At 39.0% G+C, this 121163-nt stretch overlaps 12 protein-coding genes, 1 long non-coding RNA gene and 1 pseudogene across 21 annotated transcripts; 5 read left to right on the plus strand and 9 right to left on the minus strand.

Moving 5' to 3' along the window:
• Positions 1 to 4023: 4023 nt before the first annotated feature.
• Positions 4024 to 14530, plus strand: LOC104439384 (annotated as a pseudogene).
• Positions 14531 to 19245: 4715 nt separating this feature from the next.
• On the minus strand, positions 19246 to 24617 carry LOC104447573 (EG45-like domain containing protein). The gene is made up of 4 exons (XM_039308182.1): positions 24468 to 24617; positions 20008 to 20139; positions 19594 to 19894; positions 19246 to 19480 (listed from the first exon to the last, which is right to left on the minus strand). The coding sequence occupies exons 2-4, from the start codon at positions 20123 to 20125 to the stop codon at positions 19474 to 19476; spliced, it is 426 nt and encodes a 141-aa protein (XP_039164116.1). The 5' UTR covers positions 20126 to 20139; positions 24468 to 24617; the 3' UTR covers positions 19246 to 19473.
• A 5431-nt stretch (positions 24618 to 30048) lies between these two features.
• Positions 30049 to 38286, minus strand: LOC104437069 (EG45-like domain containing protein). 2 transcript variants are annotated; one of them, XM_039308181.1, is made up of 4 exons: positions 36169 to 36497; positions 30747 to 30878; positions 30335 to 30635; positions 30049 to 30217 (listed from the first exon to the last, which is right to left on the minus strand). In XM_039308181.1, exons 2-4 carry the CDS (start codon positions 30862 to 30864, stop codon positions 30211 to 30213), a joined length of 426 nt encoding a protein of 141 aa, XP_039164115.1. In that variant the 5' UTR covers positions 30865 to 30878; positions 36169 to 36497; the 3' UTR covers positions 30049 to 30210. The 2 variants fall into 2 exon arrangements, with proteins under 2 accessions (XP_039164115.1, XP_039164114.1); XM_039308180.1 differs by lacking the exon at positions 36169 to 36497 and adding an exon at positions 38137 to 38286 and having other exon boundaries at positions 30051 to 30217.
• A 4566-nt stretch (positions 38287 to 42852) lies between these two features.
• On the plus strand, positions 42853 to 51650 carry LOC104437068 (probable 1-deoxy-D-xylulose-5-phosphate synthase, chloroplastic). Its single transcript, XM_039309035.1, has 10 exons — positions 42853 to 43334; positions 43875 to 43994; positions 44081 to 44245; positions 44353 to 44503; positions 44646 to 44914; positions 47956 to 48289; positions 49049 to 49302; positions 49385 to 49663; positions 50422 to 50706; positions 51054 to 51650. The coding sequence occupies exons 1-10, from the start codon at positions 43155 to 43157 to the stop codon at positions 51201 to 51203; spliced, it is 2187 nt and encodes a 728-aa protein (XP_039164969.1). The 5' UTR covers positions 42853 to 43154; the 3' UTR covers positions 51204 to 51650.
• Positions 51651 to 54013: 2363 nt separating this feature from the next.
• LOC104437067 (cytochrome b-c1 complex subunit 7-2, mitochondrial) lies at positions 54014 to 56774 on the plus strand. The gene is made up of 4 exons (XM_010049945.3): positions 54014 to 54209; positions 54467 to 54624; positions 55053 to 55100; positions 56402 to 56774. The coding sequence occupies exons 1-4, from the start codon at positions 54116 to 54118 to the stop codon at positions 56468 to 56470; spliced, it is 369 nt and encodes a 122-aa protein (XP_010048247.1). The 5' UTR covers positions 54014 to 54115; the 3' UTR covers positions 56471 to 56774.
• A 10181-nt stretch (positions 56775 to 66955) lies between these two features.
• On the plus strand, positions 66956 to 70040 carry LOC104437065. The gene is made up of 3 exons (XM_010049941.3): positions 66956 to 67116; positions 68236 to 68733; positions 69256 to 70040. Exons 1-3 carry the CDS (start codon positions 67041 to 67043, stop codon positions 69789 to 69791), a joined length of 1110 nt encoding a protein of 369 aa, XP_010048243.2. The 5' UTR covers positions 66956 to 67040; the 3' UTR covers positions 69792 to 70040.
• Positions 67969 to 69259, minus strand: LOC120291101. Its single transcript, XR_005548946.1, has 2 exons — positions 68793 to 69259; positions 67969 to 68718 (listed from the first exon to the last, which is right to left on the minus strand). It is a non-coding gene; the product is annotated as an uncharacterized LOC120291101 (long non-coding RNA).
• A 754-nt stretch (positions 70041 to 70794) lies between the features above and the next one.
• Positions 70795 to 76141, minus strand: LOC104437066. 4 transcript variants are annotated; one of them, XR_005548945.1, is made up of 5 exons: positions 75989 to 76141; positions 74504 to 75254; positions 73703 to 73885; positions 73477 to 73556; positions 70795 to 71278 (listed from the first exon to the last, which is right to left on the minus strand). XR_005548945.1 is itself a non-coding variant. In XM_039308053.1 (3 exons), exon 2 carries the CDS (start codon positions 75223 to 75225, stop codon positions 74506 to 74508), a length of 720 nt encoding a protein of 239 aa, XP_039163987.1. In that variant the 5' UTR covers positions 75226 to 75254; positions 75989 to 76141; the 3' UTR covers positions 70802 to 73885; positions 74504 to 74505. The 4 variants fall into 4 exon arrangements, 1 of the variants encoding a protein (XP_039163987.1); XR_005548943.1 differs by having other exon boundaries at positions 70802 to 73556; XR_005548944.1 differs by having other exon boundaries at positions 70802 to 71278; positions 73477 to 73885.
• Positions 76142 to 78506: 2365 nt separating this feature from the next.
• LOC104437064 (tRNA (cytosine(38)-C(5))-methyltransferase 2) lies at positions 78507 to 83979 on the minus strand. Its single transcript, XM_039309477.1, is given in 11 exon segments — positions 78507 to 79419; positions 80565 to 80629; positions 80728 to 80793; positions 81219 to 81268; positions 81271 to 81312; positions 81425 to 81796; positions 82152 to 82323; positions 82402 to 82520; positions 82593 to 82686; positions 83603 to 83713; positions 83822 to 83979. Coding segments are annotated over 11 exon segments (1227 nt in total). The 5' UTR covers positions 83879 to 83979; the 3' UTR covers positions 78507 to 79340.
• Positions 83980 to 87258: 3279 nt separating this feature from the next.
• LOC104437062 (pentatricopeptide repeat-containing protein At4g32450, mitochondrial) lies at positions 87259 to 89821 on the minus strand. The gene has a single exon (XM_010049938.3). It carries the CDS (start codon positions 89663 to 89665, stop codon positions 87509 to 87511), a length of 2157 nt encoding a protein of 718 aa, XP_010048240.2. The 5' UTR covers positions 89666 to 89821; the 3' UTR covers positions 87259 to 87508.
• Positions 89822 to 94534: 4713 nt separating this feature from the next.
• On the plus strand, positions 94535 to 96528 carry LOC104439381 (ammonium transporter 2 member 5). Its single transcript, XM_010052457.3, has 3 exons — positions 94535 to 95143; positions 95222 to 95507; positions 95972 to 96528. The coding sequence occupies exons 1-3, from the start codon at positions 94535 to 94537 to the stop codon at positions 96526 to 96528; spliced, it is 1452 nt and encodes a 483-aa protein (XP_010050759.3).
• A 2722-nt stretch (positions 96529 to 99250) lies between these two features.
• LOC120291381 (putative nuclease HARBI1) lies at positions 99251 to 100209 on the minus strand. Its single transcript, XM_039308654.1, has 2 exons — positions 99938 to 100209; positions 99251 to 99846 (listed from the first exon to the last, which is right to left on the minus strand). The coding sequence occupies exons 1-2, from the start codon at positions 100065 to 100067 to the stop codon at positions 99383 to 99385; spliced, it is 594 nt and encodes a 197-aa protein (XP_039164588.1). The 5' UTR covers positions 100068 to 100209; the 3' UTR covers positions 99251 to 99382.
• Positions 100210 to 100858: 649 nt separating this feature from the next.
• Positions 100859 to 105064, minus strand: LOC104437061. Of its 5 annotated transcripts, none has more exons than XM_039308653.1 (5): positions 104567 to 105064; positions 103288 to 103373; positions 102407 to 102493; positions 101684 to 102016; positions 100859 to 101595 (listed from the first exon to the last, which is right to left on the minus strand). In XM_039308653.1, exons 4-5 carry the CDS (start codon positions 101846 to 101848, stop codon positions 100984 to 100986), a joined length of 777 nt encoding a protein of 258 aa, XP_039164587.1. In that variant the 5' UTR covers positions 101849 to 102016; positions 102407 to 102493; positions 103288 to 103373; positions 104567 to 105064; the 3' UTR covers positions 100859 to 100983. The 5 variants fall into 5 exon arrangements, 4 of the variants coding, with proteins under 4 accessions (XP_039164587.1, XP_039164585.1, XP_039164586.1 ...); XM_039308651.1 differs by having other exon boundaries at positions 102407 to 102496; XM_039308652.1 differs by having other exon boundaries at positions 101684 to 102493.
• A 3794-nt stretch (positions 105065 to 108858) lies between these two features.
• On the minus strand, positions 108859 to 111030 carry LOC108958504. The gene has a single exon (XM_039308390.1). The coding sequence runs from the start codon at positions 110486 to 110488 to the stop codon at positions 109211 to 109213; it is 1278 nt and encodes a 425-aa protein (XP_039164324.1). The 5' UTR covers positions 110489 to 111030; the 3' UTR covers positions 108859 to 109210.
• Positions 111031 to 121163: the final 10133 nt, after the last annotated feature.

The raw sequence follows: 121163 nt of genomic DNA on the forward strand, positions 1-121163 counted from the left end.
TGAGGGCTCTGTGCCTGCTGCAGCTTGTATAAATGCATCTACATGTCCTTCTCCACCTGAGAGTAGGAAGGAGTTTGAAGAGCATGCAAGCTCGGAACCAAGTTATGAAGCTGCTAAGGAGGCTTGGATACACCTCAGAGGTGCTTTATCAACTTCTCGTGCAACCAGTGAACATGATGAATTTAAGGTTGTAGATCCGGAAACCAGGTTTTCTCCCATTGATTATAGGAGCATTTTAGGGGATGCTTCAGTTGTTGCCCCTAACTTTAATAGAGAGAGCCATATGTCCCAACCCCGTATAGATAAGGAGAGGGATGAAGAGGCTTTATGCATAGAAAAGAAATCTATGGCTTTGTCCTGTGTGAGCATTTCTTCTAGCACTTCTTCTCAGCTGAGTTCACCTACCCTGGCAGTGACAGAGACTCAAGGTCTGATTCCTTATGAGTTCACTTCCAGTTGTGATTCTTCATCCACGATGATCACAACAGAAATGACACCTGACAACCTGGAGGAAGGCGCTAAAGTGCCATCACTTGACATAGGTGTTTCAGAAATTGTTGCTGAGGTAATTAGAGCCACCCGTTCTTCTATTTTACTGTATCCACTTTTGGCTATTATTTCAGTACCTTGTCAGTTGTAACATAGTCAAATGTGCTTTGCAGTTGCGATGTGAAGTGCGAGGGCTCGTGTTATCTCAGTTGGAACAAGCCCAAAGATTTAGTTTTATTGAGAAGGAGCTGGTATGTTTCTGTTGAAATATCCCTCATCGTTTGACAATTTCTGCCCATTCCGTGTGTATGTCCATCCCCGTTAGTCAAATCTCATTTGTCATTTCTAGTCCAGCTTAAAATTAAACTTGGGCCTCTTTAACTGCCTTACAAATTACTTATCTTAGAAAGCTTTTATCTGCATGTGCAGATTCTGGACTCTGACTCAGTGCTAACGCACTGACTAACTTGTTCCCTTTAATATTGCACAGACATGATAATCTGTTAACATCAACAGTCATTCTTGCTTAGCTGAGAAGATGCATATGATAAGTATGTTTTCATAGACATGATAATCCAACTCTTATGATGATATGAATCAATAATATCAGTTATTGCTGTTCTATTATCATTATAGATTTTTGTTTTGTGGCTTTTGTCCTACTTAACATTGTATATTTGCTGGGTGTAGTAATGTCAGTTCTGGAAGAGAAAATTATAAAGTACAAGAATCATTCTTATGGGGGCGTCTACTTTCTAGAATCGTATTTATGTCACTTCCTGTCAAGCAAAAGTTCTTTATATGCTGATATGGTCCTAGTTGATGCTGTTAATGGTTCTATGAATGAACTTATTGACATTGTGGATGAACTCTTACTGGATTGCAGAGACAGAAAATTTGCTGTCTAGAAGATAGATGCAAAGCATTAGAGCTCAGGGAATCTTCAGCTGTTGGGCCTGTCGTTGAAACTCGGTATGAGACTGGTTGCAAACCTCCTCCATTTAATGAATATTCATAGTGGGAGGATATGATGGTTCTTCCCATTTATCAGCCTCATATCTTTATTCTCCTCGTGTAGATATCATGACTTCACTGTCTCTTATGAGATTTGTGCGCTCCCAAGCTTCAGTGGCAAAATTAAGAGGTGAACTATATGTTTTTGGTGGTTTTTATGATGATGTATGGCATGACACAGGTACTAATTGCTCTCATGATATTGTGCTTGCTGGAGTAGTGTTTGGGTGGGATAGACTGCATCAATTTTTTAGATTCAAAGCACGAAGTTTCTTCTAGTTGTATCTCACTTGGCATAACAAAGATTTTCTTCTGCGTACTATAGTGGAGTCATACAGCCAGGAGTGCAATAAATGGACTGATCGACCTTCAATGAATCGGCGAAGAGGATGCCTAGTGGGGCCATCTCTAAAGGATAAGATATTTGCAATTGGTGGTGCAGCTGACTGCGAGCCCTTTTCAGATGTCGAGATGTATGATCCAGACACTGGAAGATGGATCCCTACTTGTTCAATGCTATGCAACGTACCCTTTGTTATAGTAGGAGGCGGATTTTAATGATCTTGAGACATGATTCAGAAACAAGGAAAATCACACGGTGTTAGAATTTCAGTCAGAAAGAATAAATCGTGAATACTGAGCATAGTTTGAAGGCTTTGTTGTATGGCAATTCTTACACTGACTGAAGACAGTTATCTTAGTTAGTGCTTCAAAGACGCCGCAGTCTTTACTTATTTTATTTTATTTTTGGGTCATAGACTTTACATATCCTATCGACATGCTTCTTATCATCAATTTTTTGCATATGCATGAATAATAGCGTGACGTATTGAATCTGTTTTTGTGGGGAAAAGTGAGAATTATTATTATTATTATTATTTTCTGTCGCTGTAATTATTACAAAAGAGTGGAAAACCGAAAAGGTTTAATCAAAGATTAGTTAGCAGTGGGTAAAGAACGCGAAATTCCAGCTGTCTCATGGGTATTCTTAACCTTAAAATACTCTATTCGATTAAACATAGCATCTTCTATATCTTGTATCTTAAGTACCCATTACATTTGAACTCGCCCACTTCTTACCTTTTTACTTTGCTTCCCTTGATTGCATCTGTCAGCGGCTTGCTCCAGCTGCAAAGGGGAATTCTTAGATGTCAGTGGGCTATGTATACAGACAGCATCAAAGTAGTTCCAGAAGAGTACTCGCATAGAAAAAGAACGCTATGCGATCTATGCTGATACTTTCTCTACATAAATAGCTATATCTCTGCAAAGGTATATGGATGTATAATGTAACGTACTTGTGAACATAGACATTCAGCGGACTATGAAAGAGGGATCTGATATTTCATTGCATTCCCAGTTTAGCCTATCGCTTTGGTTTGCTTGGTTTCGACGTAGGGTTTGATGTTGATGATCGAAACAGTGATGAGGCGATACTGCTGCGGGAGAGCATGCGAGCAAGAAAGCTGGGAAGGGTTTTCATGGGGAGGATCGCTTAACTGTCATGTATTGACTCGTGATTCGCAAGGAGATAACTAGCTAATCGACCGTAGTTTTTCTCCATATTTTTGACCTCATCATGCCTGTTACATTCTTTTCCAAGCCGAGGACTCTCAGAAACCATTTCCTAACTTAGATTCTGGTGTCAGCAAGCTAATATATAGAAAGAAAATGCCCTCAGCCTGCTAAAAATGTCTTATCTGAGTTCTAACCACTATCCTCTAGGTCCGGACTTTGTGACGTTCGATAGATGTGGAAGTTATTAAGTATTCCCCATCTTTGCGCATAGCAGAGCGATATTAATTGTCAAGTAGATTTTCATGTTCTGTTCTTTTTCGGGTAGATGGAGAATACATGCAACTTAGAATTTGATATCAGGTGCTGGTTCATTATGCATGGCTTCACCATTGGGGATCTCGAATTTTTGCTCTCGAATGTAAAGGGTAACCAGCCTTTCTAAATGTACATAAGTTGGCCAACAAATGTTAGTGTTTCGCCGATTTTGTTCCCACAAGGAAATATCTTTCATCAAAAGTCGTTATTCGATTTATTTAGAAAGGACAAGGGTTCTATGCTAATTCCGGAAAGGGGATGTCAAATGCAAAGTGAATATCAAATTTCCAACTTTGACAACACCGTATAACATTAGAACAAACTGAAATCCAATCTGATAATGGACTCACTGACTCTGCGGTTAAGTTCGAACTTTTGGCTGATTTCAAGAAATGGGTTTGTCGATTCTTGCAGGGATTGAGGCCGCTTCGCTGCTTTTCTGGGGTAGTCTGTGGGGAAATTTCGCATTTTGACACTGTCTCTCGCTGTGTGGTACCTTTGCCGTTGCCACTGTCTTGATTCAATGCGATGGTGTTGTCTTTCGCAATCATTCGGAGGTGTATTGCTTGAAAGTCTCTTTCGTGGGGACTGTTCACACCTAATTTCACTGTTGCATTCAGTTCGAGTCAGTCTAGACTTCAGGATCCCGTTTGAGTATCTTGATTTCCCCCCGGAAAAGAGAACAAGATGTCGTCTTCGAATCCAAATGAGCCGTTGATCCAAGAGTCCTCTTCTAGGAAGCTCCCTCACTTCAAGCAATCGGTGAAACTGAAGTATGTGAAGATTGATATCATTATCTAATAACCCATGGAATGTACCTCTTCTTGACCCCTCCCGTCGTTATCATCGCTGCACAACTCTCCACATTCTCGATCCAGGACCTCTGTGATCTTGGGGATCATCTGCAGTTCAGTTTCATCTCGGTGATCCTATGTTCGACCCTTCTCGTGTTCCTGTCTACCCTTTACTTCCCCTTTACTTCCTCACACAGCCTCGACCTGTTTATCTAGTCAATTTCTCTTGTTATAAGCTGTTCAATGAAAGGAAATGCACTAGGCAGATTTTCACGGAGAGGTCATAATCGGCGTGTACATTCACTGAAGAGAATCTTGAGTTTCAAAGGAAGATTTTTGAGAGGGCGGACTAGGGGAGTCAACTTATCTTCCAGGGGCTGTTCTTACAGTACCTCCTGTTTGAGAAATATTCTTGAAGTGTTTTGAAGCTAACAAAACGTTTCCATCAGTCTAGTCTGAAGGCTTGCAGACTCTGCTATTTAAAGTCTGAAGACCTCCGGATAGCCAGACTCAAGACTCAAAATCTATCCTCATTGACAGTCTCTAATCCGTTGAAGAAAGGTTATCCAGAACTGGATGTTTCGTTAAGGATTTAATCTTATCAACTGGAGAAGATCTCGTGGCTGGAAAGGACATAATGGAGTCCTTTGATTGATCGAAGATTGACTCAATAATTGAAGATCCGGTGATTGCCTAAATATTATTGGAAGGTTCTACTTATGGAAACCGAGATCCTGATTGTATGGGCGAACATGATTGATGGGTTATCGACACGTTCCTTTAATAGCTCGGATAATCTTCCTAATTGATTCCGTCCAATGGGTAGATTGGAGGAATTCATTTGGTAAGTGCCAACGGGTATGATGGCATAAAGGAGTATATAAGGAAGACGTTCTAAGTTGTTGAGGTGTGCGCGATAGAAGAATTCCAAAGTCTGAAGCTCCTTTTTGTTTAGACAATTTCTTTGAGCGAATACTTGTATACAAAAGTGAGTCTATATTTGTGAGAAATCTTGAGGAGGCGTGGTAGAACATCTACACTATGGAATCAAGGCAAAGCTGTGCTGTAACTTCTCTTTTGTTCATAAGTGAAATCCAGCCGGTGGGCTGTTAGTGCGGAAGAGTGGACATAGGCTTGGAATAAGCCGAACCACTATAAACCCTATGTTCAATTTTCTCTTCCTTACTCTCTTTACCTTGATCGTATTTCATTTTGTTAATCAAGAGAGAATTTCATTTCTATCGTTTGCCAAGAATCGCTTCCATATCTCGATAAATTGTTTGTGCACCTATTCACCCCCCTCTAGGTGCTTATACTAGCTATCTCAATTGGTATCAGAGCCTGTGTACTCACGTTGTTTGAAGTATTTTACTTCAGAGTTAAAGATCCATGGCTAGTATGTTGGCTCCAGGGCTGGTAGAAGGGCAAAGCAACACCAGACCACCTTATTTTGATGGAAATGACTACAGCATAGGGAAAAACAAGATGAAGGCGTTCTTAAGGTCAAAGGATCTTCTGGAATGGGACGTTGTAGAAAAAGGAATTGTTCCCAAAGCTACTCCTGTCTCAGAAAGAGGAAAAGACTCTATTGAGTCTAGCGAAATGACTCAGGAAGAGATAATCAAGAGACAAGCTCTTGATGCAAAAGCAATTTATTCTTTATATTGTGCTTTATCACCTACTGAATATGACATAATATCTTCTTGTGATACAGCCAAAGAAGTCTGGGATAGATTACACATTACTTATGAAGGAACCGATCGAGTAAAAGAGACAAGAATCAACATTCTTCTCGGTCAATACGAAGCCTTCAGAATGAAACCGGAGAATCTATAACCGACATGTTTAGTGTTTTACGAGATATCGTGAATGGTCTTGAAAATCAAAGTCAACCAATTTCTGATCCCATGAAAGTAAACAAGTTCTTGCGTGGACTCTCCAAGGATTGGAATCACATAAAGACCTCAATCGGGAGACCCAAAGAATCATGCCCCTTCTGTACGTCGATGAGTTGGTTGGGACTCTTCAATCTTATGAAGTGGAACGAATCAATGAAGACGAAGACCCTAAAGGTAAGAAATCTATTACATTAAAATCTAATGATGATTCTGATGTAATAGATTTTGAAGACGACATGGATGATGAAGAATTTGCTCTTATGATAAGAAGATTCAGAAAGCTGAACAGAAAAGGAAGAAGATTCAATGCAAAGAAACAAAGTTTTCAAAAGCAACATACCAAGTCTGCTGAAGATGAAGAATCAAACAAAGATGTAGTCTGCTTTGAATGTAAGAAAAAGAGACACATCAGACACAACTGTTCTCTTCTAAGGAAGAAGAAAGGAAAAACTGAAAGATATCGAAAAGCTCTCAAAGCTGAAACCTGGAGTGATACGGAGTGCGAAGATAGTGATGATGATTATGCCAACATATGTCTAATGGCACAGATTCGAATCAAACTCCGAGGCGATTCGATTCGGAAAGTGAATTCGAGGTAAGTAACTTCAAAATCCCTATTAAAGTTTCAAAATACATTGATGAATTATGTTTTAGTCTTAAGACTTCTCTTAAAAAAATTTCCGAACTCAAAAAAGAAAATTCTGCTTTAAAACAACAAGAGAATGCTTTGGAGGAAAAAGTGAAATGCTTAGACCAGAATGTTTCTTCTCTCAAAGAAAGTGAAAATAATTTTTAAAAGAAAATGCATTTTTGAAAAATGATATTTCAAATATTTCCAAAAGATTTTCTTTAGGTTCTGAAAAACTGGAGAAAATACTTTCTGCTCAAAGACCTTATTTCAATAAATCTGGTTTGGGAATGACTGCTGAAACCATTTCTTTAATCGATTTTCCTAAAGTAAAAGAAAGAATCAAACAAAAACCCACAAGAAACGCTTACAAAAATCATTTTGAAAGGAACTTTGTAAAACTAGTAGGTCATAATGCTCTTAGATGTTCAAAATGCAATAGTGCAGATCATTTTAAGAAAGAATGTCCTATGGTTTGGAGACCTGTCAATAAAGTCTGGGCAAAAACCGTATATCAGACTAACTCAAAAGGACCCAAGAAAATATGGGTACCAAAGAAAGCTTGAGTTTCTTTTTTAATGCAGGTCACTATCAAGAAAAAAGTGAAATGGTATCTGGATATTGGATGCTCTAGACACATGACAGTAGATTCAAATTACTTCATAAAGCTCGTTCAAGTGAATGGTGGAAAAGTCTCATTTGGAGAAAACAGCAAAGGAAAAATAGTGGGATTTGGAACTGTAAAGATTGGAAACCTCACAATAAGCAATGTTTCTTTAGTTGAAGGGCTCAATTACAATGCTCGGTGTCGTCGGCTTTGTGATGCCGGTTTTAGAATCAACTTTCAAGAGGGTATTTGTTCAGGAACCAGTAAAGACACTACTCAGTTATTCATGGGTCGAAGACATGGAAATATCTACCTTTTGGACGTGAAACCAAATGAATCGCAATGTCTAATCTCAATCCAAGACGAAGCAAACTTATGGCACAAAAAGCTTGGGCATAACAACATGAAGCAGATAGCCAAAATCTCAGCAAAGAAACTTGTTCGTGGTCTACCCAATTTATCATACCAAAAGTCTGATCTATGTACACCATGTATATTGGGAAAACAGGTAAGAAATTCCTTTAAACCAATAAATTAAGTTTCCACTAACCGTGTGTCTCACTGAGCTCTTGCATATGGATCTCTTCGAACCAACAAGAACGCAAAGCATTGGAGGTAAGAAATACTGCCTAGTAATTGTGGATGATTACTCACGATTTACTTGGGTATATTTCTTAGCAAGTAAGTCTGAAACTTTCTCTTTGAAAAATTTGCTAAGAAGGTTCAAAATGAAAAGAGGTATGTCATTTCAAGTATAAAAACAGACCATGGAGGTGAATTTGAAAATCAAGACTTTGCAAAATTTTGTGATGAATGGTTTTCAACATTTGTTCTCCTCTCCATATACTCCGAGCAAAACGGAGTCGTGGAAAGGAAGAATAGATCTCTTCAAGAAATGGCTAGAACTCTTTTAATTGAAAGCAGTATCTCTTTACGTTTTTGGGCTGAAGCAGTTTCAACATCATGTTATATTATCAATAGAGTCTTTCTAAGGCCTATTATAGAAAAAACCCCTTATGAACTATTTAAAGAAAAGAAGCCAATTGTTTCATATTTTCATGTTTTCGGATGCAAATGTTTCATATTGAAAAATGCAAATGATCGAGTTGGTAAGTTTGAAGAAAAGTCAGATGAAGGCATCTTCCTTGGATATTCAACCACAAGTAAAGCGTACAGAATCTACAACAAGAAGACTCAAACTGTGGAAGAATCAATGAATGTCAAATTCCAAGATTCTATTCAAAATGAATTCATTCAGACTCATCTTGAAGAGACTGAATCTACTCCAGACTCAACAAAGTCTAAATCTCAAGAAGCAACTCAGATTTTGAAGGATCAGCAACAAGTAACTGTTGAAGATTCAAGTGAAGGAAGTGATCATCAATCTGAAAAATTAATCAGCAACTGGAAACATAGGTCCAGTCATCCCAAAGATCTTATTATTGGCGACATTAATGAAGGAATACGCACAAGATCCAAAAGGCGAGAAGAGTCTAGTGCTGTGGCTCTTATTTCTGAAATAGAACCCAAGAGCATAGAAGAAGCTTTATCCGATGAAAGCTGGATTGAAGCTATGCAAGAAGAACTCGAGACAATTCAAAATTAATGATGTCGGGAATTAACTCCAAAACCGAAAGGTAAATCAGTTGTTGGAGTTAAATGGGTTTTCAGAAACAAGATGGACGAGAAAGGTAAAGTCGTAAGAAACAAAGCAAGACTCGTGGCCAAAGGATACACACAAGAAGAAGGGATCAACTATGACGAGACTTATGCACTGGTAGCAAGGTTAGAAGCAATTCGTTTATTACTTGCATTTGTTTGTCATAAAAATTTCAGGTTATTTCAAATGGACGTCAAAAGTGCTTTCCTAAATGGATTCATCCATAAGGAAGTCTATGTAGAACAACTACCAGGGTTTGAAGACCCAAGGAAACCAGATTTAGTATTCAGACTCAAAAAGGCCTTATATGGCTTAAAGCAAGCACCTCTAGCTTGGTATGACAGATTAAGTAAGTTTTTAATTCAAAATGGATTTGTTAAAGGTAAAGTGGACACTACTCTTTTTATTAAAAGAGAAAGCAAAATTTTTCTGCTTGTTCAAATATATGTCGATGATATTATCTTTGGATCCTCTAATGAAAGTCTATGCAAGAAATTTAGTCTGCAGGAAGAATTTGAAATGAGCATGATGGGTGACTTAACCTTCTTTCTTGGACTTCAAATAAAACAATTGGAGGAAGGAACTTTTATTCATCAAGAAAAGTATGCAAATGATCTTGTCAAAAAATTTGGTCTGGACAATTGCAAAAGGCTGACATACCAATGTCAAGTTCCTTGAAGATAGACAAAGATGAAAAAGGGAAGAAAGTCGATCAAAAGGCATGCAGGAGTATCATCGGATTTCTTCTTTATCTTCTTGCTTCTAGACCACGACATTTTGTTTAGTGTTTGCATCGTGCTGATTTCAATCGATCCAAAAGAATCTCATTTGAATCTTTGCGAAGCGTATTATTAAATATGTTTCATCAACTTCAAGCATCGGTCTTTGGTATCCTAAGAAGGGAGACCTTAATCTTATGGGATATTCAGACGCAGATCTGGCCGGTTGCAGAGTTGATAGAAAAAGCACTTCGGGAACTTGCCAGTTGCTTGGAAGCAGGACGGTGTCTTGGTTTTCAAGGAAACAAAGCACTGTGGCTCTTTCAACAACAGAAGCAGAGTATGTAGCTCTTGGAAGTTGCTGTTCGCAAATTTTATGGATAAAACAACAGCTAAGAGACTTTGGAATTGAAAACTCATGCACGGAGATTAATTGCGACAACACCAGCGCTATCAACCTCACCAAAAATCCAATTCTCCACTCAAGAGCAAAGCATATAGAGATTCGATATCACTTTATTAGAGACCATGTTCAAAATGGAGATGTTTCAATTCAATTTGTTGACTCAAAGAACCAACTAGCGGATATATTCACAAAGCCTTTGGAGAAAAATCAATTTGAATCTATCCGTTCCAGACTCAACATTTTGAGGTATGAGGAAATCAAAGTCTAAAGACTTTCAGACTCAGACATACAAGACTTTATCTGTAAGATAGTCTTGGTACGACCGTCAGACTGTAAGTCTTTCTCTCTCTAATCTTATCTTGAAAAGGTACGATCGTCAGACTGTGTTTAAATTGTTGCTATATTTAATCGACGTAATTATTGCATCATTTCATTTTAAAAAAGAAAGTATTTTTGAAATGGCTATTTTTGCGGAAAAAGACAGTTATTTTGAAAATGCATCTTTTTATTTCCTTTGTGACGGTTCGTTTGTCTCTCTTTTAACCGATCGTGCACTTGTTGATTCCTTTTCACTTTACTCTCAAAAACCCTAGAAAGCATCGATCCTCCATTCTCGTTTGTCTTCTTTGTTTAATCTTCAAAAAGTTGTCATCTTTCTTGGGAAAGTCAAGCAAGGAATCTTCCAAAAATTGAGAAAGATGTCATCTTCAAGAAAGTCTTCGAGAATCACAAGCAGGGGACCACGGTGAATGAGTGAGGGGCCTACGCACTTCGATCTTCTGAAGAAGAAGTGTCTCCGAAACAGCAACCGAGCCCACAACATTCTCGGCAGCGTCATTCTCCTCCATCTAGTCCTCAAGATGTTGATCATCAACAAAGGAAGAAATCATCGAGGATGCAGACCCTGTAAGAGTTCAAAAACCCGCTTATATTTACAAGCTATATTGTGCCTTAAAATGAACTCGTACTCCTTTGAACTATGTTGATGATTTTCTTAAAGACAAAGGATATAAGAACGAATATATATTTCTGCGAAAAATGGAAAGTTTGGGAATTGCTCGTAAAGGGGTGGCTGAGGAAACCCTTGAGAATATCCCAAGTGATCCTCGTGACTGGGGCCGAATCTTGTAGATGGGAATGATGATGACAAATTGTACAGCCAATTTCAACCGAAAGTTCAGTTATCTTCAACTTGAAAAGTTCTGCTCTGACACTACAGAGGCCTATGCTGGATTAACTGCATATTTCTATTCAAATCTTAGCTTTTTAGATGCGAATAGATTCTCTTTCAGCGTTAAAGACTAAGACTATGTTGTGGATATGAATATCTTTGGCGAGATGTGTTAGGAGTTGAAAGAGGAAGATATCAACCAATCAAAGTTTCCATTGCTCGGGCTACACTGGAACTGGTGAAGGACAGGAGAACAGAGGAGAAGATCGCCTACTTAAGGATGAGTGCATTCAACATCTTGCTTCACAAGATTGTGATCAATTGCCTCCGACCGAAATCAACTTCCAAGACCGATGTTTCAAGTTCGAGGCAAAGGCGATGTATGCCATCCTCTTTGGGAAAAGTTTTCTCTCCCTCACACTTTGTTATGTTTCACATGTATAGAGCAATGATGAAGGACAGAGGTCAACTCCCTTACCCAAGCCTTGTTACGAAGTTATTCAGACATTTGAATATTCAGCCTCCGCAAATCTTTTGTGTTCGACCATGCGATCATATGGTGGTAGGACTGAAAATGGTGACCAAAATGCGTATGAAGGAACTGAGAAAGGAGTTGGAAAAATTCAAGGAAAAGACTCATGCCAAAACTCATAAAATCTCTTCTGCAGCAAAAAGAAAAGGAAAGGAGCCCATGGTTGCTCCATCCAAGAGAAGAAGAGCTCTCCTCGTTGAGGATGAAGATGATGAGGAAGACATCACCATCTCTGCAATGGCTTTGAAGAATTTAAGTCGTCTGTTCCACGAAAGAATCGAACAAATGATGAAAGAAGCGAGAGGAGAAGGATGCGAGAGGAGAAGGAAGAAGAAGAAAGAGAAGCTGAAAAAGAAGTAGAGGAGAAAAGACATGAAGAAGAAAGAAAAGAAGAAGGAGAACCTGAGGAACTCTCTTCTCCACCTGTAGGCATGGAAACAGGGGGAGATCAAGAGCAAGGAGGGAAGTCTTCATATCGATGCAAGTGAATGAGTCGGTCGCTCACTGCGGCACCCGAGAGGATGTTTATGCCTCTCAGTTTCCAGAAGAAGGTCATGAAGTTTCATCGCCAAACCTGCGAGATTATGCTGATCTACCATCGTCTGCATTTACTCCATCAGATCGGGTCGATGCAAGTACTCAGACTGATAATGCAGCAGATTTTCGCAGAATCATGGATATTCTCTTGGAGATGCGAGGTCAAATTTATGCCTTGGGATACGAGGTTCAAAACTTGCAGAATGCGGGTCAAGTTTCTTCATGTTCATTGAATGATAAGATCCAAGCCCTCTCTGTTCAGATTCAGGCCAATGCCAAGGGTGAGGAGATTGCACAACTGAAGGAAGACTTGAAAAGGCTGGAAGGCATCGTTCAGTCTATGGAAGATTTCCAGCTTGTCCGCGTTCCCAAGCAATCTTGACTTCATCTCAACCTTTTAATGCTGACAAAAAGGGGGAGAGATGCAAGATTTGATCAAACTTTCAATCGTTAAACTTTTAATCGTGTGGACTGTTTGTTGGATTGTTTTGTTTGACTTTGACTTTATGTCTTGATGAGAACTGAACTAGACTTGGACTTGACTGCTTCTATTAACTACTATTGATATCTTATGGATGGCTTTATCGTATGCTAAACTAACCTATTTTCTGTGGTTGCAGATTCTAGTGTTATTCATTTGGCCATTTATCTCTATAAGATATGCATATGTGTTTGAGAAATGTTTTGCAAGTCAAAGTTATCCAAATCTGCAGAAAAGTTTTGTTACCATCAAAAAGGGGGAGATTGTTGGAGAAATCTTCTTGAAGTGTTTTGAAGCTGACAAAACGTTTCCATTAGTCTAGTCGAAGGCTTGCGGACTCGCTATTTAAAGTCTCGAAGACCTCCAGGACAGCCGGACTCAAGACTCAAAGTCTATCCTCATTTGAGTCTCTAATCCGTTGAAGAAAGGTTATCCGAACTGGATGTTTCGTCAAGGATTTAATCTTATCAACTGGAGAAGATCTCGTGGCTGGAAAAGACATAACGGAGTCCTTTGATTGATCGAAGATTGACTCGATAATTGAAGATCCGGTGATTGTCTAAATATTATTGGAAGGTTCTACTTATGGAAATCGAGATCCTGATTGTATGGGCGAACATGATTGATGGGCTATCGACACGTTCCTTTAATAGCTCGGATAATCTTCCTAATTGATTCCGTCCAACTGGTAGATTGGAGGAATTCCTTTGGTAAGTGCCAATGGGTATGATGGCATAAAGGAGTATATAAGGAAGACGTTCTAAGTTGTTGAGGTGTGCGCGATAGAAGAATTCCAAAGTCTGAAGCTCCTTTTTGTTTAGACAATTTCTTTGAGCGAATACTTGTATACAAAAGAGAGTCTATATTTGTGAGAAATCTTGAGGAGGTGTGGTAGAACATCTACACTGTGGAATCAAGTCAAAGCTGTGCTGTAACTTCTCTTTTGTTCATAAGTGAAATCCAGCCGGTGGGCTGTCAGTGCGGAAGAGTGGACGTAGGCTTGGAATAAGCCGAACCACTATAAACCCTGTGTTCAATTTTCTCTTCCTTACTCTCTTTACCTTGATCGTATTTCATTTTGTTAATCAAGAGAGAATTTCCTTGCTATCGTTTACCAAGAATCGATTCCATATCTCGATAAATTGTTTGTGCACCTATTCACCCCCCTCTAGGTGCTTATACTAGCTATCTCACCTCCGAACCCCTGTATAGCAGAAGCAAGAAAGGAGGCCGAGATGGTAATATTTGGCACTCTTGATAAACTGCTTGAGAAGACATCTTCGAAACCAAAAGACATTGGGATCCTCATTGTCAATCGTAGCTTGTTCAACCCAACCCCATCTCTATCTGCAATGGTCATCGATCATTACAAGTTGACAGGGAATATCATCAGCTATAAGCTCAGTGGAATGCCGCGCTGGTTTGATTTCGATTGACCTGGCCAAGGACCTCCTCCAAGTGTATCCAAATTCTTATGCCTTGGTCATTAGCATGGAGAACATAACTCTAAACTGGTACTTTGGAAATGAGAGATCAATGCTCATGTCGAATTGCTTATTCAGGATGGGAGGAGCTACAATTTTGCTATCCAACAAAACATCCGACTGCTGGCGCTCCAGGTACAAATTGGTGCACACGTTTCGGACCCACAAAGGCGCAGATGATAAGTGCTTCTCTTGTGTAACTCAAAAGGAGGATCCTACGGAAAAGATCGGAGTTTTCTCTATCCAAAGATTTGACCAGTGGTGCTCGATGAACTAAAGAATCTGCAGCTTTCAGATTGGCACATGGAACCTTTGAGAATGACCCTTAACCGGTTCAGCAACACATCGAGTAGCTCTCTTTGGTATGAACTCCCTTACAAGGAAGCCAAAGGAAGGATCAAGAAAGGGGAAAGGACATGGCAGATAGCTTTTGGTTTGGGATTCGAGTGCAACAGTGCTGTTTGGAAGTCTTCGCATCGTGAATCCCACAAAGAGAAGAATCCATGGATGGACGAGATCTATAAGTTTCCATTGGAAGTCCCGAAGGTCTCGGCCATCTAGAGTTCAAAGGTAACTTGATTAGTGTCTAGCCTAGTGGAAGTTTGCTAATTTCAATAGTTAACTTGGAAAGCTTTTGAGATGCAATTCCTTTAGCTTGATATTAAAGAGAGGGAAGTAGATTATTGAACCCTCTGTATATTGGATGTTACAGCTAGAGCTGAACTCTGGGGAAATGTATGGTGGCTTAGGAGTTTGATTCCAATATCCATAGTTCATCATTCCCTTTTAGCATCTCTTACCAATCAGTATTTTGAGCCCTCTTTGGAGTCCTGAACGTTTGACTGATCTCTAAGGCATGAAATGTTTCCTCTTCTATTTATCTAATTGTCTTAAACTAATTAGCACCGACACTGATACACGACATGATATATCGACACGTCATTTCTCAAAAAATAGAAAATTCCGACACGTTGAGACAATGTTATATTTATATATATGTGTGTGTGTGTGTATATGATGAATTATTATTTTAATGATTATTTCAATCAAATTGATTTGATTTAAATTTACAAATAAATAAATATAAAAAAAGAGCATAGAATGAACTTACATTAAAAGCATTAATCAACCATTTGTTGATATTATTCATTGTTTCAATTTGACAGATTCAACTACATTCTATTTCAATAATCCATAAAACTTGAAGGTGGCAACAAAAAAAAAAAAAAAAAAAAAAAAAGCAATATATGTTCCACTAATAAATTTAACATTTAACAATAAGTAAAAAAAAAATCCACGTTTCACCATGAAATATAAAATAAAATAAAAAAATCTTTCTTTCCCCTTTATTATTATTTTTATATTTTTTTTTACATATTTATATTTTGACTCCACATTTATTGAAAGTTTTTAAAATTGACCAATGCGTGTTGAAATCGCATGTCAGAAATTTCAAACTTGTGTGTCAGGAGACTTGATTATGTGTTGGATTTTCCGAAATCCTATTGACCACATGTCGGAATGTGTCGGATTTTCCGACACCTACTAGCCGTGTGTTAATTTATGTTAAAGTGTCGGACATGACACGAAGGCTCTCAAAAAATGTTGTTGCTTCCTAAATTTGAAACTAGTTGGTCACCAGTAAGTGTCTTAAACCATCCATATGCATTTCTACTTGCGAGAGCTCATTTGCATCGGAAGAAGCATATATTGAAAACGACTAGATTCAACTCATCACTACCTAAATCAACCAATTCTCAAGGGAGATTTTGCGGAACGAGAGGTAAAATACTCACTAACCTTAGCCACCTTCAAATGAAACATCGATTAGTGGTCCCACTTTTCTGGGCATTTTACTAGCTTCTGTTGCGTAGTGTGATCTCTGCGTTTGTCCGCGTTCGACGTGATCGTAGATGCTCACCAGAAATTCTCCTTCTCACATAGATTTCATCTGTTTGGAATACACAGGAATGCGAAAGGTGGGAGCAAATATTCGGGAAACCTTTCTAGAAGAAGAATTCGATCCCTAGGCTATTTTTGACCAGCGGAGAGGTGTCAATTGTCAGGCGGATTCTCATTTTACTGTTCTTTTCCATGGAGATGGAGAATTTAACTTAGGATTTGATATTGAGCGTTGACTCGTTAAATGGCGGCTTCACAATCCTGGAACCCGAATCTTCACCGCTGAATGTATAATCCCAGTCCTTTACGATAGGTTTTTATGGGTGCGAACGCGCCTATTATGTGCCGAATCAAGGTAAAGGGTGACGAGCTTTTCTAAATGTTGTGGCCAAGAAAGGTCAAGAGGATTCCAAAAAGACGTTATTCCTCATCTGAATTTTTTTTCTTTTTGTGCATAAACGGGATTCGGGCCTATTTCGCCCTCCACTAGAATTTTCGCTTGATGGTGACAACGAAGCACCCATTGCCCACACCAGCCTCGCGAGGTGCAAGTAGAGAAGTCCGAGACCGGCGATATACCTTAAGTCAGGGTTTCTGATCGGTCGACTATGGGATTGGACATAGGGCTTTCATTTGTAGCAGTGGTCAAGCTCAGACACAAGCTCATCGACCACCAGAGCAAAATTTTCATGGAGACATCACGATTGTAAAAGGATATCGGAATTCTTTAACCTTGGAATACTTGATTTATCCATAAAATTCAATTTTAGGATGTGTTTATTTCAGGGAACACTTTCACGATAAAGGAAAATGTTTTTTGAGAAATCATTTTCTAGGAATATATTTTACTTTTTTCAAGTTGGGGAATTCATTTTCCTAACTTTAAGCATTTTCTTTTAGCATAAATGGTTGTCCATTGGCATATTATTTTCAACAAACCGGATGTGTTAAAGTCCAAAAATAAACATGCAAAAATTCTCACTCAAACAAACATGCCCTAATAGATACGTTCCCTCCTCCTTTTTTTCTGGGAAAAGTACCAAAAAATATTAAACTTGTTATATTGATAATGATTCAATCTTAAACATTTCAAATAGACCAATTTAGTCATGAACTTTTTTATAGTGGTACTTAATTAGTTTATCCGGCCAATTTAATTCGAAATTAGCTTACATGGACATTATATGTGGCGTGAGCAGTGCTGACATTAACATTTTTAATAATATTTTAATAATTACATAATTCTTTAAAATAATTTTTTGATTTCTTTTTTATTTTTTCTCCTTTCCCTTTTCATTTTGGCGATAGCTAGTCACTGACCACCAGCCATAGGCCATGGTTGGCAAGGGCAACTCTCACCCAAGCAAGGGCAACCCTTGTTGATCATAGGCAAGGTTGGCCTTGCTGGGTCGCACTTGAGCAAGGTTAAGCGGCAACAAGCCTCCCTTTGCTAGATCTTGTGAGGCCGATCCTTGCCCAAGCCAAGGCAACCTCACCAAATTTGGCGAGGGGGGCCAGGCTGATGCTTACTTTTGCCAAGGCATGGCTTAGCAAGGTTGACCCTCGCTTGTGGCCAATGAGGGTTGGCCTCACTTAGACCTTGTTGAGTTGCGCCTAAGCGAGGGCAAGTGTCAGTGAGGCCAACCCTACCTAGACTAGGGCAACCTCGCCAAATCTGGTGAGGGGGGCTATACCTACACTTATTTTCGCCTAGGTGTGACCTAGCGAGGCTAACCCTCACTTGTGGTCAACAAGGGCAACCCTTGCCTAGGTGAAGGGTGAAGCCAGCTCTTGCTAGCCATGGCCTATGGCCAATGGCTAGCGACTGACTACAAGCAAAAAGAAAATGGAAAGGAAAACATTATTAAAATATTATTAAAAATATCTATGTCAACACTAATTGTACTATGTAAAACCGTTGGCATCCACTTTAGCAATTTCCATCCTAAATTGATACAAATTTAATACTAATATGAAAGTGACTTGATCCAATTAAAGGTTCATGATGGAATTGGTACAAATCTAATATATTTAGGACTATTTGATACTTCTCCCCCTCCCTTTTTCCTTTGCATATTTTCAAATATTTTTTCACCTTCCTTAGCCAAAAGTTATATTACTAATATGAAGGCTTTAGTTTCTATATGAGCACTTAAGTTATGAATAAAGGCCTAATTAGGGACATCGACTTTAATACCAATGTAATAAATCATATAGCTAGTAACTATGGGCGCGAATGACAACCACTTTGTTCTAGAAATTAATTTTTGGCTAGAAATTAATTTTTTTTATTTTTATTCCGTAGACAAATTTCTGAGCAAAAATACACGTTTGATAACAATATAAAATTTCTACTCTTAAAATAGAAATTTATTTAATAATGACCCGAGCATTGACATTTATGAGCTGGAGCATTGGGTATGGGCACTGGAGGTTCGAGCTTAACTTGGATGGACTCGGGTGTGGGTGCCAGTGAGCTAGGTCTGAGCACCAAGGTCCCAAGCTGGCCATGATGGACTTGGGCCTAGCCACCAAGAGACTTGGACCTAAACACAGGGACTCGAGAATTAACGTTGAGATTTCCATGCCTAAGCGTAAAGTTTTGAGTTCAAGCGTCAATGCCTAGTTTTGGTAAGAAAGTAATTTCAATTTAGTCATTTTCCTAAGTGAACCAAATGCAGGAAAATATTTTTCGCAAAACAAACGAACTGTTAGAACGCGTTTGTTTCAATCAAAATTTCATGATACATGCAAATATTCTCCATGGAAATTATCTTCAAGTGAAATTTTTAGCTTTTAATTGTTTGGTGATTAATGAAAAGTAAATTCCTTTTTGCCAAAATTAGAAGTTGTTTTCCCCATTTAAGACTGTTGTTTTCATTTCATGGAAAACATTTTCAGTAAATCAATTAGTTTTCTGTCATCAAAAGACTGGAAAGTCGAAAACAATTTTTTAGAGATGGTTTTCCTTCAAACAAATAGACCCTTGCTATTGATATGTGGAATGAACTCAATTATAGGAGCATCATGTACATGCCTTCAGTGCTTGCGATTCGAGTTATGGTTGGCGGAGTATATTAGAGTGAGTGGTAAGGGAACAAATATATATAATTTCAGCTTGTATCATAATTAATTACAATGTATCTTATCTTGCTATCGAAGTATACATTATGTTACCGACCAAAAAAAAAAGTGTATACATTATGTCTGTTTGCGTGCGTATAAACTATCCATAGTAGTAAATCTTCAACCAGAAGGTATCAATCTGGTCTCGAAAGCCCTACCTTGCTTTGCTTCCATAGTATCATCTTGATCACTTCAAACCCTGCGTGTAAATCACACAACAGTTACCAAAATTTCTCAAAATTGAGATAAATCTACGGACAAATTGCAAGCAAAATAATGACAAATAGTCCGATCAAAGAACCAGCTACTTACTGTACAAATTCGACGTTGACGGATGACGCAGATGGATTTGCAATGGCCTCGAATGCAGTCTTTGACAGGACAATGGTGGCGCGGTCCGACGAGGACCGGGAGACTGCGCTGAGCGCCCGGTCCACAATCCTGACCTGGACTAACTGGGCCGGGTTGCAGGTCTTTGGCCGGTCGGCACTTATGCACCTGACCCAATATTGCCTCCCGCAAGCAGCACCGTTGTCCCAAATCCCTTCCCCGGCAGCTGCAAATAGGAAGCTCGAGGGGAACTGCAACGGGTCATACCCGAAGCAAGCGGTCGCTGCGATCATATTACCCGTAACATTTCAATGTTTAGACAAACATGATATCATGTTAACACGGCCTGGTGATAGACTGCAAATTAAGAGCCGGTTCGATAGCTTCTATACTTACGTGTGTACGGAGGATCGTAGTGACCGGCGGTGCCAACATCTGCATTAGATTGCCGCGACAATAGCATGGCGAGGACGAGAATTGATGAGAGACGGACAAGTTGTCGCAATTCTGACATTGTGGAGAGCCAACCTGCAGAGAGTTTGGAAACAGTGAGCATCTACTACATATGATGGAAAGATTACAAGCAATTTACTACCTACGATGGAAAGATTACAGGCGACAGTTAATGGGTTATTGTTGCTTGAGATGGACGATACATATAAGGTGTATGAGCCACGTTGGTGGAAAGTCAAAAAAGGAATTAAGCCTGCAAACAAGGAGAAGAATAAAACCAAAGCTTCTTTTTTAACGACATGCACATAATTATATGCATAATTAGGTCGTAGATTCTCGTTTATAGTAACCTTATCGCGTTCTAGAACTACCAGCCGAAACCCTCGACGTGACGCGATGCCAAACGCACTTGCGCAGAGCCAATCAAGTCAGCCTACCGAACAATGACATATGCAGCTGCATAGCAGTTTCGCTCCAGGCTTCGTTGTTACTCAGAAGAATACTATTACTAGCATGTGAAAAGAATGATATGCGATAAATGCAGATACTATCTCTATATGAATATACGAGAAAATATTGGTACCGCATGAATTCCACCCTATCAAAATCCTAGTCCGCTCACCGGACGACACGTGTTGTCCGGAACCCACCACGCCAGAACCTCTAAAACGCTCTCACCGCCTCGCCTCTCTTTTCCCTCTCTTCTTTTTTCCTTTGGTTATTTCTTCTTCCCTTTCACAGCCTTCTTCTTTCTCTCTCTCCTCCGCCTGGCCCCTTTCCCCCTCTCCGACCTCAGACCTGCCGCCGCCTCCAGCAGATCGCCTCCATCTTCACCCACTCCATCTCCGACCTCTAGCGCTGCTGCCTCGTGTCCAACTCCTCCGGCGCCCTCTGTGTCGGCGCCCACGTCAGCCAGGAGGTGGAGGCCCCATGCTGCGTCGACGAACCACATCACCACCTCCGCCTCGTTCGTTGCCTAAGCCAACCTGATTGACCTAGAATCAACTCAGATTCGAGATCGAGCAAAGCTCTAGATCACAAATCTAGGGCTCGCTCGACCTTAGATACAAGATCTAAGGCGCAAGTTCGCTGGCCGAACTCGTACTCGACGACGAAGGATTGAAACGGAAACGACGTGGTGTATTAAGACGTCAGTGAGGTGGTGGTGGGGAACGGGACGAACGCCTGGTGATGTCCCCATAGAAGTGACAAAGGAAAAAAGAAGAGAGGGACGAGAGACGCAAGGCGGTGAAAGAGAACCAGAGGTTCTGGCGCGGTGAACAGGTGCCGCCTGATAAGTGGATTAAAATTTTGATAGGGTGAAATCCAAGGGGTAACTCCATATGTTCATATTTTCTCATTAATAACTAGATCTCTACGAAGTATGTGTACGTGTAACGTAAGCGTACTGGCGGACGAACGAAAAGACATTTCGCTGCCTGTAAAGGAGGGATTCGATCTTCTGTGAGATTCCCATCTTGGCCTATCCGTCTAGGTTGCTTGGTCTTGAGGTAGCGTTTGACGTTGGTAATCGAACAATGATGACGTCATACGCAACAGCCAAAGTTGGAGAGCATGAAGAACGAGAAAGTGGGAAGGGTTTCGTCGGAAGGATCGCTTGACGTGATGATGAAGAGAAGTGAGATTGACGCGTGATTTGCAGGATGATGACTGGCTAATCGACCGTAGTTTCTTCTCCATGCTTTTGACCTCATCATGCCTGTTTACGTTCTCTTCCAAGCTGGTAAGTCTAGGAAGCCATTTCCTAACTAAGGTTCTGGTGTCAGCAAGCTTATGTATGGAAACTGCCCTCGTTAGTAAGCTCCCTATAGTCCACCTACCTCGGGTATGGCCTGACCCCCTGTAACTTTACCAGGGGTGGCCTCGAAGGTTGCTCTAAGGGGAAAACTATAATTTGAATCGAAATCTGTCACATTCAGATGAAGCATTCGATTGCCTGATCTCAATTACCTTTTTTTTGCCTACGAATCTATTTTGCGAAAAAAAAAGCTCACATTATGGGTCTATCTTTGGAGTGAGAATGGATGTCTAATTTTACGAAGAAAAAAAGGTGGGAACAAGCGTTCAATGCTGGCAACCCTCTTGAAAGTTATTATAGGGTTTCACACCTCTATTAAAAATGTCTAATTTGAGTTCTAACCACCACCCCCTCAAGGTCTAAACTTTATGACTTGAAGAGATGTGAAAGCTATTAGGTGCTCCCTACTTTTGCACTTGGGTCATGCATGTTCTATACGTTCATGTGAAATAGATTAACGTAGGTCAGGAGTATTAAAAAAAAAAGCTGGAGATGGCAATAAGCCAATCACTTCATTATACTATTCACAAGGACCGTTATTGCAAATGACTCACAACATGTAATTACTATAGAAAGAAAAGATGGGAAAACGATCCTCAAGACATATTGATTAAGCCAGCCCCAGAAAAATCCCTAGAGTTAGAGAGCGGAGAAATAACAAAATTATGAAGCGGGATGAGAGGGTTTACCTGCTTGATTTGGGCGAGAGCTCTCAAAATCTCCAAGTTAAGGACAATGCTTTTTGCCTTTTTTTTTACCAGGCTCTTGACATGCTTGTGAGAGACCATGCATTCATATTTATACGGGTTGATTAATGGAACATGTCTCCTAGAATTCCCTTGGTTCCGTACGTGTGCCGTCTTAATATTATTTTGTTAATCTCATGATTAAAAAAACCAACAAGATGAGAACTAAGGTTTATTACAGCTGAATTTTCTTAGATTCGCCACATTCTGGATAAGTTAAATTTTCACAAGCACGCATATAATCAATCACACTACACACATAAAGTAAATTGAATCATAGTATTTCAGGAAAGAGCAATGTTAGGAATACTAAAACTAGTTTACCAAATTAGTTTATAAAGTGATGCAATGCTCCATAAGTTGTTTAACTTCAGTAGGCCGGTGCCGCTATGTCTAGCTTTATTGTCCTAATGAAAATGCTTCTTTTTATTCGGGTTAGACCCTTTCCCTACATGCGACATTGATTTCGGCTAAGTAAGCAGCAGGCCAGTTAAATCTAGCTGTGTAAGAGCCGGATTAAGACGTGGGATAATCAAAACAAGCAGATCTCAGTCTTCCATTTGGACAAAAACTATTTCTAATCGCGCCATTTAATGATGGGTGCGTTGCCGTCTTCTATTCGATTCCAGACAATAATCCAATTCAATCACTACAGCAACCCAAGGAACTGGTCTTGGTACATGTCTTGTTTTCCATGACTCTTTGCAGCCGTGGCTTGGAATCATTAGAGCATTTTGACACTTTGGCTCTGGTGGTGAACTCTTCTGTTAGAAATAGTCGATAGACGGCGGACCAGGTCGGAGGAAACCATGTCTCGAAATGACGAATTATGCGTTGTGGGCATCGCCCGCGTGAAATTAAATTCATTTTAGCCGTGTGCATGTTTACAGCCAGTCAAATCGGGCGAAGGTTGGAAGGAAAAAATCAACTTCATATTTCTAGAAGGATGAAGTTTGATGATTTCATATAATAATGAATGCAAGCATGTTCTGTCGTGATTATATTTATGTTGGTGTGCTCATATTAACATCATGCATATTGAAGCATCAATTTGTCATGATATTCATAAGTAAAAGGCATATTTCTCATGCACCAATTCAACAATATTAAGGCTCTATTTTGTTTCGCGAAAAATAAATAATTTGAAAAACATTTCCCTAAAAATGATTACTGTGTCGCATGAAATAATTAGTCGATGAAAATATTATCATTATTGATAACAATTTATATCTAAACATTTTAATGAATGAAAAAATATTTTTGCCATTTGTTCACTTTTTATTTGAATTGAGCCACTCAAAAACATTTCAACAATATAAATTAATAATATGTAGAATTGTATCTAACATTTTTTTTTTTTGTAATCTTCGATATTTATAATACATTTTTTCCGGCCAATACCCAAAACAGGACCTTACCTTTTACAGCTGAGATTTAACCAAAAAAAATTCCCCAAAGTCCCAAAAATAAAGAGCTCAACCGATTGCTATTGAGGCAAAAGTAACGCAACCTTTGGATATGTTTCAAAAATGACCCTCGTTACAAGTTTCTTCCCCTCTCCCGGTCACACCGCCACGTCCCTCAAGAATTCGATTCTAGATCCTCACAATCGCGTTCGCGCCATGTTAGATATTCGAGGAATCGAGGATCAACAGCTCGATCGCCATAGGGCTAGAGGCCTTTTCTTTTTCTTTTCTTCTTTTTTTTTTAAAATTTCGGGCACCGAGTCTCATGTTCATGTCGAAGAATAAAAAGGTGCAAAACAGTAATGATGATGACGATGATGATTTAACCCTAAGGAAAGAAGAGAGGGACCGAAATGTAATTCACCAGCGTACCTTGCTGAAGTCACCAGAGAGATGGAACGAAATCTGCCCGAGTCGAAGCCCTTTTCTGCAAAGTTCTTTCGACAGATCGACGAGCTCTGATCCCGGACGAAGGGTGGCGCTAGCTTTTCTGGAAATTCCCGATGTTCACGAACTAAGAACAGACATACTAGGATCATATATACGTGCACGATCGCAGACGCAGCTTGCGCATGAGTAATTGCCCACCTCCGCACGTTAACGTGTTTTGTAACGTCTGGCAAGTGTGAATTGTCTTTGGGTTCTCTATGAAGCAACATTGCCCCTAAGCAAAAGAGACATTGATTGTCGGCAAAATAATGAATTGCCACTCCTTATTAAGCGATCTTGTCTTTGACCTTCTAAGCAAACATAAAAAATGCCACAATTTTCCACAGCGCTCACTTGAGTGCAATAACCTTCTTTTTTTCATGTTCACCCAATTATCATGTGACTTTTCAATCGATTATTTAGATGACATAGCTTTTCTTTAAAATGTTAATCACAAATATTATGCCACGTCAGATTTTCATCACTTGATTGAATATTTTTAAAATGTTAATTCAATCATGTGATTGAAAGTTATGACACTTAAATAAACGTTTTTTAGGAGTCATGGCACTCAAATGATCGAATAAAAAGTTATGACACTCAAATGAGTACCGTATAAAAGTTACGACACTTGTGATACTTTTCTCTTGTAAAAAGGGGAATTTGGCATCGATTTGGAAAGTCGAATCGATCACATTGTTTGTTTGTTCCTCCAAGCGTTGATTACTTAACTAAGGAAAGATACTTGTACGGTAGCATATGAAATACCAAAAGGGAAATTTCGAGTTGGTTTTCAGGTAGATTAGAAAGATTCTATGTTCTTCATTAAATCAACACGTGTCGAGTTTTTTACTTGAGGAGGTATGCCAACATGACGTTTATGAGCCCATTGATAGTGTGATCATATAGATTCTAACTAATTTTCCGGTGCCAATATAAGATACCAACATGTTTTTTGTAATGCGCGTGCATTATTGACATGATATTCCGAGATCATTTAATCTAATCTAAATTGATCCAATCTAATAAAAATACGCATGAAAGAGGTTCTAGGTTCTGTGTTGGCTTAAGCAACATGCTCGATTTTCACCACGTGCAAATGATCCCAGGCAATGAGCGAATATCCTCGTTTTCGAGAAGCGGCAGTTAATTTTGTTTTACTATATAACTTGCTCATATTTGTTACAGTCAAGACCAAGCATCAAATGACAATGAGCAAACACCTATATAAACCTTAAGGTATCTGACTTCAAGTTTTCTTTTTATACTGATTATTCTTAAGACTGCCTTGACCTTTTCATAAAGGCGTATATAAACATTCCGCGATAGTAAACCCTCAACCGGAAGGTATCAATCTGGTCTCCAAAACCCTACTTTGCTTTTCTTCCAAAGTATCATTTTGATCACTTCAAACACTGCATGTAAACCACACAACGATCACCAGGAATTGTCAAAATTGAGATAATTCTACAGACACACAAATTGAAAGCAAAATAATGAACACTAATAGTCCAATCAGAGAAGCAGCTAGGCTACTTACGGTTCGAATTCAATGTTGATGGACTTCGCGGACAGATCTGCAATGGCCTTGTACGCGGTAATGGACAGGAGCATGGTGGCACCATCCGACGAGGAATGGGAGACTATGTCGAGCGCCCGGTCCACGATCATGATGTGGATCCACTGGACTGGTCTGCAGGCCTTTTGCCAGTCGCCACCTATGCACCTGACGCTATATTGCCTCCCGCAAGCAGCTCCATTGTCCCAACTCCGTTCGCCAGCGGACGCAAACAAGAGGCCAGAGGGAAATTGGGATGGATCTTATCCGCAGGTGGTCACTGCGATCGGATTACCCATAACATGTCAGTGTTTAGACAAAGATCAAGTTGTAGTAATGGGGCCCGGTGATATACAGGAAATGAATGGCCAGTTCGACAACATATATGCTTGCGGGTGTGCGGAGGATCATAGTAATGGGCGGTGCCGACATTTGCATCGCATCGGCAAAGCAATAGCGCAGTGAGGACGAGGATTGATGAGAGACAGCAAGGGACGAGTTGCTGCAATCGCGACATTGTCGAGAGCCAACCTGCAGAGATTCTGGAAAGGTGGAAAGTTTGCTAACGATGGGTTACCTGCTTGATTTGGGAGAAAGCTCTCAAAATCTCAAGCAGACATTCTAGGATCATATGTACGTGCTCGGTCGCAGACGCAGCTTGCGCTTCAGTAATTGCCCGCCTCCGCTTGTTAACGTGCTTTTGTAACGTCTGGCAAGTGCGAATTGTCTTTGGGTTCTCTATTGGGCAACATTCCGCCTAATCAAAAGAGATATTGATAGTCGGCAAGAGAATGAATTGCAACCCCCTTATTAGGCGATCTTGTCTTCGACCTTCTAAGCAAACAAAAAAATGAGTAGAAAGTACAAGTGCCATAATTTTCGTACTGCACTCGTTTAAGTGTAATAACTTGTTTTTATTCCCAATCACTCAAATATCTTATGACTTTTCAATCAATCACTTAAGCAACATAGTTTTTTTTTTTTTAAATGTTAATCACAACTATTATGCCACGTCGAATTTGTCACTTGATTGAATTTTTTTAAAATGTTAATGCAATTGTGTGATTGAAAATTATGACACTTAAATAAATGTCATTTAGGAGTCATGGCACTCAAATGATCGAATAAAAAGTTATGATACTCAAATGAGCAATATACAAAGGTTATGATATTTGTGATGTTCTTATCCTTTAAAAATGGGGATTTGGCATTAATTTGGAAAGATCGCATTGCTTGTTCATTCCTCCAAGTGTTGATTACCTAACTAAGGAAAGATAATTGAATTGTAGGATATGAGATACGGAAGGGGAAATTTCGATTTGGTTTTCAGGTAGTTTAGAAAGATTCTATGTTCTTCATTTAATCAACACATGTCAAGTTTTTGACTCAAGGAGGTATGCCAACATGACATGTGATCATCCGGATTTGATTCTAAGGCCAAATTTAATCCATTTAGGGGATTAATCGAGATAAAATTAAACATGTGATCATCCGGATGATAGTGATGTGTCGAAATTGGAAATTTAGATTGAATTTGCGATTCAGGCCTAATTAGGGGCAATTTCGTAATTTCACAAAATCCGAGGCATTTCTGTAAAATATGGAAATTTGAAGGGCATGAGAGAGAAATACACACGACGGGACACCTAGGTGCGGTCGCCAACCACCAAGAGCCAGCCAACAGAGGGCCAAACCAGCCTCCTCCCCCGATGGCCAATCATATTAGTCGAATCAGCCTGAGCGAGATTTCGAGGCAAGCATCGTAATTGTAAGAAGGATGTTGGAATTCTTTAAATAAAACAAACACTATTCTTGCATCCCAAAAGCAGTCATCTTGGCAACGAAAATAAGATTTCACAATTACATAACTACCAATGGCATTGTTGTGCAGCAACAATTAGGATTAATATCACAATAAACTTTAAATTAGTATATTTATGACAAATTTACTCAAATTAATTTTCTGATAGCAAAAAGTCCCAAACAGGTACTTCAATAACAAATTTACCCTCTATTAATTTTTGTTAAATTTTACAGTTAAATTATTAAGTTGGATGATGCGTAATAATTAACAGGTGTACCTATTGGTAATTTTTGGTGGTATTAATCCAATTTAACGAAACTAACATATTATGATGCATGTGTAAGTGAGTTGTACTAAAGAATTGACGTGTTGTTAAGCAGTTAATATTTCATAGTTGATACATAACTCATTGGCTTAAACTTTTGAGTAAAGATAGATTCAACTAAATATATTGATGAGTTTAAACTCGGAATCCCTCTTAACGATCTCTACAAATGAACCAACAAATGGAATCAAGGCTAATGGTTGTAGCTTATGGGCAAGTGTGCATTGTAATGTAGCAGTGGGCCCATAAGTTGATATAAAAGGATAACTAAATTAAGAATGAGCAGACCTGATACTAAATTCACACGTGAAGGGGAAACTGTTAGGATATATGTGTGAGTGAATTGTGTTAGAGAATATCACATCAGATAATTGGTGTATTGTTGGACAGTTAATATATCATAGTTAATGCATAACTTATTAACTTAAGTTTTTGAGTGAAAGTAAGCCTAAGTAGATATGTTGATGAGCTTGGATTTGGATTTCCTTTTGGCGATTTCCCTAGGTAAAGGTATTGGGTTTTTGTAATGTGCTCCCAACATAGTGGAGGCAATTTGTCACAAATATGCCAATTCGAAGTTTTTGATAGTCAAAAACTTTATTTGGAATAAATTTGTCACATGTGTACAAATTTGAGGTTTTTCATGATATTAATCCTAATAATTAAAGTGCGAATTTTTCCTTGGCCAAAAACTATATTACCAATAAGAGGGAAAAGTATACAAAAAGTTTCGAACTTATTATATTTATGCCAATTCCTTAACTCTTTTAATTATACTAATTGAGTCGTAAATCTTTGACGATTTGTTAATGTAATTCATTCAGCCAATTTTAGTTGAAAATCAATGATATTAATGTTAACTATCTTATGTGACACAACCAATACTAATACAAACAAATTCTATAATTTTATAATATCTTTCTGAATTGTTTGTTCTTTTTTCTTTTCTTTTATTTTCTTTCTTTTTATCTTTTACAACTTTGAGCCAGTGAGATTGCCGGCCAACTATCGCCAGCAATAGATGAGGGCTCAACTCCCTCACTTGTTGGCCAAAAAAGGCCATGATATCCTCACTTGGTCTAGGCAAGGGTGATGGCCCTCGTCAGCCATGAGTTGCAATGCCTTCACTAGCTACAAGAGGGGGCTTTGCGGCCCTCACCTAGATCCTACTAGGGTATCATGGCCCTTGCCCAGACTAGGTGACGTTCGTGGTCCTTTCCTGGATCAAGGAAGGGCATAGAGGACCTCACCCTGACCTTGCTTGGAGTTGATGGGGGTAGGCCAATGGCCTCACTGACCCACAGTTGAAGGGGAAAAAAAATAAAAAGAGAGAAAAGAACAAAACAGATAATGAATAATTGTCCATATCAACACTAGCTATACCATATAGGACGGCTGAGGTCCTACATGACCTTCATTTATGTTAGTGATTTTTTGGCCAATTGGTTGGATAAACTATATTGACAAATCATTAAAAGGTTCAAGACTCAATTTACACAATTAAAAAGTTTAAAATCAAATTAGCACAAATACAATATATTTAAGACTTTTTTGGCACTTTTCTTGTCAATAAATCTCTAGTTTCTATTTGGACACTTAAGTTATAAATAAACACAAAATTAGGGGCATTGATTTTAATATTGATATAATAAATCATATAGCTAGCAACTATGTTTCTAGCAATATCAATGCGGTCTAATTTTGATGTGACGGACAGAGTCTATGTACATTTCCTCCATTTGTGGCGACTCAAGTTATAGTTGAACGAGTCTACTAGAGTGAGTAGTAAACAGAATAAATATATGAGATTTCAATTTGTATCGTAATTAGTTAGTGCGTATCATCTCTTGTCATCGAAGCACACAATTTACATATGTTTGTGAAATATACTATTGATGTACCTTTTCAATCATCCATGATAATACCATCCCTAAAAAAGAAAGTATCAATTTGCTCCCAAAAACCCCAACTTTGCTTCCAAAGTATCCCCTGGATTGCTTCAGACCCTGCATGTAAATCGCACGGCAATTACCAAAATTTCTCAAAATTGAGATAAATCTACGAAGACACAAATTGAAGGCAAAATAATGAACGATAGTCCGATCAAAGAAGCGGCTACTCACTGTACGAATTCGACGTTGACCGACGAGGCAGATGGATTTGCGATGGCCTCAAACGCGGTCTTGGACAGGACGATGGTGGCGCGGTCCGATGAGGATCGGGAGACTGCGCTGAGCGCCCGGTCCACGATCCTGACCTGGACCAATTGGGCCGGGTTGCAGGTCTTCGGCCGGTCGGCACTTATGCATCGGACCCAATATTGCCTCCCGCAAGCTGCACCGTTGTCCCAAATCCCTTCCCCAGCAGCTGCAAACAGGAAGCTCGAAGGGAACTGCAACGGGTCATACCCAAAGCAAGCAGTCGCTGCGATCATATTACCCACAACGTATCAATATTTAGACAGATTATATTGTGTTAATGTGGCCTGGTGATACACTACAAATTTAGAGCTGATTTGATAACATCTATACTTACGTGTGTATGGAGGATCGTAGTGACCGGCTGTGCCGACATCTGCACTAGATTTACGCAACAATAGCACAACGAGAATGAGAATTGATGAGTGATGGACGAGTTGTTGCAATTGCGACATTGTGGAGAGCCAACCTGCAAAGAGTTTGGAAACATTGAACATCTACTACATATGATGAAAAGATTCCAGGCGACAGTTGATTGGTTATTATTGCTTGAGAAGGACGATTCGTGCTAGGTTTACGAGGTACGTTGGTGGGAAGTTAAGAAAGGAAATAAACCTGCAAATAAAGAGAAACTAAGCTTCTTTTTTAACCACATGCACATAATCATATGCATATGGCTTCCGATTTCGATCGAACCGAGACTAAATAAGAGTTCATATGCTCCCGAGACCTTGGAAGTCAATACGAAAGAATCTAGTTCTCTTCTAATTTTCCGCGTGCCTGGTCTTTTCCAGCCCCCGTTTATGGACTCATTAGGTCGTGATTCTCATTTCTGGAACCCTTTTTGCTTTTTGGAAAATATCATGCCAAACGTCCAAACTCTCCACGTGACACACGACGCGACATCAAACACACTCGCGCAGAGCCAATCATGTCAGCGAACCGAATCGTAATGTATACAGCTGCAAAGCAGTTTCGCTAGTCTAGGCTTGATCATTGCTCAGAAGAATTGTAAAGGGGGGATTCGATCTTCTGTCAGATTCCCATCTTGGCCCGTCAGTCTAGTTTGCTTGGTCAGGAGGCAGCGTGTTACGAACAATGATGGTGTGAAACGCAATAGCCAATAGAGCATGAAGAACGAGAAAATGGGACGGGTTTCGCGGGGAGGATCGCTTGACGTGCTGATGAAGTGAAGTGATCCTGACGCGTGATTCGCGAGATGATGACTGCCAAAGCCAGCCCAGTTTTTCTCCATACTTTTGACCTCATCGTGCCGAGAAAGCCAATATTTTCTCCATCGTACGGATACATTCTCTTCCAAGCCTCATCTCCTAACTTAGGCTCCGTTCGTTTCGCGAAAAATATCATGTTTTCGAGAAAATATTTTTTCGGAAGTCATTTTCAAGAAAATGACTCTATTTTCCGATGTTCGGCCAAAATCTAAAATTTGAGTGGAAAATATTTTTCACTTTGTTCGTTAGTTCATTTAATTGTTTGGAAAAAAATATCAAAAATTGAATTTTAATATTTTTAATTGACCAAAAATTTTATTTTATTTTATTTATATTTTTTAAAAAATGATTTTTTAAATTATTTATATTTTTAAAATAGAAATTTTTATTATTTATTATTTAATTTTCTTTTCCTTCCTCCTTCCTCCTCCTTCTTCCTCCTCCTTCCATCCGCCGTCGCCTCCTTCCTCCTCCTTCTTCCTCCTCCTTCCGCCGCCGCCGCCTCCTTCCTCCCCGACGATGGCGGGCCCCCGCCGGCCGACCAAGACCCGGTGGCAGATCCGGCGAGCTCGAGGCTTGGCCGATCTCACCCGAGCTCGCCGGATCCGGCGACGAGCTTGAGCTCGCCGGATCGGGGCCCGAGCTCGCCGCTAGATCCGGCGAGCTCGAGGCTCGGCCGATCACTCCGCGCCGAATCTAGCGCGAGCTCGAGCTCGCCCGATCGGGAGCCCGAGCTCGCCGCTAGATCGGCGAGCCGCGAGCTCCGCCGCTCCACGGGCTCACGACTCGCAGCCGCACGACGAGCGGCCCGGGACGGCGTGGGCTCCGGCCTCCCGGCGCCGTCGCGGTGCTCCCTCTTGAGCCGGATCCTCCCGAGCGGCTTCGAGCCGCCGGGAAGCGGAGCGCGCGCGGGCGGCGGTGGCGCCCGGACGGAGCGGGCGGGCGGGATCGGCGGGTAGGGTGGAGGCGATCCGGAGAAGGAAGCCATTGCGGTAGGGAGAGCAAGAAAAGAGAGAGAGAGAATGAGAACGAAGGAAAAAGGAGCTGGAGCGCGAGAGCTTCAGAAAATGACTTCCTCTTTTCAAAAGAGGAAGTCATTTTCCGCGATTCCAAAGAGGAATTTTCCGTTGACCGTGTATTTTCCACCATCCAAACACCGGAAATTCAGGAAAATATTTTCCTGGAAGTTATTTTCTGCGAAACGAACGAAGCCTTAGATTCTAGTGTAGAAAAGCTGCCATTTGGTTCCACTTTGAAAAAAATAGTCTCGGGAGGAATACAAATACCTTTAAAGTAAAAAAAAAAATTCAAGATATTACACTATTTGGTATATTATAATTTCAAATAATATTGAAAGGTAACTTTAGCATAAATATCATTTGAAAAACTCACATTTGTAATAGGCTTTTGTTATTTTTTTTTTTTTAATTTGAAAATCAAATTCGACGACCTACTAACCACCCAGCCAACTGCCGAATGATTGGATCTAGTCGCCCGGGGGCACTACCTCAGGCAACATTGTCATCTAAGGTCGTAATGGCCAAATCTAGCCTCCAGACCACCAGATCTGGCAGCCGGAGGTTGTGGGTCACGCCACCCTAGGCGATGGTCACTAGGGACGTGCGACTCCCAAGCGAGGAAAATGAAGACGAATGAGGAAGAAGATAAATAATGACATGAATAAATAATAAACTTGCATTTCCAAAATGTTGAATGCTTAAAACAAGTTCGGACCTTTGTGCTTTCAGCATCGGAAATGCTGATATTTGACCAATGAACCTTCAAAATTATTTACCAAATGCAAAATATTTTCCCTAAGAGGCTTTAGGAGCCAAAGCCCTTTGAGAAAGTTGAACCAAACGAGGCCTAAATATAAAAAATGCCCATAGTAGAATGCAAAATAGACTATAGTCTACCTGCTCAAGTAACGCTTCACCCGCGCAACTTGACAAGGGGTGGCCTCGAAGATTGCCTTGAGGAGAAAGCACGAATTCAAATCGAAATCCATCACACTTAGATCAAGAATTCGACTGCCTGATCAAGCTGAATCAATTACCTTTTTTTTTTCTACGAATCTGATTTGGGAAAAAGCTGACATTGTGGGTCTATCTTTGGAGGGAGAATAAATGTCTAATTTTAGGAAGAAAAATGGTGGGAACAAGCAATCGATGTTGGTAGGGTTTCACGCCTAATAGAAATGTCGGATCTGAGTTCTAACTACTACCCACAAAGGTCCAGAATGTACCATCATGAGAGCTGTGAAAATTATATTAGGTACTTCCCATCTTTGCGCATGGTTCACGCATAATTAAAAAGTTAATGCGAAGTGGGTTAATGTAGGTAGGGAGTATAAGAAAAGAAGAGCTCAAGATGGCACTTTTGTATATGATTCATGAGGATCACTATCACAAAAATGATGTATAACATGCAATCACTATAGAAAAGAAGGAGAATGGATGTCTAATTTCAGGAAGAAAAAGAGCATGAATGAGCGATCGATATTGGCAATCAACCTGAAAGTTATTATAGAATTTCGCGCCTACTAGAAATGTTTGATATAAATTCTTACCATTAACACAAGGTCTAGAATTTACAGTATCAAGAGATGTGAAAGTTATTAAGTACTTTCTATCTTCATGTGGATCACACATTGATCATATGAAGTACGCTAACATAGGTTGGGAGCATAAAATAAAAGCTTTAAATGGTTGGTTTGTATATGACTCATGAGGACTACTGTCACAAATGATTCATGACGTGGAATCACTACCATAAAGAAGGAAGAATAAACCCCAAGACATATTAATTAAGCCAGCCACTGACAAATCCCTGAAGTTAGAGGGCAGAAAGAGAAAAATTATGAAGTGGGATGAGAGGGTTTACCTGCTTGATTGGGGAGAGATCTCTCAAAGTCTCTAAATTAAGGTCGATGTTGCCTTCTATTTTTTTTTTTCCAAACTCTTGACATGCTTGTGAGAGACCATGAATTCATATTTATACGGTTGATTTGTGGAACATGTCTCCTATATTTCCCTCTGTCCAACTGCCGTCCTTAAATTATTTTGTTAATTGCATGGTTTTGAATAAAAAAAAGTTTAACAAGACGAGAACTAGGACTTTTCGTAGCTGAAATCTTCATAAATTTGTCACATTATGAAGAAATTAAGTTTTCACAGGCACACGTGTAATTGATTACATTGTGCTCATAAAATAGAGTAAATCATAGTATTTTAGAAAAAAAGAAAAAAAGAAGAAGCAACATTAGGAACATTAAGACTCATTTACGAAATTGATTCATTAAGTAATGCAACGCTCCATAAGTAGTTCAACTTTAGTAGGCTGGTGTCGGTACGTCTAGGCATTATTGTCCTAATGAAAATGCTTCTTTTTATCCAGGTTAGACCTTTTCCCTACATGCGACATTAATTCCGGTTAAGCAGCCAGCAGGCCAGCAAAATCTCGCTGTGTAAGGGGTAGATTAAGACGTGGGGAATAAAAACAAGCAGATCTCAGTCTTCCATATGGGCTAAAAGTATTTCTAATCACGCCATTTAATGATGGGTGCGTTGCCGTCTTCTATTCGATTCCCGAAGCCAACTTTTGCCATTTTACAGTCTTCTATTTTTTTTTATTTTTCTTTTGCTTTTTCCCTTTTTTTATTCTTTGTTCGTTTTTATCTTTACTTAATCCCTTTTGGTCTTCTTCCCCGGGAATTTTCCTCTCCGACCGTCCTCTTTCCCTTTCGTCTTTTTCCACGTTTACACTTTTTTTCTTTTTTATTTCTTCTTTCTGCCCATCTTCTTCTTCTTCTTCTTCTTCGCTGGTTTCCTCCTACGCCCGAAATTGGCCCCTCCTTCCGATGCCTCCATCGACGAACACCCAACCTATTCTCTCACGCCGAGCACTATAAACAAAGCAACGGCTGAGCTCGTCGCTTGCCGGTCCTTCCGAGCCGCGCACCACTTACAACCACCACAGGAAACCAACGGGAGACAGATAAAACACAGCGGACGTGCCCAGACATGGCTCGGTGATGCAAACGACAACTCGCAAACGACAAAAGGTTCATATCATGCGAAACGTACTTATCCGCGTTCAAGAACACATGGTAATCGGTGATGCACGCGCCTAGGCCGGCTTAGACATATCGTCGAACATGTGGTGGGTATGAAACGGAGAACGATATCGACCCTTTTTGGACTCGGACTCAGCGCCAAACTAGAAAAGAAATCATCAAATGGGCATTCGAAATCAACCACATTAGCCCACAGAAGCCCAATACGCGTGTGACTAACAGGAGGAACAAAACTCAACGTCCTGTCCTACCAAAATAGGGCAGAGCAGCGGCGGTTCACAGGAACGGGCGTTTAAAATGAGAGATCCCTACTCGGCTTCGGCAGCGGCGAGGGGAGGGTGAACTCGAAATGGATCGAGCGATGACTGGCCGTCCCGCCGTTCTCCCGAAGCGAGATCTTCGGGAAGGCGACGCAACTCGACACAAATCAAAAAGCTAAGCACAAGACCTACCTGGTTCGGGGGAAGCACTGTAAGGGGGCGCTTACGGACTTTGGCGACAGTCGACCACCCTCTCGAGCTCCCTCGCTGTCTGGTTCTCTCCCTCTCACTCCATTAAAACTCTCCCGAGCTCTTCCACTCTCTCTCCCTCTGTAGCTCGAACCCAAAAGAACCCCCAAACAAATGAGCGAGCCCCTCTCTTTTAAGGGTGGCCAGCAGGCACGCATGGCCCCTACCACCACCAGCTTGCCGGCCGGACTGATCCGACCCGCGGATCACTCCGCCATCTGCTCCATGGCAATCCCGATTCCCGTCTCCTCTGCTTGTACTCTCTTCTTTTTTCCTTCTTTTTGCGTTAGCGCGGTTGGCATGAGGGGGAGAAAGATGACATGCGCGCGGGCCAGTTTGAAATTAAAGGAGATGGGCCGGCCCAGGGCAAAAGGAGAAAAGGAAAAGAGATTACTCGGCCCCATTCGATTTTTTTCTTATACCTTTTAATTAAAATTTTTACTTTTCTTTCTTCTTTTTTTACTTCTTTTTTTAATTTTCGATTTTTATTTTATTTTTTTAATTTTTAATTTTAATAATTAGTGATAGTTATGTAAATACTCCTAATGTCTATGCGTAATAGATTTTAATGAAAACATACACGATGCATTCTAATGGAAGTTATTTATTTTACTTTTTACTTCTTCTTTTTTTAGTTATTAATTCCTAATTTTGTATATGATTAAGTTCTAAATAAAATAATTAAATTTAGGTGTCAATAGTTACGTCTTGTGGACATTGCTAGCATGAAAATTCCATTAATGTTAGCCACGCACATGTTTGTAGCCAATCAAATCGGAGATGATTGGACGGAAAACATCATCATTGAAGGACAAAGTTTAATGATTTCATATGACAGTGGATGCTAGCATGTTCTGTCGTAATTATATTGATGGTGGTGGGGTCATTCTAACTTGCATATTGCAGCATCGATGCATCAATTCAACGAGCTCCTTTGTTTTGCTATAAATGAAAGATTTAAAAAGTATTTTCTATAATGTTGCATATATCGTTTAAAATAATTAGTTAATACAAAATGTTTTTCTTATCAATAATAATTTATATTTAAACATTTTTATGGACAATAAAAATATTTTTTCATATCGTTTACTTTTTTAAGCATTAGCAATTATTTTTAAGAAAAATATTTTTAAATCATTTATTTTTGTGAAACAAACCCATTTTAATATTCTAATAAAAGCTACCTGCTAACTTTTTAACTTTTGACTTTGTAAATCTTGGGGAACTCCCGTTTGACTTTAATTTGACATGAAACCCACAAAAACCTTCCGTTTTATATACAATTAATAATATATAGAATTGTATCTAGCTCTTCTTCTCTTCTTTTTTTTTTTTTTTTTTGTAATTTAAAAAATTTTAAATACTTTTTTTCCAGCCAATTCCCAAAACACAACCCAACTTTTTACACCTGAGATTCAAAAAAAAAAAAAAATCCCCCAAAGTCCCAAAAATAAAGAACTCAACCTATTGTACTGGGCAAAAGCAACACAATCTTTGAAATGTCTCGGAAAAGAAAAAAAGCCAAATCATTTGTCCATGAAACAAAAATAATACTCATTATAAGTTTCTTTCGATCTCGCAATTAAACCGTCACATATTAGCATACATTGCTCATTATGCTGACATGTCATCGAGCTGCTTGAATTTCATTAAAAATAAAACCGATCATGTTTTCAAAAAATAATTATGAACACCAAATCATTAATCATTACTGCTCATATCGCATTATATATTCGAGGAATCGAGGATAAACGGCTTGATGGTTAAGAGGGTCAGAGGCCGTTCCTTTCTCAATGTTAGGCACCAAATCTCATGGTCATGTCGAAGAATAAAAGGTATGAAACAGTGATGACAACGATGATTAACGCTAATGCAAGAAGAGAGGGACCGAAATGTAATATATCTACGTACCCCAAGAATTCACCAGAGAGACAGACGGAGATACGCCCAAGTCGAAGCCCTTTTCTGCAAATTTACTCGACGGATCGACGAGCTCTGATCCTGGACGAAGCACAGTTGTTTGATTTTCCCGGAAATTTGGGTATTTATATGCTAGGAACGGAGATTCTGAATCCCTATATATATTGCACGATCAGAGATGCGTGCGTGTGCATGATTTACCGTGCGCCAACGCGCGTTACGTACTCTATAACGTTTGGTGAGTGTGAATTATCTTTTGGGTCCTCTTTGTTCTTGCTTTCTTGGACTCCATTAAGCAACGTCCTTCCTAAGCAAAAGAGATGTCGATTGTCCGCAAGAGAACGAATTCAAACCCTTACGAAGCGACCATGTCTTGACCCTTCTAAGCAAGCAAGAAATTGGTGGATTTGGCATTGATTTGGTGATTCGGATCGATCACATTGCTCATTTAATTCTCTAATTATAAATTACACTTTTTCTCTCTCTTCTTTAGGGTTCTCTAGTCTCACTCTCCTCTTCACATAGTTTTCTGTTGGAGGTTTGTTTGTAAAACAAACTAAGTGTGTTTTCCTTGTCCCACGTAGGAAAAGTGGGAGGAAATGAGCCAATTAATAGACTCAACCATACCCGCGTGCGATTACGCGATTTTGACACACTTAGTACGCTTGCGGTTTAATTAGCACTAATCTCTTTGTTATTTATTTATTTTTATTTTTTTATGTTATTAATTTTAATCAATTCAAAGGTTGCTTTTGTTTTTGCGAATTTTTGGAAATTATTTAAAATAAAAATTCGAAATTTTATTTATTTTAAAATTCTTTCAAATTTTTTGTTTGTGTTTTTCAAGACAACTTTTGGAAAGATGCTCATTCAATTTACAACTCTTCCCGAAGGGTTGCAATAGGTCATTCTTTCAACTTATTATGAATAGATGCCTTTGTTCAACCGGGCAATTTTCGAAATGACATGTTTGTTCATTTTTTGGCAATTTTTTTATGAAGAATTGCATGTGTTTTAAGACTGTTCTATATATATACTCGTCATTTTTCAAAAGAATTAGAGCGATCATTTCCGAGCCTTCTTTCAAAAAAAACTGTAGCAATTTTTTCGATTGTTTCCTAGAGAGACCCTGGAGAAATACTAGAATTGCTATATAGTATTCTCATTTTGAGACTTTGTTATATCTTGGAGGATATTTCTTTGGTGACCATTAGCAATGTTGTGGGGCAAATAAATCCTTAAAGAAAGTGATATTACGCTCAAAGTTCGACTTAAGTATTGTAAATATCCGTCTTCATTGTTCTACCCAATTCGAAATCATATTTTCCCAACACTTTCTTCTTCAACCTCCATGGATGGATATCTGTCCCTCTCCTCCTTTTTTCCTTTTTCTTTGGTTGATTTGGTTCTTTGTTTTTTTTCTTGTTTTCCTTCCATTTTGAGGAGTTTTTCTCTTCTAAATTAGTTTAAATCTAGAAGTTTCTTTCTCCCATTTCGAGAAGGTTTCTATCTCAATCTAGTTTAGATTTTAAGTTTTTTGTGTATAATTTTGGAGTTTCACCTTCCTTGGATTTTGTTGGTGTACAAGTCTAGTTTTGAAGGAAATTAGAGGAGTTTTGTAAAGGTTTGACACTCATAAGTATCAAATTTGTGTGCATATAACCTTGTTACTCAGGATGACGATGGTGTTAGGATGTTAAACCTAAGCAAGCACTACCAAAAAGTAAAACTGTAGTAATAGATGAAGATCTCAATATGTGCTCGTTATTGAAGATGAATTTAGTGATCAATCGTCAATTTTAATTTGAAGAATTCACAGATCTGTTCTTTAAGCGTGTGACCCCTCACCTTCTTCTAATAATTTATTTTCTTATCTAGAGTTTGTTTTATTTTTTATTTGTCTTAGTTTGCTGTTGAAATCCCTTTTTCTATTGTGTATATGTAGAAATGAATGAAATATTTTTTTGACAAAAAAAGAAAAAAAGAAAACCAAGGAAAGATTCGGATTTGAGATATCAAAAAGGGCAAGCAAGTTGGTTTTCGGGTAGTTTAGAAAGATTCTATATTCTTCGTTTAATTTGGTCGACACTGAGTTCTCCACTGTGGTAGGTATGCTGATATTAGGTACCAATAGATATTATGTGGTGCATATCTCTTGTTGACGTAATAATTTGAAATTGTCTAATCTGATCTAAGCTAGTAAGATATATCTTAAAGAGGTTCTAGACTCCGTGCCGGTTTGAGCCATGCACTCGATTTGCGCCACATGTGGCACCTCCTGGCCAATGAGCAAGCATCTGAGATTGTAGACAATGTGGCAGTTAATTTTTGTTTTAGTATCTAACTTGCTTATCATTGTTATAGTCAAGACTGAGCATAAAATGCCATGCGCAAACATCTACATTTAAGACAAAATTTTATAGGGCACGATACTAAGGACATAAGTATTTTTGTGGGGATTTATAGTTCTTTGGAAAGATAATGCAAATTGGATTTATCCTTAACATTACTTTAGTTCATAAAGAAATTCATAATAGTTTTTACGGCTTTTTTTAAAGAGTGTCCCAAGCACTTTTATTCCAAATGGTTAATATTATGAAAAATCATAAACCAATACACTTATGAGAAATTTATAATAAATTAATTTTTTAACCATTAAAAACTCCAAAATAGTACATATATGACAAACTCACCATAAACTAATTTTTTTATCATCAAAAATCCAAAATTGGCATAGTTGAGATTAATTTACCATCCATTAGTTCTTATTAAATTGGATTAACTCCATAAAAAATCCTAAGCGATATACTTATGACAAATGATAAAACCTCAAATTAGGATATTCATCAACTGCCATGTGTTATCCAACTCAACAATTTAAATGCAAAATTTAACATAAATGAATTAAGTTGAATTTGTTACAAATGTACCAATTTTGATTTTTCTTGATTGAAAAATTAGTTTAAGATAAATTTATCACAAATGAACCAGTCGAGTTTTTTCATGATATTAATCATGTTCTAAAAATAGACCTTCATAGATATCTAGTGCATTTAATTTATTGAGAGGAGCCTTATGAAATAAAAGTTCGAAATTTTGTACGTAATTAAAGAGACTTTAGCACATCTAATGCATTCAACTTTTATAGGATGAGCCTTTTGTTTTAAAGGAAAAGTAAAACTTTACACTTGTGATAAATGAAAGTACAAAACAAATGTATGATATATTTTAAAATATCAACATGAATATTACAGAAATCTTATTACATTAACTAGGGTCTTATATGCATAGCAAAAATGAACTAGGATTGTGCGATAAATAAAAATAGCTTGAGACCTATGTTAATCTATCATCATTTGCAATGGCTGGTGAATGTCATTAGACTCCACATAATGATATCTGTAGGAACCCATCTCTGGTCACTTCCTCCTCCTGGGGATTTCTCCTTTCTAATTTGCGAGTCTGTATTTGGTAAAGTTAAATCAAATGGATGATAAATTTAGACCCTTCAATGAATGGTTGATGTATTAATCTTTCAAAGAAAATTGATCTATGATATAAGTTTAACCCCTACAAGTAGAGCATTCCATCATTTTTACATATTGGTACAAGAAAAGATACTCTAATCAATCTAGTGTTTTTGACATGATTGGTACAAGAAAAGATACCCTATTTATCGTTGCCGAATCCCCGGTCACCATAAAAAAAAAAAAAGATACCCTAATTGTAATTACTTGCCTCCAAATTGTGTAAGATTTTTTTTTTCTAAATATTTGATAAAAAATCTATAAAGTAGTCTCTATACTCACTTTTGCAAATTGGATGCCGACAAGATAATCTATCAAAAGTCACGAGAGATGGCTACAAGTGAAAATTCATAAGCCACAATTACTTCATATAAATTAATTTTTTAATAGGGATGCTATTGATTTTATTTGAATTGAAATGTAAAGATGAAGAGAGATATTCTCACAAAAATTAAAATAGTTTGTGGAATAACCATGTCCAATTCCCTTCAAAAATTTTAATAGCACATTAAGTGGTTTAGTTGAAATTTATATAAGTAAAAATTACTTGAAAAATCTAAAACAAACGAAGCCATCAAAAAAGTCTTCAATTCCATTTAGTTCCATGAACATATATTTGCTAAGCCAAGATTGAAATTTATACGACTAAAAATTATTTTAAAAATCTAAAACAAATGTAGTTGTTCCTTCCTTTCATGGATAAAGAAATTTTATCATTTTCCAAAAATTATACATTTTGGGTCATATATGATGAGTATATTGAAAATATTTTTTTGTTAAGTACGATTAACAAGTGATAAATAATAAAACAAATGGTCTTTAAAATTTGATTTAATATACAATATAACTCATAAACTTTTACTTTATTTAATGTGCGTCATGAACTTTAATCCAAAATGTAATATCGTTTTAGAACTTTTAATTCATTCAATACAATCCATGAAGTTTTGCTAAATGTTTGCCGACTATATAAAAACATTCAATGTTACTCCCCGATCTTGAATCAATAATGGAAGGATGGATTAGACATTTTCATTTAATCCACGAATCAAAGTGACTTGAATAAATTGGAATTATAGAGACCGTCGGTATCATTATCCCTAAAATAAAGACAAAAGGCCAAAATTCGGGGGAGCATTTCTTTCTGCAACAGTCCTCGATTCTCCAGAGATTCTCCATTTTGTCTCCATCCTCTTCCTTTCTCTCTCTCATTCTCAGTTTCCACTTCATCATCAATTCATCACTATCACTTCATCTTCAACCTTCGTCAGCCGGTCGAATCCCCCCACCCCGATCACTTCCCCATCGCCGCGGCGAACTTCTGCAAACGCTCCCTCCGCTCCCGAGCTCGGAAATCCGCGCCCGATCGATGAGGCCGGGCTCGTTCCTCCGGCGGCCGCTCGCGGCGGCGGCGCCGGGGCGGGAAGTCCTCCTCCTCCTCCTTAGCTGAGCACGCCGGGCCGACCGCGGTTCCCTCGCGCGATGGCGGCGGCTGCTGCTTCGCCTCGCTTCTCCGCGCTCGGAGCCCGCGGCAATCGCGGCGGACGGCGGCCCGCGCTCTCGGCCTCCGGCACGGCGGAGCCTTCGGGGCTTCGGTTCCCGCCGCCGCCGAGAGCGGAGGCTTGGAAAATCGCTTCTGCTCCCGGCGCGACTAGCTCGAAGGTAACGGTGGCTTCGTTCGCGTGCTGAGAGGGCACTGATCTGGTCGTTGTGCTCTTTAAGTGATCGTGTGGACTGTTTGCGTACCTCGCGCCGTTCGAAAAGCGAACTAACCCATCTCGAAAAGTTTGTGTATGGTTGTTCGCGTCTCTTGCTCATAGTTGGGAAGTACGAGCGTTTGTGAAGTGGGGCCTGATGTACTGGGCGTTTGCTGATCTGCATTATTAGTTTGGGCCAGTGTTTACCAGTCAATTACGGATAATGTTGGGAATAAAAGAATACCATTTTGGCGATGTTCTTGTCCCTGGTTTCTAGCAGACATGTACTTTTATGGATTATACGGCGCTGTGGTTCCTCTAAAATGCCACCTGACAGTGTTCATCACCATTTTTTGTTTGTTCTTCATCCTCATCAAATTCATAAGCTTTTCGCTGTGGAATTTTCAAAAAATGGCAGAGCTAAACTGTTCACATTATATATGTCTAGAATGATCTTGGCAATTGTTGCTTTGGGGTTTATGACTATTGGGTTTTCTCGACGCAGAAAGCTTCTAGTCAAATCAATTCTTTGCCTGATAGCGACGATTTCTTCCATGAGAAAGTACCAACACCCATGCTCGATGTCATTGAGAGCCCTACCAATGTGAAGAACCTGTCTACAAAGGTTTGCTCATTTTTTTTCTCTTTGATTTATGGGTTACCCCTCCTCAAGCTAATCTCACCTCTATCAACTAATGACTAGTTTTGCAGGAACTGCGGCAGTTAGCTGATGAAATCCGTTTAGAATTATCGTCGGTATTAAGAAAAGCACAAAAACCTTTGAAAGCTAGTCTGGCAGTCATTGAGCTGACGGTGGCAATACATCACGTTTTTCATGCTCCTGCAGACAAAATTTTGTGGGATGTTGGGGAACAAGTGAGTAATGGATAGCAATCAGCACATGTTTGATCCTAACATTATTGAAAACAAGTGCACAATCGCATTTTCAAAGTATTAAATTGTTTATCCTGGTTACTTGGCAGGCATATGCACATAAAATGCTTACTGGAAGGAGATACCTCATGAACATTATGAGACAAAAGGACGGTTTGTCTGGTTTCACTTCTCGATCTGAAAGTGAATATGATCCTTTTGGTGCGGGACATGGATGCAGCAGCATTTCTGCAGGGCTAGGTAATGTCTCTTGCAGTCAGTTCTCATGTGACGTGTTGGTTCTATAACCTAGCTTTCAATCACGTGCATGTTGGTACTTGTGCGTGCTTTTCTTTGTCCACTAATGAGAAGGAAGCTTAAGCAATACATTATATCATTTTAGGCATGGCAGTTGCACGGGATATGAAGGGAAAACGTGAACGAATTCTGACAGTCATAAGCAATGGAACTACAATGGCAGGCCAGGTCTATGAGGCAATGAGCAATGCAGGTTATTTGGACTCTGATATGATAGTAATCTTGAATGATAGTCGTCATTCTTTGCACCCAAATGTTGAAGAGGGGCCAACGACATCTATCAATGCTCTCTCTAGTACTCTAAGTAAGCTCCAGTCAAGCAAATCTTTCCGGAAGTTTAGAGAAGTTGCCAAGGTATGCAGTTTGTTTCGATAGAACTATTTCAATGGCTGCTTTCAGGTCATGAAGAGGGAGTTGAAATATTTTACAGATTGACGATGCACATGTTGAAAATAGAAAACATGTTGCTGACTTTGAGAAATGAGTAGACCATGATTATGACCATCGCCAAAATAGCATATCCACCTCGCTCCTGACACCTTTTTGTTTGTCCTTGCCATAGCTTGTTTATTGTAATGGAAATATGACACTTACAGCTACTTTTGTTGGATGTGAGATGTTAATCATAAAGGCCTCTTCTGAAGACATCTACAACCTTTGAAGTAACCATACAATGCCCTTTATTTATGTAGGACCTGATGATAGATAGATAATTCCAGTAGTTTCCCATTTTAGACTCATCTTAGCGGAGCTTTAAGTTCCAAATTCAGTACAAAGTGTGCTTAGAAGAGATCAATAGATTAAGGATGTTTACTAAGGATTTGTCTACAAGATCCATGGAGTTGACTCAACTTAATAGAAAAAGGTTTTGATTAACGTCATCGTGGTGTTTAGTACAGATATCTCTTAAATGTTTGCGAGTAGGTGCTCTTCATCTTAGTATAAAAGAATACATTGTGATGCTAACCTTTTATATACAATTTGAATTTTTAAATTGTCATTTTATAATCACTCAAAGTCAAGTACAAGTCAATTACAAGCCAAACTATTTCCTTTTGAATTAGACTCTAGAGATGTCATCTCTTTAGTCTCTGCAAAGTGCATTGTAACAACTAAAGTTGAATTCATGTCAATGAGAAAGGGATAATTGCACTGGAAGTACTAAAACTTGTTGTAAAAGTATATTCAAGTCCAAGAACTTTTAATAAGTGCAAACCAGTCCTAAAACTTGTATGGTTGGTGCAATTGAGTACCTCTCTTAAGTCTGTCTAATTTGAATGGCAGAAAATGTTGACATGCCATTAATTAAATATTTTTTGAAGGCACACAACATTGGTATGGTGACGCTTTATAGATAGAGAGAGACCTAAGCAAATTATATAGAAAAAGGGTTATTAAGGGTTGAAAATTTACAAAACGAAAATCGTGCTAAAAACAAATTGAATTGTTGATTCTATTTAGATAAAGAGTGACGGAGTGGGTTAAGGGGTGGTGCTGCCACACACTGCTTTTTTGTTGAGGGAAGACCAATGACCCTCGCCCAGCCATAGGTGAGGACTGTTCACCCTCATTGCAAGTGGGCAAGGGCTGCGAGCCTGGCTTGCTTTGTCTCACTGCTTGCCACCATCGGTTGGGGGTTGATTTGCCCTTGAGGCTAACAACAGGCAGTGAGAATATAAACATGACCGAGAACCCCATTGACATTGGGACTAATCTCTGAGGCGAAATCTGTTGCAACCACACTAACTTGGACTACGTTGCTCTGGTGAGTGGATTCTCAAGAATGAATAGGAAGGGATAGTTGAAGAAGAGCTATGCATTGAAGTCGCAGAAGTTGGTGGATGAAGTTGAGACCTTAATTTTGGAGTGGTTAGTGAGAGAGCTTGCAAAAATTCCATGCTGTGAAGAAATTAAGGACACTGTAGCCACAAGGTTTCAATTGTGCATTCCAAGCCAAGCCTGTCTAATTGAGGAAGAGAAGAAAACTCAGGAATGTATTATAGGGGTGATTGGTTTCCATTTTGGTGCGATCTCACCCAGGCATCGGAAATTGGACTAAGAGGACCGGTTCCCAGTTTCCGGAACTGGAATCAAACCACTTGGTTCTAAACCAGACTAGACCGATTCTCAGGCAGTCCAATGGAACTGGTCAACACCGAGTGAAAGTTCCATGGATCTCCACCGTGGAAGTGACACACCAGATAGCTGGTCGTTGGTGGAGACCGATTTGGCGATTGAGTGGCCAGCAATGAGTCCCCTACAGCAACAAGTTGGCAAGGGGTGCATTGGATTGTGGTGTCTCAGAGCAGTGGAAGCCATTGAAATCAGCATACAGATAGATAGAGAGAGAGAGAGAGAGCAGTGAGGGGTTTTAATTGTGGGCTTGCTCTTGCCTCTTATTTGCCTTGCCTTGCTGCTTCGCAGGGTTTAAGGAGAAAAAAGAAAAAGGGTTGGGGGGGGAGAGACAGAGGGAGATCTAGCAGTACGTGTGGTGGTGGAGACTCCATGGAGATGAAGAAGATGAAGAAGAGATGTGTACATTGATTTTTCTATGAAAACTCAATTTGATTTGGGCAGCCCCTAGAACTGAGAACTAGACTATCCAATTTTATGGAATTGGGAACCAGACCGGCGCCCTTGGGATTGCCCAGAACCAGCTGGTCCAGTCTGGTCTGGGTGTTTTCGTTGCATAACTCCAAATGCACTTGTGCCTGAAGTGAAAATTTGTTGTAGCTTTTTTTCTATTAGCCAAAAATAAAAAAAAGGAGGCTGTAGCTGGTGGAACGTTTAAATTCCTTTTTTTTTCTTGCGAGGGTTGGCTGAACCTTACACAGTGTTGGCAAGCAGTGGCGCCAATGCTGTGCATGGGCCAGCGGCCTTTGCCAATGAAGTTATGCCCCCATCTGAAACAACCCTCTCCCAGTGATGTTTTTGTATCCCATCTGTTTTATCTTTCTTTTTATTTCTCTCTTTTGTTTTTGTTTTTCTTTGGCATTTTTTTTTAATGTGGTGCCCACATCAACACTGTGTCTTGAAATATGTTAGGAAAAGTCACATTAGTATTTTTTGTTACTCAAATTAGACAAAGCTAATGGAGGTACTTTACCAGTTGGACAAGTTTGAGGATTTGATTGTACATTCTTAAACTTTTAGGACTCAATTGCATATTCACGATAAGTTTTAAGATTTCTAATGCACTTATTCCAAAGAGATATGAAGAGAAACCCTTCTAAAGCCTTGAATATTATTTTTTTAAGGACAAAAAGGAGAAACGCTAACTTGTTGGTGCTTTTTCCTGTAACCGGATTTTTACTAGTGATAACTGAACCAGTAGTGTACAATTAGTGGCAATTGTGTATGCCCTTATTTAACATGCAGCTTTCTTATTTTTCCAGGGTGTTACTAAAAAAATTGGCAGAGGCATGCATGAATGGGCAGCCAAAGTTGATGAATTTGCTCGTGGTATGATGGGTCCACCTGGTTCGACTCTCTTTGAAGAGCTTGGCTTGTACTATATTGGACCTGTTAATGGCCATAACATTGAGGACTTGGTTTGTGTTCTCCAAGAAGTGGCGTCACTAAATTCGATGGGTCCTGTACTGATTCATGTTGTAACCGAGGAAAATCAAGGGATCGAACGTAGCCAGCAGAGTGAGACTGGTGTGGATGTAGGCGAAGGTATGTCAGATATCATTAGGAATTCTGCGCTTTTTGTTTTTCAGTGGAATACTCATTGACTTGTGAAGCAGCCAAACATGTCAATGGTCTCTCTTTGGTTAATATTTGGTCTTGTGCTACATGGTACGATTTCCCACTTTTGTCCTGTGTGTAGCTGCATATTTTATTTTATGATGAATCATTGAGTTCCATTCATTCTTGTGCTGTTTCCAAATGATTACATAAGGAGTAATAAATTCTGAACCCAGGACCAGCTTGTGGATTTTGCTCAACATTTGAACTGTTTGGTGTTTGTATAGTTAGCTTGTCATTTCCGTTCATTTGATTCAGAACATATGCTCACAAATCAGATTTTTGGGCAATGAAAATGGCTGTCTGTGATGATTATTTTCATCACTCTTGATAGACAACCATACAAATCATAAAAATGCTTGTGAGCTGAGAGTCAAATCTGCTTTTGTTTGGCTGTCCCATGATGATTATCTGACTTTTTTAGCCTATTTTTACATATTTTCTGTCTAGTCATTGTCAGGTTTTGCTTCATGCTAGCCCTTCTAGTTTCTTAGTCATGCCTATAATTATAGTATTAGAGTATGCAACTAGGGTGAAGATGTGTCAGTTCTCCCTAAATGCTGCTATCTTCCAACCAAAACTCCAGGGTTGACTGCTGTATGCACCATATTTTCATAGAAGAAAGTTCCTATATGCTCTAACTGTCCTAGAGTGATGTTTCACTCAAATATTTGTGGTTTGTATCTGTGGTGCTCTACAGGTTCAAGCAGTTTGATTCAATGGCATCTAATTATCAACCCAGGACATATAGTGATTGTTTTGTGGAGGCTCTGGTTAGGAAGGCAGAGAGTGACAAAGATGTTGTGATGGTTCATGGGGGAGCAGAGGTGGAACCATCGTTTCAGTTGTTTCGCGAGAAGTTTCCGGACAAGTTTTTTGATGTAGGAATGGCTGAGCAACATGCAGTTACATTTTCCGCAGGTTTATCATGTGGAGGATTAAAGCCATTTTGTGTGATCCCGTCTGCATTTCTTCAGAGAGCATTTGATCAGGTGTTTACCTTTTCAGCTGTACAATTATGGTCATGATAACTTTAAGACGGATTTCCTTATCGAGAATCTGTTGTGGCATTAGGTGGTCCATGATGTTGATCGGCAAAGAATTCCTGTCCGTTTTGTCATTACAAGTGCAGGCTTGGTAGGATCTAATGGTCCTGTGCAGTGTGGGGCTTTTGATATAACGTTCATGTCATGCTTGCCCAACATGATTGTCATGGCGCCATCTGATGAAGATGAGCTAGTGGACATGGTAGAAACTGCTGCCATAGTTGATGATCGTCCAATTTGCTTCCGCTATCCACGGGGTGCAATTGTTCGGACAGACAAGTCTCTCAGTCAAGGGATCCCCATTGAGGTAATGCTTCAGCAATGTTACTCCCAGGTGATATTGTTTTCGACAGTTGTATCTCCGTCGTGTGAAGTGAGGATCTCATGTAAATGTGTGTTTAAATTTCAAAAAGAAAAAGAAAATGTAAATGGTTCTAGTTATTGTTAGTTTGAGGTTTAGGTAATGCTTCAGCAATGTTACTCTTAGGTGATATTGTTTTCGACAGTTGTATCTCTGTCGTATCTCCGTCGTGTGAAGTGAGGATCTCATGTAAATGTGCTTAAATTTCAAAAAGAAAAAGAAAAATGTAAATGGCCCTAGTTATTGTTAGTTTGAGGTTGAGAACATTAACCATGCGGATGATGTGTTCCATACATTCCCTTTACTTCATGGAATTTCCTTGACCAATTTTCATATTGATAACCACTAAAGTTCACCTTTTTTATAGTAGGGAGGTGAGAACACCACTTTCTGCGTGTTCTTAATGAGATATTAAGTCTATACCTTCCTTTTCGATTGTCAATGTGTTCCATTCTCGTTAGAATTTCCTTCCAGGATTTGTTATAACTGAATATCAATTTTAGGCTTGCATGTCGAATATCTAAAATCTATTTGCCAAATATCAGTTTTAGGTGAAATGCAAGTTGTTCCCTGCCATCTTACATAGCATTATCTACTATTGCGTACTTATCAATAATTGCAATCATTTGCTTCCATGCATAACTTGAAGTGCTGTGTTGTCATATTCTAGGGCTTTTGATTAAATGTCTGGATTTGCAGAACAGATTGGAAAGGGGAGAATTCTTGCAGAAGGTAAAGATGTTGCTTTGCTTGGTTATGGGTCAATGGTTCAGAACTGTGTCAAAGCTCGGTCCCTTCTTTCAAAGCTCGGAATTGAGGTGACAGTCGCTGATGCAAGATTCTGCAAACCGCTTGACATAGGATTACTTAGGGAGTTGTGTGAAAATCATGCCTTTCTGGTCACTGTTGAGGAAGGATCCATTGGAGGTTTCGGGTCCCATGTTGCACAGTTCATTGCACTCGATGGACGGCTTGATGGGAGAATAAAGGTACAGCATCATCCTTTCTATAGTCCTTTATTTGTGATCGTGCTCTTGTCATGGATCTTTTCTTGAGGAAAGACTGGCCCACTGTTCCCGTTGGCATCATCTGATTTTTGCATTTCAAAGCCATGATAAATGAAAGAATAACTACAGTTGGGCGAATCATTTCTTTTTTATTAGTTTGATACCTGGTATTGGCCATAGTTCGCAGACATTCTATAGTTTTAGTACCAGGCGTTGGCCACAGTACGTGAGGCCATTCTAAGTTTTGTGCAGTACCGATGCGGGAGGAAAATTTATTGAATTGTGAGTTACTATTTCTAAGCTGTACTGATTAGGTTTGATTCCTCCAGTGGCGGCCGATTGTTTTACCTGATGCCTATGTAGAGCACGCGTCACCAAATGAGCAGCTTTCCCTTGCTGGGCTCACCGGGCATCACATTGCCGCAACTGTGTTGAGTCTCCTTGGCCGGACACGCGAAGCTCTTCTGTTGATGTGCTAGGTTCCCTGCAATTCTTCCGCCCCGATTTCTCTCGAAATGGGCTCGTGCTGATGCTGCAGTACTGATAAGCCAGACATGGTAATGAAGCTTGAGCAAAGATGGCTTACTCGCCGACTACCATGTGTCCAGAATGCTGTGTTGATTGTTGGCATGCAGTACGTTCTATCGCCAGAGTGCAGAACTCATTTCTGAGAAGCTTATTCGGAGATTGTTTCTGCTAATTTGTCTCACGTACGAGAGCCAAAACGAAGGGTGAACAAACGTGTAGTCGCTTCGGTCTTTTGAGACCCTAAACTAGAAGTTACTTTGAATCAAAAGAGCTTTCTGAAGCTGATGTATTTGGTAAGTGACAATACTGAACAATTCAAAATTCTGTCGGGTGAATTTGGGGATATTACAAAATAAGTAATTTATTGTACTTTTATTAATTTAGTTCTAAACCTTTCATTTTGGCTCATTAAGTCTTACATCTTTCAACAATTTCCCGATTTAATTATTAACCTGTGAATTGTATCAATTTAGTTTTAAACTTTATGATTATGTGTCGATTTAATTTTAAACTTTTTGAGGATTTATTAATTTCGTACTTCGATCAATTTTTATCGAAAAATACTAACATGGTGATTTAGTTAGTGTCGACAGTCCTTCATGATATGAATTTGCGTTGACATAAATAATTTTTTTAAAATTTATTGTTGAATTTTTTAATTTTTTTTTCTTCTTTTTCAATGCTAAGCTAGTAAGGTCATTGACGTGAGGGCCAAGATGCTCTTGCCTGATGGTGAGGGTTGTTGGCCCAAAGTTGGTTGGAAAAGTAAAAGAAAAGAAAGGAAAGATAAAAAGAAGAATAAAAAGTTTAGAAAAATTGAAAAGGAACTCAAATGATTGTCATGTTTTCCGGTCAAAATAGGTTGGAAATACTAAATTAGCAAAATTGTCAAAAAATTTAGGATTAAATTGATACAATTGAAATGTTTAAAATTAAATTGGCAAAAAACGTTTAAGATTAAATTGATCAAATTAAAAAATTTAGAACTGAATTGGTATAAAATATAATAAGTTTGGAACTTTCTTAGTAATTTCTCTGAAAATTTGTGAGGGGTAGTAACACAACCGGCAATTCTTGGAGTATGTTGTGGTGACAATGATAGATCATATAATTCCACATTGTACCGGCAAGTATCCAAGAGGAGAGGATAAATATTTGGCGCCAATAGTAGTATAGTATGGATGCCGATGGTGTGACTGAACATTTAGACGCGCATGACAACTATTATGTTTAGAAATAGTTTATGGAAGAAAAATAGATTTTTCTATTTCTATTTCTAGAAGAGTTTATAAGCAAAAATAGTCGTTTGATAACGATATAAAATTTCTATTCTAAAAATAGAAATTCGTTTGATAACGACACAAAATTTATTCATTTCGAACGATGGCGGTCGACGGGCGGCCAGCAAACGACGAACAGTGGTCAGCGGTAACAGATGAAGGACCGGTTGACGAATAATAAGAAAAATTATTTTTGTTCCACAAATAAAGAAACATAAAATTTCTACTTCTGATTTCTATTTTAAACCTATTTCTAGAATAGAAATCTATTTTATAAATAAAAAAAACGGAATAAATTTATCAAACGGATTTATATTTCAGAAATAAGTTTGGAATAAAAAAAATTATTTATAGAATAAAAAAAAAAATTATTTATGGAATAACAATGTCTGCCTGCCATGAATTCATGAACAATCTGATCCTGACCCGCCCATTCATGCGCGTAAGTTCGCGCACCGGACTTGCTCATCGACATCCGCCACGATGCCTGTCCCGAGCCGAAGTTCCGCGGGCCGACCGTGGACGGCAAGCGCATAAGATATGGGCCATATGGCCGACCCATGACCAGAGAAATACACCGCCAAGAGAATGTTAAAACCAAGCCGCATTTGATGTCTGCCCGACGACCCGACCGCTCTTCATCGGCTATAATCGTTCTTATCGACACGTTCCCGATCACACGATAAAGGTTCGCAACCATGGTTCTATAAAAAAAAAAAAGCACTGCTTGACAGTCGATCCAAGGAGCAGTACTCTCCATTCGCGCCTCGTTTTGAGCCGACCGGCAATGTCGGGGACCGGAGTGGCAAATCCAAGTCTCGATTATGGAGGTTCTCCGATGGGGTCTTTCCAGCGGGGTTGCCGATGTCGCTTTAATGTAATTAAGCGAAATAAAAGTGAGAAAATAATCTGATTTAATCGTGCTTGGAAACCCGTCAAAGTGAATTATAAACCTGTTTCTTAACTTGTATCGATGGTAAATGAGTTAATTATGTTGAGTAAATGAGTTTAGATACAAATATGAGTGTTGAATGGGTTATGGATGGGATTACAACTTACTTAAACCTAAGCTCATTAACCTCTCTTCAGTAGTCTCTTTTGCTTTTACTAGATCATGTGCTCACTCACTCCACACTCTCAATTTAATTTGTGTATGAATCTTTGTAGATTGGATTAAATAAGTGTTTCAGTAATATGGTTCGAGTCTAAGATAAGTTACTAAATTTGCATTAAGTGGAAACAGGTCAAACAGGTTAAGAGGCTCTATTTGATTCGGGCAATTTATGGTCCGACTCAAACTTGACCCATCTCGCTCGTTTGATTAGTCTAATCTAGAACAGAGCCACGTCAGCAATTTGACTGGAAACTAACCCCGGCCAATTTTCATATTTGTATCCAGGCCGGGCCGGGTAGGCCCATCTATGTGCAGCGGCCATACCGAGCCCACGAACCGATCCCCCATGGCCTCGAAAAACCGAGGCTCCGACGATCTTTCCAGAAATCCATCGTCTCTCTGGCAGAGAGAAGAGAGAAGAACAGCTTGGCGAAATCGAGAGGGAGCGAGAGAGAGCACGAAGAAGAAGATGACGTCGTTCCTGCAGTCGCTGCTCGATCCGAAGAAGAACTGGTTAGCCGCCCAGCACATGAAGACCATCTCCAAGCGCCTCCGCCACTACGGTCCTTCCCCTTCCATTTCACCCCATCGATTTCGTCGATTTCGCTTCTTCTTCTTCTTTTTTTCCTTCGTTTCTCGCCCTCTCGCGGTCGATCGAGGATGCGGTTGTCCGATTCGGCGTCCGCCGCCGCCGCCGGTTGTTCTGGTCTCCTCCGGCGGCGGCGGCGGCGGCTTTTCGATGTTTGACGATGTTGCCGTCGGCTCGAGTTTTGTGATTTTTATTTTCGGCGGAGTTCTGATTGTTTGGAATGAAAAATAGGGCTCCGGTACGACGATCTTTACGATCCTTACTACGATCTGGACGTGAAGGAGGCGCTCAACCGGCTGCCGAGGGAGATCGTGGACGCGCGGAACCAGCGACTCAAGCGCGCCATGGACCTCTCCATGAAGCACGAGTACCTTCCCGAGAATCTTCAGGTAATGGGGCATTTGGCGGATGGGGTCGGTCCGTCCGTCGTCCGTCTTCCGGGGTTCTCGAAGCTTGTCTCGGATCGCGACGCCTTGCTTTGGTGTCTTTGAATGGGGCGTGTCTCGAGCATTCTTTTTTGTTGGTGTCGTGTGTGGTAGTCTGACTCGAACGTTGTCGTCGGTGAATAAGAGATTAAAATTGATGATGACGAAATCGGCATAGAATACGGAACACTTGCGGAGGCGGTGGTATGCGTGCAATGCGAGCGATTTGCGCTTCGTGAAAGTATTCTTTGTTGTTGGGCGTTGCTTGTTCATCTGTTGAAATTTGAGCGTAAGAATGTATGTTTTGAGCAATGGCTTTGAAATTGTATCTTCTCTTATGAAAAAAAGGTATTATATAGAGATGTTAATGTACCTCATTCTTACCCCTGCAGGCTATGCAAACTCCTTTCAGGAGCTACCTTCAGGATATGCTTGCTCTTGTAAGTTTCTTTTACTCAGAGGAGAAGTTTTTATAGATTGCTTTGAATGGTGATCTGGCTCCATGCTTCCTTTGCAATAAGAGAGAACTTTTAGCAGCCCTAGGAGTCTCGCTGGGTCTCTTGTGAATCTTTGTTATTGCTACATCGGCCCATGTGATTAGAGTGGATCTTTAGTTGGGCATATTTATTAGTTCTTGTGGATTCTATATGGAAATCAGACATTTTATCCAATGTAAAAAGGTGGAAAGCTAAACATCAAGAAGTTATTTGTGGTGACAAGTTATGGTATGCTTCTTAAGGTAGGTTCAGTTGAATACCATATTAATCTCAGGAATCAAGTAAGAGGCAATCCAAAGCTCAAATAGGTGGCTCAATTGTTTGTATAATGGGAAGCATTCGCTCGGTGCTCCTCAATATACTTAAAGTAGGCATTTAGTTGCTTTTACTTTCTGCTGCAGAGAACTGAATCAATGCTGCATTCCTAATCTTACCCCTTATATCTGGTCCTAAACCCCACCCCTTAAAGAACCCTAAAAATGGGGAAAAAAGTAATAGAGAGAGAGAGAGAGTATTATTATCTTAAGAACTCTTAAGTTATGGCTTAGGCATCAGTTGCATATAAAATTTCTCTTTTAACCTTGTCAGCTGTGATTGTGAAGTTTGATATGTGTTTTGACTATTGGAGGAATAATTCCTATTGTTGATTTGAAGAGTGAATGAATGCCGTAGAAAGTGGCACATCTACAGTTTGTCTCACTAGCTGTAATATTATAGTTGAATGGAATACTTTTGTGGCAGTATTATAGGTCCTTGAGCTTATCTTCCTGTAGAGTCAATCAGCTGAGGCTTGTCTCATGCAACTTTGTATCTTTTAAGTCTTGCTTTCTAACTTGCTGAGTTTGGAGGTGGATAGTAGTTTCGGGTGTTTCTATGAATCGAAGTCTGTTGTGAATTTTTAACCAATTCTATTACAGGAAGTAACTGGACTTGATGCTTTCCGTGAAAAATTATTTTTTCTTATTTCAAGATTAATCGTCTGTTGTACAATTAGTGTTGAGTGATATGTTTTTTGAGTGTGTGCGTGTGCTTGTGTTTTTCTGGGGCTCTCTCATTCTATCTTGATTTGCTCCTCTCCTTGGGTTTAATAAAATGTACCTGCCAAATGATGCGTCAAAGTCATGTTTGAGATAATTCTCGGGAAGTGGTTTTCTTTGATTCACTTGGTTTTAGATGATGGCAGCTAGTTTTTTCAGTCTATATATGCACAAATCACTAAGAATCTCTTATGTGAGACTCTGCAGGTTAAGAAGGAGAAATCAGAACGTGAAGCTTTGGGAGCATTGCCTCTCTACCAGCGCACAATTCCTTGAGCTCCTAGCCTTTTTTTATGACCGGTGGCTTTAATCTCATGGGCACCATAACATGGTAGCCTACATTCTGTGGAAATTTTCATTGTGCTCTTATATAAGCGTTTCCTTCATCCCAATTGCTTGTATCGTGGGACGGCAGTCACTATCTAGCTTGTCATCTAGTTGAATCTGATGACTAAGTGACATCGACTTTTGTAATAAGTTTATGTCTGGAATGTTGAGTACTAGATTAAGTCTGTTGTTATGCCTGCCTCTTTGCTATGGAATATAGAATCTTGTTTGGACCATTTTGTCCTTTGAGTTATCCATTGCTGTGCATTTTGCCTTCTGCAATTCACACCTTGTTTCGTTGCTTCACGATTCCTATTTGCTAAGTCCCAATAAACTGTCCACTGACGACATGATATCTGCTTATTGTCATTCTGTGGGGGACGCACATTCAGCTGAAGAGTTGCTAATTGGGATGAATTTAAGTTTGCTTCAGTTGGAATTTTGATGTCTGGCTGATCAAACCACAAAAAGGAGTAATATTTTCATCACATTAGTCATGCAGAACTGCATAGTGTGTTCATATGAATCTGCCTTGAGTTGGGCCAGTTGAAAATCTGTTGAGGGTCTGTGTGCCATTACCATAGAGATGCCTAAGGGTAATAGACTGATCTTCTGCGTGACCTGCTCTGATTCAGTTTTTGGTTATTATGGTAGGTCTGCATCCAGATCATCAGATAGCCAAGGAATGAAAATGAAGTTTAGATGAGGAAAAATGTTCGCCGCTTGGCTCAGTAGCTATTCTTGAACTTTTTCAATAAGAAAAGATGTGTTCGCGGTCCTTATTTGGAGTTAAGGGCAAAGTACCAGAGTGCTGCAAAGCTATGCTGAAATGGAATTCGTGTTGTGTTACGCATTAGATCAGACTCTTGCGAGAATCCATGCCTGTTTGGCATTTCTCACTGTGATTGGTTGTCGATTTCCTCACCTTGGCCATTCAGGGATCGAACTTGGGAGATTCTGAGCTGATGAGTTTGAGCTCTCGCTTATAAGGCCGAAAAGGCTCTTTAAAGCCCGGTCGACAGGAGGACCATACCGACACGTGAGAATGACTTATTTATCGATTCTTTTGAACGTTTGTGGCATGGAGAAAGTAAAGGGTGCGTTTGTTTGCGTTTACTGTTTTAAAAATTGTTAGGGAACAGAAATAAAAAAGTGTTTTTGTTTCCGGGAACAATTTTTGAACAAAAAACGCGTTTGGTAAACATGTTGTTAAACAAAAAATAAATAGAAACACATTTAGTAAATTTGTATAATTTTTTATTTTTTCCTTTTTTCTTTTTTTTTTCCTTTTTTTTTTTTTTCTTTTGCCGGTCTTAGGCGGCCTTGGCCATGGCTCTGCGGCGGCCGACGAGGGCTGACGGTCTCGCCCGGCCGACGCGCCCGACATCTCGTCGGGCCAGGCGAGCTCGATCTCGCCCGGATCCGGCGAGGCCGAGCTCGCCCGGCAATCGGCGAGGCTCGGCCTCGCCGAGGGCGGCGAGCCTCACCCTCAGGGCGAGGCCTGCCGGCCCTCGTCGGCCGGTCCGGCCATGGCGAGGCCGCCGGCCCTCAAATCGGGGTCGTAGGCCATGGCCGAGGCCGTAGGCCCTCGTCGGGGTCGCCAGGCCATGGCGAAGCGGCGACCGGCGAAAGAAAAGAAAGAAAATAAGAAGAAAAATAAAAAAGTGTTTAAGTTTTGTTTTTGTTCCCGAAACAAAAAAAAGAAATTTCTGTTCCTTGGAACGTAGAAATAGGGTGCAGCCAAACGCACCCTAAATGGTTCGATCTTGCTCGCTCCATTCGCTAAAGGCGTCTTGATATAAGGTTGTACGATGAGGCACCTGAAATACCTGAGTCACTGCATTGTCGCCGAGTATAATTGCTGGAAGTAGCAAAGAGATGGTAAATGAGTACGCTAAATCCAATTGAAGTGGGTCGAACTCAGGCTCTGACTTTCTTAAGCTAATGACAGATGACTATGGCAAATCGTTATTTGCTTTAGTTTTGTTTGTTTTACAAAAAATATTTTTTTTGCATTTTATGGCATTCAATTTACCAAGGAAAATGAGTTAATGGAAAATATTTTCCTTATTCGACAGAAAACTTAAGTTAAAATTCAAGAAAATGATTTTATCTCTAAAAAATCGGAAATTATTTTATAAAATATGATTAGTTATCGACATTTGAACCCAAAAGTCCATGCTTAGGCACGAAATCTAATATTGGTTCCCGAGTCTCCAATGTCTGGGCTCGGGTCCATCAAGGCTGGCTTGTGCCTAAGACTTTAGCACTTGTGCCCAACTCTCGAGGCACATCCTCGAGTCCATCGAGCCTTGAGTCTAGGAGCCTCTGGCACCCTTGCCTTGGTCCATCGAGGTCAGGCCTGAAGCCTTGTTGCTCATGCCCGATGCCTAGGCACTCAAGCTCAAGGTCCACTCAGGTCATGCTTAGGTTCCTAATACTCTAGCTCTAGTCTTGGCACTCGACCTGGGTCCACAAGGCCATACTCAGGTTGTTGGTGCTTGGGCTTAGGTCCTTGGTGCTCGATCTAGGGACTATCGAGGTTGAGGCCTGAGACCCCAATACTTGTGCCCTCATCCCCGATGCTTGAGTCAAAGTCCACCGAGGCGAGACTTACGACTTTGATGCCCATACTCGGTTCTCCAACCGTCCATGTGCAATTATTAATGCACAAATAATGTATGTTTATTTAAAAAAATCATATCAAATTTTTCATACCAAAGGATGGAAAATAATTTTCAGTTCATCTTCAAATTTTAACCAAACATCAGAATATATATCTATTTTCAGGAAAAATGATTGTTAATTTTTTTTTTTTTTTCAAAAGTATCAAATCTTTCACGAAACGATTGGAGCCCATCGCATTGTGTGCGGTTGTGCATGAGTCAGGTGTACCAATGTCAGTGAACAAAATCCCTTGTTCTATACATCATCCACGTCTCATTAAATTCATCACGAAAGAAGAATGAATGGGCGGGGGAGGAAAATGGCAAAACAAGGAGGTCGGTACAGAGTGAGGGTAAAGGGTAGGTCGGTGGGTAGCAGCGATATCTTCGAGTGTGCTTGGCCAAGAAAAATTGGCCGTGTAATGAAACAGCGTGTCGTGCAGACTGTCCCCCCTTATCTCTTGGTCCTCCTAGAGCGAGCAAATCAGGTAAAAGAAGATAGATCCAGAATCTGCAATAATAATAATAATAATAATAATAATAATAATAATAATAATAACTATGATAATAAAGTTAATTCCATGAAAAAAAAATCAAATTGATATATTTATAACAAATTTTCTTGGATTACAAAAAGCCTCGAAATAGTACACCTATGATAAATTTACACCTAATTGATTTTTTTTGGTAACTTTAAACTCCAAATTAGTATTTTAATGACGTAAGCTTATCATGTCAATTGAATTACAACAATTTCATGGTAAAACGTAACAGAACCCAATGAACGATAAATATGTTATATTAAGGTTTTTAATGACCCAAATTAATTATGGGTAAATTTATCATATATACCAATTTTGAGTTTTTTGTTACCTAAAAATTAGTTTTTGATAAATTTATCACAGATATACAAGTTTAAATTTTTTTGTGATAATATCATAAAATAGTAAAAAATCGCAACTTTGGAGCCACTGTCAAATCGATTTTTAAGTATCACTATAACAACTTCTTATACTATTCATTGATTTTTAAGTATCGCTTTTTTTATGAGAAATATGATTTAATTGTGTAGATAAAAATTTCAAAGTTGAATTGAATTCTGTATAGAAGGCTTTAGTGTAATTTTCCTGAGTTAAAAAAAGAGAATTCTGGGGCTTGTGCAAGCTGCAGAGGGAATTATCAGCTGGGCATTTGCAGGTGCCAATCATACAGGCCGGCTTTTAATGGGCATGGAGGCATGGGGTTGCTGCCATTATGTGTCATCTCCCTCTTTGTCTCTCTGGCCCTGACCTCTATCTTGTGTGGATAGGTTTGAGTCTGAAATCCAAGTTCATCTTGATCTCTGGGCTCGTTCTGAATTGGCCAGACGATTTGCAGGGAAACAAAAGAGAGAACAAAATAAATGCTTTCTCTTAGCAGAACCGTCTTACCTTCATAAATAGTATTTCACTCTTCTTATACATGGAAGCCAAAGATGTTAATTTTCTTATAGGCTGTTTGGTATGGTTTTTCTCCCAACAGCTTCATCTGTGTGAAGGGATGTCGCAACTTTTAAAAGTGTATGGCAAACGCCTTAACAGTTATAGCACCTCCGAAGCTAGGTAGCTTATACCAGCTTACAACGAGCCCGCAACACTTCAAGAAAATGAACTACCATTTGTGACATTCATCTTTCGGGGTTCGAATGCATAGATCTAATGTTATTCCTGAAACCATCTCTCATTTCTCCATTTGTGCTCATCCCAATGTGTCCAAGAAGCTCTTCAGAAGCTCCCCTTGTGGGGAGAGACTTGTCTGTCGGGTAGGTTGTCACTTTTCACAAGTAGCTTGGATGGTGACTTGTGCTTGCATTGAAACTGAAAGTGTTATCTTTTTCGAATCAAAATGAAAAAGCCCTTTCGAGGGGACGGGTTAATACAGTGAAAGTCCTACATATGATGCATAGAATGCAATCAAATTCTAGAATTATAATCGACTCGATTAAGCTCTAAATCTTGTAAGAAAAATACAATTAAATTCATGAGATGAACAGTGCCTAAAATTGTTTATATGTTACTCAAAACATGGGATCCATAAATTGCAGTTTTACATATAATTTTTAGGATTTGATTACAATTTTCGCAAAAAGTTTAGGATTATTAGAATTGATGAATTGAAAGATTTACAATTTGATTACATTCTGTACATAAGTTTAGAACTTGCGGTACAAATTTCCCATTCTTTCAAAATCATGGCATGCATCAATCATCTTCGACTCAACACATATTAATTGAAAAGTCCTATGTTATAGTTTCTAGATATATACTCGATAAGGTGCTACCTATCCATTAAATATGTGGCCGAAACCCCAACGGGAAATTATATAGCAGTTGAACTTTGTTTGGATCGTAAGATAGACTAGATCGAGAGGACTTGAGGAATGAATATTAATTATTTGTAGGTCCAAAGCTTTTTGACATTTCCCCCCTCACCAATTACCTCCATATTCTAAAGTGTTAGAAGATATCTCACGTTACTTGATTATGGATAAATATGCTATTTATTTATATGTGCTCTTCCTCCACCCATTAGAATAAATTTTTTGGATTAAATCTTCTAACAAGGTATCGGAGTTAGTATCTATCTCACTTTATTCCATGTGTACGTCTATGCCGTTGTTATTTTTAATTAAACTTGCACATGAGAATGATGTTAAAATACCGTATACCGTATGACTATGGGGTCTGTATGCTCTTTATATACACATGATTTCCCTTTATCAACTTAAACTTTTGGATTAGACTTTCTCGTAAATTTCTTTTTTTTTTTTAATCTTGTCAATTTATTCGTTCTTATCTATGCAAGAAATTATTATGTATGTAGCCAACATTAGCCACACAAGTCCTTCTGAAGACAAGGGGTCGAGACAACCGCGATCTCATCGGAAGACAAGTTCATTAATGCAGTTGCACTGTGTGCGTGCATGTGCATGGTCTCATTCTGATGGTCTATTTCCCTGTTCTTAGAAGGGTTTGTCCCGAAGAAGAGAAAGAGATCGGCACCGATTGATTTGTCCCCTCTCAAGCTTGGAATTCCTCAAGATATAATAAATAAATAAATAAATAAATAAAATCACGTCATACAAAACTCAAAGGGCTTGACCCTTTACTCCCTATTTCCATTTTCAGGAGACATTTCTCCATTTGTAGAGGAAGTTCCTTTGTACCAGTTCAAAGATTGAGCTACAAAGAGTATGAATTCATGCATGACCACGAGGGAATGGGTCTTTGCAGATATTCTCGAAATCTGAGAGAAGGAATCAAAACAATATTCTGGACAATCTCCCTCTCTTTTTTTGCAGTTTTTTTTCTTATATTTGATTATAATAGATAACCTTGACGTTGTAAAATCAGAGATTTGAATTGTAGGACCATGTTACGGCATGGTGTACAATTACGATGACTTATTGTAATGTTGTATGGTAAATTGAGAGATGACAATTCTAGCATTAGTTGATCAAGACTGGCCATGTGGCCAACATGTAAGTAAAGGTGCTAATGTCATGGTCAAACGTCAAAATCAGTACTTCCTGTTCTATCTGGAATAGCAATATACATGGACCTAAAACTTAATCATGCATTTCTTTTTCCGTTTTTTTTTTTTTTTTTTTTTCAATCAAGCAAGGCAAAATCCTCCATGTCGGTGAAAACCCTTTTCTTTCCCCTCTTTTTTGAGAAACAAAGGCATTAATGTTGCTCTCATGAAAAGTATAAACAAATTCATTTCTGCATTTCTTCAGAGTCATTTTACCCTATTTATCCAGCAAATTGCATAGACTGACATAAATTTCCTTTTTTTTATAAAGTTATCAAATAATTAGAACTTCTTCCCTTTTCTTTACCATCATCATCCATATTAATATTATTATTATTTGCAAGAGAGTATCTTTTGGGCAGCAGACAATTTTTTATCCTTACAGCACTCATGTAGCGGTGTTCCACACAAAAACAAAAAAGACTTTCAAGCAAGATTTTGCATTGTTGTCGCGTGGAAAGTGTTTAAAAATCTCACATGAGGACAATTGAAGTTAAAAAGGAGGCAACCCCCAATAATTCAAGCGGGCAGGAGACCTTGATTTTAGGGCCAATGAAAGAGAAAGTTCCAAAAGAAAATTGCAAAGAAAAGGGACGGGTAAATTGTCTCTTCAGACCTTGATGAAGAAGGGATTTCCGCACAAGAAGCAGATAGAGAAGGGGGTAAAAGGGATGAGGTTGAGATTAGTGTTGGGCCACCATTTACTATTATTCAATTCAGCCCTTAGGCCCACCATGCTTCCCTCCTCCTGACCCAGAAATTCAATCCAAATAATTCAATTCAGCTCTCGGATCTGTTCTTGCATTTTATTTTATTTTATTGTTTGGTTTTTGTTTGTTAGGTCAGCTGGGATTTTCTTGCATGCCCTAGCACTGTCCCCTTCAGATTGAGTCCCACAGCCTTTGGAGCCCCAACATGCCTCGTGATTCGTTTCATTGATAATTTGACAAAATTCACGCTCTCGAATGATTAAACTATCAAATGAAGCGTCAATTGTTAGATTCGAATTTTTAAGCAGATGGGTCATACTCAATTATGACTATAATTATGTGACATCGTTTAATATATCATTTATTAAATCAATTTTGGTATTTGGATCATTATTTCAATCAGAAGTCCGCCATATTTGGATTGAGTGTACTTTCGATATTTTAGGTCATACAAAAATATTTGCATGGAGAAATCTCCACCATTATAAATATTTAATTGAAATGACAAGCTCTATACAATCATCTGAAAAGAAACTTCCTTGATCAATGACAAATAAATAAAACCTCGTGTTAGGTATTCTACGTGTCTCCTGACATCTATTCCATCAAGAATCTCTAGATGACATCTCATCTTGTAAGGCTATGTTTGGTTTGGTTGGGCCATTGGAGAAAACTTTTAGAGAAATGTAAAGGACATAGGCTAGAGCTTTTCTTTTTTTTTTTGGCAAAATACAAATAGTGTTTAGTAAAGTGTAATTTATAATTGCATTGTGAAGCAACTTTGGTTTAAGTGCTATGTCGAACAAACTACACTTAAAAAGGGACTCGTTTTATTTTTATTTTTAAAAAGAACTTCAAACCCTTCATTAGCATTGAGCTCAAGATGTTAACAAGCTAGATCTACTATCGACAACACTCGCTTGAGATTCTACTACCCTTGGCAACGTTGCCAAGGTCGTGTGACTTTAGGTGACTGCCACCTGAGGTTGTACAACTCCAGGCTGCCTCACTTGAGTTAGCGTGACTTCATTCGAGACTTGTTGGTGCCAAATTTGAGTCACCGACAATGTCACACCCAATAAGGGCATTTTAGAGAACTTCAAAAGTTTAGCAAGGGCAAAATTATATAAAAAGAAATTATTAGCATTATGAAAATGCTCAAAACTCTAAGCTCCAACAAACTTGCGTTAGGTTAAAGGAATTTAGAAAGCTTTGGAGACCTAATTGCATTCTCCAAAAACTCTTCAAAAAATTTCTCAAATGCCACTTGCATTTTTTAAGGCCGAATGGACCTTAATGGAGCATCGCTTCACTAAACAGTTGTTGTCATTTTCTTGATGAAAGCGAAATAAATCTGATCTTTTATCTTTCGCATGTATCTCCATAAAAAAAAAAAAGAAGAAGGATAAAATATAAATTCTTGGATTGTTTGCATCCGCAAATATGTTGTCTGCATATATTTGTTCTCGGGTTCAACAACCTTTGAAAAGACCTTCATCTGTATTTGTACCTCCTCTCATGTTAAAAAAAAAAAAAAAAAATCTAAGGTTCTAATCAGAATCTCCAATTCATAGTTTTCCCCCTTCCTGCCGACCTTAAGAAACAGTAGTTTTGCAACTTTTTGGGTCTGACATGTGGTCTGTTACTCTATAATGTCAGCGACTTCATTCCCATTCCATTTCTTAATGAACAAATCAATATTGTTGTTTCTTAGGAACTTTGCGATCGCAGGCACCATCATTCCACCTGCCATTCACATGTGCACCCATCAAATCCTTCTCCCATCTGAGATTCTCTGATTTTTCTTTTGAAGAAATTCCTTGGAATAGTGATCTGTGAATGCATTTCATACCAGAAGCTAATGGACGCTGAACACCCTCCAAGCAAAGATGCAACAATGTCCATGTTCACAAATCAAAAACCCATGTGCATTAGCTCCATGCCTCTTGATGCTTGGGGCCCTTTTGCTCATTTACCTAAGAACCGAGACCCTCCATTAAGATTTATTGCCGCTTTTATCTACTGCTAATTCATTTCCTGTCTGCTTCAACTTTTCTTGGATATACATATTTCAGTAAATTCTACAACAACTATACAATTAATGCAATTCTAGAACTCTCACTTATTCATCAGTTGTCCATTTGATGTTTGCTACATGATATCACGTGTTTCATACATAAGGTTTTCATGTAATTGCATCGGGAAGGACTTTTTTCCTTTCGTTTTTCATAGCAAGACAAAGTATTTGAATTTTTTGGCTTGATTTTGGCTCACGTACTATGTAATAATATATGAGACAGAAATCATGCGATTCGAGGTATGGAGGAGGGTACATAGATATTGGCATATTACTTGCAAAAATATGGCAAAAAGTTGGGCTTTACTTTAACTGTAGTGCAAAATGATGTTAGTATGATATTTGATCAATTGTATTTTAAACAGAAAGACTTATATATTAGGATCCGGCTATATAAACTACAATATTTTATGGAACTAGTATATTTAACAATGGAACTTTCCTACTAATTCGTTTTTATCACATGAGAAATCATAAGAATACATGTTATATTATTTTATGGAATTATGAATAATAATAAGCATATTTTGGGCACTTGACATGTTGCATCATTGATTGAAAAAAGAAAATACGTAAAATTAAGTTTGAAATGGAAGTTTTTTCATGTGAGTGTAATACATCATATATTAATACAGGCGTAATTCGGTTTAATATTAAAAAGGAGTACTTTTCCTTAAGTTAGTTAAAAGTGTGGGACCTAGAAGTTTTATTGAAAATAACTCATTTTACATCAAGGTACGGTTATTTGACCAACATATATCCTCATACATTTACACGAATGGTCCTATGTACGTCATATCCATATAAAGTACCACCTATAGCATGATGGGCATGACCCCCAAAATTATTCTAAGCGAGAGAAATCATGTTTCGAATTCGAGATCTATCGCGTCGAAATCAAATGCTCGATCACTAAGCTAATCATTAAAGATGAGGGAAGAGGGGAAGTGTTAAGAAGTATACTTGATATACATCATGTTCCCGTTTCTCAATAGTTTAAGCTTTAAGAAAAGTGATTACGGCATCTAATGTTGGCAATTAAACTTTATCCGGGAACAAATGACTAAATTAATCCCCCAACAAGGTTGTGCTTGAAGCATGGTGTTCCTGCATACCTTGCAGCATCTCAGGGGCGGATGAAGTCATGTGATATTTAAAGATCACCCCCAAGAATAGGAACTATGGAATTTATTGAAGATCGTGTCTTGGACCTCCACCAGATAACATCCAAGAGCATAAATTTTAAAAAAATAAGATAAAATACAGAACGATTAGAGGGTCAAAAGCGTAAATCGGGCAAACCCCACGTGAAAGAGACAGTGGCAAATGGAGGTAATTTCCTCAATGTCACAGGGCTCTCTGGCAATGGCACATGCATATAAATAAGTGCCCTGCTCGATCTGCTTTTGCACAAACTATATTCTTCTATTTCAGGCTGAAAACTCCTTTTCCTTCTCCCCCCTCTCCCTTGGAGCTGCAAGAAACCTTTGGCGATGAGAGGGTCGGTTCTAGCGGTGGTGGCAGTGCTACTCTGCGCCACCTGCCGCCTCGGTTGCGCCTTCATCGATGGTGAGCTTCCGAAACTTCAACATACTCAATATAAATGCAGAAACTTTGTAGACATTAGTATCTGAATATTTGGTTTACCTTTCATTCTCTCATAAGTTCATCACCCACCAACTGATTCTGTCTATATTAGTGTGGCTTTTTGTTTCTGAATTTAAGCACGAGTAAGGCAAAATCAAGAGGGTGGTCATATGAACTGTGGTATGAAATTTAGTTAGCTGTCAAATCCTTGAAACTAGCATGTACTGACTGGCTTGAAAATTTAATAACTTCAGAGGTCACTCATCAAGCAATTACTTGAGTAGCCAGTCTTCTTTCTATCTACAACTACATCCATTTGCAGTTAATGACTAAATGAAGATCTGGTTCATTATGTGCTGATATCTGTAATCCTCAATCAACATACTTGGATTAGTCTATTTTGCTGGAATATGCTTGTAATATTCAACTCAAAAGATTTTCTCTGTCAAAGTGAATGATTTTGGAGAGAACCAAATTCTTCATTTGAGTGAATTTCCTTAATTCCATGCATTGAATTCTGAATTTTGGAGATCAATGTCTCTGAAGCTGTTTTGTGATTAGTACAGACACAATGGGGGCCACTATACAGCTGACATTTCAGGCTGGCAGAAGCCTCACATGGTCCTGAATTTAATAATTTTATGCCGACTTTACTCTTTGTACCACATAAAGAGCATTTCAAAAGCTATCAAAAATTTCACAGAAGCAGCAAATAGGACTACTTTTGTTTTGTTTTGTTTTTTTCTTTTTCTTTTTGCCCCCTTGACATTTTCTGAGAAAACGCATAATAGTTTGGGTCATGACCACAGAAGCCATTCCAACTTACACTTAAGATGAGGAGGGAAGAAGAAGCAATAATAATACCCATATGGTCATTGGTCATCTCCTGCAGTAAACTGTGCAGTACTTTGCAGACCAGATGGTCCTTGAGTGAGAGCAATAAAAGCTTATGCTAGGTCACAATTAATGCCCCATATGATATGTCCTTTTTGTCCAATCTCTCTTTTCAACTTCGGCCTAATGAGTTAAATTTTGTACATGGCTGTGGACCCGATCAATTGATCATTCGTTAAAATATGCCCGATTCATTTTCTGGCACAGGGCTAGTGCCGAACGGGAACTTTGAGCTCGCGCCCAAGCCCTCAGACATGAAAGGCACGGTGGTGATCGGTAAGTATGCAATCCCCAAGTGGGAGATATCCGGCTTCGTGGAGTACATCAAGTCGGGCCAGAAGCAGGGCGACATGCTGCTGGTCGTCCCCGAGGGCGCATTCGCGGTGCGGCTCGGGAATGAGGCCTCGATCAAGCAGCGTCTCCGGGTGCAGAAGGGCATGTACTACTCTATCACGTTCAGTGCAGCCCGGACGTGCGCCCAGGAGGAGAAGCTCAACATATCAGTTGCGCCCGACTCGGGAGTGCTTCCAATGCAGACCCTGTACAGCAGCAACGGGTGGGACTCGTATGCCTGGGCATTCCAGGCCGAGCTTGATGTGGCTGAGATTGTGATCCACAATCCAGGAGTAGAGGAGGACCCTGCTTGTGGACCCTTGATTGATTCGATTGCAATCAGGGCTCTCTATCCTCCTAAAGCAACCAATAGTGAGTTCTCTCATCTTTGATTTCACAACTAATCGCTTCTGGAACACAATTCTACTTACCAAAAGCTTAGGCATTTCATGTGGTCTGATCGATCCCACGGACGACTTTCTACATTAGTCTGCATGAAATCCTACAGAATCAATCTCATTAAATCTGTTTGATTGATACTCATTTCTACATCATTCCTCCATGATTTTTTGGTCAAAAAGGTTATTTTGAATGGCCATGTTTCACACGCCAGAGAAAGGCTCTATTTCATGCCAGAGCCTCTTCTGAGAAATGTTATTACTAGTCACTGAAGGAACTATAATCAATGTGGAGACTTGATTGACATAATCTACAATAGTAAAAGAATTACAAGAAAAACTTTTCTCCTAGTCACATATCCAACTCTCTTTGTATGATTGCAGAAACATGAAGATACATTAGATTCTTCTACATAATTATCATTTAATCCTTGATGCCAAAGTTGTTCTTTTCTCGCAAGCAATGATTTTAGTGACTTCTCTTCTACTTATCCAGAGAACTTACTGAAGAATGGCGGCTTCGAAGAGGGTCCCTACATCTTCCCAAACACGTCCTGGGGAGTATTGATCCCTCCGAACATCGAGGATGACCACTCTCCCTTGCCTGGCTGGATGGTAGAATCCCTCAAAGCAGTCAAATACATCGACTCTGCCCACTTCTCTGTCCCTGGGGGCTATAGAGCAATCGAACTCGTTGCCGGAAAAGAGAGTGCAATTGCTCAAGTAGCCAGGACCATCCCAGGGAAAACCTACACCCTATTCTTTGCTGTCGGAGATGCAAGCAACTCATGTGAGGGGTCGATGATCGTCGAGGCATTTGCAGGGAGGGACACCATCAAGGTGCCCTATGAATCGAAGGGCAAAGGCGGGTTCAAGCGTGCTGTCCTGAGATTCAAGGCCGTGTCCACCAGGACCAGGATCATGTTCTACAGCACGTTCTACACCATGAGGAGTGACGATTTCTCTTCTCTGTGTGGTCCTGTTGTTGATGACGTAGTCCTCTTGAGCGTCAGGAACCCTAGGCTCATGTAAGAGTTTGACCAGAATAATTGGTCGGATGTGTTATGGTGTAGGAGCATTTTATGCTTTTAATGTGTGGAGTGAGACAAGGATTTTTCAGGAGTGTTATGCTTTAACTAGGCTTATAAAACCCCAAACCAGAATAATAAGAATTACATATACTGTAATGGAAGGTTAATATGGTATATATTACTAGTGTATTTACTTTGCCAAGCCTACGTATTATTGATAACTCTGAAATAAAAGGTTCGTTTTAATGCCCTCTTTCCTATATCAGCCAAACAAAAAAATACATACATAACATTCTTTGAAAACAAGAAAATAGAGTTTTGTTTAAAGAGAAGAAAAGCATGTGGAGTTGTCTTCCAATAAATTTGTTTACTCAGTCATAAGATTACAAGAAAAAATCTACAAACTCATTTTCAACCAATTTGGTCTGTCACAAAAAGAGAAGAAAGCTGGCTCCTCAAAACTAGGAATGTAGCATTAACAGTAGAATGCAGTTACACATAGGCACACACACAATCACAAGCAGCTGCAGGAAGAAAATTGAAAATAACAAAATGGGAGGTGACAAAATTAGGATTCACTTAGTATGCACTAGACGGCTCATCTGAACCCAACAAGTGCATATGAGTTGGGTACGCACAGTAACAAGAACTACTATAGGCCAATATAGAGCAGACATTTGAACTACTATAGGCAATGTTTGATAACTCAATCAAGCATTGGACATATTTTACACTTACTAAGATTATGTACATTTTATTAACACTAACTGATTTCAGACTTATTGGAATGTCATCTGTTAGTATTATGTTGCTAAAATCAATCAATAATATCAACAATTTCATGGTTGGTAACAATTAAGAAACTAATATTTGACTCTTGGACATTATCGCAAGAATCTTTATTTCCAGTTTTAGCACTGAAAATTTTTTACACTAGGAATTCAATTACAATTCTAGATTCAATTCTCGCGTTGCAACATTATCCGATAAACCTAACTATTCACAATTAGCTTTTTTTTTTTTTTTTTTTTTTTTCTATTGTTTATCTGGCAGCAATTGCATTCATACTACTCAAAAGTTATATGGAAGAATCCTTCATTGATGTTCTAGTAGCTTAATTTCTACAGCTGCTTGGGTTTCCCTCAATGGTTTCTACTTAATCAGTGAAGTTAGACCAGCTAACAAAACCCTAAAATTTGCCTTCAGTCTAAAGCCCCTTTATCACCCTTGGGCACACAAAACAGAGAATATGGACAACCGAGACAAACTTTTGGATGAATGTAGTAACTCAGAATACATCACCACAAGCACTGACAATTAATTTCGGGAAAATGCTGCTAGCACCCTAGATGACCTCTTAGAACATTGCAATACCTCCATCAATTAAAGCTTTACAGGTCCAGGAAAACCTTACCTGAATGGCGTGGAGAAAGGTACAATCTATGCTCTAGTTACCAAAATGACTGTTCACTTAACCTGCACCAAAGGCTGAAAACAAGAAGAAAACAGTATGCCAAGAATGAATGATTAAGATTTGAAAACAAAAAAGTTATATGGAATCTTGGCTGGATGTTCTGACTATAGCCGTAAGTCTTGGTGCTCCTATGCAAATCCTAAATTTTGCATTTGCAATTAATTGCATATACTCTAGAGCCTGAAATTGTACTTCTGACTTATAAGATTATCAGTACCAAGTGAACGACATTCTGGCTCAGGGTATTCAGAAAAAATGGTTATCTTGTTCACTAGAAGAATAGGTTTATTAATCAAATCATTCTATTATCAGCTCACATATCTTTTCTCAGTACAGAATATAAATTTTGATAACTATTTCAACATATAAGTCAACCTTAATGTAGAAAAAAGCTATTTCCTTTGGAATATACCACCAACAAACAGCAACAAGCTAAGGGTTTCTCCAGCAGGTGGTGGTACTGAAAGAAGAAGAATAATTAAAAAACGTAGTCATGGTAGAGAACTCATGAATTTTAAAGAGGAAACCAAGTAAAAGAACTTCTGCAATGCTACCTCGGCGAACTTCACTACTCAAACCCCCTCAGATGTGAAATTAGTTCACAATTGATGAAACATGAACATGCTGATTGAGACAGATTTAAGGGTAATGGATTGACTCCTTCAAATCTACCTAGTAGTTGATATTGAAAATATTCACTAGCACTACTTTGATTTAAAAAAAAAATTGAGCACACATTCAATCATCAAATGCAAGAAAATTTGGACCAGATACAACAGGTATTTTCAATTTTTACTAAAAGAATTGAAACAAAAGAAACGAAGATCAAACATTTTCCAACAAAAATGTTATACAAACTTGACACAGACTATACAATTTAAAACTGCTACAAACAATTAAAATAAGGCCACTATCGTGAAACCTAAATATCCACGACACAATGATTTCATACATAGAATGAGTAACCATTTATTTCTTTCAAACATATTCTGAGTACTTCAGCTTCTGTGACCTTTGAATTGGCACGAAAAATGAATGTAGTAGACTTTGTGACATTAATTTTCTCGAAGAAACTTTTCAAATATAAATTGCAAAAGAACATTCATATTAAAAATCGATCCTCCAAAAAAAAAGTTCTAGCAATTATTAGCACACATCTTCGAGGTGCAAAAAATTTACCTGCATGGAATGAGGAAATTTTGAAAAAAACCTATCTTTCTTTTGGACATTTGGCCGCCCTTTTAACTAAAACCTTTCGGAGAAAGAAAATCATTAGTGAAATAATCTCCACCAAATCCAGGGAGGCCAACCAGCAAACAAGTGGAGGCAGGTCTATTCACATTAACATTCACGTATCAAGAGGAAAGCAAGTTCCAATCTCTTGACTTCATTCAATTGCCATAATAAAATATGTGATTCTGGGAAAGAGAAAATTAGCAATGACTTGACATCATTGTACTATTCAAATGACGAATTAATAGTCAATAGCCATAATATCTGCAGAAGTAATAACCAAAAGTCCCATGGAAGAAAGAGATTGTCATGCATGAGCATTTCATAGAAGTTGATCAACCAAAAACGAAAAAAAAAAAAAAAATCCTTTCAAAGAAAGGACAGAATGTAAGACTCACAATTTAAAATAAGATGGATATTTCCACGTTGTTCCTACATAATGTTTAGTGATCATGACAAAAACATGATCACTAAACAGGTGTTGCTTTGTATGTTGGATGGATCTACAATCTCATCAAGACTCTAGTTGGTACGTGAGGTGCAATCAATGCAATTTCTCTTACAGTCACAATGAGTTTTTTAATGCTTCAACACTATAACCCTTAAATTTTCTCTGTTCTGTAAATTTCAATTTTCTCAATTCTTTCACCAAAAAAAAAAAAAAATCTCAATTCATTTTACTGTAATCTGAGAGAGAGAGAGAGAGAGAGAGAGAGAGAGAGAGAGCCAGTTGTATAACCAGTGCAATGGGGTCATTCTTTTAAATCCTTAACCAGCATGTCAGAAAGATATAAACAATCCGGTTGTTTGAGATGGCTACCATTGCCATCATTCACAACCATGCAATGAAATTGCAGTTTATCCAAAGTAGTCATACACATAAATAATAACAATAAATGATGTAATTTGCAATTACATCATTCAAGAGAACGTAGTTCAGCATTTGCAAATTACATAATTTAAGAGATCTACAAATGACCTGATCCAGATCTCGGAATCTTCTTCAGGATACTCATCATTGCCAAAATCAACAGGAATGCAGATTGTTTCCACTCTTCACTGAAGTGATGGAGAGTAATGCATCAGAATATATCATTTAGAAAATTGCTAATTTTGCCATGTAACACTTTTTGTAGAAAGAATGCATTCAGATATTGCCCTACGGTACATGCCAAAAGCAGTCTAACATAGCATCATCTTTGGACCTTTGGAAGCAAGGACCAGAAGGCTCCAACTTCTGCCCTGCATAATACAGGGCGTGTTGTGATGCTTCTCTTTTGAAGAAGAATGGATGCAGATATTGTCCCATGGTCTATGCCAGGAGAGACCAAACGCAGCATCATGTTTGAAGTTTTCGAAGCAAGGAATTATAGCCTCTAACTTCAACCCTGGAAAATACAGGGACATTTATCAATAACATCCTCACATTTGGATTTCCAATGTTGCCATCAGGTTAGAGACAGGGAAATCAGAAAGATTGCTGGTTCAAAGTTTCAGAGCATAAACTAGCTCTATATGTTGTATAATTCATGAAGGTCAATGAGTGAGGCACCGGGACATGTTAGTATCATCAGGAACCTATGCTCCAGTCACACATACATACACAGAACCTACCAAACAAACGATTTTGCCAAGATCCAATGTCTAATCAGGTCATATGAGACCCTTCTGCAATAAAAGAAGAAAGTCGACAAAGGCTCCATGAACAATTTATTATTTAGTGATATACATACAGTCTACCAAGAAATAGAAAGATCCATCACAAAGGTCCTCAAAGAAAACAGAAACTTGCTTTGTAGAGGTAATCAGAATAAGAACAATAGCATTCACTTTTATTGTGGTAAAAAGACATGCTTTTAAATACATATCGTCACCATATAGTCATTGCAGAGATATTAAAAGAAGCAGAGGAACATATAATGTACTTTCCTTTCTTACAATTTTATGGTGCCATCTGCACAGCAAAGTGAATCCAATAAAAGATAGACAAAAGTACTGAATCTGACCATCAGCTAATATGAAGACTTCTTCTGGAAGAAATTAAGTTCCTTAGCTCTATCAAATGTTCATCATTTGATATGTTAAGAGAAAGGCGAAGATTCGTCAATAAGGCTTCTTGTTCCCAACTCATTGGTCCAGAAGCATACAATGCCACCAGAATGCTGCGATATGCATGCAACTCTAAACTATGAACTCTAGTTGCAACAGCCTCCTCATGAGGAAGGGAGAAAGTCACATCTTCCTCATCATCACGTCCTTGGAATGATTCAGCACTACTACAAAGAGTATCGGCATCTTGACTAGGATCCCTCAAAGTTCGACTAGACAACCTATTGAAACAATCATCTATAACACTGCAACTACCGACAGAACTTGCGTCTGTATCGGAATCATTAGGTTCTAGATGACTGCCAAAGGAAGCATGCATGTTTCTTTCACCCAGAATTTCTCGTGGGTAGGCAACAGCATCTACCTTTTCCAATGGGGCTCTCAGGAACACATTATCTTTGATTGTTGCTTTACTTTTGTGACTATGTCCAGCGTTCACTCTTAGTTGAGACGAGCAATAAGGTGAGAGTCTTTTCATCCCCGACGTTCTACTGGAAACAGCATTAGAATCCTGGAATCGGCTTTTGTTGGCAACTGACAGACAACCATCCTCTACCCGCATGTTCATCTTTGGTTCCTCCTTGCACAGCAGCCGAACTTTATTTCCTTTAAGCTTCATGATCAATGAAGCGCGCTACAAAGGGAAACCTGAACAGCCAACAAGCGAAACATATGATCATTCTCATAGGCCATAAAAGCAACATAGAATGTGAAGGACAAACATTGAAAAGTAATGCCGATATCCCAAATGTAAATCAACAGGATCTTTTCGAGATAAAATTTTTCTCATATGCAAAAATTAATATCATTGTCAAACCATCCTAAGTACAAGTCCTAAGGCATCTGAATCAGACGAACCCAATACAGAAAGCACGATCAAAAGCCACCGATCCAGAGACAACAACCCATCTTCCTTTAATGTAAGAAAAATTAATGAATCAAACATCCAAAAAGATGCCTTTTAGTCACAATCAGTGCGCAAAATCAATAATTTCTAACGTCCTCATCATATATCAAAACCAAATTTCTAACCCTCAACTGAAAAAAAAAAAAAAAAAAAAAAAAAAGACCCAGAAATCTAATCAAAGTACCCAAAACATGGCATCAGACCATTACATAGTAAGGCACAGATACACAAAAACTAGGCAAAAATCGTCAACAGGAATGCGCCTCCAGGGAAGGGGAAAAAAATCCAAAAGGTTGATTTAAAAAAAAAAAAAAACCAAAATCGATTCATCGTGCGATGAAGAGCCCAAAATCTTCAAATTCAAAAATCATTGTTAAAAAATTCACATACAAAAAACAGAGCAATACGGCAGCCATGAATTCCAATAAATCGCAATAAAAATCGAAAAAAAACTGCGAAAAAAATTGAAACTTACCTTCGAAACGAATGCAGCCCAAAGCCCTAATTTTCGATTCCGCGGAAGCGTTTAGGTTTTTCTCCTTCGATTTGGAGAGAGAGAGAGACAGAGAGATTTGGGAGATTGCGGTTTGAAGGACAGGGAAGGTAAGCAATTGAAAATGGGTTTATATTGGGTGGGTACTTTTCTTGCTTACCAGAAAAAAATAAAATAAAGTAAAGCCAATTTTTTTTTTTTTTATTTCTTTTATCCCCAGCAACAATATATTTCCAAAAAAGTGAAAGAAAAGAAAAGAAAAAGAAAAAGAAAGGCCCTGTTTGCAGCTTGAACCCTGCAAATACTTGATAATTCGACTTGGTACTTTAGAGAGGGTTAATTGTAATTTTACCCCCAATTTCGAAATCTATCTCACTTTAAAAGCAATCAAAAACAATTCATTAATAGCGGAATTTTTCTTGTAGTTAGGTTAGGATAAACGTTCTAGAATAATTGTTACACGTATATGGTCAAGTACTATGACATTACTAGGCGAAATCAGATTGTCTAGTCAATTTCAACTTAGGTTATGTAGCTCCAAACAACAACTATAGGACACCGAGGCATGTATGTCTCATAAATTGATGTCTATACTAATTCATACTGGGATTGTATTTCATGTAATCTTTATACTACGTGGTATAATAGGCGGATCAAAGTGAGATATATGATATATGGGGTGCACCTAATAGGAGGAGATTTATAGCATGCGCGTATTAATGATTGGTCGATTACACCATATATAACGTGGTGTGATCACCACATAAAATATTTTTGGCTATTAAGGGCTAATTTCTAAATACATAATTAGATGCATGACGCCAACTACAAGGGAGATGGTGTAGGTAGAGGCAAAGTGGATGAGAGAGCTCCAAGGTTTTCTCAAATGACGTGCTAGGTACATTGAAATTGATTTATTAAAATTGTTTACTGAGTAATGTAGCGGGGTCTTTTATTAGATATTGGGTATATACCCCCCACTCATCCGAAATCCCAAAATTACAATCCTACGCACCACCAATCCATCAATTCTGATGGACCAGTCTTAATCGGACCACTTTATTCACCGATCAGTACTCCAATTGGTAGTTTATTAATGCGGGCATCACCGCATTCATATAGCTGAATTTGTACATAGGGGATGTCCACATCTTAGGATGTCCATGTCTTATCACCCATCAATCAAACGCGTGACCGAAGAAAGTTTCCGCCAACCAAAGATGGAGAAAAACATAGTCCGTCTTGGTAAACTCAGCATTATTTTTCTTGGATACCAAATGTTAGTTCTCTTTAAATTCAATTGAAAGAGAACACTTTCCCTAAACCACCAAATGAGTGAAAAATAATTATTTTTTCTTGAAAATAATTTTCATTGAAAAAGATTTTCCATTATCATGAAGTGTTCAAGGAAACAAATGTGTTTTCCCTCTTCCTAGAAGAGAGGTTATTTTCCCTAATTTAAGATGCTTGTTTTTTTTTTATTTATGACAAACGTTTCTCGTAAATCGATTAATTTTTTATCACCCAAACACTAGACGTCGGAAAACAATTTCCTAGAACAAATTTCTTTTTTTTTTTTAAAAAAAGACTCTAAATTAATTTGGTAGCACACCACTATAATTACCAATGTCCTTTTCCCTTGAGCAATGGCTAATTGAAGCCACACGTCAATGGTGGATAATATCCATATTGGTGGAAACGAAAGTGATGTCGCACGTCGTGCGCTAGGCATCTATCATATGTTGAAACTTTCATTCCTTCTTGTCCCCACAACGTTATCCTTTTTACGACAGAAACACTCAAAATTCTTCATTACATCGAGTTCTTACATTTGACCAACCACTGGATTTTCTATAACAGGAAAGAAGTTGTTACAAAACAATGAGCAAATCTCTCACAGTGAATCGTTAGCGATTTCGGTTTCTCATAATGAGTTGTTACCCTCAAAAGCTTCGCTCTTCATCTCGAAGTTGGAGGACTACCGCTGGTCAGCGGAATGATCCTCATCATTTCCAGCCCATGTCGACGTCAACATGAAAAGAGAGAAGCAATTATTTCCCATGGCAAGACTGGGGGCAGTTTCGTAGATGATGGTGAGAAGAAGTTTCAAGTTGGGCATCCGATTGGGGTCCCATCTCGTGCTTTCGCATGAAATGCTTGGATGATGTGTGGAAGCATCGTTCAGATCATGCCGGGAGTGCAGTAACTGTGCAACGTTTGATATGAACCATGCGTGCAAGAAAGCATGGACTCTGGTTGGAGGATTGGCCATGGGAATGATTATGGTGCAGATATTGCACAATGAGACAAGGAATCCACCATGATGCAATCATGCCCGAGTCGGACAAAGTTGCAACAAGGTTCTTATTCCCATGCGAACCCGTTAAAGATGGCATCGGACCACAAATCCTGGTACCAACAATAAGGAAAGTTGCAGCAACAGAGACAAATTTGCTGAACTGGATTATCTTAAGATCCAAAGATTTGACATTAAACCAGGTAAAGGTAATGTAGTGAATAGCATATCGCCTTGTTTTCTGCGTGACGGGCGAGCGTCGGCAAAACAGCTCATGACAGGTATCTAGAGTCTCGACTGACAAGCAAAATCTTCTCAACGACATTTGAGTGCTCCAACTGCCCGTGCCGACAGACAATTAAAAAGAAGACAAAGAACTTCAGCAAATTGAAGCATCAAGAAATTGACAATCCGCATGTTTAGGTGACTAATTAGACCAGCACAGAAGTCTATTTCCATATGCCGCCTTTCATCGAAAGTGATGAAAAGGTACATATTAAAATAATGTAACAGCGAGTCACCATTTCTTCTTTGGCTTCGCCTGATGAGGACGTGAGTAGAATTTCCACGTCCAGTCTATGTTTACATGTGACTGGAATTACCTGAGCACCATTAAATGGTTTCCCCAACAGAACTCAAGAGACAGGAAACTTCTCCATAATTCTCCCTTCTTAAATGACTCAAAACTTTTCACTCTGCAAAGAAGATCCCATATTCCATCTAAAATTCTTTTTTCTCGTGACATTTTACAATCTGAAGACAAGAATGATGCCATATACTCATAAATGGCTCCCAATGAACAGCCCATACTTGTGTTATCCTACTCTTTTGGGGTTACAGAGGAAGTTGCATGTTCTTCTTTCCTCTAAATGGGACATCAAAAATTCCAGAACCTCTGCCAGAATGAAAGATGGCTAGGAAGTAAGATCTTCCGATGGCTTTTTTCAGCTGCTTGCCTTCATAGATTCAGAAGCCAAAAACTTGCAATTAATATGTCATGTTTGAACACCCAATATCTTTGCACTGACCCTCTAGGTGTCATGATGGTTCAGTAAACAGATAGTGAAGCAAAGGTGCCACAACAGCAACACTCAAACTGTTTCCAAGGAGAGCATATCTGAAGCAGGAAGCACATACATTAGATTTTGAGGGCCACAGAGAGAGAGAGAGAGAGAGAGAGAGAGAGAGACATCGGATTTCAATATCCCTAGGAACAAAAGCAGATCTATGATCGTTCATGAGCTAGTCAAACTTCAGGGGAGATAAAACCTCAACAGTAGACAGCACCCAAAACTGGGAGATACATTCTCACTTGTGGTTTTTAAAGATTATTCAGTTAGAAATATACATCAAAACCTTGCAAATGATAGAGGAAGCAGGACGGAAATGTTGAGAGGTGCAACTTTTCTTAACTTTTAGCCAAGTCATAATTTAATGAGTCTGCAAGCATGGAGACTTGAACCCACAACCTTCTTGTTGCTAAGCAACACACAACTTGAGCTTCATCCAATCTCCCATCATTGGAGGCAACTTATTATTAACAAACACATTCTACTTCTTGGGAGGAAAAAAAATAAATAAATGGTTGAATTTGACGCATGGAGGACTCAATTACATGGCCTCCTTTCATAGAAAGAGAACTCTTCCACGGGGACATGTTAACTTTAATATTACACGCCTAGCAGGAACTGCAACATTATATTGTATATGTCAAATATGGTGAGTTAATCCTTAAAATTAAAGCCAGCCTCGAATCTGTTGAACCATATACAGGACATTCATCCGTTTGGTCTTAGATACAGTTTTCATAACACTACCTGGAGGATGGGTTCTTCTATACGGTAACAAATTCCTTTCATCATCTCTCTTAAACTAACACCTTTAAATGATTTACATGACAAAAATCAACAGTGAGCTGAAATGGCACCAACTATATTGATGTGACAGCAACACGTCAATTAGTGGGATGGGGGAGGAATGGCAGTGATGAAGGAAATTGATTCTCTCTCCCCTCCAAAAGGATTTGATTAAAAACAGGCCGGGACACAAATTTACAACAATTACAGGACCAAAATTACAGTTAACCCAAAAGAAGGGGGTGGAAAAAGGTAGCATAAGGATGATGCAAAAGGTGGAACGTATGAACTTGCTGATTTCAAATCAGTGAAAAAAAAAAGCAGTGTTAAACTTCAAACAAACATGACTATGCTATTGTTAAACTTTACAGGACCACTAAACTATCTTGAGTGTGAAGCAACATACCTTTGCTTAAGGTTGACATGATCTGGAAAAACAAAATGCTCCGGGAAAGAGTGGAAATTTGCAACCTGATTGCCATTAGGGAAAGAGAGAAAAAATATTAGCACCATTTGGGAAAAAAAAAAAGAATCTCAACAAACAGAATGTCTTGGGAATATATAGATACCTCCCGAGGGGTAAAATATCTAAGGCACTGCTCCTTTAATGGGAATTCTTTGCCTTTAATTTCTGGCTGCATGTTAACCATTATGAAGTGTCACAGCAAGAAATTTCCATCTGCCAGATGTCTAGATTATGTAGAATAATCAGATAAAAATGGCATCTCTAATGACAAAACTATGAATCCTTCAAAAACGAAGAATTATAGCCTGTAGACATCTCAGTTTCGACTCACTCCTAAATATGCACAAGGTTGTAATTACTAAGCCTGGTAGCAAAAGATTAAATACATGGAACGGATTTATAATGTATAAAATGCAGATATCAGACTCCAATTATGGGGAAGAATCAAAAGTTATTCAATCCTTGCGAGCATCAGGGTATTTAAAAATGCTAGACTAGCTAACAAGCAAATTTACAGATGGACAGTACCTAAAGCTCTAGCATATGATGCAATTTATAAACCATGCCTCTCCAATTTTAAAGTTAGATTCTCACCTGGACAGTTGCCAAAAGAGACCCAGTACCCTTTACATATCGATAATAACTTTTGTGAAACAGCAGCACCGCCTTGAATCAGGATAAACAATGTCTATAGTCTGTTAAGGAATTTGTCAATGGATAATGAATATGTTCAATGAGTAAATGATGGGGATGCCATTTTACAAGACAAGTAATAAAAGAAGGAAAGCAAAAAAGGATACCCATAGCACTGCCCCATCTCTCTATCAAACTTAATGGAACATGGTAAAGGTCCAAATCAGTACTATTGAATCCATTTCTTTCATCGTGACCCTTGAGAGGATCTTTAAGTTCTCTAGAAACAATGTTTGCATTCTCAAAGCCATATTCAGCTGTTTTAGGGCCAGCAGTACTCTTGAATTCAAGAAAGTGCTCCACTGGGACACAAGATTCCAGAAACTTATCCCAGTTGTCTTGTGGTCTCAAACACTCATCAGTAACTAGTTCACCATTGTGCACAAATAATGGGCTTGGACACCATATAAGCTTATCATTAAAGCACGGGCTCGAGAAGGATGAGGGATTCCTCTTTGCCTGCAAGTCAGTGGACACAAGTTACATGCCTGAAGTGATAGAACATAAGGGATGTATGTGGCTGATACTAAAGCAAACATTCATATGAAATGAGCGTAGATAGATTGTCAAAGTTAGTGCAAATAACTTATTGGCGAGGTGATCTGACAATAATATAATAGTCAAACAGAACTGGTAAAGTCAATGGTCCTTGCAACAAATTCATCAGAGCTCAATTAACCATATATCAATTCTTTTTAGAAGAAAAAGGCAATACTTTTCTCAGCGAATTTGATCAAGAACTCAAAAATCAAAATCCTGAAATTCATCAGAACTATCAGCCATCAAGTAAAGAGAATTTAATTCAGAAAATTCTATCTCATAGAAAGTTAATGCTGTTTGTAACACCTAAGAAATATAGCAGAGGCAGAGAGAGGATGAGTACCAAGCAAAAGTACCGAGGCCTAGAATATGGCACCCCAAACTGCAGTGGACTCAAAATAAATTCTTGAGTAGCAAAACCACTACTTTTCAATGTTTCAATCATTTTTGCATGAGTATCGGAAGTCTGCAAAAAAAAAAAAATTCACAGATCAGCAAATCTTCTTGTTCGCTATAAATGAAGCAAGATGATAGATAAACAAACCTCAAATCCAACGACATTTTCAACAAATAACAATATAGGAGGCCGGGATAATTGTGGTATGAGTTCAAGAATCCTGAGAAATGAAAATGCTCGAGCATCACCAGATTGCTTTTGCAGACCTAATGACAACACAAGATGAGAATTCTCCACCAAAAAGAAAAAAGCTAAAACCTGAAAAAGAAACAACTAACCTTGTCGAGTATAGGGTTGGCAAGGAGGAGAAAGAAGCCATGCTTGTGCTTCATATCTGTCGAGATCAGCAGCAGTGAGGCTTTGAATATTGCCCTATGGATTAAAAATATAACACACATGAACATGGGTAAGTCAAAAGGAAGCATGCAGAAGCATATATAAGAGCTTATAAAAACATTTAAAGCAATGAATTCCTGTCTTGTAGTCCTTTGAGTCATGTCAATAAAAAGCCCATCCTCTAAAATCTCAAGCACTAATCTCGCATAAACCGATCACCGCTATGGAATTCTAATTCCTTACCTCGAACGGCAAAAACCCATGGGGGTGCTGAAGGAACTTTTCTCGTTTTCTAAAAGACAGATATTCTATTAACAAACAGACGCTATAAAAAGGCATTGATTTCACTACCTTTTCCAAGTCATGTGTCATTCAGCAAATTCTAACAGCAACACTCAAAATCCCCAATGTCCATGAAGAAACGAAAACACTATGTTTGTGCGATGTCTGCAGTTCACGTCCTTCCAATTTATCGAAAAAGTGGATTTCTTCATAAAATGTGAGAATTAACAGCACATACTTTTGTCAGTTTTGACAGGGCAGATGAAATAAGTTGCTGCCTATCCGTGAAAAAACTCTGACAAAACCAGTGAACTCAGATCCTCGTCAACACCAATACGCCGCGCTGACCTGCTTATCGCTGAAAACCCACATTTCTTTTTCTTTAAAAAAAAAAAAAAAAAAAACTATTTCCCGTGAACCCGTCATCAAGCAACAAACCAAAAGCAAATTTCCCCTACCAACAACAATCACCAGAGCACGCATCTCTCGCGTTCCCATGAATGGTCACTAGCTAGCTTCCAAGACGTGTAATTTCAAAGGTCCGCAAGACCGACAGACTCTAGTAAACCCCACGGAGAGCTACTCCGGCAAATCCACGACAACCCATGAATCATAATCAGACAGCGAAAGAAAGATAGGAAAGGACAGGAAGGAAAGGACAGGACCGGACCTGGTAAGGACGGTGACCGAAATTGTGCTCGTAAACGTCGTTGGCCACGTCGTTGATGTCGAACGCTTCCGCTACTTCCGCGTTCACGCCCGCCTTGATCAGCGAATACCTCTACAGCAAGCAGCAACGAAACCAATCAATACCCGGAGAAATGCGCGCGCGAACACGCACCGATCCAGCGCGGAGAAACTCATTAGGGTTTTCTGGGCAGAAGGGTACCATGCCGCCGATTCCGCTGTAGAATTCGAGGACCCGCCATTGGTGTTTGACCTCCATTGCTTTGCTGCTGCAGAACTGCTCTGCTTCGCTCGCCCGCAACGGAAGAGACGGGAGCAGATTTTTGCCTCCTGGGTTCTGTAAATATTCCTGGATAAAAAGAAAATTCTGAAAATTTCTTTTGTAAAAAGTCAAACGAAAACAACAAATGCCGATAAAAGAATATGAAGAGTTCTCTTTTTTTTTTTTTTTTTGTGAATTTAGAGAAAATAATTTATAAAATTCTAAAATATTGTCGTAAAATTAAAGAAAAGGAAATTAAGAGAAAAATTAATATGATTTCAATATATACTATCTAAAAATCCACGTTCTTCGTATTAAATTATATGCCTGCTCATTTTTGCATTCATTCTTTCTACACAATATATGTTGTAATAATATTCATAAATTTGATGATGGGACGGGCCACTTAAAGAGGTACTAAGACAATGATCTTGTTGAAAATGGCAAGATCTAGGAGGAAGCTCCGCCACCTACCGCAATAGGCCTTGGCAAAAGTTCATTATGCCCAATTGAATAATGTAACTTTACCATTGTGGTACCATTTTGGTTCACCCAAGATCTGAGGCAATTATGCCTATTGCAGCGTCCCAATTTTACTAGTAGAGCCGTCTTGGGTGTTACACCAATGAACTTTGCTGTTTAAAGCTTGTTTGTTAACCATCAAAATAATATCCGATTCTAATGTTTTGTTCCTAGAAACAATTTGGAAATAGAATCGCATTTGGTAAAAAGAAGCAAATTTCTATTTTTTGCGGAAGTAGATTTTGAATTAAGAATAAAAAAAATTTGATTCTTGTTCCAAGGAACAAATCTAAGAATCAAGATCATATTTCTCTTCTTCTTCTTTTTTCTTCTTCGTCTTCTTCCCTTTTCTTCTTCTTCATCTTCTTCCCTTTTCTTCTTCTTCATCTGACGATTTATGCCTATTGCATCCGATGAGCTCCCAAGCCTCGGCAAGGCTCGCCCAACTGAGACTTAGAGCCATGAAGAAGAAGAACAAGAGAGAGAAAAGGAAAAAAAAAATTGTTTAAAAATTCAAAGAAATTGATTTTACATCAATGAACTCCGCCGTTTAAGAAACATTAAAATGCTTAAAAATTATTTTCATGGACAATGTCTGTAAATGTAATCGTTCTAAAGCACTCTTAAAAAACATTAATGGAGAACGGACATCATGAGAACATTGAAAGTACATTCCACTACTTTGGATAATGCCACCATCAACATACCGGTTGCTAGGAACATAGTCATATGAACGAGGCCGGTTTGCAGCTGCGTGTGCTATGTCATCAGTTTTTGCTGGCAAGATGACCTTAACGAAATGTTTCGGTTCCGTAAGCTCCCTTTCAGACGTGAGAACTCGGTGGAACTTCGCCTATTTGGCGTTGAAGAACGGCTTTGATCAGATGGTTGCTGGTCATTCGACCACCTGACGCAGAGGCTGATTGGAGGGTTGCCGAACCCATCCAGGAATGTTTTCAGGGTGTCCAATGATGGCCAGGAGGTTCCCTCCATCCACGAGCGACTATCCATCGGCCACCTGAGTTTTGACCTTCCTCTACCTGATTTCACATCAATCAGTCGACAGAGAAAGTGGCGACTTCTTCTGTCCGGTCATTATTGCGGTGGAGAAGAAACTGCTTAAGCATAGGAAAGGAGTCCAAAAAAGTCAAAATTTATTAGGTTTTTATGGATTCAATTTTAAATCTTTTGATTATGCAAATTAAACCCTAAACTTTTTCACCTTCTATCAATTGAATCTATTTAACCAATTATGATTGGAAACTATTAACGTGAATGCCAAGCATTTTATGTGTACATTGACGTTGATGTGAACAATGTTCAAGAGAATGATTCAAATAAATTCTTCTAGCTATTAGTTGTGCATAACGGATGAAAGTGGCGAATATCTCACAGTGGATGACTCGGGCTACATTAAGAATGTCAGCCATGAGAACCTTGACTTTTTGTGTTGGTGAAAGGCCAAACCTTTTTGTCATGCTATTCTTTCCATGGTGGCCCTAGACATGCTTACTCCACCGGCGTCAACTGTATCAACCAAGGAGACTTTGGATACGTTCGGATGAATCATTACGGACAACAAGCAAAGGTTGTCCGGCAAAGTCTAGAGATAACCGTCGTCGGTAGATCCCCTGGCTAATGGAAATTCTAACGCGGGAGGAACGTGTTCGAGTTGAGGCAACGAAGGAGGACGATACCATCTTGTCCAATGATAGTGATGGAGGGAGTGGCCAGTGACATTAAGATTTTTTTTTTCTTTCAAGATGTATTTGTTTATACAGGAACATTATGTTTTTGTTTTGTTAGATGAAAAGATGTATTTCCATCGATCTCTTCAATATAGTGTTTTCAATTATTAGGTTGTAATTTCTTATCAGATGCATCTGTCTTAGGATTTTATTCATAACTCAAAAGTGGAGTTTATAGCTTGCATTAACTTAGACCTGCAACAAATGATGCACACCCTTGCATCGTTATAAGCAGAGAACCACAATGCCAATGGCTTCCCAAAATTCAACTACGTCGCTCAGGGATCATCCATCAATTCATACACAAGTTCCATAACTCTCTTCCCTCCCAGCACTTACGTAAAGGCATCCGGAGAGAAGAACAGAAACCATGTAGAACAATGCATCAGATCCCGATTCGGAGATTGTTATGACATCAATACCGTCATAGATTCACGCCTCAAAGAAACTAGCAAGCGGGTACCCTATTCTCCACTACTTTCATCGATTGAAGTACAAGGCCATGAAGGCTACAACTGCCCATACCCATACAGTTCGATGAAACTTCTGCTGCCCATGCACCTAGGCAACGCTTCCATCATCCTAAAAGCCAACACGCTCAAATCAGAGTGGATCAGATATTCACGTCCTGTAATAATCGATTTGTGCAGGGCATTACAGGCCTACTTTTGCTTAATTTGTAAGAAATGTAACAAGATCTTGCGACCAAAATAGAACCTTAAACTACAAGTCATGAGTCAAGACCGCATTCTCAAATTCAAGTAGATTGTAGACATACATGTACATGACCACTTCTTGCATTTCAGCATCATCGTGGACTCCAGTTCTTCTCCTCCTCAAGAAGAATGGCCGCAACGTTTGCACATAACCTCCATGTAGTAACACAACACTCTGCAAATCTAGGTGCAGGAATCTTGTACTTGGTTATGGAAGCTAAGAACGCTATCTTGTCAAAGGTGAATTTGGAAGGAATTGAACCAAGAGGTACACAAATCTTTTAATTTTACCCTGAGTAGCATTGCTAGCATCTTTTAAGCATATCAGACTGAAAGAGACTCAAAGCAGCATAACCTCTTAAATGCACCACATCAAATTTGATCCCAACTCTGAGATAAACATGATTATCTTCATTTCACATCTCTTAGGTCAATTGATACGGCAATGAGTTATGAGGTCAATCAAAAAGTGACAGAAAAATGCCCAGATTAAAGCTCCAGCCAAAAAAGAAAGGAAGAAGAACTGAACTTTCTGAGCTAACAATAGTTGTGTATATTGTCACAAAGAATTGATTGAAATAACTTATCACGGCTCCACTAAAAAGTACACTAGCTACCGAAGTTTCTAGACTTTCATCACTTTACCAGTAATCCCGGCAAGAGCATACACCATCTTTAATATGGTGAAACCTCTTGGCATCACGCATGATAAACTCTCTGCCCACTAGCTTTGACATAATCTTCAGCGCATTGTGGCAATCCCCACAAACACGGAGATTCTTAATGACCCGGATAGATGATCTGGCTGGACTGCTGAGTAGACCATAAGAAACTGCAAGTCTCTCACTGTGAGATAGAAGGGCATCCTCCTTGCTTTCCTGGTCAACGTCATGCAAGACAAATCGAGTCTCCGGAACATAACCAGCCTCTTTCATAAGTCCCCTTAATCCCCTTAACTGAGCATAGATTCTGTGTGTCTCGGGATGAGACGTATCACCTGCTCGATATTCATGGACTGTGCTCCTTGCCTCTAGGAGATTTTTTTTTGCCATTTTTTTCTTCTCTTCCTCCTTAGCAATTTCAGAAGCTGTCACTGGTACAAGACCTGACCTTGACTGTTCATTCAAGCGTGATGGATCCAACTGCTCAACAAGCTCAGCGCAGCGATCCCCAAGTTCTGTGTGGCCATGAATTCTACAAAGATTCATCAAGGTCTCCCAGATTCCAACACTAGGCTCCAACGGCATTTTCTCGACAAACTCCATCACCTCATCCAGATGCCCTGTTCTTCCCAGCATGTCTACTACACTTACATAGTGCTCCATAGATGGAACAATGCCATAATCCTTGCTCATCGATTCAAGATGCAACATCCCTTCAGAAATATCACCCACTGCTGCACAAGCAGAGAACACAGAAATGAACATTTGTCCATCGGGTTTAAGCCCTGCTTCTTTGAATCGAGTGAACAGGTCAATGGCATCCTCTCCAAGGTCATTCTTTGCAAGCCATGTGATCATGATGTCCCATGTTGACAAATTACGCTCAGACATCTTGTCAAAAACCGCAAATGCATCATCCATGGAACCACATCGGCCATACATTTCCAAGATGCGGTTATAGGTGAAGACGCTGATGGGAGACATTGATCTCATGACATGTTCATGAACTGTTTTTGCTTCTTCGAGAGCTTTATTTTCACCACACTGGTGCATCAGTTGTACAAAACGAGGTAAATCAACAGCAACACACTTACTAACCAACAACTTCAAAACTTCCACAGCTTCCTTCACTTTTCCCTCTCTACAGAAACCATCAAACTCTTCGAGGGAACCAATGTCAGATGCACCTTCAGAAGCTCCATCCAATGCTTGTCCAGGCCTGGAATTCCCAGGCATCTGAGAAGCCACCATCGAATCATTAATATCATTTGAGTTCACCTGATGCTGTCCCAAAGAAGAGTTTTGAGGGTACTGTCCGACACCTAGATTTTGGGGGGACACGGTTTGTTGCCCGTTTTGAAAGCCACCGCCCATCCCCATATTATAGCCAAAATTTTCCTGATGTCGCCCCATCATTTGTGCGTTCGAAGGGCTTTGGGAATAGGATCCACTCACGTTGGGCCTCGCTTGAGTGTATCCCTCTCCATAAGAAGAAGCTCCGGCGGTAGATGCATTTCCTTGCCTACCATAAAACATATTCGGATTCCGCTCAAACCCCGGTACACTACCCGAAGAGCTGTCCACATTCACATTTTGTGGAGACTGCCCTGCATACTGACTCGGATAATAACCCGCATTCAGACTCCCATTCTGCTGAAATTCGCTCGACTGCCGTGCCCAACCGCCCGAGCCATTGCCATAACTGCCCGTGTTCATATTCTCCACGACCGGCCCATTCCCATATTCACCTCCATAACCCTCCCTATACACTCCACTATTCCAATTCGCCTGAGAGTCACCATAAGACGGCCTACCATGCTCGTTAAAGTTCCTACCTTGCACAGCCGAGCCATTCATTCTTCCGTGAAGCCCATTAGGGTTCAAGTTCCCCCGAGCAGAATCAGCATAATTCCGGCTTGTCTCGCGAAACCCATTTGGGTTCTGCTCAAGCTCGGGCGCATACTCGCTGCCGGTGCCATTGGGCGCGCCAAAATCGTAACTTTCGGCGGCGGAACTGATGAGCCTCGACGCGTTCAGCGTCCTGAGGGAATCCGAGGAGCAGGTTCGTGAAGAACGTACCTTGGGAAGGGAAGCGAGGGAGCTGACCGCCACAACCGCCGCCCTCCTCGTACACATCTGATCTCGGGAGGGCTCTTGGGGGAAGAGTTCGAACGCCGGCGGACGCCGGGATCGGAGGCGGCTGAGGATGGCGGAGGAGGAGGAGGAGGAGGAGGAATCGCCGGAGGGAGAATGAACTGAAGAGGCTGGTGCCTGTGCCCTTCTTAAACCCTATTGAGCTCTATGTAGAACTTTCTTAAGGCTTAATAAAGAGATAGAGAGAGAATGAAAATACATAGGTTTTTAACCTACCAAATGTATTTTTCAGTCTTTGACAACAAAAAAAAAAAAAAGTATTTTCAGTCTTCGACAAAAAGAAAATGTATTTTCAGTCGCAAGAAAATAGATATCAATCATTCATTTGAAAAAAAAGGAACTTTTTCAACATTTCTTTCCCACTCGATAATTTTTGTAAAGAATTCTACGACGACATTTTCTAACGACTCGTTATGACAATGAATCGATTTCTTAGGAAATCATAAATCTCAATATAAATAACTTATACTTATTTAAGGAAGAACTAAGCACATGCCCGTATATCCATTTTACTGGAAATGGAGCTGGAGCCGAAGCCGGAGCTATAGGAGCTTTCTCAATGAAGTAGGGGGTGAAGTCCTTTGTTCTTGTAACATAGATGTCTACGCACTAATATTGTGCTATATCATATAGCCTATATGATTTGCCATGTGAGCATTTTCGTTTATATAATTTGTGGAAGGTCCAATGTAAAATGAGACTCGATTGATGAAAATTAGTATTTAAGTATTAGATCAAACATATTAAAAAAATAATAAGAATTAATTAGAAAAATTCCAAAAAATAACATGAAGTGTCCTTATTTTTTCAAATAATGACTTAAAGTGATTTTTTTTTTTAAAAAAAAAGCCCTAAGTATCCTCATTTTCTCAAATAATGATCTAAACTCACTAGTTGTGAAGGACAATTTCGTCTTTAGAATTTTTAATTTTTTTTTTTTTTTCTTTTTCCTTTTTTTTAAATAAAAAAAAAAACTTTAAAAAAAAGGAAAACATAGGCAGAAGGGTGCCTATGGCCACTGCCTCACTCCACCGACTCCCTTTAGCCTGTGTTTTTCCTTTTTAAGTTTTATTTGTTAATTTTTAATCTAATTTAATTTAAATTTAACTTGTGTTTAGACGAAAAAATTTCTTGATAACCAGAATATTTTGCCGATCGACAAGGTTATGTCCTTATTTGAAACAACCATAACCACTTAAACCTCTTCTTTGAAATTGATATGGTTACTTTATACCTTTATTTGAAACAAAATTCATTTCGAACCTTTATTTTAGAAAATGAAAACATTTCGAACATTTATTTGGAATTTTCCCGAATTAATTTTACCCCCTTTTGGCAAGGAAATTTTGAGGCATGGATACAAGACCCCTTAGATATAAGACCTATTGTTCATGTAATTTGGGATCCTCATTTTGGTCAATCAGCCATGGAAGCTCTTACTCTCAAAATCCTGTTATTTGGTTTGTAGAAAAGTAAAGAGTGTACTTAATAGCATCTACTTCAACTGGAGGTGATAAAATGAGTTTAGAGTCCATATTTTAACTCATTTAATGGTGTGTGCTATAAATGGGTTACTTTTTTTTTTGTCGATCCTATTTTACTCCTACACTAACTCTTATTTTCAAACTTTTGTCATTCTTTCTTATAGAGCGTGCAAATCGAAACTCACACATAAAATGAAATTGTTCTCATCCTAAACCCCCTTAAGAATGTGAGGATTTGAGTCATCCTTAAGAGTGGCTACTATGACAAACTCCAGGCTTTGTTACCTTAATTTTATTTAAAAAAAGCTAAAATTGGTCATGAATGGGTTACCTAACAACTTAATGGGTCTTGTTAAAAAAGAAAATAACTTAATGGGTCTTAAATGAGATTTAAATAGGTCATAAAAAGTGGGTTGATACTCCGAAAAATCCCAAATACACATGTGACAAATTTATCAAAAACTAATTTTTTTATAATTAAAAACCCCAAACTAGTACACCTATGACAATTTTATCCCATCTGATCATAAAAAATCATAAATTGGTACACTTGTGATAAATTTACCCCAAATTAATTTATTTGACCGCAAAAAACCCAAAACTGGTACATTTGTAACAAATATACCATTTGTTAAATTAGATTAATACCACAAAAAATTACGAAAATTGTATAATTGTAACAAATAGAGACTAAAATCTCAAACTAGTACACTAGTCAACTATCATGTATCACTCAACTTAATGATTTGACAGTAAAATTTAACGAAAACTAACATAGTGTAAATTTGTCACAACTATACCAATTTTGGGTAAATTTATTAAAAGTGTACCAATTTGGAGTTTTTGGCAGTAAAAAAATTAGTTTGAGGTAAATTTATCACATATGTACCAGTTTTGGGATTTTTTAGGGTAGTAACCCTAAATGAGTTACTTAACAAGCTTAAATGAATCACATCATTTTTTAATTTCAATTTTTAAAATTTTAAAGTTTATAAAATTATTTTCTTTCTTTTTCCATGGGTGACAGATTGAGCCTTGTTGGATTTCGTAGGAAAAAAAAAAAGAAAAAAAAAAAAGAAGGAAAGAAAAAAATATAAAAATTTAATTTATTTAAAAATTATTTTTCAAAAAATATAAAAATTGTCCATTAGATAATTATTGCATGGAAGTGTTTTTATATATATATATATATATATATATTATTATTTTAAGAAATAAAATTTTATAGAATGGATTAAATATGAAAGTGTTTTAGTAATATAGGTTAGGCCCAATATAGGTTGCTATATATGTATTAAATGGAAATAGGTTAATACATGTGAAATGGGTCAATTTGGGCTAGACGAATTTCAACCCATTTGATAGGCATAACTTCGACAAAAGCGTATATCCTTTTGCTCAATGTTGCCCTCCGAAGTGAAGTTTTGAGAAACTGCTTGCCCTATATGAGCTGAAGATTGGTTTATCTAGAATTGGGCATGTGGTCATTGAATTTTAGTGTTCCTACCCAACGATTGAAATTTGATTTAGAATTTGTTTGTTTTACAAAAATAAATAATTTGAAAAATATTTTTAAAAAATACATTGCTTATATTTTTTTGAAATAATTAATCAATGAAAATATTTTCATCATTAAAAGCAATTTATATCTAAATATTTTTGTAAGAAATACAATCCATAATTTTTATGAAATATTTTCTAAATCATTAATTTTTCATGTAAATATTTTTGTAAGAAATACAATCCATCATTTTTATGAAATATTTTCTAAATCATTCATTTTTCTCTTTTTGGAATATATTTCTATTACAAAAATAGGTTTGAAATAGAAATTATAAGTAAAAATATTTTAATTTTTTATTTCGGAATGAAATGAGAAATAAAAACTCTTCTCAATATTTGTCTTTTCTATTAGTCGGTTGCTCATCCATTGTCATTGACCACCGTTCACCGTCCATTATCATCACTCCTAGCCACTAGCCATTGCCGTCGTCACCATTCACCATCTATTGTCACCATTCCCAACCGTCGGCCATTACCGCGGCTTGCCGACAGGTAGTGGCCATCGCTATCGTGTACTAACCGCTGCCATCGGAAAAGAAAGAAATTTTATATTGTTATCAAACGAATCTCTATTCCGGAAATAGAAATTTTGTATTGTTATTAAATACGTATTTTTGCTTAAAAACCCATATAATAATAGAAATAGAAAAATATATTTCTCTTCTAGAAATCAATTTCTAGTTAGGTTATCATTTGCGTCTTAAGTAACCAAACTATAAACACCATTACATATCAAACATAAATATGAGATAAGGTAATAACAGACATTTCACACTTGCTAAAAGTAATAAATCATAAAAACGAACGTGTGAGATGAGTAAGTAGAGGCAAGTAGACAAACGAATAGGGTTTTTATTTTTTATTTTGGTTAAATTAGGGCCTGGTTTCTTTCTACTTTTTCATTTACACGGCAAACTGAACTATGAAGAGAGCAAAGAAGGAGGTGCTTGGGTTTATAGTAGACAAATGACCAACCTACATAGTGTAGGGTTTAGGGTTCCCATCGAGAGCCAACCCAGTGCCCCTATTAATAATATTAGGACTGACCAAATTTAGCAGGTCTCGGGTTGGTCAAGGATCGATCTTGGACCAATGCTTAACTCTAGCCTTAACACATCTTTCTCGAAAAACCGCACATATGTCACGCCACTAGGGCACCTCCCCAACTATAGACTTCGGTCTAAATGGCATTTTTTTTTGTCATAGACGAAACAAACCATTGATCGAAATAGATTGGAGTTCACTATATTCGCTCACTCAAATTGAAGCGCAAATGATCCTGAGGTACGGGATCCGAGTCCAACGTCCCCTAGCAAAAGATCTCCTGACGTCGCGTCGCAACTCTTGCATTTCCCGTACCCTTTCGAGCCCCGTTCGCCATGCGAGCATCACGGGGTTCTTTCGTATATCCATTGGAATAAGAATTAACCCCACATGGAACATAAAGCTTCTTCGCAACGTAGATACGTCCAAATCATCCTCCCAACAATGCGAGCAAAGTCTCGATTCCATGTTATCATATACCAAGAATCTTAGGAAGCATCGGTGCAGCACCTAGGACAGCCCACCAAAGCTGAAACTTATTAGAGCGAAGTGGCCAAGGACAAGGCTGAGGAACACTTTCTTGTTACAGATTTCTTTAAGGAGGAAGAGAGGACACCCCCTTTGTGACAACTAATCGTGAAAATCAAACTTTCGTTTCTTCTTATATAAAGTTTGAACGATCGAACGAGATTGCATGGGGCTTTTGAGGAATTGATTCCACGTTGTCGGATAGGGTTCTTGTCCTAGCTAGAGGGGAAAAATGGGCTCGGCTCCTTCTCCGTTTGTCCTCCCGGCGAATCTCATCCCTGATGAGGCGAACCCCGGGTGGATGAGCAAAGGCGACAACGCGTGGCAGCTGACGGCGGCCACCCTCGTCGGCCTGCAGAGCGTGCCGGGGCTCATGATCCTGTACGGGGGTGGGGTGAAGAAGAAATGGGCGGTGAACTCAGCGTTCATGGCGTTCTACGCCTTCGCCTGTGTCCTCGTCTGCTGGGTCCTGTGGGGCTACCAGATGTCCTTCGGCCACAAGATGCTCCCGTTCTGGGGCAGGATCAACGTCTCGCTCGAGCAGGACTTCCTGCTGGCCCAGGCGTTCTCGGGGATGCTGCCGAACGCAACGATGGTGTACTTCCAGTTTGTCTTCGCAGCGATCACGCTGATCCTGATCGCGGGGGCCTTGCTGGGAAGGATGAATTTCATAGCGTGGATGATGTTTGTGCCACTTTGGCTGACGTTTTCATACACATTTGGGGCATTCAGCATATGGTACCCTGGTGGATTTCTCGCTCGGATGGGGCTAATGGACTATTCGGGTGGGTATGTGATTCATTTGTCTTCTGGAGTAGCTGGTTTTACTGCGGCATTTTGGGTAAGTGGAAAGCTCTGTGAAGTCGAATGCCTCATTTATGAATCGCGCCATCTTTGATCAACTCTTCTTTGCACACAGGTCGGTCCACGCCTGAGCAAGGACAGAGAGAGATTTCCTCCCAACAACATCCTGCTCATGTTGGCCGGTGCCGGGCTTCTGTGGATGGGATGGACCGGGTTCAACGGAGGCGACCCTTACGCTGTCAACATCGACGCCTCGCTTGCGGTCATCAACACCCACATCTGCACGGCCACGAGCTTGCTCACATGGCTCGTGCTCGATCTCATCTTCTTTGGCAAGGCCTCCGTGATCGGTGCTGTCCAAGGGATGATCACTGGCCTGGTCTGCATCACCCCGGCTGCCGGTAAGTTTCACCGACCAACTTTGTTCTTGGAATCCTGTGCCGATGCAAACTCGAAACGTTTAGGAAAGCAGACAGTGGTAGATCCGAAAACAGCACGAACTTGAAGTGACGTCGTTCTTTTAGCATGATCAAGCAGAACATACGCTCTCGAGATGGACACACAACCCCCATTCGACGAGTGAACAGGCGCAACTTGCCGCCATTTTGCAGTCGCATCTGCTTTTGCTTTTAGCATGTTTTTCACCAAGGGAGCAGCTAGCTTAAACTACTTGCCACCATATAGTTATGTGGGAATTAAAATGTGACTTTGCCTGCTTTATTTCGGGTCGCATCAGTCGCATAGGTGATAAAACTAAATCGAACGGCATAATTTACGAGTCGTGCGGTGTTAGTTTCATGCATGTTGAGCTAGGTATAATCAAAACCCTAACCAATAATACAAATTACTTTGCCTTTAAATTCAGGGTTGGTCCAAGGTTGGGCAGCTATAATAATGGGTCTCTGCTCTGGCTCAATCCCGTGGTTTTCCATGATGGTGGTCCACAAGAAATTGGAGCTGCTCCAAAAGGTCGACGACACGATGGCCGTCTTTCACACCCACGCTGTCGCCGGGAGCCTTGGCGGGATCCTCACGGGGCTCTTCGCCGAGCCGCGTCTGAACCGCCTCTTCTACTCTCCCCCTACTGATATGTACATAGGGCTCTTCTACGGGTTCCAGACAGGGAGGGTCCACGCAGGGTTCAGGCAGATCGGGGTCCAGCTGCTCGGGATCGTCTTCATCGTCACCCTCAACGTGGTGGCGACCAGCCTGATCTGCCTTGCGGTGCGGTTCGTTGTGCCGCTGAGGATGTCAGAGGAGGACATGGAGATCGGCGACGAGGCGGTCCATGGGGAAGCGGCGTATGTCCTGTGGGAAGACGACAAGGCAACCAACGCCGTGCTGGGGGAAGGATCGGCGCCCAGCGATACAGAGATGACTGCGACGAAAAGAAGAGGAGGGGGTCGAGCCGGGGTGGTATAGAAAAGGAGAGAGTTCATTTTAGTTTTGAGGATAAAGATGAGGGATGCATGAATAAGTGAAAATGCTTTGTGCGGGTGTTCCTTTTTACGTGGGTGTTGATTTCTTTCTTAGAGAAGCTAAAGATTGCTCTTGTATTTGCTTCTTTCTTGGTGGAACCTTTGCTTGCTCTTATATTTGCTTCTTTCTTGGTGGAACCTTTGCGCTCTCTCTCTCTCTCTCTCTCTCTCTCTCTCTCTCTCTCTCGTTCATTGAAAAATAATGTGTTGGCTGAGTTTGCTTCTCCTTTCGTGGTATTGGGTTTGAGACTTATTAGGAACACTTAATGAGTAAAATCCGAAATGCACTAGACTATAAAAAAAGTATACTCTTCTGATCACCCACTGATCGAGGTACTCGAAAGCTGATAAAACACCATCCGAATAGCATGTCAAGATAAAAGCATTAATGTCTATATATCTGGTAAACCCCACTTAAAAAAAGTCTTAAGACAATGATCTTTCCTTATTTGAATTGAGTATCCGAGGCTCTCTTTGCGCACCGCAGCTCGTAGTCATCGGATACGACATTCTCCCTGCACATCGAGTGATTACATGAGACGTGCGAATATATACTTTTGAGGGTGGCTCCAAGGCAATGCGGAGGTTTTTACGACAACAAAATTTGTTCGACGATTCGGCCATTTGAAGTCTACTCTCTAGTGATCCCTTCCCTTGCGCCATAGGATCATATCACTAGTACCTAAAACCTATAAGGCCTATCAATAAAATAGGCTAAGGTCTGGCTAAGTGAATAGGGTTTTGGCCCAAACTTCGTGTCATTTGGGTTCATTGCCATATAGTATTTGTTTGGAATATGAAGAAGGCTTTTCTAATTATCTAGAGTCCTATATGTCATCCTCGAGAGGTTATTCTTTAAGAATATTGTATTGTTATATATTTACATAGATTTGTGGAAAAAAGAGAGAGGTCGTGTTAAGCGGAACCCTATTCTCATTTAATGAGATTGATCTTTTTCCCTTTTCTTTTTAATAGTTTTAAACCCTAGCTCAGAATACTCTCACCGATTTCTCTAGAACATTGTTCCAGTCGAAATTAATCATAAGAAAGACAAGCTTTAACCCCTTGTTAGACATTTGTGATTGATCGGTTACATTGCGATAAAAGATATTAGAATCACTAATAAGTGCATGCAAAACCAGATATGGAGATGGATTCACAATGACCATACACTTCATTGATGTCCAAAAACTGCACGTGATGCCATAGGTTTTAGATTCTATTGGACTAGCACAAGATTGAGATAAAATCTAGGGTTGAGAATTCCCAAACTAGTGCACCTATGACAAATTTATTTTTCATTAATTTCTGTTAAATTTTAGCATCAAATTATTAAGTCGGATGACATGTGACAATTGACAGATGTACTAATTTGGGGTTTTATTCTTCATTTATCACATGTATATTGGCTTGTGATTTTTTGAGTGTTAATCTAATTTAACAAAATTTAACAAATGGCAAATTTGTCAAAAACTTACTGATTTGGTTTTGGTAGCCAAAAAATTAATTTGAGGTAAATTTGTCATAAGTGTACCGGTTTGAGATTTTTGTGATAAAAAATTAATTTTGAATGAATTTGTCTTATGTATACAAGTTTGAGAGTTTTCATAATATTAATGCTTAAAATTGCGAGGGATTGATTGAGATGAGCCCACAAGTATATGGGCAAAATGCAATTTGTCCAACAAAATTCTCCCGAGCTATTGACTCTCTTTTGTTACCCGTAAAGAGCGAAGAACTTTGGTATTAAGTCCGAATATAGTTATCACAACTTGAATTTTCACTGGCGACTGTAATGTGATCAAGATCCTCCCGAGTGAGGTATTCATAGGGATGTGGAGCAAGGTGCTTTCTAGTTTAGATGACTCGATCAAGATCAACTTGGCCAATAAGGAGCAAGGTGCTTAATTTCATCAATGATGACAATTTCATACCTAGTCTATGCTCTCCCAATGTTCATGCTTGGTCTATTGGCCAGGATGTTAAGGGCGCATGACAACATTTTTTCCGAAATAGTTTCGGGAACAGAAATGAATTTTTCTATTTCTATTTCTGGACGAGACGAGGAAAAAAATCTGTTTGATAACGATACAAAATTTCGTATCGGAAATAGAAATTCGTTTGATAACTGAATAAAATTTCTATTTCTTAAAACAAATTTTTATTTTTTGGAGCAAATGAGATGTACATTCTTACAAATTTCATATGCTTATGACATCATTGACCCGAATACAAAGTATGATTTTTTTTTTAAAAGTAAAGTCTCCCCTTTTTGCAAAAAAAAAATATATATATACAAAGTAAGAGATGTTATATCAAATTTTCTAAATTTTCACACAAAATTCTTTAGCATCCACGTAAATAGGTAATTACGGTCAAACAATATACTTATCAATAGTCTCCATACAATAGAAAAAAGAGATCAATATGCATTACTCTTGAGCATGATAGAAGGTTCCCAAAATTCTAGTAGTATGAAGGCGGGCAACCATATTCTAATCCCCTTCATGCTAGTGTGTCACGTTGATCGCCGCCCTGGTTTGCGATATCGAGCAATTGTTTTAGAAAGAAACACTAAGAAGTGTATTGGGTAATTTGCGGCAAATTTTACAAAATCGGCGAATTTTACGAAGTGTAACAAGGACCATTACAAATAGGGGAAATCATCAAGTAGAACATCACATTACAAGAATTGAGATAGGAATCATCAAATACATTATCACAATACAAAAGCAAAGATTGTAAATCCCAAAAATACAAAATAATAGAAATACATTACAAAAATTAAAAACACAATTTCATGGAATCTCCGGCATATTATGATCCATTGCCATCTTATTGTCAATATTCTTTCTAAGCATATTCATCTCAATTTCCTCCTCGGTCGATGTATCACCTACAACCTCATCTTGTACAGGTTCACATGAGTACTCTGGATCTCCATATAAGGAAAAGTTTCTATCCCTCCTGTCTTGATCACGGATGTAGTTATGGATAGCACAACATGCAATTACAACATGTGCTTGCTTTCGAATTGCAAATGCAGGCATGTGTTTCAAAATAAAGAAGCGATTCTTTAATGCCGCAAATGATCTCTCAATGACATTCCTTAGTGAAGAATGCCTATAGTTGAACAACTCTCTTGATGTTCTTGGTCGTCTTGCTCTACCCCTATACTCATTTAGATGATACCGTTCGCGTCTAAAAGGAGTTAAGAATCCCGGCATTGATGCATAACCAGAATCTACAACATAGTATTTGCCTATAACAAAATATTCATATATTAGTAGTGATTTGTAAATACAATACAATACAATCTTAAAGAAAATTAATTCTAGAACAAGTAAAAATACCTAGTGAAGGTCGAGGAAATTCCAAGCGAGGAGTCTCGAGTGCTGCTGATAATACCCGGCAATCGTTGGCAGATCGTTCCCAACCAGCATACACAAAAGTGAATTTCATATCAAACGAACATACACACATCACATTTTGAGTGGTACCTCATTTTCTGCCTCTAAATGGAATTTGCTTCGACAAAGGTATAGAAACATGAACATGAGTACCATCAATAGCGCCCACACAATCCTGTCGTTTTATCAAAGACTAGTGTTATATAAGATTAGCAACAAAAACGAAACCGATATTGTAAATGAATGTATGAAAATCTTACCTTGAAATAAAGTTTATGGTTGGGATCCATAAGAATCTCATTTGGGACCACATCAAAGGAAGGCGGTACGATAATCTCTTTTTGCAAGTTTAAGAACTGCTTGCAACACTATAGTGAAGTATTTGCTAATAGTTTGTCCCGAACGTTGGAATCTCTCGCATAAAGTTCTATTCGAGTTCTTGTGACAAATCATAAATAAGAATATCCTAATTTGTTCATCTACCTTTATATATCAACTATCTTTCAGCCAACCTCTTGCCTTCATCAAATCACAAAGATTGAGAAAAATGTGTCTCTCCATTCTAAAAGATTCATATATTCTATCTAAATGTCCTTGAAGAATCTCCATGATCCATTCGGGTCTTGACAATATGCTATCTCTAATAAGTTCTCTCGAATGCAAAGACATATCCATCGCAACCATGCTCAACCATGCTATCATAATATCGATATCAAAATCATCAAAGATTGGTTCAACCGATTCACCTGTTACTACTTGATCACTACACATGCTACTTTCATCCCCCTCCATATTACCTATGCCTTCACATGCAAAAAAAAAAGAAAAAAGATAAACACAATATATAAGTAAGGAATCTAATAATAATAAAAAATAGCAACAAAGTTTTCATAATTGCATCATAAAAAGACCAAAGTATCTCAAATCATAAGTCATAGAGTGAAATTAAACAAAATATATAAATCCATAACATACTACTCAACATCTGTTTAAAGAGATTCAAGAAATCCACGTCTCCTTTCAAGTAGCATTGTGATAAAAGCCTCTCTCCAACTAGCTTGAAGACATGATTGGTTCACAGCTTTGTTGTAAATATTCTGCTCTAAATCAGGCATACTATTTAAGACGGCAATCACGACTGCTATGGAGTAGGGGTCTACAGTTGATGGGGCATCTGAGGTCACAGAGCCACTTGTTGGTTGAGCCATCCTGATTTTAATCATTTCTTGAATGGCTTTGCAGGTGTCACTAACATTATATATGGTACTCTTCCTCCTCCTCTTAGAATTTGGAGTCCTATCATGCTTGTGTTTCTTAAGATTTGAGGTAGTAGTCGTATCAGGTATGAAGGCCTCCTCATCAAAACGCTGTTCATCAAATTCCTCTGGATCACCTACTGCATAACCACTACCACCATCACCATTGTCACCACCATTGTCATCTCTCTCAGAGGACACTACCACTTCTTCAGCATATCCTACCACTTTTTCTGCATTTCCTGATGCATAGTTCCCAGTAGCATATGTATCACCAAACACGATACTTAAATCAGGATACTGAGGAAACCCATCATTTCTGAATTTAGCCCATTCGCTATTATTCTGTAATTTATACAATAATGGCGGATGTCAGCAATATAATCAAAGCTTGCAATACAATATGAACAAAATGACATTGATAAATTGATACCTTGATGTGAGACTCCCACACACTTTGATCATCCACATCAACCTTATTGTTTATATTATCCCATCCAAATCCAGATTGTGACAAAAGTTTCTTGAAACTACTATACCGTTTCTTCAATTTGTTGACCATGTTCTTCAACTGAATTATACTAAAGTTGAGTCCCATCCGCTATTGAATTTGGCATGTATGTTATTCCATCATGTTTTGTTGAAGGTAGAAGTGATGCGATTTCTCTTTGTTACCTCTGTTACCAACAAGCTTACAAGCTCATTGGTCAAAGGCTCAGTCCACTTTGCCATACAAACTTCTTTGTGGGAAGCCATTTAACCTTAACTACTTGAGCATCAAATGAGCCATATCAATTGGTATACCGGTTCAAGCACGTAAACTTTGATGTCGATATCACATCAAGGAAAAAGAGAATAATCCTCATATAAAATTTTACAAGCAACCATATATTACAAGCAAAAAAAAAAAAAACCATTCCCACCAATCAATGTCCCATCTATTTGTTCATAATAACCAGTAGTGAAACAGAGACGGCATTTGACAGAAAATTCAAAGACAGGCGAATCTACCCATCTCTTATTCATACCCACGAGCAGCAAAACCAACTCCAATCTCTTATTCATATCCACATGCAGCAAACCCAGTTTCAATCCTAAGATTCATATGCAAAAAAGCACACGAACTCATGCAAAAAGAAGAGGAATCAGCACGAACCAGAGAAGGGAGGAGACAGGTAGTTTTGCTTCTTTGTGCACTTCGCGGTCCTGGGCCTCGTCGGATGATTTCGAGCGGCTCAAGTGTCTGCTGCAATGACATTTATATGATGGTTAGAATTATACCCATAGACCAGTCACAATTTGATGTGAATTAAATATTACAACAAAGAAAGCTTATGGCAAAAAGAAAGCTTATACAATCAGATCGAACCCAAGCAAAGAAGCGTGGCGGACTAACAAAAACGGGTCATAGCATCAATCGATGATGGAGAAGTAGATAACACAGGCTCCAATAAAATTTGATTGCCAATCCACATTTGTAACTTCAGGCCAAGTACAAATATAATCATCCCAAGTATTGGATTATGTAGGTAATTGGTTTACAAACAGCATTCAGCCAATGAAAACAATTAATAATACGAGATCTCAAAATCCCCATCTTCGGTTTCGATCGAAAGCTTCCTTTAAATTGAAGGAAAATCACTTATACGGCTAGAAAAACCAAACTATATGAATCCTAAATAATCTCTTTCAGTCCTCTTAAAAGCTAGATCACTAAAGACTCTATCCAGCTTTAGTATAATACAAAGAATAGCAATGATGAAAATAATGAGAATAATAGCAGTAGCAATTATATTATTAACAATAAGAATAGTCCCCATCTGAATGAAAGTCCTTCGCTGCTGCGGAATTAAGAAGATATTTATTTAATAGGTGTTCAAAAAAAAAATTACAATATGATTAGGTAAAAGTTTCTAAATTTTAGTATTTCCAAGTCTGCTAACTTTTTGAAGCCACCGTCAAGAAACTCTCTTTTTATCTTTCATGTTCTTGAAAACTGCCAACAAATGAGATATAAAGAATTTCCAAGGCACTAACCTGAGACAAGAAATTGCCGTACGCCAAATTGTGCAAAATGTTCCACGAAGAAGAGCTACCCGTAAAAACACCCTGTCTCGTATAACCTGCTAGTTTTGTAATATAGTAACAATGGAAACTGAATAAATAATTCGGAAGTATCGAGATAATACCCTCACTATCATGAAGGGCAGTCAAGATGAGACATGCAATGCACTCCGAAAAAAATACATGTCTAGGACGAGAACAATAACAAGCAATTAATCCAACATCGGGTATCAAGAGAAGGGCAACACTGTAGCTCCAAAAAGTGGATCGTGCTTCCTAATGTCTTTGAAACGAGTGGACAGGGAGTTCACCTAGGAAGGCTCAACTTCCACGTGTTTACCCACAATGACAATGGCTCATGGTTCTCAGAGACAAAGGTCAAGGTGCAAAAAACAAACCAAGATATGTAGGGGCAGTTGCTAATTTTTATGATAAAATTTCATTTACAAGTAATTTTATCAAGTAAAACATTCCATGCAATTACAGTATAGTGTTGAGCTACTGCTGGACAGGCTGAGAAGCATCATTGTCCAAATGGGCTATAACAATTTTTGCTTTACATGGATAATTTTGAGTAACTTTCAAGCATTGATTCAGTGCAGACGCTGTAAGGATTCAGAAGGAAAGTGCAGAAGATTAGATAAGTGCAGATTTCCAATACAAGCAGGTAGCACATATAAATAATCAAATTAACGTGATTAAGAATTCTTTAGACACACTTTCCATTCGTCAGCACCATTGCAGAGATCAACTAAGCACAAAATTTTCATTCATTTTAACAAAACAACAACGCCGACGCAATCACATTCCCACAGTTTTGTGAGCATCGTATTCGCTGCACGAGACCAAATAACACGGAGCGACACTAAAGTTATCTCTTCATCATTCACGAAGTTTCAAGTTTATTCGGTTCAGCTTCCGAAGCAGCAAAACACCACGAAACACGAGCGCAGAGTCCACGAGCTACCGACGAAAGCGGAGGCGACGCGGTGGACGATCCTGAACCAAAAGGCTAGCGAGAGAATGAAGGAACTGCACGCGCACGATTCGCAAAGACACAAGCTCGAAAGCTTCCAAAAGGAGCAAGCACTCCTTCGCCTAAAATCTCCCGATAACAACCCCAATCATCTAGAATCGCGGCACCAAATCCGGCGTCTCGGCCCATCGCTCCCGCCTCAAACTCGACGCGACCAAAGCGCAATGCAGCAGAGCACTCAACAGAGAGAGAAAAAGAAGAGGAATCGGCACGAACCAAAGGGAGGAGAAGGGTAGTTATGCTTCTTTGCGCACTTCACGGTCGTGGGCCTCGTCGGACAAACTCGAGCGGCTCCGGTGTCCGCTGCAGAGGACTTCGGATGAGGCGAAGGGGCAGATTCGCGAGGAAAGCGTTGCTAAGCTCGCACTTCACGGTCGTGGGCCTCGTCGAACGAACTCGAGCGGCTCCGGTGTTTGCTGCAGAGGGCTTCTGGATGAGGCGAAGGGGCGGATTCGCGAGCGGCGTTGCTGAGCTCGCGGGGCGATGGTGGCTTTTGGTGAGACAGAGCAGAGCAGGAGCGGGTTGGGGCGTCGGGGCTCGGATCTGTTGCAGAGGGCTTCTGGCGTCGCAGGGGAACGAGCGGCGGGGGTGCAGGCGCGAGAGGCGGAGGAGAGGCGGAGGAGACGATGTCTCGAGGAGATGAGCAGAGGCGGAGGAGGAGGAGGAGGCAGAGAAGAGGCGGAGGAGGAGGAGGCAGAGAAGAGGAGGCAAAGACGTACGAGGGAGAACCAAGTGAAATTAGGGTTAGGGGGAGAAATCATAAATTGATTTCTCCTCTATTTCTATTTATGGAATAGAAACCTATTCCAGAAATAGAAAATTTCATAACGTTATCAAACAAGTTTCTGTTCTAGAAATTGGATGGAACAGAAATAATTTTTATCATGCACCCCCTAAGTGATCTTTGCAATTCCGATTATTTTATTTATTTATTTTTATAATTACTATTACTTTGCCTACATCTTCTCATGAAAACATGTCTTATTAATTTTCCATGCGTCTTGATTCAATTCTAAATCCTTGAAGGCCACATTCATAAGAATTTTGCAAACTTTTCTTTTATGCAGGGGCGACCTTTCAAATTTAAAGGATTCCATGTAAAGGGCAGAATGTGAATATGCAAATCTGTCATTCATTGTATTAGATTTAAACTTTAAGAAGAAAGATACATACATATATATATATATATATATATATATATATATATATATATATATATATATATATATATATATATATATATATACACATATATCATTCATTATCGCAATCTCTCAAATTCACTAAAAAGGGCTTAGTCTCACGGATTTATTAGAAAAATAGTTTAACAACGGTCTAAATCGGACTGTTGATTAGTGATAGGATAATATATTATCTCTATATTCTTGCGATGATTTAGAGGGTTTGACTTCATGGATTTAGAGCGTAACTCATTAGGACAGGCCTAGCAAGATTTATCCCTATCTTTTCTAGTTTGTTTAGTGCAGCCCGTGTCCTTCTAATACGTGGTCACCTATCAATGGTGCAATGACCTCGTGACACATTGGGGCACCATTCATCGATCTCCCTATGATAACATTGACACTTGATAAGATCTTACACACTCACCATTTTGGCAACACCCCTATAAATCCCTCACTTTATAGTCTTCTTAAATTGGACTTCGACTCATAAGACATGGTAACTCCTGTCTACTATAGACTCACCCTTGCATATACAAATAGGTCCTTCTGGAATGTCGAAGTTATATATGATGTAAACAACAACCATTTAATTTGACATTAGAGTACAAGTTAATAAGGTTGAATCCTTACATCCTCTCTCGTTCTTATTTTGTCTATTTTCTTCATCCAATTGGTTGTTTAACATGTTACATCATAGTCACATTCTTCTTCTACTTCAACAATAACGCTTTCAGGATTAATTAGGGCAATGCGAGAGTCGGAGAGCTTCACTTCACTTATGGCATCAATTGACGCGGTTGAGAAGTCCTCCCTCGGAGGGAGGCCCAAAGCTTGTTGGAGTGACGACTAGGGGCGCTGGCTCGTAACGAGTCCAGAGACCTGGCTTATTGGTCCACCTGCAAGGACGTGGAGGCTTCCTTTTGTTGGTGGGCTTCCGGGACATGGAATGGGCTTGGGCTCGTGGACACAGTTGCATAGTCAAAAAGTATAACGATGATGAGTTGCAGAGTCAAAAAGGATTTAGTTTCATTGAGTTGTCATACAATATATGTACAAAACGTAATTCTTCGATTAAAAAAAAAAAAAAATCATACACATGTAGTTGAGATTAGTTGGTTGATAGCTCGATTATTGGAATCACAATTTGAGTTTTAAATTCCATCTCCATGCTATGCCCCTACGAGATGGAGGATCCATTAAATACGCTAATGCTGGACCGAAAATTAATGAGCTTTTGTTTGGACATGGCCTTTGTTAGGAGGTTTGCCAATAGATCTTTCATGGAGACATGTGACAAATTCATAAGAGGCCCTTGGTAACCCGATATAGCACAAAGTGAAGATCAATGAATATATGCCTCTTAGGAGAGTGAAAGATAAGATTCGTGCTGAGATAAGTGGCTTTGATGTTGTCGTAATCGATTGATGGTGATAGTGGCGTGGTGGACAAAAGACCTAGTCCATTGAGAATGGACTGAACCCAAGAAAGTTCAATGGCCGCAATGGCAATATTCCGAGCCTTGCCACCTTGGCCGAGTGGCAATAGCCCAAGTTCAAGCTTGCCAGATCCTGAGCTCAAGCCTTGCCCAAGATTTGGCAACCAATGAAGGAGGAAGAAAGAGAAGGAAAAAAGAAAAAGAAAAATATAAAATAAATTTTAAAATTTTAAAAAAATCGATTTTTAATAGAAATAAAATATTAAAAATTCAAGAGGAGCAATTCCTAAGAGTATTTACATCTTGAATTCACTTTCTTAATTTTATGCATGAATTTTTTCCTTAACTAAAAAGTGTTTTCAATTGACTAATCATTTTTTGGTGAATCAAATGGATGAAAGTTCTAAAAACTAATTTTCAAAAAATACTTTCTTTAAACAAACGCATCCTAAATAACATTTTTATTTGATTTGATTTCATTATAATGAAAACTATGGATTATCCTAAACCTATATGAAATCTAAAATTAACACGCATCGCTCTATATATGAAAGCTCTAAAATATGAATTATGAATGTGTCCTAAACATGTGATACTTATGCATGTGACAATTAATAAATTTCATGAAACATTAAAAATATATGTAATTCACAAGATTCATTAATGTAATTTGAAGACTTATTATTCCAAGTAACCAAAATTTATTTTGCCCATCACGTAGAATAAACCACATCATGAATCACGCATGAGGCATGAGACGATATTAAGGATCTCAAAAATCAGATGCTGCGATAAGTCTTGACTAAGATGATAGCACAGTAAAACAACTAAGTTTTTCTACCAAGTAACATGCAATTAGAACTATAGAGTAAAAACCGAACTAACATATAAAATTGCACAAACTTTGACTTCACTGGGATATCAAGTAAACGAAGCGTGGCCAAGACTTGCAAGGACCGGTGGCGATGGCAAAAGGGCCGGTGAAGTCAGCGAACTTGCTGGGCTGCAGCCGGGAAACTTCTGGGAGTGGCGGCAAAGGGATTCGCAGGGAATTCCAGGCACAGCAATGAGGGCTGATCTGAAGTAAGTGAGTTGGGAATGAGAATCTGCAGGAGGTTGGTGAGGCAATGTTGTCGAAGCGGACTGGTGATCGCCTGAGGAAACCTGCAATGAAAGATTTGAGGTGAGTACGAGAGCTGGACTGAAGTGACGACCGGCTGAGCAACAACATGGGCTGGACGAACAGCAGCAGTGATGCAGCAGGGCAGCGCGTGGTGGCGGGTCACGGGGACGGAAGGGACAAGAAACACGGGAAAGGACTGGCCACGGACGCACCACTTGTGGTTGAACTGGGCAGCCTGCTGGAGAGTCACCGAAAATCACTGAAATTTCGCTAGATCTTTGAATGGCCATCACGTTTTCTTTTCGACTTTACTCACATGTCCACTAAATGCTTCAAACCTTCTCAATCACCATCTCTCACTCGTGTGTTGATTTCGACTTGATTATTTCCTTGCTCTGATCACTCTCGATTGGTACCAATCGAAAGAAAGATTATGCGTGGGCTAGCTCACATTATGTGGGCGCCGATGATGAAGAAAAATCCTGCGTGCGCTAGTCCATGGGAGTGACACGGGAAGATCATATGGCTTGCATGTGTTAGTCCCAGCAGGCACTGAAACTATACAGGACTTAGATCCAGGCTCGACCAACATGTTCACTCATTAGATTTTGCATGGTATTACCGTTAGTATTAGGATTAGTATTGTCACCGTCTGTTCGACCTTTTTGCTTGCCAGTGCTTGACAAGTGCACTGACAAATAGGCTGTCAACAGTACTTGACCATTTCATTCAGAAAACAGTACTCCAAGTTATAACAGATTTGCTGTACACCTCAAAACTTAGCGCGTCCATGAAAAGAATCTTTTACATTTGCATTTATGCTGGGCGGACAGAGCTTTTGGGTAAAATTCTACCAGAAATATGCATTTTAAGTATCGTTTACATAATCCTTGATGATACTCTCCATGTGGCTGATGGTGAAGTTTCCGATCTCCCACTCCATGTAGCTGTCATTTCTGCCCCAAAGCAAAACAAAGCATCCCACTCAGCCAGAGAAATTGTCAGCTTTTCAACGACCAACAAAGTGGAGTTACCTCTGGTCTCTTGTAATATATAAAGAAGTATGAATGGCCTAGAAAAATAATGAGTTCAAACACTGAAATGGTAAGATCAAACAATCACAACGTGATTCCGTGTATAACATACAGATTTCCTTTATATGTTAGTGTCCGATCCTCAGCTCCCATGCACCATAAGTGGCCTTGCAATTCCAAGACTCCTTTCATTCCTGCTGTCTCCCACACAAACTTGAAAAGTCCAAGAACCTTATGTAAATGTTTTACCCCATTCCAGATGATATCTTCCTCATCTGATGCCAAAATCCTTCCCATGTGCAAACAACGTTTGCTACCTTCACCTTCACCGTGTCCCCAAATCCCGCCAGAAAGGTCTACCTCCAAGTCTCTGACATATCCGTAGAGATAATACAAAAGAAGAGTAAACAAGCATGGGGATGAGTATCCTAGTGTCTTGGTAAGTTTCTTGTGCACTAAACTTTCCTGGTGTCGAGCATCTTTATACCCAATACATCTGTCAACTCCCACATCACGGATTTGTGACAGCCCTTCCTTCATTGCCTCAAGCTTCTTTAAATGAAGAAGCAATTCTTCTTCATATTTTATACATCTAATAAGGTGATCAAACATCTCAAGTACATCTTCCCACTTTCTTGAGGCAGTGGAGTCAGCCTTTGCAGCTGCTGAAACACGCATCCATGAAGAGGAGTCGGGATTAAAGGAAGTAAAATTTTCTTCTAAGAACTTCAGGCAAACGGAAACAATCTGCTGACCCATCTTAGTGGCGTGTCTTGGGCATCGACCATTCAAAATCTCCAACTCATATTTCAAGCCATTTAGTACCTCCTCAAGCGTAGCGGTCCATATCTGTTGCCGTGTCACCTGCGGGCATACCGCGACACGCACTGATTTCCTCTGCTGAGCAGAAATGTTAAGGATGTCGCTTATCTTAGTCAGGGAACTTATGACCATGGGCTCTCTTTCACTCACTTCACCGAAACAAACATGGGGTGTTGACTTTGCATCCGCTGAAGATGCCAGAATACTTCTCTTCAGCGTCTGCTGGATTGATGGAGACCCAATAAAAGCTCTGGCAAGCGATTTAAAAGTACGCACTTTATGCTCCATAAGATCATCGATGACAATCGAACCATCTTTAACATTTACGAGCCGTCCGTCGACTGAATCCACATCCTTCAAGCAGTCGCTCAATTTTGTCATTTTGCGAAACGCCTTCTCATACCATCTGGCGGGCAAAGTCACCCCACGGGTCTCACCAAAGCTATGATAAAACATCACATTGCGGCGCACGAACCCATTTCTTCGCGCGTCAAGATGCTTTCCCCAGCAGAGGCTGCTCCACAGATGTCTGCGAGCCATTAAGAGCTAGCTCTAACAACTCCTATCGATCCTTGGACCACTCACCAGCCGGATTCTCAATCTAATCTTCAAGAAACTCCATTCAAAACAGAGACTTGATCGGTGGGTTCATCCATACCACCACTTCACTCAGACAAATGATCGAACAGGTGGTGGATGTGGCCACGCACTGAAAACAATTCCTCTAACCCACGATCACATCTAATTGTGGAATGAATCTCGCCGCAGACTTGCAAGTTTCGGGAACTTGGCAACGATAGAATTAGAGAATCACTACGACCAACGTCGATGAGAAGGATGCGGAAAATCTGGGAGACACCCCTGTTCGAGCAAAGTAGAGGCGACCTTCTCGATCCCGGTTCTTCAAATGAAATCAGAAATCTCTGGGGCACAACAGAGTTGCGATTTTGACAGTCGCCTAATTAACAATTCTCTCGAGATAGTGGAAATTTGAGAGATTTGTGATCGGCGGGGGTGCGAGTTTTGCCTGGACTTTGGTGGGCTTGAGTTTTGTCCAGAATGCAATGGCGCTTGCTTTAGAACGAAGTTGCCATTTTTTTTAGGGATAAGTTCTTGGGACCTAATTTAAGATCCACTCCCAATTTTGCCTAAAAACCCAAAATTTTAGATTCAATCTTAAATTAACCCCCAAATATTTTTTTATCTAAAAAATAACTTTCTTTTATCTAAAAAAAATTGACAAACTTTAACTCTAGTCCTAAATATGCTCCAACTTGTTTTTTTTTTTTGTTTGAAAATAAAGATAACCTATATTCCATCTAATTTCAAATTTTCCCTCATTATCCTCCATAAAAAAATCGCAATTTATTGTTTAACGTGGTATTTTCATGGTGATATAGCAAATTGTATTCAAAATGTAACCAATATTTAACATGAAAATTAGGGAAATTATGGACGACTAACGATGATTTTTGGACAAAATTCTAGTGGGGGCAAATTTGGAACTAGAGTTAAAATTAGTGATATTATGTTAGACAAAAAATGTTTGAGCATGATTTTGGATAAACCTAAAGTTGGGATTTTTTTAGATTGGGCAGATTTAAATTGGACCTAAAGTTGGGTTTTTGTTTAGGTAAAAATAAAAGTAGGGGAACTAAGATCAAACCCAAAGTTTGGGGTTTTGAAAGGGATTAGGCCTAGTTCTTGGTTTTAAGTTTAATGATAAAACAAAAACGTGGTTCAAAATTTAATCTAGTGTCCTCAAACTTTTTAGGGATCAATTCCTAGTCATAAGTATTAAGTCCTTAAACTATTGTGCAATGTGCAATCTAGTCCCTATATTATTGCAAAATCTACAATCTAGTCCTTAAACTAATGTGAAAGTGCAATATAATCCTTAAACTTTCAATTTATCGAATCTAAACTCATAATTTTCCATAATAAAGTCAAATCATTCCTTAGGTATTGTTCACAAGTTTTTATAATTACACTATGGTCTAGATTTTACAATATCTTTTCATTTTTTTTATTAATTTCCTAAATCAAAAAAAAATTCTAAATCTTGTTAAAACAGTTTTTACCTTTTCTTTTCTAGATATTATGATGGGAAAAACAATAATATTATCTAAATTTTGGCCAAATGTATAATGTCAACCTTGGATTTTCAATTTGTTTAGTGTGATATTTGAACTATTATGAAATGTCCAATAGGGAAAAAGTCACCACAAATTCCTAAATTATTATGAAATGTGCAATCTAGTCCCTACACTTTTAATTTGTTCAATCCAATTTCTTGATTTTTCAATACAAATTTAAATCAATCATTTGATAGTATTCACAATTTTTTGCAATTACATTATTGCCTAGATTTAGAATATCTTGCATTTCATTTAATTTCCTAAATCAATAAAAAAGTATATGCTGTCTTATTTTTTTTTTACCTTTTTACCTTTTTGGTCTTAATAAATATTAAATTGTTCCATTTGAGTATATTTTAGCTCATGATATCTATAATGGTCTAAGTATACCTCATTTAAAGTTGTATCTAACCTTCTATTTTAAGTGCAAATGTTTTCACAAAAGTACACTAATTTACTAGGAAAATTTCAAGTAAGAGCTAGAAGTATGCTCAATTTCTTAAATAAGAGCATAAAGTAGACATTGTTTTAGAATAAAGGCTTGAAGTGTCCTCATTTTCTTAAATAAAAGCATGAAGTGAATTTTGCTTCAAATAAGGGTCTAAAATAGCTATACAATTTCCCAAGAAGGGCTTACTTGCCACTTTATCCAAGGCATTTTCATCCTTTACCTTTTTTTGAATTTTCTTTCTTGTTATCCTTTTTTTTTTTTTCTTTTTATTGTCTTCTTCACCAATGGTTGGTCTCAAGTGATGGCTAGCCATTAGCCAACTCAATTTGGTGAGGGTTGGCCTTGCCTTAGTGAGTTGACCCTTGCCCTAGGTGAGGCTGCACAAGGCCAGCGAGGGTTGGGGTGAGGCAATTGTCCCTAGCGGCTAGTGAGGGCTTAAAGGCCCTAACCCAACAGCCAATAAGGGTGTTGGGCCCTCATTGAAAAGAATAACAAAAAGAAAAGAAAAAAAAGAAAAAGTAAACAAAATAAAAAAATAATTTTAAAATTAAATTATATTTTGAGAAAATGCCTCTTGACCAACTAAAATATCTAGCCAACTAGTGAGCAGTGATGTTATGCCCTTATTTGAAACCATCATGGTCACTTCAGATCTGTATTTAAGACTATCATGGCTCATTCAAATGCTTATTTGAAATAAGATCTATTTTAGGCTTTTATTTGAAATTTTCCACTAATTTACCTTTGGATACTTGTATTTATATAATACCCTCATGAATATCACATGAAATAATGCTATTTATTTCCGGTCCAATTTCTAAACTTAGGATGAGTATGTTTAGAAATTTGACCCTCCATAGGAAATAGCTTATCAATTATTGATTTTACAATTAGTTTAGAGTAAATTTTACACAAGTATATTAATTTGGAGTTTTTTGTGGTATTGACGATAATTTATAATATATAATTTGATGTGACATGTTAAAAAGTTGAAGGTAGCACTTGAGAATGCAAATGATTTCATTTTTCCGTATGGCGTCGAAGAACAGCAGAAGTTCCAATAACTTTATGAATGATCATTTCAGTGCTATAAATTTTTAAAAGTGAACTTTTAGGTTCATCAACTTTTTAAAAGTGACCACTTAACATCAACTTTTTAAAAGTGACCACTTAAATTTCTCAATTTTTTTAAAAACATCCTATAGTAACTTAATCAAAATTGCACAAGTCTCTCTCATTCTTTGTCATCCTATTACAGCTTATAAAAAGCATTATTCCACAACGTGGGAATCAGAGAAGTATAATCCTTGCACCAGCAAAACAATGACCTTTTTACATCAATAGCAAGATGACATTTTTAACATTTAGACTGAACAAGATTGTTGCTAAACATGTCATCGGTCAGAATGCAGCAAAGACATTAAAAACCTGACAACATAAACCTAAAACAAACATGCCCACCTAACAGCAAAAACATAGATAGATATACACCCTCCAATCAGTCAAGTTGGACAACTTTCTCCTTCTCACTTCCTCTTTTTTTTTACTTTTTATTTTAAGGGACCCTTGACTTGATACATGATCCTGCGCAATTCCTAACTGGAACTCTATGCTTTGTGGGGAAGGGTGGAGGGGCAAACCAACTTGAACGAAGTGCGTTCGATTTGGGCACTACATGTTTTGGATCATTGTTCGGGTTGTGAACACATATACACCAAACATGTTCGGGTCAGTTTGAGTATCATGGAAACTTGAATTGACCTGAATAATTGACGTCCCTAGTCATGGGACAATAATGGGCTTATTAAACAAAATTTTAAAAATTAAATTAAGAATAAACTCAATTAAAACGGGGGAAAAGGAGAAAACGGGGAAAAGGAGAAAGAGAAGGGAAAAATGAACACCATTAGCTCTGGAACATGTGATTAAATGAATATCATATTAGAATACTACATCTAAAGATTGCTTTGCATTTTCATATTAATTGTCCTTATGTTGTGATTTAGAAAATGGGTTAATATCATGAAAAACTCCAAATTGATACACATGTGACAAATTTATTCAAGATTAATTTTTTCATCATAAAAGAATCCAAACTATTATACGTGATAAGTTTACTTTAAACTAATTTTTGTCACAAAAAACCCCAAATGGATGCGCTTGTGATAAATTTACTCTGTTAACTTCCGTTAAATTTAATCATTAAATTTGTTGACTTAGATGACATATGGTGATGTGGCCTAGTGATGTGACACGTCCACGTGGAAATTTATAAGGTAAATATTATGAAAAGTCCCAAATTAATACATTCGTGACAAATTTAACGGTACTCTTATGATAAATCTAATGGTATACCTATGAAAAATTTGAGATTTTTAATGGCATTAATCCTTTGGATTTCCATGTCATCATAATATGTCATAATGTGTTATTCATGTTAGCAAATTTAATAGTAAAATTTTATAGAAATTAATAGATGGTAAGTTTGTTATAGTTTTACTAGTTTTAGCGTTTTTGGTGGTAAAAAAAAATTGGTTTTTGTGAATATATCACAAATGTCTTGACTTAGGGATTTTGATGGTTAAAAAATAATTTGTGATAAATTTGTCATATATATACTGGTTTGGGATTTTTTTTGGTCGAAAAATTAGTTTATAGTAAATTTGTTATATATGTACCAGTTTGAGGTTTTTAATGGTATTAACCTATAGAAAATGGCATTTTCTTTTAAAAATACACTTTTTAATATGGGGTTTTGCTCATGTGTATGTAAATGATTTTTACCAAAATAAAGTATATAAATGATTTTTGGGTAAAGAAATGAGGTATGTTTTGCTTAGGGGTGTGCAAACTGGACCGGGTTTACAGTTCCCGATCAGAGCCCACCGGAAAAGCAGGGTCGGGAACCGGTTCGGTTGAAACCGGTTCGGGGAACAGTTCCCAAACCCGAGACCTGTTTGAACCGGTGGGAACCGGTTCCGAGGGTTTACCCACCCGAACCGGATCGACCGGACCGGTTTGGGAGTCGGTTGGAGGACCGGTTTGTAAGCCCCTCAAAAAGACCAAAACCCTAATTTCTACTTTCTATCTTTACCGGCTTCCTCTCCTCCTCCCGCGACACTTGCGGACGGCAGCTCGCGACCTCCTTTGTCGTCCGCGTCCACCGATCCCGGTTCCGCTCACCCACCGTCGCCCCGAAATTGCGACACCGCCTCTATCAACCTGGTTCCTAGCTACTCGCTAGCCTTGCTCTGAGCTCCCCTCCCGAAATTGCGAAGCCAACGCCACCTCTGCCGCTCTCGTCGCACCCTCGCGCTCTCACCACCGCCGTCGTTCCGCGGTCATCCGAAACTCCGCTCCACTTTGGTTCAGTTGCCAGAAGTCGCCGACCCCCGCCGAGCTCGCACCCGAGCGTCGATGCCACCTCCGTTCGATCTCGCCGTTCCACCTGCTCTTTGTTGCCCGACGCCCCCGACCCGCAGATCTCGCGTCCCCCGAAGCCCACCTTGTCGCATCTTCGAGCAACCCACGGTAACCCTTCCTCCTCCGACCCCTCTGGCCTTAAATAAGGAAAGACGACGATGACGCTTTCTCTCTCTACCAAGAAGCTCCATCTCCATCTCCCTTTCTCTCTCTAGCGTCTTTGTTGTCTCGCCACGGGGATGAGGGAGGAGGAGGAGGAGGTGGAGGAGGGGAGAGATCGACCGCCCGCCCGTCGATGTCTGGCGCATTGCTTCTTCATGATCCCCTGTCCTTTGCCGATTTGGCGCGGTACGTGCTCTTGACCGTGAGGAGTTCCCATTCTTGCTTTCTGGTTAAAGAAGTTGTTTTGTATGCGGTTAGTGTGGTGTTGATGATTCCGAGACGTGGGTTGTGATCAAAACCAAATTTCCTCGCGGGCGAGCGGAGTGTGCGGAAATGGAAGCGTGGGGGTGAAGCCGTCGGCAGAGCGAGAGGAGAGGCTCGGCTTCGCGAGGTTGAAGATGGACGGCGATTCCACCGCCCGCATCGTTCGCCGCGCATATGCCCTCCGTGAACTCGACATGTACTCCCTCTGTCTGTCTCTGTCTCTCTGTTTACCGTGCGGCATGATTGATGGAGGGTTGTTGGCGATTTGTTAGGATTCTTCTTGAATTTGGAGATTGGTACATGGAGGATTAGTTACTTAGGAATTGTTTGATGATTAGCTTATGATGTGTCTCTATGGATTTTGAACTTTTCTTGATTGAATTGTCCACGTTTGAAGATTTGTTGGGGCTGCCATATTACCGATGAAGGGGCAAGAATTTCACGACGAAATGCGCGGCGAAGCTTACGTCCATCTCTCGTTGGGGATGATAGGGGTCACCGACCAAGGTGTTGTTAAGCTAGTATGTTTGTCGTTTCGAAGTGATGGTTGTTGGAGAAATCTTTCCAGAATATTTTGAAGCTGACAAAACATTTCTATCAGTCTAAGTCTGGATATCGATAGTTAAAGTCTCAAGATTTTATAGTCTCAAGACTTTGTTATCTCAAGACTCAAGACTCAAGACTCAAAGTTATTCTCCTTGCAGTCTTTCTAATCCGGTGTTGAAGGAAATCCAAAGTCGAGGTTTATGATTGAGGATTTGATCCTATCCTCAGGATAGATTCTTTGGTTGGATAATCATTTGGATTCTTTATATCTTATCTAAGAACGATTGAAGATCCGATGGTCGACAAAATAATCTTGGATTATTCTATTCTTGGAAACCGAGATCCCGATTGTATGGGCGAACGAGATTGATGGGCTATCATCGAATTCCTTATATAGCTCGGATGATCTTCTTGATTGATTCCGTCCAACGGGTAGATTGGAGGAATTCCTTTGGTAAGTGCCAACGGCTATGATGGCATGAAGGAGTATAAAAGGAAGACGTTCTAGTTGTTTTAAGAGTGTGATCGATAGAAAAATTCAGTCGAAGATCCTTTGATTATTAGTTGAGGCGAGCGAAATTGTATACCGAGAGTGTTTATACTTGGTGACGCCTTGAGCAAGTGTGGTAGATCATCTACACCTAGAAATCAAGGAAGATCAACACTTTGTAACAACTCTTTGATCATAGTGGAATCCCAATCGTGTCAGTCAGAAAAAAGAGTGGACGTAGGCTTGAATCAAGGCGAACCACTATAAAGGCGAGTGTTCAATTCTCTCTTTCCCTTACTCGGTCTTGTGATTGAATTTTCAAGCTGTTGCAAAGTCTCTAATTGTTTAAATATCGTGCAAACATCGAAATTTTGTGTATACCTATTCACCCCCTCTAGGTACTCGTACTAGCTATCTCAATTGGTATCGAGCTGTGTTCTTACTTTGTTTGAAGTGTTTTACTTGAGTAAAAGATCCATGGCTAGTATGCTAGCAAGGGGGCGATGGAGGGCAAAAGCAATACAGAGACCTCCCTACTTGATGGAAAGGATTACAACATCCGGAAGAACAAGATGAAAGCTTTCCTACGATCAAAGGATCCTCCGGAATGGGACGTAGTGGAAAAAGGAATCACTCTGCTGCATCAAACACCTTTGAAAGAGGAAAAGAAACCGTTGAAACCAGCGGAATGTCTCAAGAAGAAATAAACAAGAGACAAGCACTCGATGCTAAAGCAATTTATTCTTTATATTGTGCTTTGTCACCAACCGAATATAACAGAATATCTTCTTGTGTCACAGCAAAAGAAGTGCAGGACGGAGTTACATATCACTTATGAAGGAGCAGTCGAGTGAAGGAGACCGAATTAACATTCTTCTTGGTCAATATGAATCCTTCAAAATGAAACCAGGAGAATCTATAAGCTGACATGTTTAGTCGTTTACGATATTGTCAATGGTCTTGAGAACCAAGGACAAAAAATTTCTGATCCCATGAAGGTGAACAAGCTTCTACGTGGACTCTCCAAGGATTGGAATCATATAAAGACTTCAATAAGAGAGACGCAAAGAATCATGCCATTATCGTAGACGGGCGATTGGAACTCTTGGTCTTACGAAGTGGAACGAATCAATGAAGACGAAGATCCAAGAGGTAAGAAATCTATTGCTTTGAAATCAAATGATGATTACGATGATGCGGATTCGAAGATGATATGAATGATGAGGAGCTCGCCCTCATGATAAGAAGATTGAAACTGAATAGAAAGGCGAAGGTTTATCCCAAAGAAACAAAGTTCTCGAGACAGCGAGACCAAGTACGTTGATGATGAGGAACCAAACAAAGAAGTAGTTTGCTTCGAATGTAAAAAGAAGGGACACATCGACCCAACCGTCCTCTTCGAAAAGAAAAGAGGAAAAGCTGAGAAATTTCGAAAAAGCTCTTAAAGCCGAAACACGGAGCGATACTGAGTGTGAAGAGAGTGATGAGGAATATGCCAACCTCGTGTCTAATGGCGCAATCGGACTCGGACTGAGATCGGACTCGGACGGTGAATTTGAGGTAAGTAATTATAAAATCCCTGTCAAAGTCTCTAAATATATTAATGAGTTATGTTTTAGTCTTAAGACTTCTCTTAAAAAGGATTTCCGAACTTAAAGGAAAACTCGGTTTTAAAACAAAAGGAAATCATTTTAGAAGAAAAGGTAAAAAATTTAGACTTGAATGTTTCTACTCTTAAAGAGAGTGAAGACAATCTTTCAAAAGAAAATGCTTTCTTAAAAACTGATTTATCAAATATTTCAAAGAAATTTTCAATAGGGTCCGAAAAACTTGAAAAAGTTCTTTCAATCCAAAGACCTTACTTTAATAAGTCGGGTCTAGGTATGACAGAAGAAACAATCCATTTGATTGATTTTCCGAAAGTAAAAGAAAGAATTAAGAAAAGACCATCGAGAGGCTTATAAAAATCATTTCAAAGAGTTTTTGTAAAGCCTGTAGGTCGAAATGCTTTAAGGTGTTCTAAGTGTAACTTGTCGGGATCATTTTGAAAAAGAGTGTCCTATGGTTTGGAAGCCCTGTGAAGAGAGTATGGCCTAATAATGCTTATCCTACTAACACGAAAGGACCCAAGAAAATTTGGGTACCAAAGAAAGCTTGAGACTCTTTTTTGAATGCGGAGTCTCTGCCAAAAAGAAGGTAAAGTGGTATCTTGACGGCGGATGCTCAAGACACATGACGGGAGACTCGAGTGTTTCATAAAGCTTATTAAAGTGAATGGTGGAAAAGTTTCATTCGGAGGAAATAGCAAAGGAAGTATTGTGGGATTCGGAATTGCGAAAATTGGAAATCTCACAATAAGCAATGTCTCTCTAGTGGAAGGACTCAACTACAATCTACTCAAAGCATTAGCCAATTGTGTGATACTGGTTACAAGATCTTCTTTCAAGAAGGCATTTGTCTGGAATTAGCAAAGATTCGGCTCGAGTCTTTCATGGGTCGAAGGCATGGAAACATCTACCTCCTTGATGTAAAGCCAAATGAAGAACAATGCTTAATTTCAATTCAAGATGAAGCAATTCTATGGCATAGAAAGCTTGGCCATATCAACAAGAAGCAATTAGCCAAAATCTCTTCAAAGCAAACTTGTTCGAGGTCTACCTAAACCGCCATACCAAAAGTCTCGACTTATGTACTCCATGCATTCCGGGAAACGGGTAAGAAATTCATTTAAACAAATAAATCATGTATCTACTAATCATGTAATACGGTTGCTTCATATGGATCTCTTCGGACCAACAAGAACCCGAGCATTGGAGGTAAGAAATATTGTCTAGTAATTGTAGATGATTACTCGTTTTACCCGGGTATATTTTCTAGCAAACAAATCGAAACCTTTTCGTACTTTGAAAAGTTTGCTAAAAAGGTTCAAAATGAAAAAGGATGTGCTATTTCTAGTATAAGAACAGATCATGGAAGTGAATTTGAAAATCAAGATTTTACGAGATTCTGTGATAAATCGGTGTTAATCACATGTTCTCCTCTCCGTATACTCGAGCAAAATGGAGTTGTGGAAAGAAAGAATAGATCTCTTCAAGAAATGGCTAGAACACTTTTAATTGAAAGTAAAATTTCTTCACGATTTTGAAATTTGAAGTTATTTCAACTGCTTGCTATATTATAAATAGAGTCTTTTAAGACCTATTCTTGATAAAACCCCTATGAATTGTTCAAAGGTAAGAAGCCTATTGTTTCATACTTTCATGTGTTCGGTTGCAAATGCTTTATTTTGAAAAATGCAAATGATCGAGTTGGTAAGTTTGAAGAAAGATCGAGATGAAGGCATCTTCCTTGGATATTCTACATCAAGCAAAGCCTACGAGTCTACAACAAAAAAGCCGGTCTGTGGAAGAATCAATGAATGTCAAATTCCAAGACTCGGTGCAAGATGAATCCGGCGGACTCGGCACGATGAGACGAATCCGCTCTAGATCTTCAAATGTCTACATCTCAAGAAGCATCTCAGATTCTGGAAGTTCATCATCAAGACGCTCATGAAGAATCAAATAAAGAAAGAGATCATCAACCTGGCAACTGGAAACACAAATCCAGTCATCCCAAAGATCTTATTATTGGCGAACTTAATGAAGGAATCCGCACGGATCAAAAGGCATGAAGAATCTAGTCTTTGTGGCTCTCATCTACGAAATTGAACCAAAAGCATAGAAGAAGCTTTATCGATGA

This window comes from Eucalyptus grandis, chromosome 3, assembly GCF_016545825.1.
Source record: "Eucalyptus grandis isolate ANBG69807.140 chromosome 3, ASM1654582v1, whole genome shotgun sequence".
In the NCBI taxonomy this organism is placed as follows: domain Eukaryota; kingdom Viridiplantae; phylum Streptophyta; class Magnoliopsida; order Myrtales; family Myrtaceae; genus Eucalyptus; species Eucalyptus grandis.

What these genes read in the sequence shown, in the direction of transcription:
- LOC104447573 (XM_039308182.1), bottom strand. Translation starts at nt 20,125, where the DNA reads ATGTCAGAATTGCGACAACTTGTCCGTCTCTCATCAATTCTCGTCCTC. An exon ending in CTACGATCCTCCGTACACAC is followed by an intron (nt 19,895 to 20,007) that starts GTAAGTATAGAA and finishes ATATGATCGCAG; the next exon opens with CGACCGCTTGCTTCGGGTAT.
- LOC104437069 (XM_039308181.1), bottom strand. Translation starts at nt 30,864, where the DNA reads ATGTCGCAATTGCAACAACTCGTCCATCACTCATCAATTCTCATTCTC. An exon ending in CTACGATCCTCCATACACAC is followed by an intron (nt 30,636 to 30,746) that starts GTAAGTATAGAT and finishes ATATGATCGCAG; the next exon opens with CGACTGCTTGCTTTGGGTAT.
- LOC104437068 (XM_039309035.1), top strand. Translation starts at nt 43,155, where the DNA reads ATGGCGGCGGCTGCTGCTTCGCCTCGCTTCTCCGCGCTCGGAGCCCGC. An exon ending in CCGGCGCGACTAGCTCGAAG is followed by an intron (nt 43,335 to 43,874) that starts GTAACGGTGGCT and finishes TTCTCGACGCAG; the next exon opens with AAAGCTTCTAGTCAAATCAA. An exon ending in TGAAGAACCTGTCTACAAAG is followed by an intron (nt 43,995 to 44,080) that starts GTTTGCTCATTT and finishes CTAGTTTTGCAG; the next exon opens with GAACTGCGGCAGTTAGCTGA.
- LOC104437067 (XM_010049945.3), top strand. Translation starts at nt 54,116, where the DNA reads ATGACGTCGTTCCTGCAGTCGCTGCTCGATCCGAAGAAGAACTGGTTA. An exon ending in CAAGCGCCTCCGCCACTACG is followed by an intron (nt 54,210 to 54,466) that starts GTCCTTCCCCTT and finishes AATGAAAAATAG; the next exon opens with GGCTCCGGTACGACGATCTT. An exon ending in TTCAGGATATGCTTGCTCTT is followed by an intron (nt 55,101 to 56,401) that starts GTAAGTTTCTTT and finishes GAGACTCTGCAG; the next exon opens with GTTAAGAAGGAGAAATCAGA.
- LOC104437065 (XM_010049941.3), top strand. Translation starts at nt 67,041, where the DNA reads ATGAGAGGGTCGGTTCTAGCGGTGGTGGCAGTGCTACTCTGCGCCACC. An exon ending in CGGTTGCGCCTTCATCGATG is followed by an intron (nt 67,117 to 68,235) that starts GTGAGCTTCCGA and finishes TTTCTGGCACAG; the next exon opens with GGCTAGTGCCGAACGGGAAC. An exon ending in TCCTCCTAAAGCAACCAATA is followed by an intron (nt 68,734 to 69,255) that starts GTGAGTTCTCTC and finishes CTACTTATCCAG; the next exon opens with AGAACTTACTGAAGAATGGC.
- LOC104437066 (XM_039308053.1), bottom strand. Translation starts at nt 75,225, where the DNA reads ATGAAGCTTAAAGGAAATAAAGTTCGGCTGCTGTGCAAGGAGGAACCA.
- LOC104437062 (XM_010049938.3), bottom strand. Translation starts at nt 89,665, where the DNA reads ATGTGTACGAGGAGGGCGGCGGTTGTGGCGGTCAGCTCCCTCGCTTCC.
- LOC104439381 (XM_010052457.3), top strand. Translation starts at nt 94,535, where the DNA reads ATGGGCTCGGCTCCTTCTCCGTTTGTCCTCCCGGCGAATCTCATCCCT. An exon ending in GTTTTACTGCGGCATTTTGG is followed by an intron (nt 95,144 to 95,221) that starts GTAAGTGGAAAG and finishes CTTTGCACACAG; the next exon opens with GTCGGTCCACGCCTGAGCAA. An exon ending in CTGCATCACCCCGGCTGCCG is followed by an intron (nt 95,508 to 95,971) that starts GTAAGTTTCACC and finishes CTTTAAATTCAG; the next exon opens with GGTTGGTCCAAGGTTGGGCA.
- LOC120291381 (XM_039308654.1), bottom strand. Translation starts at nt 100,067, where the DNA reads ATGTGTGTATGTTCGTTTGATATGAAATTCACTTTTGTGTATGCTGGT. An exon ending in ATTTCCTCGACCTTCACTAG is followed by an intron (nt 99,847 to 99,937) that starts GTATTTTTACTT and finishes ATTTTGTTATAG; the next exon opens with GCAAATACTATGTTGTAGAT.
- LOC104437061 (XM_039308653.1), bottom strand. Translation starts at nt 101,848, where the DNA reads ATGGGACTCAACTTTAGTATAATTCAGTTGAAGAACATGGTCAACAAA. An exon ending in TGTGGGAGTCTCACATCAAG is followed by an intron (nt 101,596 to 101,683) that starts GTATCAATTTAT and finishes TATAAATTACAG; the next exon opens with AATAATAGCGAATGGGCTAA.
- LOC108958504 (XM_039308390.1), bottom strand. Translation starts at nt 110,488, where the DNA reads ATGGCTCGCAGACATCTGTGGAGCAGCCTCTGCTGGGGAAAGCATCTT.